At 41.3% G+C, this 129744-nt stretch overlaps 7 protein-coding genes across 13 annotated transcripts in view; 5 read left to right on the top strand and 2 right to left on the bottom strand.

The window, feature by feature from the left end:
- The window catches only part of LOC306932328 (FYVE, RhoGEF and PH domain-containing protein 1-like), a gene marked incomplete at its 3' end in the record, with an annotated part of 11561 nt that extends 4388 nt beyond the window's left edge, over positions 1-7173 (top strand). Inside the window, exons 2-3 of the mRNA XM_079514083.1 lie at positions 6355-6684; positions 6992-7173. Of these exons, the coding sequence (XP_079370209.1) occupies positions 6355-6684; positions 6992-7173 (512 nt within the window). The remainder of the gene's footprint in view (positions 1-6354; positions 6685-6991) is intronic.
- A 1443-nt stretch (positions 7174-8616) lies between these two features.
- Positions 8617-27787, top strand: fgd1 (FYVE, RhoGEF and PH domain containing 1). Of its 3 annotated transcripts, XR_013791591.1 has the most exons (17): positions 8617-9056; positions 10824-10913; positions 12539-12687; positions 13415-13571; positions 13902-14040; positions 15007-15065; positions 15830-15976; positions 16245-16337; positions 17106-17185; positions 17282-17312; positions 17591-17674; positions 18634-18762; positions 19095-19253; positions 21692-21838; positions 22731-25323; positions 25384-27010; positions 27243-27787. XR_013791591.1 is itself a non-coding variant. In XM_079520979.1 (15 exons), exons 1-15 carry the CDS (start codon positions 8676-8678, stop codon positions 23001-23003), a joined length of 2118 nt encoding a protein of 705 aa, XP_079377105.1. In that variant the 5' UTR covers positions 8617-8675; the 3' UTR covers positions 23004-27020. The 3 variants fall into 3 exon arrangements, 1 of the variants encoding a protein (XP_079377105.1); XR_013791592.1 differs by having other exon boundaries at positions 22731-27010; XM_079520979.1 differs by lacking the exon at positions 27243-27787 and having other exon boundaries at positions 22731-27020.
- Positions 27788-31512: 3725 nt separating this feature from the next.
- Positions 31513-62845, top strand: tfe3a (transcription factor binding to IGHM enhancer 3a). Its single transcript, XM_079521042.1, has 11 exons — positions 31513-31850; positions 43404-43517; positions 43923-43985; positions 44390-44555; positions 45997-46197; positions 48500-48598; positions 51285-51399; positions 52838-52894; positions 53739-53814; positions 57693-57843; positions 59229-62845. Exons 1-11 carry the CDS (start codon positions 31690-31692, stop codon positions 59535-59537), a joined length of 1512 nt encoding a protein of 503 aa, XP_079377168.1. The 5' UTR covers positions 31513-31689; the 3' UTR covers positions 59538-62845.
- Positions 62846-65859: 3014 nt separating this feature from the next.
- On the bottom strand, positions 65860-70212 carry LOC306937344 (uncharacterized protein). The gene is made up of 5 exons (XM_079521055.1): positions 70107-70212; positions 69196-69363; positions 68541-68681; positions 68001-68282; positions 65860-66208 (listed from the first exon to the last, which is right to left on the bottom strand). The coding sequence occupies exons 2-5, from the start codon at positions 69314-69316 to the stop codon at positions 65931-65933; spliced, it is 822 nt and encodes a 273-aa protein (XP_079377181.1). The 5' UTR covers positions 69317-69363; positions 70107-70212; the 3' UTR covers positions 65860-65930.
- cxxc1a (CXXC finger protein 1a) lies at positions 69673-83130 on the top strand (the record flags this gene model as incomplete). Its single annotated transcript, XM_079514070.1, has 14 exons — positions 69673-69684; positions 71266-71546; positions 71718-71818; positions 73331-73470; positions 74433-74588; positions 75271-75435; positions 75717-75806; positions 75902-76128; positions 77442-77649; positions 78351-78458; positions 78675-78724; positions 78854-78950; positions 81942-82094; positions 82702-83130. The coding sequence occupies 14 exons, from the start codon at positions 69673-69675 to the stop codon at positions 82846-82848; spliced, it is 1935 nt and encodes a 644-aa protein (XP_079370196.1). The 3' UTR covers positions 82849-83130.
- A 4469-nt stretch (positions 83131-87599) lies between these two features.
- Positions 87600-109114, top strand: srpk3 (SRSF protein kinase 3). 5 transcript variants are annotated; one of them, XM_079529923.1, is made up of 18 exons: positions 87600-87699; positions 87853-87942; positions 89201-89315; positions 94894-95906; positions 96396-96504; positions 96697-96784; positions 97000-97087; positions 97391-97497; positions 97616-97781; positions 100241-100266; positions 103341-103433; positions 104313-104370; positions 104626-104871; positions 105428-105525; positions 105845-105952; positions 106510-106579; positions 107159-107251; positions 107372-109114. In XM_079529923.1, exons 2-18 carry the CDS (start codon positions 87927-87929, stop codon positions 107551-107553), a joined length of 2676 nt encoding a protein of 891 aa, XP_079386049.1. In that variant the 5' UTR covers positions 87600-87699; positions 87853-87926; the 3' UTR covers positions 107554-109114. The 5 variants fall into 5 exon arrangements, with proteins under 5 accessions (XP_079386049.1, XP_079386047.1, XP_079386050.1 ...); XM_079529921.1 differs by having other exon boundaries at positions 87853-87960; XM_079529924.1 differs by lacking the exon at positions 87853-87942 and having other exon boundaries at positions 87668-87699.
- A 15515-nt stretch (positions 109115-124629) lies between these two features.
- Positions 124630-128853, bottom strand: tsr2 (TSR2 ribosome maturation factor). The gene is made up of 5 exons (XM_079522152.1): positions 128742-128853; positions 127775-127865; positions 126623-126714; positions 125944-126099; positions 124630-125572 (listed from the first exon to the last, which is right to left on the bottom strand). The coding sequence occupies exons 1-5, from the start codon at positions 128832-128834 to the stop codon at positions 125444-125446; spliced, it is 561 nt and encodes a 186-aa protein (XP_079378278.1). The 5' UTR covers positions 128835-128853; the 3' UTR covers positions 124630-125443.
- Between the last annotated feature and the right edge of the window lie 891 nt (positions 128854-129744).

Raw genomic sequence — 129744 nt, 5'->3', positions numbered from 1 at the left:
TTCAAATGTATACAAAATATTTTTAAATAGAAGATCTACATGCTCACAATGCGCATTGTACATCACCGCATTGGAAATGGAAATACTCAAATACCTCTAAATTAAGTGCAGTACTTAAGTACTGTAGTTAGGCTACTTTACACCACTTGCCTATATCTGCATTGAGCAGGTTGTCCTCTCCTCTCCTCTCTCCTCTCTCTCTAACGATTTAATCCGAAGAGATGTGCTTTAATTTGTTGTCAAGGAAACGGAAAATTATGAGGGGAGCACACGTGCACGTGTCTGTCAGAGAGAGAGAGAGAGAGAGAGAGAGCGAGAGAGAGAATTACATGCAACATGCAACACCCCCTCCCCCAGTCTCTGTGTCAGTAGGACAAACCAGCATGCCATGGATGTATTTGGACAGACACCTTTTTTCTTGTCAAATCGTTAATAACGATCTTGCGTGCGCGCGCGCGCGTGTGTCTGTGTGTAAATGTGTATGATGTGTATTGTGGACCACCACGGCTCCCTACCCCCTCCCCCCGCCCCCCACCGGTTGACCTACTGTAGGCTAGTATAGCTGCTGCTGCTGAGTCTGCCGCTCGCCGGTCGACAGCAGCGGGCAGCCCACTCCACTCCACTCCTGCAGACTGCATTATTTTATGCACACAACACATTCATACCGTACGGGGGACCGGGCCGGGCTTTCTACGGCCCCTTTTCACTCGGTTCAGTCAATTTTTTCGTGCTGTGACCGACCGGGAGCTCGTGTCTCCCCAGCGGAGGATTTTAATGACAGGATTTGTGTTTTGTTGTGCGGTGTACATGGACAGAAGCAGCGCGCTGCGGGGTGAGCACATCTATTCTACAGTTCCACACACACACACACACACACACACACACACACACACACACACACACACACACACACACACACACACACACACACTCACGCACACGTGCACGCGGATACACATCTCAAAAACACACGAACCGAGTAGCCTACACGTACGCGAAAATACATCCAAATGCTCACGCATATGCATGCGAATGTAAGACATGTATTGTATACTTGCATGCACACACGTTTAATTAAGCCAGATATTCACACTGATAATACGCACACAACTGTATGCGGATGCACGCACGTGCACACGCGCGGTTTGACCGACATTCTCCGCAGTGAATGTAGGCTATATGGCCTCACGCACGTACTCCTCGCTCTACATGTCTGTACCTACATACATCTGTCTACTATAGCCTACATCTGTCTCTCTAGTGTCTACCTCCTGTAGCCTAGTCTCTGGGCTACATTTCACATTTTGTCATCAAGTGTCAGTATCTCTCTCTGCATGTCTCTGCCTTGCATAGCTCTCAAAGTGATGCTAAACAGACAGCTGACTGACAATGTGTCTAATCCCACATGAATATATCCCAGATGCTGTATGTGGCGCGTGCGTGTGCGTGATTTATGGTTTAAATAGAGCAAGGGACATTATGTGGGGGATGGGGGTCAGATGTGGCTATTGATTATTATTTGACATATTGACATTCTGCAGGGGACATGGGGTGTGTCGTCGACTCTGTGTGTGTGTGTGTGTGTGTGTGTGTGTGTGTGTGTGTGTGTGTGAGAGAGAGAGAGAGAGAGTGTGAGTGCACTGTGGGGGGTGCATATGGGATTTGCATTTAAATTCTTTCAGCATGTAAAACCAAATGTGTTGTGGGGGACGGGTGTCATCTCATCTGATACAACCTATAGTTGTGTATGTATGTATGTGCCTGTGTACTGGTTTAAGCTGCAGGTGGGTGTGTCTGCCAGTCTGCAGACACTATAACAATGTGTCCGTGTGTGTGTGTGTGTGTCCGTGTGTGTGTGTGTGTGTGACTGTGTGTGTGTGTGTGTGTGTGTGTGTGTGTGTGTTTTTTCGTGCCCGTCTGTGACCTACTATGTGTATGATCTTTAGTTGTGTGTGGTGGGGTGGGGGGTTTGTGTCTTGCGTGTGTGTGTGTGTGTGTGTGTGTGTGTGTGTGTGTGTGTGTGTGTGTGTGTGTGTGTGTGCATGCGCATGCTGGCTGCGGTTCTGTCAGGTTGGATCAGTACATGAACACAGAAACTTGACATTTCTCCCTCTCATGCATGCATGGTATTTCAATGACCACAAGAAATGTTATGTCCACTATGTTTCAGTCTAGTCTTTGTACTCCTTGCTATTGGTTGATTATAATGATGCATTGCTGATCAAGGATTATTTGATCCTTTATGGGTATAGAGATCCCTCCTGGGAGGCAGAAGGTTATACGGTTCAATTCACTCACTGCCCTGGCATTGTGTCGAGGTGTCCCTGAGGAAGACCCTATACCTCTAACTGCCCCCCCCCCCCCCCCCCCCCCCTGCACTCAAGTCTGACCACCTGGGCAGCAAATAGCTGGCTGAATTTCCCCCGTCCCGTGGGATCAAATAGGTATAGTTACATTATTATTATCCTCCTTGTACTGCTTACTGGGGCAGTATGGATTATTAGTTACTGCGGTAATAATTTACTGTTTACCGACGTACTACTGGTTGATGTTGCTGATCTAGGGTCTGATCCTTGTACTCCTTACTGTTAGTCTATTTTAATGTTGCTGATCTACAGAAGGATTTGATCCTCCTTATTATTGGTTGACGATCATGATTGTAAATTTGTTACTGATCTGGGATCTGATCCTTGTACTGTTGTCGTATTGTAAGTGACGCTACGCTAGTAGCTAGCTTAAAGGTCTCTTTGCAGTCAACTATTTCAATCATCAAGGAACATGGAGCACAGAGGCAGCCCATGTAACAATGTCAGCTTAACTCGCTATGACATCACCCGGCCCCGGCACCCCCCAAAAATATACTCTCTCCTCTACTCTGAGCAACTTGAGGCTAGTAATACAATGAGCACAGAGAAGATAATATCTATTTCTTGGGGGGGCGTTTAAGGATCAACCTAATGAATTGAGGTCTGTAGCTTCTTTTAAAAGCTCTTCGGGATGCTACTATACCAGGATGTGCACATCGGGTGGAAGTGAAATGACAATTTCATTCAAATTTGGGGTAGATCAAATTCTGCGTTCATGATCTTTGCCTTATATGGACAGGGACGATAATATAATCTCTGTCTCCCGCCCTTTCGGCCTGGCTAAGATCATGAATCATGATAACAATAATAAACTTTATTTGTATACAGTAGCATTTTTCTAAACATGCAATGCAATGCAGTAAAATGTGGAAAAACATAAATATATTGCTGAACGTGATTTGGTCAACTGTCGTGGGCAGAGCCCCCTGTAGTGTATTTACAATAATACAAAAAATGTTTGTATTATAATGCATATGATTAGCAATACCATCATGATCAATACACTATTACCAATACAATATTATCATTATCAATATCGTCCGTCAGTAACATTATTAGTGTTATTATCAGTATCACTGTTATTGTTGACATGATTATCATATTTATTACCAATATCAACTACATTATTGACATCCAACATTTATTCATATTCAACCATTATCTTAATCACAGGCAGACACATAGACAGATTGTGGTACCGTTGAGGCAGAGTGGGTTGTGCCAGTAATCTCTTTCTCTGACTTGCCAAAGGGCATCTTGACCAGTAGTTTGCCTGGAGACTGCTCCTTGAGCTTCCCACTGCCCACACACACACACACACACACACACACACACACACACACACACACACACACACACACACACACACACACACACACACACACACACACACACACACACACACACACACACACACACACACACACACACATGGCATGTACACACAGAGAGAGAGGGAGAGAGGTAGAACGCTCGCGAGAGAGAGCGAGAGAGATCAAGAAAATAATAATTTACAATAAATATTTTATGACATCCTATGTGTTCCTCCTTCTGCCAGGGAACACAACCTGTAGGTGAAACAAAATAAGCACCTAGAAGGTTTCATTGCATTTTTGCAGACATCCATTTTATGAATAAATAAATGAAAATATAATAAAACTTTTCCCAGAAAATCTGATTTCCAGTATCAGATCTAGCCTGTTTTCATGACAAAACAGGCACAAGACCAGACACACTTGTCGGAGATGCCGCCTGGATGTGTGACCTCTTATCACCGATCAGTCACAGCCATCCAAGACAGAAAGTTGTGTAGTGTGAACTTTGAAAATCTTCCAGTGTGTGCCTGCCATAATTAGGCACACAACTCAACTCAAGTGTGTCTGTGCTTAGTACACTTTGTAATGTGTGGTTTGTATATTCCTTAGCTTTCATACACTTATGGCTCTGTCTCAGTTGTCTGTCTACTGTCTAAGTAAAGAATCCTCTCTATAAATAACACATACTTCATAGGCTTTATTCCTAATGAATGACATCAGTTGGAGCACAAAGTCAAACTGAAAATAACTACAGAATAAAGCCCTTTTCAGTTTCCCACACAGGGAGTAACACTACATCTGTGTAATCACTAATTGTTACGCATCGCATAGAAAAAAGTTAAAAACAATTCAACTCTTGACGCTGGCAGGCTTGTGTGTGAGATGAGCATGAATGTGAGAGTTTTACAGGATAACACTCACTTGTCGCTACGCCTGTCAGATCGCCTGCGCCCCCAGACCTGAATTATAATTCATTTTCAGTGATAGGCGAGCCTATCATTGAAAATGAATTACCAGGTTCATCAGTCATTTCCCACGTGAAAGGGCCTGAAAACTAATTGTACCGGAATGTGGAGATGTCTGTTATGTAGTATTCACGATTAGTCCAAGAATGGATTCAGTCGAACATTTGACCAATATAGAACTCTGTATATTGACACTGAATATGCTATCAGCTTCTAGAACAAAAGAGGAGTGACCCAGCAGAAATTGGATGTATTGATCAGGCAGGACGTCATTGATTATCAGCTAGACTTGAGGAAGAGGAGACAATGTGCATGTGTGTAGGAGCAGTGCGGCTTGGTAAAGGGGAGGGGGTGGGTATTGATTATCTAAGATATTGTTTGGTCTTTTTCTGCCTTTATTTGTTTGGATAGTACAGTCAAGATAGAGAGGACAGGGAGAGAGAGGGAGTGACACGCAGCAAAGGTTGTTGAGCTTGGAAATTCGCAAATTGCTCTTGGTGTAAAAGAATCTAATTCCCAAAGTTGAAGAATGAGTGCTGCTCATGCTTGTGATGGTGAAGACAACATTGAAACACTATATTAGTAATATAGATCTGCTGCGTCAGTTGGAATTTACAGACATTTATATTATAAAGGACTTTGCCATAGACAAAAGCAGGACAAATCACTTATGATATTGATAAGTCAATTATAGACTTTATGGCTAAGTGCTAATTTATACTTGCTTTCAGAATATCTGACTGGTGACGGCTGATTAAGTGCAGAGTCATTACACAGGTGCCATACATTCTATCTCCTGGTGTTTGAGCAAGAGACACACACAGTCACTCACACTTTACTGCATTTTGAGCAAACGTACACCATGCTGTAGCGATATAGCCTAGTAAAAGGTATGAGCACTGTATGCAGACATAAATAAATTTACTGCGAAGAAAATACAGTGTAACGCTATATATCACCGATCGATGGTCAAAAACAGACTGCTGTAGTGTACACACACAGATTTTAGCCCACATGCGCTTTCCCCCACTTATCAATGCCAATGTCGTTTTGGTGTATTGGGTCCTTTAAGTTGATATATGGTTTGGTCCACCTTTCCATCTAATGTTTTTGGGTGAGCAGAGAGCTTTCGGTTCCCCCGCAAAAATCCTGCTAAATCCATCACATTTTCAACAGTGAGTGTGCTATGATGAAATGAAGGTGCAGCTATTTCGTAATGGTAATGGGAGCTGACATTCCGATTGGTTTAATTAATGTAACACCTTAAGTTTCTGCCATGCATAATTCAGAGGCTTAAATTCCACCCATTTGCACCATGCAGCAAAACATGTTAATGCGCCGTGTAATTAGCAAAATTGTCATAGACATATGATACCTGGGGTGGCACCTGTGGTGGCACTTCCAATTCCAGCAGTGCCATGCCCATGCCACCATAGGCCATACCCATGACACGCCACTGTAGACTAATTAGATCATGATCACTATCCTCCTTCATTCTATTAAATAGTAAATTGTAATCATGTATTCTCTTCTCTTCTCTTCTCTTCTCTTCTCTTCTCTTCTCTTCTCTTCTCTTCTCTTCTCTTCTCTTCTCTTCTCTTCTCTTCTCTTCTCTTCTCTTCTCTTCTCTTCTCTTCTCTTCTCTTCTCTTCTCTTCTCTTCTCTTCTCTTCTCTTCTCTTCTCTTCTCTTCTCTTCTCTTCTCCAGGTCTCTCCTCCAGTTCTAGGTGTTTAACTAAGAGTCTCTCCCTGGAGCCAACCTGCTCCCCCTGTTCACACCAGGGGACCCTGGAGGCAGAGGCAGACACGCCCCCGCGACTAAGCTCCGACCCTGGGCCCAGCTCCTGCTCGGGTCCGCTGGACTCCCTCGATCAATATGACCAGTATGAGGTTGTAGGCCCAGCTGGGAGCTTTATTTCTGCTTCTAACCGGGTTCTGGTGAACGATACTGGACCTCCAGAACTACCGACCACCATGCTAACACTTGGTCCTGTGCCGGCCAAGACCAGACCCCCACTGCCAGGACCTAAACCCCAGGGTGAGGACAGGATGTGGTTGAGTGCATGTGTGTATATATAACTCCACAGGACTTAGCATTAAAAAACAGTCAATGCTGTGTCCATTCTATTCTATTCTATTCTATTCTATTCTATTCTATTCTAATAATAATTATAATTATCGCATCATATCGCATATCGCATCAAATCGCATCATATGGTGGTACGTGGCTCAAATGCCGAATAAATAATGGGCCTTGATATGAAAAAGGTTGAAACTTGAAAACCACTGATTTAAGTCATTAAAACAAATATCATGTCAACGTAATCTCTCTCTCTCCTCCCCAGTCCCACCGAAACCCCTGCATCTCCAGCAACAGGGGGGAATTAGGCCACGTCCCCGCGCCCCCGACAAGCCCCTCCCGCCACCCCCTCCCTGTAGACCTCTCCCCACAGACCCCAACCTCCGCTCCGATGGAAGTTCCTCCCCCAGCTGCGTCCTATCACTCATTGAAAAGTTTGAGAGGTAGGTCCTGATTGGTTAATATTCACATCCTTCATCATCCTACATCCTACTCATTGGCTTTGATCTCAGACTCTGATCACTAACATCATAACACTAACAACAGGACTATTTGTTATTATTAAAGCTAGAAAGGCCAAAGCACTCACTTGGCGATTAGCCATTTAAGATTGAAATGTCACAAATATGTAGTGGTTTTGCCCTTTTGGGTGCTTTTAACTAAAGATCTGTGCTGTTAGAATTACAAAAGAACTATTAGGGCGGAGGTAGGCAGATGTTTTAGAACAGATGTCCCAGATCAATGGACTGCTTTGTATTGAAATCAATATATGTCAATTCTAATCAGTTCTATTCTAGTCTGCTACAAGTAATCTACAAAAAATGGCTTTACACTCAATAAAATCTGAAAATAAGCTGTTCTACTCCACTACATTTACTGTATGATCCATACATTGTATCCGTATAGCCATATTTTCGCAACTTAAAGTGTGAATTGCAATGAAGAAGGCTGCCTACATAAATTATCACATTTCCCTTAAATAGCTGTGCTATTTGACAGAGACTCTTCTGCTAATCTTATCCCCCATATAGAATAACATTGTAGTTTTAAGTGGTGTATGCATAATTGATAGGATATAATTGGGTTCAAGGTTATACTTTATTGTTACATCTTATGCACTGGTACATAAAAGTTAAACTTATTCTTACCTTATTCTTACCTTCCTTTCAGAGAATGTAGCAGCCTAGGTAATAAAATGTAATAAAAGTAGAGAAAAAGAAAGAAAAAGCGCAAAATAAAGCAAAACGTCTGTAGTTTCACACTAATAGGATAAAATAAATGTATCAGCGTATCTACAATGTACGTACTGCATGTGCTTGGCACATTATATCCACCATCAGCATTTATCAGGGAAAGCCACACATTCCTCAAAACTCAGATGCTTTATTTACAGTATAGACCAATGTTTTTCTATAGACCTGCTTATTATTTGAAACCTGCTGGTCCTTATGTAAGAACCGGTTATTATTTGAGTTCTGTTAATCTACTTACAGTGAAGATAGATACTTACAGTAGAATAGATGATTAGCACTGTTGGATGCTACGGTGTTGAAGAGATGACGGTTTTATTTACCTTGAGTATTGTGTGTGTGTGTGTGTGTGTGTGTGTGTGTGTGTGTGTGTGTGTGTGTGTGTGTGTGTGTGTGTGTGTGTGTGTGTGTGCGTGCGTGCACGCGTGTGTGTGTTCCAGGGAACAGATCATTGTGGTTCCAGACATCACAGGGGGGGTTCCATGTAGAATCCCTCTTCCACCTTCCTCACCCCCATCCGCATCCTCAGCCGGGCCCCCTGCTGAGCCCCTCGGGGTTCAGGACCCTGACGACGTCACGCCGCCACAGAGAGACGAGGCTGGTGGCGATGACGAAGATGAAGAGTTAGGGTCTGTGTGTGCCAAGCGTCTGTCAGTGGAGTCAGGTTACAGTGCCTCTGAGGACCCTGTCGCCGTGGAGATGAGAGGTCAAGAAGTCACCGAGAGCCAATCGGAACGATTGTCCCTCCCCTCCTCTCAGACGGACGGGAAGCTGGCCAATCGGGACAGTGGCATCGACAGCATCAGCTCCCCGTCCCACAGCGAGGAAGAGGGGGGTGTGATCTACCCGTGTAGCCCCGCCCACATCCTCCCTCGTCTCTCCAGCTCCTCCTCCTACAGCTGCGAGGGACGGGCGGGGAAGGAGGCGGAGCTAGGAGGAGGAGAGAGGAGGGTCTTCAGTGAGGAGGGGGACAGCGACCTGGAAGAGGAGCTGACCCTGGTCCTGACGGAGAAGCAGGAAGACCCAGAGGACTCTGTTATGATGCACAAACGTCAGCAAGACAGGCTGGACTCTATTGAGGTACTCCAACACAGACCGACTGTCACACAGACAGACAGACAGGCAGGCAGGCAGGCAGACAGACACACTGTGTCAGTGGTTCTCAAACATTTTTCATGTCAAGGACCTCCAAATAAATGACGGTGGAACACCATCTGAAAATATTATGTGGCAGGGACCCTGATACAAGATTTGTGTAGTTCAAATATTATATTATTATAAATATTATATTATTAATATTATATTATATTATAACATATTCCACATTTTCTCCAGCCTGGTAGTGGGTACCAGATGTTGTGCCAGACCAGATATTGGTCTGGCACTCCTCAAATTTCACTCACCCCAGAGTTGTGGCTGACCAATCAGAGCCCACTATTCAAAGTGAGACTTTTTTATGTGACGTTGGAATTTGTTTGTAACCGCCACTTGGATGGATATAAATCTTCCACACCGAAGTTCCAGACTAATCTACGCAGTGATATTAGTCTGGCCATGCCAGGCTACATTTTCTCAAGATTGTTTGAAAATAGCAGATCTATAAATTCACAACGCGACGTGTCCACTTTGATAGCCACTGGTTTATGTAAAGCAGGGATTATCAACCTTTAACATTTCTGGGACCCCCAATTTGATATGCAATAGCCTATTTGATAGGATATTTTGCTCTTGGACCCCAGTCTAAGAAAGTAATTTGGTGCAATATGGTCTTCTTTAGTCCAGAAGTGGGCCTGAGCAATTTCTCTGAGGGATATTTTAATTTGTTATATTTCAACAAAAAAAATATTTTTTTATAATCTATTTTTCTATAGACTAAATCGATTAATCGCATTAACCACTTAAGCACTGTATTATGCTTCGTTGTATAATGGTGGCATACAAAAATATTTAAAATAGCAGATCTCCAATCTCCCAATGCCATGTTGTGAGCTTGTAGATTTATGGAACCACTGATGATGAGTATGTAATCAATGTAAGCAATGTAAGCGGTAACAGGTTTTCAATTATGCTAGCATCTTCTAACATCTAAAAACAACACAAATATATTGTTTTATGGTACAATTGTTATTGATTTGAAATCTACACAGTATAATTCTCTGTGTCAATGGGCATGTAATGACATATTTTGTTAAAATAAGTGTACAATAGCACTCTATTCCAGTATTAATCATTGCTGTAGAGTGTTCTGTAATACCAGCTCTTTAGTGAACAAATAAATAAATGTTCAGGCCTTCCAGTGTCATCCAATCAGGAGAGAGAACTCATACAGGATGCAGCATTAACGTCACATGTGACATTGTAAGTGATGAAACACAAACACGAAGAGACAAAATTGGATCTTGAACACTTGAAACTATGAAACTAACTAACTATGAAATTGAAGCTGACAAAGGATTTCTATGGAATTTTCTCTCTCTCCTGATTGGATACTACAATTACTATTCTGATCAGAACTTGCATTTTAGGTTCACTAAAGAGATGGAGAAACAGGGAGAGCCCTGTTCCTGAACACCAGAGCAGTGATCACTATTGGAATGTAGAACTCTGTGAGTGTACAACTACAGTACAAATCAAAAGGACCCTCCCTCGGGATTTTACATAGCATAGTCACATGACCTCTGACCTTTAAAACACAGGATGCACTTCCTGCTGTCTCTGTAGGACAGAGAGTTCTGGTTATTAGTTGTATAATAATGGAGATTGTCTGTATCAGTTTGATCTGTCTTGTCTTTACATTGTTGTAATATTTGTCTTTGATTCACTCAAACTGTCTGTCTGTCTCTCCAGCTGTCTGTTCAACAAAGGGTGTTCAACATTGCAAACGAGCTGCTCCATACAGAGATAGCCTACGTCTCCAAACTACACCTATTGGACCAGGTAAAAAAAAAGAAAGAGTGTGTGTGTGTGTGTGTGTGTGTGTGTGTGTGTGTGTGTGTGTGTGTGTGTCTTGCGACGCATTCACACTACGAAAGCATTTTTCTTGTTCTTGTTGTTATCTCTGAGCACACACAAACAAATTCCAAATCAACTGTAATTCATTTTTTGCAATACACTGTTGAATATTACAATTATGCATATTCTCTGTTTACGGTAGTCTCGGGGTTGTTCTAGGCATTCTCCCAATAGATCAGGCTCCGTCTATTTACAGAAGGGCATATCGCTTCATATCCTGATCAGTTTCAACAGGCACATTTCAACATTGAAGCAAACCAACTTTGCGCCATCAGGATTATTATTTGCCAAACACAAAAAACAACAACAAAACTAGAAAAAGTGCCCCTCGGGGCACAGGTCTCCACCAGGGCAGGTCAGGTTGTGGCCTCCTGGTGGCGCTATAATAGGCCAATGTGAAAAGGGTGCCATTTCTTCATACGCCTTTGATGGCAATGTGTTTTGCAAAAATCAACCTGTTGGTGGCGCTATAACAGGCCAATGTGAAAAGGGTGGGATATATTCCTCAGCCTAGTAAGAAAATGTGTGAAAGATTTCACGTAAATTGCACGCTGCGTTCATGATTTGAGGCTTTTGTTCAAAACGGGGCAATCTTGCAAACTGTGAAAGCCAATTATAGCCAATTAGGATGGAATATGAAATATCGGACAGATCCGACTTGAGCACATGACCATAGAGATACTGTGTAACGATTTGTGAGATTTTTGGACAGAATTTGGAGGAGTAATATCAAAAAATGTGTTTTACAAAAGTCGGCCTCCTGGTGGCGCTATAAAAGGCAGATGCAGAAAATGCAGGTCAAAGGTTTGTCCTTGGCCTCTAGGGAGTGTGCATGCAACGTTTCACGCAGATCGGTGCAGTTTTAGGTAAAAAATGTGAAAAATTGCCTCATGGTGGCGCTATAACAGGCCGTTCTGGAAAATGTGGGGCAGAGGTTCATCGTTGGCATCCAGGGAGTGTGTGTGCAAAGTTTGGCATCGACTGGGTTAACGGTGCCGGAGATTAGCTGGTAACGGACGGACGGAAGGACGGACACACACACACACGGACGGAGTGCAAAACTCTCTCCCCATGCCTTCGGCCTGGTGGAGACAATAAGAACAGATTTATAAGCTATTATTGCATCACAATGCAATATGTGGATACCTTGTAGATTTGTTCGTTTTGTCAAGAAACAACACCATTGCACAATGGAGTCTAAATCTAGCTTTTTACAACATCACATTCCAATCATCTGATTGGAATGTGCAAGGAAACATCTGTGAAATAAACATCTTTAAGATCCATAATGATCTTGTGTACAAACAGATAGAAACCTCAGTATTGCCCATACATAACTGGAGGCAGTCCACAGGGCCATCATGACTCTGTATCACCTGTCAATCTCAGAGACACCTTACTTCTTATTTTGAGGGCAAATTATTTATTTAAAATGATATATATTGACCGCTGCTGCTGCTGCTATAACTTCATCCCTTAGGGAAACACTGTACACATGTGATGTATGATATGAATTATACATTGCTCCTTTCATCTCCTCTCATCTCTAGGTGTTTTGTGCCAGGCTGCTGGAGGAGGCCAGGTCTCGCTCATCGTTTCCATGTGATGTTGTCCAAGGAATCTTCTCCAACATCTGTTCTATCTACTGTTTCCACCAGCAGTTCCTCCTGCCAGCCCTGCAGAAACGCATGGAGGAATGGTTAGGACTGTTATTAGTAGTAGTGCTTGTAGTTGTAGTAGTAATAGGAATGGTAGTTGATTTTCTTTCACTTCTCTACTGTAGTTATGTTATTTGTTTTACTAATTTTGTTTTAGGCATCGTATTAATAATTGTGTTTCTTTTGCTGTTCTGTGTAAAGCACATTGAATTGCCTTGTTGTTGAAATGTGCACAGCCTCCGCCTGATGGCCTCAAAAAGTCTAATATATCCCCTGAGCCATGGGCAATTGCCTTTGGCTTAGTGGTTAAGATGTTGGCTTTCCACATGGGAGACCCGGGTTCGATTCCCGGATGTTACATATACAAATAAAATGTAATTGCCTTGCGTAGCAAAACAAATGCACCTGGGATTTGCAATCCCTGCCCACATCAGTATATCATGTTCTATGACTCTTGATATTAACCATTACCATATTTTCAACACAAAACGTACATCTGCAAGATCAGCTACACACACACACACACACACTCACAAGAAAATTGCTGCTTGTCCATAAGAGTTTTGGTGCACAAACTACCATCTTTTTACAATTAAACAAGATTTCATCATGGTCTGAGCCAAGTCCAATGACACCCCACAAGGCCCCTTTTGAAACATTCCTAAAGTAGGCAGGGTTCCCGCGAGGTTGACTGCTGATCAGCGTGAAAATATTATCTGTTCTTCTTTGCCCTGTGACAAATGTTATGGGAATCTCTCTCCTCTCTAGGGATGTGAATCCTCGTATAGGAGACATTTTACAGAAGTTAGCTCCGTTTCTAAAGATGTACGGAGAATATGTGAAGAACTTTGACACGGCAATGGAACTGGTGACTGCCTGGATGGATCGATCGACCCAGTTTAAAACTATAGTTCAGGAAATACAGGTACACGCCCAATAATACCCATATAGACACATATAAACATAAACATACATCTATAGTTGCCTTTTATGTTTTGTTTTTGTATAAAATTTGTGTAATCATATAAATGTAAACCTTCAATAAAGACAAAGTAAAAATCAACAACAACAACATACTGTACATCTATTCATGTACACGAACACAGACACACAACAGAAAGTGCACACTCACACTGACCAGTGCACACTCACACTGGTCAGTCCTGGAAAGACTTTATTGAATGATAGCACTGTTGGCTAAGTGATTGGCCTTGTTATTGATCGTACTGATTAGTTATATTGATTGTATTGCCAGAGAGAAGAGCGCTGCGGGAACCTGACTTTGCAGCATCACATGTTGGAACCAGTCCAGAGAATCCCTCGATATGAACTGCTGCTCAAAGACTACATGAACACCCTGCCTACCGACGCACAGGACTACACAGACGCACAGAGTAAAACATGCACACATGCACGGCCACACACGCTCAGAGTAACGCACGCACGCACGCACGCAGAACAGAAGACAGCCTCCAGATGCAAACAATTACAGAGATGTCCAGATCAGAGGGGAGGGGAGGGGAGAACTGAGCAGAGGAGGGTTAGTAGGTAAGGGGAGAGTTGAGAGAGGAGGGGAGTGTAAACGACAGGAGGCCTAAGATGTGATGATATAATGTTATATAATTTAACTAACTAAGATTGTGTTTTTGACGGCCCATCGTGGTCCCGTTGCTTGTCGCGTTAGAAGTAATCATAATTCCCGTTGTTGTCGATCCCCTCGGGGGTGTTTTGGCTACTAGCAGCTACTTCTAGCTACTTCCAAAATGGCGTGGAGCAACCTTGAAATAGGCCCTGAAGCTGCAAATCGCTGGGCGCCCTGATTTAATGGTTCCAAATACCCCCGGGCATTCGGGATGTTAACATAACAACTTCTATAAATCCTATATACATTTCGGCCATCTAACATTTATACATTTAAAAACGTGTGAAATGGGACTTTCAGCATAAATGAGCGCGGTACTTTCTACTTTTGGTAGAAAGTACCGCACTCAAGTGAATGTTTATACCAATAGAGGGTATGCGCGTGACATCATCATCAAACCCGGACGTTATGCAGGAACGCCTACTGAGTGTCAAAAAAAGACTTTCTGGCTTTGACAGCCCATACATCTAAACAGAAAAGTCCTATATGATTGCATTAAACAACGTTAAACAATGTTAAACTCACTTTGCCACTCGATTTGCCACTCGATTTGCCATTCACTTTATGCTTGCGCATACCCTCTATACTTCTGTACTTTTACTCAAGTAAAGTTTGAATTCCGGACTTTTACTTGTAACAGAGTATTTCTAAATTGTAGAATTGATACTTTTACTTAAGTAAAACATTTGAGTAATTTGATCATCTGTCTGTGTTGTAGAATCCCTGGAGCTCATCGCCACGGCAGCAGAACACTCCAACGCTGCTATCAGGAAGATGGTGAGAGATCAGTCATATTTAATGGCTAATCATTTATATATATATAAAAAAGTCGGGTGCAGCTATTGCATACTTTTATTATTATTGTAAAAACCTAAAATCTAAAAAGCTCACAATGCATTGCATCCCGACGCGTTGTGAGCTTGTACATCTGCTACTGTCACTACTCTTGTATGATGAAGTAGTATATATATATATATGTGTGCGTGCGTGCGTGCGTGCGTGCGTGCGTGCGTGCGTGCGTGCGTGCGTGCGTGTGTCGTTTGATGTGGTCTAGAAAGGAGGTAATGGTTATTTGGGTGGTGATGTGAAACTAAACCACTCTTATACTCTCTCACACACACACACACACACACACACACACACACACACACACACACACACACACACACACACACACACACACCAGATTAAACACTGTCAGAAGCATCATTAAATCTGTGGGATTGTTTGAGTCTGTAATTATGAAACTGTAATTACAGAGACGAACCCTTACTTGGTTGACCTCCAACCCATTCACATGTCCGCCATTTCAACACATGTGGCCACACATTTCCTTGCAGTTGTTTATAATATATTTTTTTCTAGCATTGAATTGCAGTTCTTGTTTTTGTTTTTGATAACATTTTTAATAAATTATCATTTAGTGTTAATAGTTATAGATTTAAAAATATATATAAAACAGTCATTAACTTTCTCTCTCTGTGTGTATGTGTGTGTTTGTGTGTGTGTGCGCGCGTGTGTGCATGTGCGTGTGTGTCTAGGAGCGTATGAGGAAGCTGTTGAAGGTGTATGAGCTGCTGGGAGGAGAGGAGGACATCGTTAATCCCACTAACGAGCTCATTAAGGAAGGACACATTCTCAAACTGTCCAACAAGAATGGGACATCTCAGGACAGATACCTCATCCTGGTAAACATTACTACTTTATTATGTCTTATTCTATTGAATCTATCTTTCAATCCTATTCTATTATGTTACAGTCCCCCCAAAACGACCCCACCCGTGACGTCATGTGACAGTCACAATGGGCGACCCTCATTTTATTCTGTTTTATTCTTACAATACATAAACCTCATTATTGGTATAAAAAACTGGAAATTAATATGTCTGTTTGATTGAATCTCTCTCTGTCTCTCTTTTTCTCTGTCACTCTCTCTCTTTCTGTCTGTCTCTCCAGTTTAGCGACAGATTGCTCTACTGTGTCCCTAAGCTTCGTCTGATTGGCCAGAAGTTTAGTGTTAGAGCTCGCATTGACGTGGATGGGATGGAGGTGAGCACTGATTGTTTTTGGCCCTTTCACAACATTTTACATTTATGTACAAATATAGGGTCATGTACGGTATATTCTGAACGACTCTTAAGCCAGTGTACTGGACGGATGAGCTCTGTGCCTGTGTTAAATCCAAACTACCAACTTTTCTGACTTTTGCAGCCTATGTTCAGACAAACAAACACAAGACCGGTAATAACACATAAAACAATAAAAACACACCAGGCAAACAAATCAGCCATTTTTCCTCAAATGAGGCTGCGGTGCAATAAACAAGTACATGAATTAAACCCAATTTGTAAACTATCACAACCACACTGCATTTAGCGGACAGGATAAAGGAATGCTTGTAGCAATTGTTGGACCATTGTAAAGTAACTACAGCAAGTAGTTAATGCTGTAGTTGTATGTATCTTTGTATGTATTTTTGTTCAATATTGTTTGTCTCAGACCAAAGACCACAATGGAAATAAGTCGAAAGACTTTCTTGTGTTTGTAACCTTGACGTTTCTTCGATGAACATGATGTAACTTGTTTTTCCTGTGTGACGTCTAATCAAATCAAATCAAATCAAATCACAGGTGCATTCCTAACCGTAGGTGTAATCCTAACCACAGAAAGGCAGGCAGTCAGAAGAGAGCTTGTTTTTCTTTCCAATCTCTGTTGTCTTTGTATCTAGTCCATGTCTGAAAATAATGAGGTCATTTTAGTGCATTCTACAGTATGTTGTCCATAATTCTGAGTGTGTTTACTTTATGTGTATTTCAGTTAAAAGAGACCAGTAGCAACGCAGTCCCCAGAACCTTCCTGGTTTCAGGAAAACAACGGTCCATAGAACTACAGGCCAGGTACTGAATGACTTGTTTACTTACTGGCTTATTTAACCATCTTACACACTGCTTTAAGGTGTTAACTGATAAACTGTTTATATTGTCTTTCTACAGGACAGAAGAGGAAAAAAGAGACTGGATACAGGTCTGTCTATTTTCGTATGTATTTTATTTTGTATAGGGTAATTCAGATGAATAATATACTGTGTATAGAGTAATACCCCTCTCATTCAGACTATTATCACTTTGTGTTTTTCATTCATTAGTACTTGGTTTATAATATTTGTATATATGTGTTTTTTTCACCGGTAAGATAACTTGAAATACAGCTTCTAACATTTCCTAGTGCTGAAAAGCTTTCTGGAATATAGCCTTGGTTTAATTGTGTCTCTCTTTGACCGTATGTCAATGTTGTCCTTACAGGCGATCCAGTTGACCATCCAGAGACATGAGCAGAGTCTAGAGATGTTCAGACAGATAAACTGTACAACACCTCCACACTCCCCGGTACGCACACGCACGCACGCACGCACGCACGCACGCACGCACGCACGCACGCACGCACGCACGCACGCACGCACGCACGCACGCACGCACACACGCACACACACACACACACACACACACCTCTTCAACACCATTGCATAGACCTATAAAACACTATCATCTGATCTGAAACACCATTGCAACATCTACAGTAGCAACCACCTACTAGTGTACCCTAGCAACAACACAGCAACTGTTTATTAATTCTGGTTATTTTTGCTGCTACTGTGCTGCTGAGGGACTAAAATCTGAGAATTGCACTCTTGTGTACTCATATACATGATGTAATATAATAACAAATTTGAATCTTACCAACACTTGAACAACCAGAAGATCTAACATGCAGCCTGTCAATATTTGCATACTGTAGCTACTACCCAAAACTGGTAATAATAATAGTAAATAGCTAGAAAGCCTCCTTGTGGTGCTATAAAAGGCTGACGTGAAGAATTTGGGGCAGAGGTTCTACTCTGTATGCATGCACAATTTCACACCGATTGGTCCAACGGTGCCGGAGATTAGCTGTCCACACACACACACACACACACACACACACACACACACACACACACACACACACACACACACACACACACACACACACACACACACACACACACACACAACGTGGTGTAATGGCAGGACAGTTATGCTATCATGACATGCAGGACATGAAAAGTTGAACAGACCAGACATAAATAAATAGAAAGATGGGAAGCGTTCATTTTTAGTTTGGGAACTTTTAGTTCGAACAAAACTGATTTTCTTTCCCGGACGGATGGACAGGAGCAAATACATAGTCTCGGCCAAGTCTTCGGCTTGGCTGTTTCTTTTTTATGTTTTTTTTTTACATAACCACAAGAGGGCATCATCATTCTGTCTCATTCTCCCCCTCTTCCCCACCCTCTCTCTCTCTGTAGAGTTGCGTAGAGTTGGGAAAGAGAGCTCCAACTCCAATCAGGGAGAAAGAAGTGACTTTGTGTATGAATTGCCAGGAACCGTTTAACTCCATTACTAAGAGACGCCATCACTGTAAGGCTTGTGGACATGTAAGTACTACTTCTACTACCAGCACCACTGCTATTATTACTGCTGCTACCACTACTACAATGTCTACTAGTAATGTATGTCATGGTTGTGTTTGTGATGGTTGTGTTGTGTGTTTCTAATGATGTTGTGGATTGTTTGTGATGGTTGTGTGATGTGTTTGTGATGGTTGTGTGATGTGTTTGTGATATTTGTGTGATGTGTTTGTGATGGTTGTGTGATGTGTTTGTGATGGTTGTGTGATGTGTTTGTGATATTTGTGTGATGGTTGTGTGATGTGTTTGTGATGCTTGTTGTGTTGTATGTTTCTGAAGACTGCGTTGTTGTGTTGCAGGTGGTTTGTGGGAAGTGTTCAGAGTTCCGTGCGCGGCTGTCATACGACAATAACCGAACCAATCGTGTGTGTATCGATTGTTACACTACACTGGTCGGAGTCCCGCCCTCCCCTGCCTTACTGACGGGTAGCACACAGAGGAGGCGGTCCATACTGGAGGTTAGTGTAACCTTGTTGTGTGTATTCCTCTGTGTGTATGTGAATATTTCTAAGTAACACCCAACAAAGTTTTCTTTGAGGTTTGTCCAGAACAGCCAAGGTAATAGAGCATGCACATCCACTCTAGCCCAGGTGCTGGACAAATGGCAGTACAGGAGAAAGAAATAGAGTCCACAACACTGGTAAGGGAAAACTCAGCTTCACTGGTTTATTTATTCAACGTTTCGATCACTGGGATCTTCTTCAGGAATAGTATGACAGTATGACAGTATGACATATGACATAGTATGACAGAATAGTATGCACACCCATTTCCTGTCATACTATTCCTGTGATTCCAGTGATCGAAACGTTGAATTAATAAACCAGTGGGGCTGAGTTTTCCAGTGTTGCAGACTCTATTTCTTTCTCTTGTCCAGAACAGTGCCTCATATTTGCCGACCAATCCCTTGGCAGATGCTCTCTACTTGTTATCTTTTGCAAACCAATATAAGATCTGCAAACTCTTTTGAAGTGGAGAAAACAAGATGAGTTACAAGATCTGAGAGATCCGCACTGTGAGAGGCAGGTTACTCCATGTGAACAGCAGTGAGTGTAGCCTACAGTATGTGTTGCTGTTGCGAGAAAAATGTTTGTAACAGAGTTGAGAAGGAGGTTATTTTGGGTTCTATCTTTAGGGTTCTCTTGGCTCCTACCTGTTCTCTCCTGTGTTTCACTGGTGTTGCTGCTAGAAGTCTTAATGGAGCTGTCTGTTTTGTTACCAGACTCTTGATATCGTTGCTGTCGGGAGTAAACCTCTTAAAGGGGAAAACCACCCATTTTCAACATTTTACTATGTCATTAATATACCTTAGAGCTGTTGTGTGGAAATAATAAAAAAGTCCCCCCATTCTGTGTTTCCTAGAACTGTAATTATGAAAAAAATCATTAACATGGTGAAACACATCTTGATGACATCATCAAGATGTGTTTCACCATGTTAATGATTTTTTTCAGACCTCTAGTTCTAGGAAACACAGAATGGGGGAACTTTTTTTATTATTTCCAGACAACAGCTCTAAGGTATATTAATGACATAGTAAAATGTTGAAAATGAGTGGAATGCCCCTTTAACTACATTTTTGAGGTTTTTGTTTTTTTGCATAAATCACTGCTATTGAACACCCTTTACTGCTTGTATATCTGCCACTTTTAAAATATGTTTATACAATTGAAAACTTGAAATTCTGCATAGTACTTTTACTTTTGGTGAGGGTTTGATGAGGTCAGTGTCGTGAACTTCATATATGGAGATCCAGATGATAAGGTCAGATCAACATATGGAATGAATTCTAAACTGGCCATATATGGAATGTGTCTAGAGTGTACAGGGTTTGATGAGGTCAGATCAACATATGGAATGAATTCTGTACTGGCCATATATGGAGCGTGTCTTGAGTGTACAGGGTTTGATGAGGTCAGGTCAACATATCCTGAATTATTGAACTGTAGGTCGAAGTTTACTATGAAAACCTGCATCTCCCGTCAGTCCGTCAGTCACGCCTCATGACACGCTCCATATATGGCCAATAAATAATTCATTCCATATGTTGATCTGAGGCATGACTGACGGAATAATTCATTCCATATGTTGTTCTGTAAAGAAAAACCTGCTAAGTCCTTATATATACGAACCCGCCACTAGAGAATGCTAGTGGACCTTATAAGCCAGGTCCGTATATAGGGACCCCAACTATACGCCATGTAAATAATGATTGAGCCCACTTATACATTCTCTCTTTTTTTGTGAACAATTTCTATGAACTACACTTATTTAGTACCAGCTCAGTGGCCTTGTGGTTAGAGTGTCCGCCCTGAGACTGGGAGGTTGGGGTTCAATCCCTGGCCGGGTCATACCAAAGACTGTAAAAATGGGACCCAGTTCCTCCCTGCTTGACACTTAGCATCAAGGGTTGGATTGGGGGTAAGTCCCTGTGACATACTAGCCTGGACATAGCAATACTCATGTCCAGGGGGTGTACTTGTACATCAAGCTGCCTCAATCTACAGAAACAGGAGATAGGCTCCTGCCCTATGGGCTTCATGGCTCGGCAAGGCTACTTACTTACTTACTTACTTATTTAGTTTGGCTAAGGTCCTCTGGATACCTTACAAAAACGAATAGAATACGAACATCACTTGGTAGAGGGGCTGGGTTCAAAAGTGACATCAGAAAAAGAGAAAAGAACCCGCACACTCATCTGCTCCAAAAGTTATACTTTATTGACGACGGTTCGAGCCAAGGCTCTTCATCTGGTCAAAACTGTTTAGACCAGATGAAGAGCCTTGGCTCGAAACAGATCTAGCACTCAATCAGTAACAATAACTTAACATTTTCCATGTTTTTCCTCTCTTTTTATCCATGAAACCAAATCTGTGTGTGATCTATGTCTCCATAGAAACAGGCATCATTGGCAGCGGAGAACAGCGTTATGTGCAGTTTCCTGTACTACATGGAGAGAGGAGGGGGGAGGGGCTGGCAGAAAGCCTGGTTCGTTGTCCCAGACAGTGAGCCACTCGTACTGTATGTTTATGGTGCTCCACAGGTACTTCATAACACTTACACTACTACACATTATATACTCTGTATATTTATCATTTATATCCGATAACTATGTAGGCTACTACACATTATATAGTCATATATTCATCATATCCTATAGCACTGGTTCCTAAACAGTGGGTCGGACTCATATGTGGGTCGTGGACAAATGTTTATGGGAAAATTCCCTTTACTTTTTGTTTGTAATTTTTATTATTTCAAAAGATATAAAAAATGTATAGCTTAAGCCTGACACCCCTACTGGGGTATAGGCCGTCGACAAGGGTCCTCCAGAGTTCTCGGTCACTGGCATTCTTTTCTATCTGTGACCAGGTACATCCCAGCCTCGGTTCAAAACAAATTAAAACTTTTTTCAAAAGAATACTATACCAAAAAAATCCATTAATTAGAGGCGAACATTATTGATTATGTCTTGACCAAACTGCTCCAATGCACAATGTCCAACAGAGCTGGAAATAAATAAACTGAACTGAACAGAACATGTGTAGCATTACAGTAATACACACTGTAATGTAGTGGGGGCAGCGGTGGCTCAGGGGTAGAGTGCCTGGATGGTAACCGCAAGGTTGCCAATTCGAACCCGGGCTCCCCCAGAGTTACTGTCGAAGTGTCCTTGAGCAAGACACTGAACCCATAATTGCTCCCGATGTGCTAGTTGGTGCCTTGCATGGTTTCCGCTGCCATCGGTGTATGAATGGGTGAATGTAATGCACAATCTATGTAAAGCGCCTTGGATAAAGGCGCTATATAAATGCACCATTTACCATTTACCTACGTAATATGTAATGCATGTATGTACACATATACTCCACACAGATAAGAATAGTTTCCATTCTTATTATTAATGAATATTAAGATATTCTGTTTTATTCCAGGATGTCAAAGCTCAGCGCAGTGTGCCTCTGATTGGCTGGGAGGTTTCTCTGCCAGAGTCATGTGACCGCCTGGAGCGTCGCCATGCTTTCAAGATGAGTCAGAGTCACCTGACCCTTTACTTTAGCGCTGATGGGGAGGAGCTACAGCAACGCTGGATGGACGTCCTATCACGTGCAGGCAGGGGGGAGGAGTTACTGATCCGTGGGTCAATCGAAGAGAGCCTGGAAGAGGAGGGGGAGGAGCTAGCAGCAGGAGGGGAGGAGAGCATTTGAATCTATTGGAGGAGAAAGATAACGTAGAGTAATTTCTATTGGACAAGGAAAACAAGCAGCACAGAACTTTAAGGATGAAACATGCCGTTTAAAATACACAACAAAAACCAAATGCAAACAGACCATTACTCACATACGGCAACACACCACACGCATGCATGCACGCGAACACACACACAAACACACGTGCGCTTGCGCACACAGTCACACACACATACACAACATCACACGCACAGGTGTGTGTGTATAGATGTTGCATGTTTATTCTCAACTCCGTGATTTTAGTCCTGCTAGCCACCGGGCTCTAAGGATGGCAATGTCAGTCCAACTCTTTAGTCCTAAACAAGATATCTCCGAAAAAAATTCTATGGCTGGAGATTGTCATGGAATTTCCTGAGCACCATCGTACTTCCCAGAGGATAAACCTTACTGATTTTGGTGACCCCTTGGGCCTTATGCCAACATTTCCACTTGCACACAAGATATCTCAAAATCGAATGGGCAGATTGTCATTCAACTTGGAGCAGTACAACCTCTATGGGCTGCTAGCGGGCCTCTTAGACTCTAAACCTCTGTTGTGAGCAGTAATCAACACAAAAACTACCTGACAAATGTCTCTATCACTCTCACTCTCTATCGCCCTTGCTAAAACAGAAAACATACATTTTTATATCAAGATATCTGTATTCAGTATAGAATATTGATTTACTGTCCTACAGAGATAAACCACACTATTGACGGAGTAGTGAAAGAAGTGACATTAGATAGTTCATAATTTAATCAAATATATGGTATATTTATTGTTGATATGAAATCTCAAAACGCAAGCCATGAGCTCTGACCGTTAAAACAGAGGAAGTACTTCCTGATGATTGTCTGTCTGTTTGTAGCACAGTTACAAACAGTGTTATCGAATGACAGAGAGGTTGTAAACTCACAATGTTGGAACCAAGATGGACAGATAACAGATAGATAGAATAGTGGTCACTTCCCATTGTTGTGCTGTGGAGCAGTGGGAATGATAGTCTGTCTCACAGAAGGGTGCTAATTTGAGTCCCTCCGAAAAGAGAGAAGCAAAACCAAGAAAATACAAGGAGAGAACATTGAAGAACAGAAGAGCATTCCTCTTTCTTTCTCCCCCGACCCGACGGAAGCCTGCAAGGTTTATAAACGCCTGTTGAAAGTCCAAATGTGCAGACTAACTTGGGATCTGTGAAAACGAAGATAAAATGACTTCACCTGCACTCCTAAGATCTTGTTCATACCCCTTACATTTCCAAAATGTTTGGCCTGTCCCTTCTGCCCTCCATAAGGCTTCAGATTGACTTTTGTATTCGCTAAATTCCCTCAATATTATGGACTCAAATGTAAAGTTTCCTTTCTTACTGGATGACTGGTGAGTTTTACTGGTTGGCTGGTGTATTTTACTGCCTGACAGCGTTTAATATGACCTCCAAGCCACACCCTCATTTGGGTGTTCAAGAAACATTTCCCAGCATCCCATGCTCTGGAGAGCTAGCACCATCTTGTGCACAGTTTCTGTGCTCTCTGGGGACGCATGGTGGTCAGACAAGCAGAGGTCTCATTAAGCAACCTTTTATCTACACAGACCAGGAATTATGATTCAACCAAAATTGTATTTTATCTCTGATGTTTTTGAAACATTTAAATGTATTTTGGGACCGAGGGACAGCTGTTTGTATACGTGAATGAACACAGTCCAGTCAGCACATTGCGATAGCAACTCTAGCCCTAGTAATTAGCCATTTGTAAAAAAATAAAAAATAAAATAAATGTTAATAGTAATAATAATACTATATAATATGAAAATATGAATCAATTGAAGCTCCATAATAACATCAGAAGTCCATTTACATTGTTGCACTTTTATATTCTAGTCATTCATTTTTACATTCTACTAATTTCTCTCTCTACTTCAACAGCACAGTAATGTTCAAGTCCTAGGTCATTACAACCACAAAAGGATCTGATCCTAGATCAGTAACATTATAATGAACCATATAGTAAAGAGTGCGTGGACCAGATCCTGTAGTAGAAGAGATGGGAGAGGTGGAAGTATCATAGTGACTTGCTCTCCCTCTCTCAGTGAAAACAGAATATTAATGTTATTATTCTATATGATATGCTGTTAAAACTTATTATTAATGTTATTCGATATGATGTATGTTTTGGCGTGGTCATTTGATGCCAGTTGGTTAATGATGAAAAAAAGAGAAATGTTTGTAAATATTATTTATTCTCACTTGGGACTCACTGAGCTGCTAATGGCTAGACTAATGTTAGTTGTTCCCATGGAGGCGTAGGTTGTTCCTCTCCTTTGTGCAGTTACGTTACATGCTGCTCACTAGAGCTTGCACAGTCAAGGCTAGACCATCAGAGTCTACACTCCTTTATCCGTAACTGGTGGTTTTATATTACAGCTGGTCTTTATAGAATGTTGTCCATGTCACTGTGGTGATGTTATAGAGAAGATATTGTTCTACAGTGCACAACACAGAAACTGGAGTAAATGTCTCAACATGTCTCTGGTCCAACTTTGACTAACTCTGCCTATATGGTTGTAGTCTGTACTGGGAGGGTGTTTACAGGGTAAACCAGGCTTGGGATGATCTGATGAAAGGTTTTGGGTTCAGTGGCATATATTATGGAAGGGTCTGGACCCCATGGAGGCGCTATAGCTGAATTCCGTTGTGCTACCCTCGGGACAATTATGAGAATATGGTGAACATTAGCCAGAACATTTTATTTAAAAAAAAACTCCCTGTGATTAATGTTTTATGTAACTTTTTCTCCCTCTTTTTTCTTTTCTCTATTTGTGTCTGCGGCTTGGTTTGGGAACCAGGCTGAGCATGTGTTGTCTGGTTTTAACCATTTCAGACTGGTTCTGTGGTGTGCATGAAGAACAACAGTGTTATATGGTTATTCTCTTCAATTTCAACAATGTGCCAAAAAGCCAACACAACGATACAATCATTGCTACGTTTTATCATTTTTACAGTACATGACTTCATTTTGAATACCAACGCATATGAGTTTATAACCATTTATAACCGTAATAGTGAGAAAGAAGACAAATTATTCTGAAATATTCTCCATAAAATTCAAACTATGAACCATATATTGATGGTTTCAATTTCCATTATTAACATGACCTTTTCCCTCTGGCTTTTATAAAGTATAGTCTAATGTAATATAATATAATCTGGATCGTGTGTAAAATTACAGTTGACTTGAAATCCGTCATTACAGTGGTTTTAATGTTTTTATTTGTCTCACTTGTTTTTTACATAATTTATCATTTTCAATCTTTAAAGTATGTGTTTATTACTGTTATTATTTTTATTATTATTAGTATTATTATTTTGTTTTGAAGACGTTTGTTTGATCCAAATATGGGTGTGTTTCCTGAATATGCTATACTTTCCAGTATTGATTTGAACTTGTCTGGAGTATCTGGGTTATTGATGTAATGTTGTGTTGCATAAAACAACTGATTTGGAGAGAAACTGAGCCCAAACGTCATTGAGGGCCGAGAGGAAAACAACACGCCGTTTTTTTAAAAGTGTAAAACAAATCCTTGGTTGGGTCATTTTTAACAGTGTAAAAAGTTTGTACGATAAAAAAAACCCACCAGTAGTGTTAGTATGTTTATGACCATGTTGCAGTGGAGGCCATATTTCCTACTTGGTACAAATATGAAGAAATTAATGTTATACGGGACGAACGTGCATGAATAATGTAAATATTAATATTAATATGTGCATATTAATATTAATATGAATGTTAATGAGGCCATCTAGTGATTGCCAGTGTTGGTACTGTACAGTATGAATGATACCGTGCTCGTAGGACATGGATCAAAGGCAATCGAAGGATGTCATCATCACATAGAGTTGCATCACCTATAGGTCAGTGGTTCTCACAGCTCTTGAGAGGGTCCAAGGGGTCCCCATGCAGCCAAATGAGATCATCTACAATCAAAATCAGTTTAACCACTTTAACCCATTTTGGGATTGAACCTCTTTTGGTGTTAGCATCATGTTATGCTTTAGCTATTGAAAAATAGCAGATCTACAAGCTCATAGCGCGCCACCGAGTGGCGCGCTACGAGCTTGTAGGTCTGCTATTTTTTAAAAATCGAAGAACGACTGACATAGAAACATAGCTTTTTCAGAAAACTGTCAGGATGTAGAAGACATTTTTAGAATCTGATCTCAGGTCAAAATGGGTTAACGTGAGCTAGATCTGCTATCTTTGAAACTGGTAGGTGGTGGTATATATATATTATATACACATCCTTTCAGATGGAGGTATACCGGTATACGCAGCCAAATACATATCATTTTTGGGGTCCTTAACAGGAAAATGCCTGAGAACCACTGACCATGAGATTCTACACTACCAGAGATTCTACACTATATAGTCTATGGTACCTATGTAACCCTAACCAATGGGCTGTTTACTACCCTGTGAGTGCTGTTCTCATTTAGACATTTAAAAGGTGGTATTTTAGACACTTATGTTGACTTCCTCATTTTATAAACAGGAAATCTGATCTGATCTCAAACCACAGTTTGAGATAAGACAGCCTGTAATGAACATGATCTCTATCTTTTTCTCTTTTTTCCCCCTTTTGTGAATATGGGAGGTTATTATAATTTTTTATTATGGTTATTCTTATTGTTTAGTGGCAGGCCACTGGTTCCATCCTATCGATGTCCATATTATGATGATGATACCCTGTACAAAAAATGTTTATGATGTAAAACATCAAATAAAAAGAACAAAATAAATTCCCCGTTCTCCATCTCTCTGTTATTACTTTGTCAAACAGACAGGAGTCAAACAACACAACTATTAAAGTTGTGAAAATGCTATGTTTATCTTCTGTTGTACAGAAGTAGTCCATCATTTAAGAATCTAGAGGGTTTGCAAGACGTGCTATAACACTAACAGCATCACAAGTTCACAACACAAGAACAATAATACTGGATATGGAAATGCTAATAATAACCAGGATAATAGCGTTTGCGATGTTTGGACAACATTTTTAGGAGTAATATATGAAAAATCTAACAGATCTGTGTTGAACACAGGACTATAGAGGTAGTGTATACCGAATTGCGTGGTGTATGGATAAAAACTTATAGCGCCACCATGAGGCTGATTTGAATAATTGGCATTTCTTCCTCAGCCTATTGGGAATGTGTGTGCATATTTTCACGGAAATCGCACGCTGTGTCCATGATTTGTGGCATTTTGTTCAAAATGGACCAATCCTGCAAACTTTGGAAGACAATCAGTGGGGATGGAATATGGGGAAGCGGACAGGTCCGTGTTGATCACTTGACTATAGAGATAGTGTATACCGATTTCCGTGATGTATCGATAAAATGTGTACGAGTAATGTAATGAAATGTGTTTAGCAAACACCGGCCTCATGGTGGCGCTATAACAGGCCGTTCTGAAGAATTTGGGGCAGAGGTTCATCGTTGGCATCCAAGGAGGGTGTGTGCAGAGTTTGGCATGGGCCAGGCCAACGGTGCCGGAGATTAGCTGGTAACAGACGGACGGACAGACACACACACACACACACACACACACACACACACACACACACACACACACACACACACACACACACAGACAGACAGAGTGCAAAACAGTCTCTCTCCCCATGCCTGGTGGAGAGTGGAGACAATAACTCAATTGAAAGAAATCTTGATCACAAAAGTGTTTTCTTTTTTAAATCATTATTATCACTGCTATTATTACATTTAAAAATATCCTAGGCTATTTATTTGCCTGAATGTCCTCCTAATCTCCTGACATCAGGCATATTTGTGTTTTGTATGTGAAGTTGAACCTGTCGTTTTATGAAAATTTAAAACATACACAGCCACGGGCCACCACCCTTATGTAAACAACAGCCACGGGCCACCACCCTTATGTAGACAAGTTTTAGTGCTTTTTCCTATTTTATCCTCTTAGCAGATTTTGTATTGACCTATAGGCCTTTCCTTGAACTGTTACTGTACCCATTCCATTCAGCAAACTGTTAATACATTTTTCAATTAATCAATCAAACCCCTTGTAGCACGCCCAGCCGATACCGTCCGGCCAGTTGATTGGACAAATAGCCAAAGACCAGTGCAAGTTAATGAGGTCGGCCGATGGCTGATCCTGCGGGTGACGTAACTCGGATTTCCCCTTTCTCCCTTTCATTTCCCGTCAAGAGAGAAGAGAGGATAAACTCCACTCCACTCAGCGCACCGAGCGAGTAGAGTAGAAGCTCATTGGCTGTCAGCATGCCAACCCAAAGCCCCATTGGCCCTGACAGGTTGACATGCGCACTCATTCCTTACTGTGACCACTAGATCCCATAGTTTGTGGCGGCGGCCTGCCCATTCACTTTGATTTCACTGCAGCTGGGAAACATTATATAGGTTATTGTAGACAGTTAGATCGGCAGACACCATGGCAGACACTCATAAACATAAACTGTAATGTATTTATTTACGCTAGGGGTCTAAATATGCTATTTCCTCTATATGGTATTTGATGACTTGAGAATTTGAGGATGATGCAGTCTGTGCATGCTCATGTTACAATATCTCTGAAAAAGGGCAAATTCAACATTTTTTCAGGCTCAACCATATACAGGGGTGCCCAAAAGGTAAGATCACAATCTACTAGTAGATCACAAAGGCTGTGCAGGTAGACCACATGACATGCCCCTAAAATATAAATAATCTATCACTTGAATTAAGGTGACTTGATTGATTGACATAAAAAGGGCCTGTCAGCTAAAACCCACAATGCAATACATTGTTTTCAAGAGTGTTGCACACAAATGTCAGTAGCATTACATAGTTATACAAGAAAACCTATCAATTCCATTTGTCCTCTCTATTTCCTGTTCCAAGTGTGTCTTATGTAACTATTTCCAGCAAAGGGATAATAATTATTTTGGTCAGTAGATCTTGTTGAGCTGGTCATTTTGAAAGTAGCTCTCAAGTCCAAAAAGTGTGGGCACCCCCTGATATAGGAGGACAGGGGTATTTGTCAATCAGTGGTTGTAATATTATAACCACTTTGTAATCAGGGATTATTCATGGATATTAATTTTGTTATGATTTGTTATTATTATGTTGTCCATCTCACCAACTAACCAACACTTTGGTCCCAAACAGCATATTAAGATGTATTGCCAGCGACCCCTATACAATATGTTTTGTGTTATATACCAGTAGGCCTATGTAGAAAGTACAACATGGTGCCACTTTGCAGGCAAAGGAACACAAAAAGCCTTGTTTCCATTATGGTCCTCCTGTGTGATTGTTCTTGATAGTTAAGTGGTACAAGTGATTTGATGCTATATTAACATATTTAGTGGGGAGTCTGGGGACCCCCTGGAAGAGTGTGTGTGTGTGTGTGTGTGTGTGTGTGTGTGTGTGTGTGGGGGGGGGGGGGGTTACTTATCCATCATTTATACATTATGGATAATTAGTGTGGACTTAAACTGTTTTTCGTCTGTAGTACTCTTATTGGAAATAGGGGGAAGCGATTAGGCTACTGACTCTAGTCTGTACAAAGTAGGCCTAAACTAAAGCTCATGAGTCATGAAACGAACAGAGTTCACTTTTGTAGATAATCTGCACAGCAACAATGTAACATATTGATGGGGGAGTTAATTTACCAACCATGCTTGCTGAGTCACTGCCTTGTCTTGTTTGTGATGCACATATAGATTAACGAGGTGGAGGGAAACTACAACTGACTGTAGGCTGATGGGAGCCAGCAGGCACCTGCAGGGGGTGCCCTTTTCCTGCCCAAGATCTGTGGCCCTTTTCATGTTTATTACATGGTACTGAGAATCTATTGCTTATTTTACTCCATGTCCAATGACATATGGGCCAAGTTATTTATTGTGGAACATCTTTCTCCATTAGTATTAAGACATCCAATACATTGCTGGTCTGAAGTGGCACAAGGGAACCCCACAAAAAGACAAAAAGACCACCCCAAAATCGGTGTGCGCTATATGTGTGCACAGATGTGCCCTTTTGTGGGTTTTGAGCACCTGCCCCCTCAGTGCTCTCTGCACTGCCCTGGCAGTCAGCTCATTTAGGCCTAACTATAATAATTATTATGATAGTGAAATAATTTGTCAAATGTTCTTAGCATCAGAGGCAAAAGTGCAGGTCATCATGAATTAGGTTCATTCATGGCATTTGAGCTTCAAACATGACCAACACGGACACGGCCCTCCTTTTCCAGCATCCAGGCCAGCATCAACTCAGCTGTGTTTCATCAGACTGTAAAAAGGTGTCATAACCGCCCCTCCGGGCTATGGGATCTATCGCCACTCTGTTCCTCGCCGTTGACAGGCCATGTTTTTCGTCTCGTCAGTACCCACGTCTCTCTGGGTTTTACAGTCTGAAATAGCTGCCTAGCTGTTCAGTGTTCACATTCGTGACTAACGGACTCTAACCTGTGGCTTCATTTACGATTTTATTGAAGTGTTCCGTGGCCGTCAGACTGTATGTAGGTGTATTTCTTTCATTCGGAGTTCTGGTTCAGGTTGTTTTCGAAACATCGCTGTTCTGCGAGTAGTAAACATCCAAGGAGTTGTTTTAGCCTACTTTTATTTTCGGAGGAGAGAATGTCAGGTTTCAGCTCAGACCAGAACGCAGCGGAACAGAACCGCGCAACAACAGCCAGAACCGAGCCAGAGAATCGGACCATGATGCCGGTCCAGAAGGTTCCTCATGGCACCGTGTTTGTCATCCTGGACTCTGGACCAGATACTGTCAACCTCATCAGGTCAGAACCTCGTTTATTGGCCTGTTCTATTTGGACCAGTCCAGTTAGCCTAAGCCTACTACAGAGAGAGAGAGAGAGAGAGAGAGAGAGAGTTCAGACATCAAAGGGTCTGATGATTGAATAAAACGACCTGTCCTGGCTGTCACTATACTACACACACAGTACACAGACGATTTGTGTTTATAGGGCGGTAGTGTAGGACAGTCAGTACTCATATAGGCTAGGTCTAGAATAATTTGATCCTTGTACTCCTTGTAATGTTGCTGATCTGTGATTTCTTATTGCTGATGATACAGCACTTTTTAAAAAGCACTATTCAAGTAAAGTTTATTTTCGTAAATTTCCCTCCACATTAACTTATTAGTATTATGATTTACAATGTAAATCATAATGCGTAGTTGTTTTGTTAATGTGGTGATAGACAAAGATACATGCAGACATGAAGAGGTGAGTTGAGGTTAATTGTGACATTAACACACACACACACACACACACACACAGAGTGTTGTTTTCATTTCAGTTTTTCCCATGAGAAATAGGAAGAGGGAGAAAGATGTGCCCAGTCTTGTCTGTCTCTCTCCACGAGTCCCCTGGGGTTCAGTTCTTATAATAAGCTGTTATTAGCACTGCAGCAGCAGTCCATCCAGACAACAGATTAATATAACTATGTAATAACAACAAGGTGAGTTGGTAGCAGATATCGTTTCTGTCAATGCAAGCCTTGTATGTTCAAATCAAAACTATTACTTTTTAGAAAATGAAAACATTTTAATACTTTTCATTGGTTCAGTATTTATAAAACCCACGGACAGATTGATTGATTGATTCATTGATGGAATGCTTTATTAGACAGAAATGCAAACAGCACGGGTACAGTCATATCCTACATTTGGGGTAAAAGGATAACACAAAAAAGTATTGTTTCCATTATGGTCCTAACCGTCCTATGGTATTATTCAATTCATCAACCTATAGCATAAATGGGAGAATTTACTTCCCCCTTTGGCCTCCTGAAAGATGGATTTTCAGGCCTGTTTTGAAGGAAGCCAGTGATCCACATTTTGAGGGATGGTGTCAGGGCATTCCACACTTGCATGGGCATGCCAGTGCAGTAAGAGAATCTACCCATGTTTGTTCCATAGGTGGGTGTTACCAGATTGTGGTTGTCGTGTTTGTCTAGTATTGTGGCTGTGTGGGTGTCGTGTCGCTCACCTTTTTTTTTTAAAGATTTGTTATTGATAGTTATTAGTGAAGACAGACAGGAAAGTGGGAGAGAGAGAAGGGGAGAGACATGCAGCAAAGGTTGTCATGAACGGGACTTGAACACGCGACGCGCTGTCAGGCCAGAGACTATTATGTGGCATGCTCCTGGACCACTTGGCCAGCGGGCGCCCCCGTGTCGCTCACTTTTGTGAGGTATTTAGTCAGATATGAGGAAGACATTCAAAAATAGCAAAAACAGCAGATCTACAAGTTTGTGAGCTTGAACACTATTCTGTTCAGGCTATAAAAAGGAATCACACCCGTGTGAAGTAAGGGGCACTCATCGTACATCATCATACATCATCATCAAGAATGGTGGTCCCTTTGGCCAACGGTTCCCACCGACATACATATGCCAGACACATGACGTAAATTCTCATTCTCATTCTCAATTTCATTGTCAATGGCATTTGTTTGTTCAGACAACACAAACATTAAAGCTGTATATAGGAGGGGCTAGCGCCCCTCAAAAATAAAGAAATACATAAAGGGTTGAAATGTAGAGATACTTTGGATAGGTACAGATAGGTATAGCCCTGGTCTGGTATAGCACTGGTCTGGTATAGAGTGTCGCAGTCCCGCCCCCTTTCATGACGACGCCAGGCCCAGGAAATAATTCCCAATGCATTTTTCCCATAGACATTTAAAAAAGTATTTATTTAAAGACCGTATAAGCGTCGCACAAAGCCAACTCGAGTTGTGACAAATCATGACAACAAACACAATATTTTGAACCAAACAAATAATTACAAAGAATAAAAACAACAAAAAAAGTGCCATTCCTTCTGTCTAATTCTTTGTTTGGCCCAAAACATTGTGTTTATTGTCACGATGTGTCACAACTCGAGTTGGCTTTGTCCACAGCGTAAACGTCTTTAAATAAATACTTTTTGAAAAGTCTATGAGGAAAATGAACGGGGAATTATTTTCCGGGTCTCTCGAGGGGGCGGGACTGCGACGCTGGTCTAGTATAGCACTGGTCTGCATGGTATATAGCACTGGTCTGGTATAGACCTGGTCTGGTATAGCATTGGTCTGGTTAGACCTGGTCTGTTATAGACCTGGTCTGCTGTATAGGGCTGATGTATGAAGTTCTTAGGTTTGAATATAAGGCTGTGTTGTTTTGAGCAAGATTGTTTACTTTTGGGATTGAATATGTTTCCGCCGAGTGAAAGAGAGCGAGAGGGATCGAGAGACCGCAAGGGTGAGAGTAATGGGTTCATTTAGGTTACTGTTTATTTGAAAGCCTGTTTTGTGCCAACCTGTCTGTCTGTCTGTCTGTCTGTCAGCCTGCCTGTGACCCTAGTATGAGGTCAGTAGATCATGATCTATCACTGTCATATATATGTCCCAATCTTGGAAACCATTCGATTAAAAAAAAGAAAAAAAAGAAGGGAATTATGTATTCAAATATTCAAAATAATATATATTATTTTGAATATTTTCCCCTTTGTTTGTTTTTTTCCCCTTTGCACAACCTCCTTTTTGAGTGGTGTAAACCACTCCTACAACTGGCTTTGTTAGTGCAGAAAAAATGAGCATGGTTGCTATGTTCACCCTGTTCACCCGGGTGTGATTTCATTACCACTCCTACAACTGGCTTTGTTAGTCTGTGCAGAAAAAATGAGCATGGTTGCTATGTTCACCCTGTTCACCCGGGTGTGATTTCATTACGTCAGACATGATTTCATTACGTCAGACATGATTTCATTACGTCAGACAGGCACTCAGTTCACACGGGTGTGATTTTTTTATGTAAAACTGGAACTCAAGTTAGGCTTCTGTCCTTTCTTATTCCACTTCCTCCCGTGCTTCTGTGTTTATTCCTACTAACAACATTGCATGTTTAAGGCAGTGGTGCTAAGAGATTATGGTCCCTATTTTCGTACGTGCCTTACCACTTATCCCTAAACTTCTTTGCCTTTTTTTTTTTTTCTTTTTTTTTTTTTTACCATTTTGAAAAACATTTTAGAATACTTCAAATAACTACAGTCTACTACAGTCTACAACTACAGTCTACATCTACATCGACTATTTGAAAATTAAAAAATGTTTTTCAAAATAGTAAAAAAAAAAGTCAAAGAAGTTTATGAATAAGGGGTAAGGCACCGGTGAAAATAGGGCCCTATATATATATTGAAGTTCCTTCTTCTAAATTTCGCTGGCACAGTCAAATAGTCTGTGGAAGTATGGGAAGGGCACAAGGAAAGGTATTATTCTAAGGTTATTTTGAGAGAGATCTTTTAGTGGAAATGGAATGCGTTGTGGTCTTTCCATGCAGACCTTGTATCAGAGACACGCACGCACGCACGCACGCACGCACGCACGCACGCACGCACACACACACACACACACACACACACACACACACACACACACACACACACACACACACACACACACACACACACTCAGGGGTTTACAGCTTCCTGTAGACTTGAGCATGTGTGGTTGTGCGTGTGTGCATGCGTGTAGACAGAAATGCTGACTTCATTCAGTTCTCACAGAAAAACAAAATGTTTGCCCAGCCAATAAGGATGTGTAATATACAGGTCTGACCAGGAGGGGGCAGCAAGGCATTTACATCCTCCTCATGAACTTTGATCAATAAGGCATCCTAGATCAGTGGTTCCCAAACCTTTTCATGTCAAGGACCCCCAAATTGACACTAATTATCCCGCGGACCCCCATTTGAAGAGATATGCCAGGGACCCCCAATGCATAAGAGAAGATTTTCACAGCTCTAGCAGTGATTCTCAACCCGTTTAATTTCAAGGACCCCCCAGTTTGACATGCATTTAGTCTACGGACTCCCATTTAGTGGCATTTCTATCCCTGCGACCCCCAGTTTATATTGTAAAATCTATGTTAATTTAACTCTTGAGAGTGTACAAATGGAACCAAATGGACCCGTAAGGGTCATACAGACATTTGGTTCCTATACTATCTATCTGGGGACCCCCTGGAACTCCCTCAAGGACCCCTGGGGGTCCTTGAGGGACTGCTGTCCTAGATCAGCAGTTTTGCATTTGCAGTAGCCTCTGTGCATAACAGCAGGCATAGTTTTCAGGAGGTATCACACCGGGTTCCTGTTCAAGTTCATTTTCCCATAGCTTTGTTTCATTGGCTCAGCAGCAGATTTGAACTGGAAACACACGTGAAGGTGTCATTTGTTTCCAGTTAAAAAACTGCTCCTGAGCCAATCAAACAAAGCTATGGTAAAAGGAACTGGAACAGGTACAGTATGTCACCTTCTGAAATCTTAGTTCAGCAACATTTACAGTCAATTAAGGCGTGCAAGGATGATATCCTGACCTAGATCAGCATCAGAAATCAACCAGTAACAAGGAGTACAAAGATCAGATTCTATCTTACAGGTATAACCAGTATAATACAATACAATGTAACAGTACAATACGCAAACACAATACAACTATCTTATATACAATTGAAAAGGTGTCCCCAGGAGGTGTCCCCAGGACAGGAACAAAAGGCACCAGCTACTACGTCACTGACACACTGCAACACACACTGCAACAACCCACTAAACACACTAACACGTCACAGACTTACCCTCCGCGTCGTTCGTTCCCTATCTCCTCATGTCGCGCCGCACGGCCCCACTCACCAACACCCGCGTAAAAACTGTCATTGCACTTCCACTAAAGCCGCCTCCCGTCCACACTCACAAACAACATCAATATCAATAATAAACACAAACACGCCACAAGCACCGACACCCCCGCCTAATTTGTTGCCAGGTCTATGACAACAAGCCCAGAAAAAATGCCATTCAACACGCTACTTACAACTCGCTTACAATTCGCGGACCTGGCAACACTGCATCCTGTTTTCCCATTGGCTACGGTTGCTACAACACGCATTTGCACTGCATCTTGGGAGCAACACAGCTTAATGTAGGGGTCACCGATTGCTGTGCTACATCCCCCTCATGTTCTCACCACCCCGTTCGGCTACGCCACACACACTAACCTACACAATTCTCCACATGCAACACAGGGCCCTTATTGGCTAGCCCCCTCACATGGCGATCCCTACGCAACAAAACACAGGCCAGCCACACACACACACCCACCCACACACACACACACAACGCCCACGTTCGGAAATATCGCACTGAGCGCACTGTGCAAACCTGCCGTGGTACAAGCGGGACAAACCGACGCGCATACATGGACACGAACAACAACAACAACAACACTACACGCACACGCGCGCGCTGCAACAACACACAGCTACGTACAGTGTGTGTGTGTGTGTGTGTGCGTGCGTGCGTGCGCGGGGGGGAATTTGGATCGCCTCGCGATGCAGCGAAAATGCCACTACACTACACAGGGCTCGACAGTGCGACTAGGTACTCGCATTTGCGCCTTACAACATCACCGTGCGCGCTGTAACATTCACTTTGTACCACCGGTGCGACTACACAATCCGAACTTTACAGCTACACGTTGCGCAGTTTACATCCAAAAGAATGTGTCACTCTCTCGGTTCTGCACCGCTGCTGGAGAAGTATAGCACTGTCGCAGGCCGCGCAACTAATCCCCCCCCCCCCCCCCCCACACACCCCAGAGACGGAGGAGAGAGAAGAGAGCGAGAGAGACAGAGAGCACACACGTGAGTCCTGCAAATTATATTGACCCAATATTAATTTGTACAACCTAGCAAAGCATAAGATATGATGGTTTGGAGAATAGGCTGGTCTCTCTTTTTACAAGACATAAGCCATTGCATACAGGTTCTCAACCTTTTTAATTTCAAGGACCCCCATAACTCTGAGAGTAAAACCAAATGGACCCATAAGAGTCCCATTTGATTCCATTTGTACAGTATCAGAGTTAAACGTTATAAAAGAGTCCATTTGGTTCCATTTGTACACTCTCAGAGTTACAGACCTGTAGGGTCCACTTGGTTCCATTTGTACACTCTCAGAGTTACAGACCTATAATGGGTCCATTTGGAACCCCCTCAAGGAACCACGAGGGTCCCTGGATCACACCTTTGACAGCCACTGCTTTACATCTATACATAACTAATATAGAGCATATTTGATCCATTTATTGTTATGGATAAGAACAACAACACTACACGCGCGCGCGCGCGCACGCGCTGCAACACAAAACAGCTGCATAAAACGCGTGTCACTGTGGACTTCTGTATCTGTGGACTTCTGTATCGCAACGCGGGGCAACGCAACTCTGGGATGAGCGGGCCGAAGGCCCGCGAAATTCTAGTACAATACAATGCAATACAATAGGAATACAAACAATACAGCGTGTAATTATGGCATGGCTTCCCTGTGCAATCAGTAGCTGTGGATAGTAAGTTACTATGAATGACGTTCAGTTCAGTTCAGTTCAGTTCTGTTTTATTTTGGTCATAAATACAAAAACAAAAAAAACATTACAATACATGTATTCATTTCGTCGTGTTTTTTTTACACTTAGACCAAAAGGGTTTAGGCTGAAGCCAATGGCTTATTGTGCCTATCCCAGGGGGGGAGTGGGTGGGACATAAAACTGACAGAAATACAAAGAGAAGAAACAAAAAACAAGAAAAACAAAAAAACAAACAAAAAAACAAAACAAAACAAGAAACAAACAAACACATTGTGAACAATGTGTGTTTGGGCTATGGAGCCCAGACACACATGGGGGGGACACACTGTATTATTGAGAAAAACACTGTTCTAGGCGGCTGACCACTGTAATAGCAAATAATGCTATCATGAAATCATAATGCTGATAACTATATACAGTACTATGCTACCACCTGCACTGTTGGAGGCTGGTGTATGTTGGGCCCTGGTCAAGGAACAACCTGCAGACCAGACTCACATTGGCTTTTGTGATCCCTCTAGTTAGTTGTAAAAGGATTGCTATTTGCTATGGACATACTTCCCAGACATGCATTCCTGCTTTGATGTGTAGCAAATGTTGTTCCACTTAGTTTTATATTGGTCACTTATTGTAGGTTCTCTTTTTGTCTCCACCAGGCCGAAGGCATGGGGAGAGAGTATGTTTTGCACTCCGTCCGTCCGTCCGTGTGTGTGTGTGTGTGTGTGTCTGTCCGTCCGTCCGTCCTTCCGTCTGTGACCAGCTAATCTCCGGCACCGTTAACCCGGTCGATGCCAAATATTGCACACACACTCCCTGGATGCCAACGATGAACCTCTGCCCCAAAATTTCCAGAACGGCCTGTTATAGCGCCACCAGGAGGCCGCTTTGTGCAAAACAAGTTTTTGGACAGTACACCTACAGATTTTGTCCAAACATCACGCAAATTGGTACACAGTCTCTCTAGAGCCATTCAACGAAACGGGTCTTTCAGATTTCTCAGACTCCATCCTGATTGGCTAAGATTGGCTTCCAAAGTTCGCAGGAGTGCTCAGTTTCAAACAAAATGCTGCAAATCATGAACACATCGTGTGATTTCCGTGAAATTGTGCACGCACATTCCCACTAGGAATAAATGCCACATGAACATTTTCAACTCAGCCTCATGGTGGCGCTATAACTGGCCAAAAAGTGTTTTGACCTCTAACTGCACGGATCTGTGGATAACTTTGTATGCCAACTCCCTAGAGGCCAAGGAAAAACCTTTGCCTGGAATTTTTCACATCTGCTCTTTATAGCGCCACCAGGAGGCCGACATATGTAAAACACATTTTCTAATATTACTCCTTCAAAATGTATCCAAATTTCACGCAAGTCGGTACATCTTCTTCATAGTCATGTAATCAAGACGGGTTTGTTTGATTTCTCATCAGCCACCCTCATTTGCTACGATTGGCTTCTAAACTTTTCAGGAGTAGCCCGCTTTGTACCCGTTTTGTACAAATCGCCACAACTACTCAACACAGCGTCTGATTGTGGTGAAACTGTGCATGCATATTCCCACTAAGCTTTGGAAGAAATGCCACTTAACAGTTTTCAAATCAGCCTCATGGTGGCGCTACAACAGGCCAAGCCGTGTCACACACACACACACGTTTATATTGCTCCTAAACATTTTGCCAAACATCACACACACACTCCTATCCTCCTGGTGGAGACCTGTGCCCAGAAGGGCACTTTTTCTAGTTTCTTTTAATTTCCTTGAGGTTCTTAGGTTGTTACAGATGTTATATGTCTGTTATTGTTATTGTCCTGTTTTTTTTGCATATTGGCCTATTGCATATGCATATGCATATGCATCATATGCATATGCATATGCATATTGGCCAGTTCACACTTGTATAATGTGTTTTTAACTGTTTACATAACCGTTAAAAAATAAATAGCCTATGATAGTTAAAATGATGGCGTGGCTCTGAAGGTGGTTGCTGTCTATTAGAGGGTCTGTCTGAACTTCCTAAACCGCTGGAGCAATGCACATTGTCATTATGCTAAGAAACCCAATGGTCTCTGTCGGGTGGAAACCATACGTGGGCCCTATTAAGCAAGTGGAATCTAATTACATATAATTTTACAGTTTTTAAGACGTGGGGGCGGGTGCAATGTCATATTACAATTATGGGCCAGGTGAGAAGCGCTTTCGACACCCCGTGGTGTGAGCAAAACGGCCTTGAATTAGTCATGGGAGTGTTTCAGGGAGTTTTGAGGCTTACCCAATGAACATGTCCGTACTATTCTCTTTACGACACCAGCTGATGTCCTCATGGAATGCGCCCTTTTCGGCAAGTGGTATTACATTTCTGCAGACTGGCACCATAGACTTGACATGACTTTGTCACATTTGGGTTAATTATTCATATTGCACTGCATGCTGTCACCTTTATGCCTCAAAAGAACAGATCCACAAGCTGTCACAGCCATGATGTGCATAGCTTGTAGGCCTATGTCTCTATTTTGTTAAGTAACTTGCAGTTTTCATTGGAAAGTCATTACAGCGGCGCAGCCATATGCTAAGGGGGGAGATATACGCACATCGTCACTTAATTTGTTTCTGTTCTAAGCATGAAAAACAGCTGTAAAAATCTTTATTCTAGTTGATTTGATTCATAAATGAATAACTAAGACTTTGAAATGGCACCTACCTATACCTTTCAGATCGGAATGGAACTGCGAGTAGATACGCAGCATTGGCTGGCAAATTGGCAATCCATGCGTAATGTTCCCAGAATCGTCTAACCCCCGAACATACAAGTTCGTTTGATATTGTTTAATTCGATAAAAATAGAACCATGTACCATACAGCGAATGAAAGCAAGATTCCTAAGGAATATGGGGATTTTTACATTTTAAAAAACGGTTGAGAAATGAGAGAACCATGAGTGTTTATAATATCAAATATTATAAGAATAATATGAAAGACAAACGGGCTGTGAAGAGCTCAGCTCACCATCCCGACAAGGAGGAAATATAGCCTATAGTGCATGCACGTATATGCACTGACTGTTGCACACACGCTCTTTATTTGTTTCTATTGAAAAACACCAGTAAAATAACGTTTATTTTATTTTATTTCATTCGAGTCACGACGAAGGAATGAGTTGAAATGCCATACGTGCGCCATGCGTATTGCTGCGGCCCCAATGTTATGGTCTTCGCTCGTAGCATATTATTGAAGAAGAATTGAGTCGGGTGTGATACAGCGTATGAAAGCAAACGTCCCAATGATTATGGAGATGTTTTACTTTTTTTAAAAGGTTGAGAAATGAGCGATATATGACCCTTTATAATCTCAACGAGAAAGCCAGAAAGCTCGCTGTTGCCATGTCTCATAGAAACAAGTAAATAGGTCTATAAACATACTCCCAAAAGAATCGCATATAACAGGGGTCTACAACCTATTTTAAATGAAGTGCCATGTTTTTATTTTCTAGATAGTGAGTCTGCCATATCAAGATTCCTTTTAATGACACCACATTAAAATTTCCAGCATATTTTGATTGTCCACAAATATAAAGTTCTTCCTTCTTTTTACATATTTTCTTGCACATTGTTATAATGATCATTATAAATATATATCCCCCTGCAGTCAGAGTTCATTGTTTTAATGAATGAATGTGATGCATTGTGAGCTGGTAGATCTGCTATTTTCAAAAGTAATCTTTGAAAAAAGTGACAATTGTGGAATATTTTTGAAAAATGTTATTGAAACATTTAAAAACACAAATCTGTCATGGGGGTCACTGGCTTAGTTGGGTAAATGCATTCATCTGGGGGTCCTTGACATGGGAATGTCGCTGTGTGAGGATCACTGGTTTAAACAACTTTAGGAGAAAAGCCCAAATAAGCACTTTAGAAACAAGAAAAGCAACCACAACTACCAATATTTACAAGCAACTTTGCAGAAAAAGAAGCCGCTTATAATAAACAGCAAACAGACATGGCAACACTCCAGCAGCACTCCAGAGCCGCTCAAGTGTAAAATCAAACAGTGCTTTTTGCTTTTAAGACGTGGTCAGACCCAGGCGGAATCGGTATGCGCTGAGTGTTTTTAGGTCAAGGGGCTTAATAGCAAGTAGCGCAAAGCGAAAATAATTTACATATGGACACTCCCCCAATGCTAAATTATGCAGGAACGTGGTATTCCATATGAGTGAGCGCTCACCACGGCTTCCATAATACGAAAAGGCGCAGAGCGAGGGCGAAATCTGTATTACCGCATGGGTTTTTCGTCTTGCTTAATAGGGCCAATGTCCAAAACACAGTGAGCTTCTTAGGTCCGCAGACCCCCATCTGAAAATGTTTTGTGCCAGGGACCCCCAGAACAGAAGATTTGTGTTGGAAGAAATTAGAAGTATTAAATTTTTTGTAATTGTTATTTAGAATATTTACAAGCCATAGCATGGAGTCAATAAAGTATAACTTATAAGTTATCGTTATATTTTCGTAAAAATATAATTTTACAATCATTATACAATTAACCTGATAAAACTCGTTCTGACTAAATCTATATTAATTCCTCTGCTTAACTCTGTTTCCCTTTTCAATTCTTCAGCCATTACAATATAACTATAGCCAACCAGCTAATGCCAGCAAGCTACACACAGTGACTCTCATCATGTTTGGGTGGATATATTAAATAATATGTACTGTAATGATTGATCTATTGTAGTCTGCTACTGTGCTGGTCTATTCTGTGTTTCCACTGTAACAGTTCAGCTGCATTGTGGGATACATAGTAAAAGTTTTAACCCTGTACCCTATACTCAGTTGACCTATACTCAGTGTGTGTGTGTGTGTGTGCGTGTGCGTGTGCGTGTGCGTGTGCGTGTGTGTGTGTGTCTGTGTGTCTGTCTGTCTGTCTGTCTGTCTGCAGTTTGGAGTCAATGTTACCAGAGTCAGGAATCATACCAGACATTGATGTTGACAGTCTGCTGTCTGCCAGTCCTGACTGCTTCTATCAGCTAAAGAGTCAACCAATCACCGTCAGGTAACACGCACGCACGCACGCACGCACGCACGCACGCACGCACGCACGCAGTTCATAGGAACCTAAGGATACACATGACACCTTCTCCTCTCCTGCTCTTTGTCATGCCAGCTATTGTTGGGCCAGCTTACATGGCCCAGGCTTCCAAATATCAGTATCCACATTTGTACCCAAGGCTTGTTATGATTCTAAGTAATGGTTGGTACTTAAAATCTTTATCTTGAAATGCCTGGTCCATGTACAAACACACACACACACACACACACACACACACACACACACACACACACACACACACACACATAGGCATAATATACTATAGTAGTGTACATGTAGTATGTATCCGTGTGAGGGTGAGTATGTATAATGATGATAGGATGATGTTTTACGTTTTGTCTTCATCAGCCCTGTAGAGAACTCCTCCTCTTTATCATCGTCACCTTCACTGCCAGCAGCCATGACCTCCAGGTAAGAATAGATGTTACACTTTCCCACAACTCATCTATAGTACATTATCCCAGACCTGAAAGACTGTATTTAACAGACCTGAGGCTGATTCTACGAATGTCTTCTTTTTGTCTGAAAAACCTAGGTTGCTATATCAGTGGTGCTCAAACCTTTTCATGTCACGGACCCTCAAAATTATATGTATTTGACCTCCATCATCTCAAAAATATTTTGTTCCCCAAGGGTCAAAGATTTGAGTTAAAAATGTTATAAACAAATGCGCTGTGAGTTTGTATGTCTGCTAAAAAAAAAAATCATGACATGCACTCATATACATAGCTAAAATCTAACATGACACAGAATACTGACGGAATAAGAGTATACTGTCAATGTAACCCTATAATGTATGTCTCTCCTCTCCTCAGGGTGTTAATGAGACAGGACTTGATGCGGCAGCAGACCAGGGAACAGGAGAGAAAGGAGGCGCAGCAACAACTGCTCCGTCCCTCCGCTGACTCCTCGTCTCCCATCTCTGTCTCCTTGCTCACCTCCTCCACTCCTCCCACACAGGTCCCTGTGGAGATTCTCAAGGTACCTCACACATTAACGTTATCATCATTATCAGCATGCTCATCATCATTTTTTAACTTAACTTAACCCATTTAGGCCTGACGTAGAAATTTATAAAATGTCTTCTAAATCCTGACAGTTTTCTGTCAGGATTTGCGCCACATTTTCACGATTTTTCAAAAATAGCAGACCTACAAGCTCGAGCTTGTAGATCTGCTATTTTTCAATAGCTAAATTATAACATAATGCTTAAAACACCAAAAAGGGTTCCCAGAATGGATTAAAATAATATTAGATAAACCTTTGAATATGTGAATCAATATACATCTATCACTATATCCCCACATATCCACACATGGATATGTGGGGATGTCCGGAAGGCGCAGGGATAACGTTTCTACCATATACTGTAAGAAGAATGGACAAAGCCCAATTCAGCAAATTGAAATCCGCCATCTTTGAACTTCCGGTCCTGAAATGAAACCGGAAACGACTGCTATTGGCTGCAGCCGCAGCGAGGGCAGGTCTTCACTCTGTAGAACCAGTAGAAGCCCTAGATTTCATTAAGGGTGACAGCGGGGGCAGTGTCTTGAATATACAGGGTTTGATGATGTCTGGCCATATATGGAGTGTGTCTTGAATATACAGGGTTTGATGAGGTCAGATCAACATATGGAATGTCAGAACAGGTCAGCTCCATATATGGAGATCTAAGGGTGGCAGCAGAGGCAGTGTCTTGAGTGTATAGGGTTTGATGAGGGCCCAGGTAGGGCCAGGCCTTAATTTGTAGGCCTGTTGAGAACTCTAGTTTTCGCCGGCTGCCGGGCGCCGCTGCACTAATAACTTTGGGGCGGTTTGAATGGACAGGTATCAGTCAAAAGGGAGGCATCGAAGAGGAAGGACAGGTGGGGTAGGATCAACATAATGGAATGTCAGCACAGGTCAGCTCCATATATGGAGATCTAAGGGTTTGAGGTTTGAGGTCAGATGTAGAGTTGCTGGCCGGCTCCATATATGCAAATCTAGGTGATGATCAAGTCTTCTCCATGTATGGCTATCCAGGGTTTGGTGAGGTCAGTGTCGTGATCTTCATATATGCCGCAGAGTTCACTTCTGAATTAAGTCATTGTAAATGTGATTGTCCTTACAATTGTACTGTAATCCACAAAAGTGTGACTGTTAAATCCTTGTGTCAATAAATGGGGTTTTTATCAGCAGTTGGCAGTTAAGCTTATCAAAGACAAATACAATTTGCGTTTGCTATAATTCATTTAGCTATGAACCTTTTGATGTGATTTTGATACTAACTGAGACCTCCCTCTGTCTGTCTGTCTGTCTGTCTGTCTGTCTGTCTGTCTGTCTGTCTGTCTGTCTGTCTGTCTGTCTGTCTGTCTGTCTGTCTGTCTGTCTGTCTGTTATCTCTCTTCTCTCTCCCTCTCTCCCTCTCTCTCTCTCTCTCTAGGTCCAGTCCCATCTTGAGAATCCAACCAGGTATCACATCCAACAGGCTCAGAGGCAGCAGGTCAAACAGTACCTGTCTACCAACAAGCTGTTCCAACAGGACAGCCTCTCCCCCCTGCAGTCTGTAGCCACCCCTGACCTGCAAACCGGAAGCATTCCCAGCAGCCCATTGGCTGTCCTCAGCCTGGGATCAAAAGAGGAGGTACACGCACGCACGCACGCACACACGCACGCACGCACGCACGCACGCACGCACGCACGCACGCATACACGCACGCACGCACGCACACAATATGGCAGCTCCAATCTGTCTCCACACTGGTTCACTTCCTCTCTGAATGTCAGCACTTCTTCTTATCGGCATGTACACACGTGTGCACAGTGCACACACACACACACATGCGCACGTGTGAACACACACACACACACACACACGCACGTACGTACTGTGCGCACACGCACGTGTGTGCACGCACGCACGCACGCACACACACACACACACACACACACACACACACACACACACGCATCAGTGTATTGCATTTTGTTTCATATGATCTTACAGCATTTGTTCATTAGTACTTTAGAGCTGTCTGTCTGACAGTGTCTGTCTGTCATTCTGTAATTTTATGTTGAATGCCAGTTTAATCTCCTTCATCATTTAAACTCCCCAGTGGAAAACAAACATTTATCTTGAGGATTAAGGAGGATTTATTTAACAGAGCATATAAGCCCAGAATACAATGCTGTCTCAAGACATGTTGCCATGGCGACCGTGATCAGAATGGCGTTGCCTCCAGGTCAGTCAGTGTGTTTCCTCTGGGACATGCAGGAAGCCACTGACTGACTCAAGTGGAAGTAGACCATGAAGTTCAGGGAAACCATAAAGCAGTGATTCTCAAACCTTTTCAATTCAAGAACCCCCAAAATGATAATGTGTTTGGGACCCCCATCTGAAAAGGTTTTGTGCCAGAGACCCCCAGAAGGGAAGATTTATGTACAAAAAAGCAATTCCAAACATTTTCGATATTTGTCAAGATCTTTCAAAAATAGCAGATGTACAAGCTTGCAGCACAGCATGAAAGCCCCATTTAGACTTCAGTCAAATCCAGTCAAATCCGATTTATTTGTCAAATCCGGTCTTTTGGCCTGACTGTTCACTGCATTTGCAAGTGATCAGATCAGATCTGTCACAGATCTGTGTGTTCAGACGGAGTTAAACAATGTCAACTCAAAGGCGCCCTGCGTCGACATACGTATCTGCTTAGGTTACCGTGGTAACAACGTGGATAAGGTGGTTAAAATTATTGTTATGCTATTATTAACACATTTTGCTGTGGACCCCCTGGTACCCCCAACCTGGGGGTCCCCCAACCCACCCTTCTACACGCATTTTAATCTGGAAAAGAATATGATTAATGACTGAAACATATTAGAGTTAAGGTCCTTTCAAACGGTCAGCGATGAACGCAGACGTTGTCGCCTGGATAATTGACAGGTCTGCTCCAGGAGCACGACAATGAGAGGAGCATGACAACAAGAGGAGCATGACAATGCAAGCATTACAAAAAAAGCTAAACAGAATCCAGGTCTGGTCTGTCGCAGGCGTGTGCACGGAACGAGCACGCGAGCGACAATTTCACGGGGCCGCGCCCATGTAAATACGCTTGATTTGTTGCCCCTCGACTTCTCCATGCGTACAGAAAATGTATATAGTTAATTGAAAATGAAGATATAGTTCATTCAAAATGAACTATATGCGCGTTAAATCACTGCCCGTTTGAAAGGACCTTAAGATTAATGATTGAATCAGATTGATTCTGTTTTAACAGAATTCTGTTTTAACATATTTCACCTTAATGGCTGAAATATGAAATGTAATTAGATTTAATCTGGGTAACAGTCAATCTGAATGTCTCAAAGTTGAAATCTGATCTGATTTGATTTCAAACTACCAAAGTACCAGCATTTTCTTTAAAGCAACAGTTTACTCCACTTCCAGTAAAATGAATTGCTCAGAAGAAAGTGTCAGCAAAAAGTAGGCAGGAAAACCCGTCAGCAACTGGTTTGGTGTATTGGAATCTGCTGAGTTGGCTTCTACAGAGGAACTGAGTCAGGGGAGGAAAACACACACGCACACGCGCACACACACACACACACACACACACACACACACACACACACACACACACACACACACACACACACACACACACACACACACACACACACACACACACACACACACACACACACACACACACACACACACACACACACACACCTGTTTCTGAGGAGTTGAGGATAGTTTCACAACTAGTACTGAGGACTATTACAGACATGTGTACTATAATTAGAATTAATTATAAGTAAGAGATTAAGAGTGCAAATGAGTGAATGAATGATTAATTTATTAATTAATCAATTAATTAAAGGTTGATTCATTTATATATATATATATATATATATATATGACACTAAAATGACTGATTGACTGTTTTCAGATGGAGGAGGCGGTGATTGATGACATCATCAGTTTGGAGTCCAGCCTCAACGATGACTTCCTGAATCTGATTGAAACTGGAATACATCAGTCGAACACTGTAATAATCTATATATTATATGCAGACCGTTTAGTACACTAATGTACTGTGCGTGCGTGCGTGCGTGCGTGCGTGCGTGCGTGCGTGCGTGTGTGGGTGGGTGCGTGTGTGGGTGGGTGAGAGATATAGGAAAATAATGGACTTAACTTTTCCTTGCCCACTAATTCACCAATCATTTATCAGGATAGCTCGTCATGCATTATCGCTTAGACCTACGTATTTAACTTCTATGATGCATTGGGCTGTAGAACAGAGCTATTTGAGCAACCTACAGTGGCCAGTTTGCATCTGACAGTAAAGGTGGTTGCACACCGGCCGCGTTTTTCGGAAAACCGATGCTTAAAACGCTGCTTAAAAATCCGAATTCACGCTCGGTGTGTGGAGGAGACCTTAACTGGCTGAAGGGAGAAAATGACTTTTTGGCCCTCCGTCATTTAAGTTGGGGAGAGTGTATACTATAACACACTGATTAGAACAATAATACTGTGTAATATATGTACAAAAAAGCACATACATTTTAATTTAGTGTGTGTGTGTGTGTGCGTGTGTGCATGTGTGCGCGTGTTTGAAAATGCTTCATGTTCTGAAAAGTGTAAAATCACAATGAAACATCACAGCTGATGACAACTGAGCAACACTGACACTGAACAAACTCCAGAAAACCCATAGAAATCAGCCATGGAAAAAATGGAAAATAGATTGAATTATGTTGCTGTGCAGTGTTTGAACAGTGCTGAGTTTTAGGTGACCTGATGACAGTAAATTATTAAATCTTTTTCATTGTTAGAAAAACAGGAGATTCACTTCCTGCTTCAGTTCAGCCAGCCTCTGTGGGTGGAGACACAGATAGGACTGTGTGTGTGTGTGTGTGTGTGTGTGTGTGTGTGTGTGTGTGTGTGTGTGTGTGTGTGTGTGTGTGTGTGTGTGTGTGTGTGTGTGTGTGTGTGTGTGTGTGTGTGTGTGTGTGTGTGTGTGTGTGTGTGTGTGTGTGTGTGTGTGTGTGTGTGTGTGTGTGTGCGCGTGCGCGCGTGTATGTGTGTACGCGCGCATTTTGTGTGTGTGTCAGAGGGAGATAGCTAAGTTGGAGTTTTTTTTTTTGCTTTCCACGGCAACTTCTAGAGAAATTTCCTCATTTTGTTCAACAGTCTTTTCAGGCAGACACACTCTGCCCATGCCTGTGGTTGTGAGTGTGTGTTTGTGTGAAGATGAGGTTCATTCTGTTACTGCACGATCAAAACAGGAGAAGGATGAAGAACTTAGAGGTAAACCTTTTTAATTCAGAATAGATCTTGAATCTTTTAAAATAAGTTGGGTGATGTCAGGCTACCATGTTGCTGGTCTAGTATCTGAACCCTGTATCCCTTACTATTGGTTGATTGTAAATGTACTGCTTTGGGTTCTGACCCTTGTACTCTTTATATTGGTTGATTGTTCTGTTGCTGATCTAGGATGTGATCATCATGTTCCTTAGTATTTGATTTATTGGGTTTGAGCAAATGGAAATATCACTGCACTCACCGAGCAGGACTTTGACCTTGGAAGGAACTACTGTTCTCCAAGCACGCTTCAGTAGGGCATATGCAGTCAAATGTGTCTCTAAGCTTGCATACTCTAGTAGATTGTAATGTTGCTGTCTAGGATCACGTCCTTGAATTCCTTACAATTGGTTGTTTGTGACGTTGCTGATCTACGATCTGAACATTATTCTACTGTTGGAAAAGAGAACATTTGAATTAGTTTAATTGCATGTTTAAATGTTTAACAGATAAAGTGTCTCGCTGCCCTACAGCCTTCTTGCAGTATAGGCTGGTCTGTGCCAGTGTGATGGTTCTCATCTATTTTCATCTATCGGGGGTGACAGGAGTTAACCCATTTTGACCTGAGATCAGATTCTAAAAATGTCTTCAACATCCTGACAGTTTTCTGAAAAAGCTATGTTTCTATGTCAGTCGTTCTTCGATTTTTCAAAAATAGCAGACCTACAAGTTGTAGATCTGCTATTTTTCAATAGCTAAAGCATAACATAATGCTAGCACCAAAAGGGGTTCCCGCCTAAAATGGGTTAAAACAGTAGTCTGGGAATGAGAAGTTTGTCGGTTCAGTCCTCGCTCCTCCTGGCATTGCGTTGGAAGTGTTCTTGAGCAAGACACTGAATCTTAAGTGCTCCTGAAGAGACGATTGGCAGACAACATGGCTGCTGTCTGTTAGCACAGTGGTTCTCAACCTGTGGGTCGGGACCCCCAGGGGGATCTTCACATCCTTTTAGAGGGGTCCCCAGATGTCAGTGAAGTGAACATTACTGCATCACAATTAACTAATCAACTATATTATAAAAAACGGGTCAAAAGCTCTAGTGTAAGCTTGTAGATCTGTTATTTTCAGTTCACAATATTTATCTGTGGAACCGAGTCAAACTCTTAAATACAATGCCTCAACTCCTACAATTCAAAGTGCTTGTCAGGGTGAGGGGTCCCCAGTTCAATTAGGATTATTTTGGGGGGTCGTGGCCTGAAAAGGTTGTGGACCACTGTGTTAGTGAATGGATGTGTGAATGGGTAAATGTGAGATATAATTGATCAAGCGTTTGGTTGGAAGACTACAAAAGCACTACATAGATGTCAGTTCATCATCAATCCGGTTGTTCCCGTCAGTCTGACTGCTTGAATGCTCCGATTGGTTGTTTCAGCTGCCAGCCTCGGGGGCCCTGATGAATGTCTACAGCAATGCTGGCATAGCCACGCCCACCATCAACAGCAACAGCTGCCCCGCCGACCTGCACAATGTTACGATGGAGCTGACTGGTGAGCATCCCATTATATGCTGTCTGTCAATGCTGTCTGTCCCACAGTGACTGGCTGTCCTACAGACAGAAACAGTACTTTGTCACACAGCCGTGTTGCTTGATGATATGTGATTTTAACCCATTAACCCATTTTGACCTGAGATCAGATTCTAAAAATGTCTTCTACATCCTGACAGTTTTCTGAAAAAGCTATGTTTCTGTGTCAGTCGTTCTTCGATTTTTCAAAAAATAGCAGACCTACAAGCTCGTAGCGTGTCACTCGGTGGCGCGCTATGAGCTTGTAGATCTGCTATTTTTCAATAGCTAAAGCATAACATAATGCTAACACCAAAAGGGGTTCCCGCTCAAAATGGTTCAAGACTGTTTCTACAAATACCTTCTATTCAGTAGTTGTCAGAAACATTTGGGGTGGAGGTTCTTCCATGGCCTACTCTGTGTGTGTGTGTGTGCAAGGTTTCAAGGCAATCAGATGCTGCGTTCATGATTTGAGACATTTTGTTCAAAACGGGCCACACCTGCAAACTTTTTAAGGCAATTATTATGTGTTTTGCAAATATCGGCCTCCTGGTGGCGTTAAACAGGCCGATGTGAAACATTGTGTCAGAGGTTCTGCTCTGGCCTCCAGGGAGTGTACGGACAGGGGCTTAAGCCACGCCTTCGGCATGGTCGAGACAATAACCCCTAACTGCCTGTCCTACAGATGCACAAAAGATAAATTATGGTTCATAGTGAATAATTACGTTTCTTGCAAATTCAGAATGTTATATGAAAGTTCTATGAACCGTATTATTAGGCGTCCAATCACCACTGTCTGAAGCTCTTTTTTCACTAGGCTGTGAATACACACATCAGATAATGAATCACAAAGAAGAACACACCCTCCCATTCCGAGAAATTAGTTCGGTTTACCTTACAAAGTCCACCAAGGGGTCCCTGGCCTCTTCTGTACAGTACAGTACTGTCACTGTACTGTACTGTCACACCCAAAATCATCATATATACAGTTAATATGTATGTGTGTATTAGGCTGCACAACAGTGACACTTGAAAACCGACGCTATTTTCGTGCTCGGACACAGCACAGGGACCCAGGAACACAGGGACCCAGGAACACAGGGACCCAGGGACACAGGGACCCAGGGACACAGGGACCCAGGAACACAGGGACCCAGGGACACAGGGACCCAGGGACACAGCCAGAGACACACAAAGCTCCGTATAGGAGTGGTTGTACCACTCAAAAAGGAAGAAAAATTATAACAAAAGAAAAATAAATATAAACACATAAACCTCCTTGGGACATCATAATAGTGGGATGGAAGTAGTTACGGCTCAACGGTGGGAAGTGTTTTCAGGTTGTTAAAATATGATATTAGGGGTTGCCATCTGACATAGAACCTCTCAACCTAATTTGATGTTTGATGTTTGTGTTGTAGGCCTAGATACCAAAGCATTCATGAAAGACAGACAAAAGAAAGATAATCACAACCTGAGTGAGTAAAACACACATACAGTAGCTACAGTGCACACTACACACAATTACACTAACCTCTAGTCCAGGGGTTCTCAACCCGTGGGTCGCGACCCCTCGGGGGGTCGCCAAATTATTTTAGGGGGTCCCCAAATTATTTTTAAAAAAAAACGATTTTTCAAAAATAGCAGATCTACAAGCTCGTAGCGCGCCACTCGGTGGCGCGCTATGAGCTTGTAGATCTGCTATTTTTCAATAGCTAAATTATAACAATGCTTAAAACACCAAAAGGGGTTCCCGCCCAAAATGGTTTAAGGTTATTGTAGCAGTCAATTTATATTGGGGGGCGGGAGGGGGCGGGGCGGGGGTCCCGAGACATTGCCAAAGCATTTCCGGGGGTCCCCGGCCAAAAACGTTGAGAACCCCTGAACTACACAATATACATGCTATTATGCTGTGTAGCTATACACATAGATGCAACTATACACAAGTACACAAAACTACATATGTACACAATTATATTCTTATTATATTCTTATATTATATTCTTACTTGTATTCAACAACACATACTGTACAGTCAGTAACTACACTCAAATATACAACGTGACGACCACTGTACTACCAACACACACACACACACACACACACACACGCTCACACACAATTACTTCTCCTACCATATTGCAACTTCTATCATTACCTACTACTACTATTACGACCGTTAGCGCTGGTATTATTTCTACTATAACTGCTACTACCATTATTACTACTATGAATACCACTACCATCTATCTATTTTTACTAATGTAATGCTGATGTAAAATGTTGCTAATAATTATTTTATGAACATCGGTTTGTTTGTAGTTGAGAGGAGAAGAAGATTCAACATCAACGACAGAATTAAAGAACTGGGAGATATGATCCCCAGAACTACTGAGCCGTAAGTCTGTCTGTCTGTCTGTCTGTCTGTCTGTCTGTCTGTCTGTCTGTCTGTTTGTTTTTAATGTAATGTATGGTAAAAAGATTATAAGTTTGCACTCTTGACGTGAGGCGGACCCAAAAGATGCAATTTGTCAATTAAAAAGAAAAGAAGATATTACATTTTTCATTTTTCACTTTCAAGATTTATTTTTGTATTTTTTCAAATTGTATTTCTTTTTTCAGAAATAGCAGATGTACAAGTGTTTGGGAAACAGTTCCTTAAAAACAATACACGGTTTCATTCCTTATCTCGGAAGAGAGACCTTGAACAATGAAAGAGCTCTTGTTTGCAAAGGGTTTTGACCCTGTCTGTCTCCAGATAAAATGTTCTTTTCAAACTTTTGATGAACTAAATCTCTTTTAATTGTCACATTCAAGGATGGGGCTTGCATAAAATAATTATACAAGTGTTTTTATCTGCACATCTAACATTTGATTACACAATCACTTCTATCGGTAGTAAACAGTTATACCACTCTTCTTTAGTTATTGTCTCCACCAGGCCGAAGGCATGGGGAGAGAGTATGTTTTGCACTCCGTCCGTGTGTGTGTCCGTCCGTCCGTGTGTCCGTCCTTCCTTCCGTCCGTCTGTGTACAGCTAATCTCCGGCACCGTTAACCCGGTCGATGCCAAACTTTGCACACACACTCCCTGGATGCCAACGATGAACCTCTGCCCCACATTTTCCAGAACGGCCTGTTATAGCGCCACCATGAGGCAGCTTTTCACATTTATACCTAAAACTGTACCGATCTGCGTGAAACGTTGCATGCACACTCCCTAGAGGCCAAGGACAAACCTTTTACCTGCATTTTCCGCATCTGCCTTTTATAGCGCCACCAGGAGGCCGACTTTTGTAAAACACATTTTTTGATATTACTCCTCCAGATTCTGTCCAAAAATCTCACAAATCGTTACACAATATCTCTATGGTCATGTGCTCAAGTCGGATCTGTCTGTTATTTCATATTCCATCCTAATTGGCTATAATTGGCTTTCACAGTTTGCAAGATTGCCCCGTTTTGAACAATAGCCTCAAATCATGAACGCAGCATGCAATTTACGTGAAATCTTTCACACATTTTCTTACTAGGCTGAGGAATATATCCCACCCTTTTCACATTGGCCTGTTATAGCGCCACCAACAGGTTGATTTTTGCAAAACACATTTTTGGAACAAAATGCCTCAAATCGGTACACATGATCTCTGTAGTCATGTGATCAAGACGAGTCTGTTGGATTTCTCAGATTGTACACTGATTGGCTAAAATTGCCTTCCAAAGTTTTCAGGAGTGGCCCGTTTTGTACAAAATGCTGCACATGTCCTGCTCATCCAGAATTCTATCCTCAGAGATGCTATGAGTGATCTGGCTCTGCATTTCCTCAACAAAATGAAGAAAAGAAAAACATTCTCCTAAACATTTTGCCAAACATCACACACACTCCTATCCTCCTGGTGGAGACCTGTGCCCGGAAGGGCACTTTTTCTAGTTAACTTTATAGTAGTATATAAGGTGGTCTGTCACATGCTCCACTCCAGTTTATAGTAGTATATAAGGTGGTCTGTCACATGCTCCACTCCAGTTTATAGTAGTATATAAGGTGGTCTGTCACATGCTCCACTCCAGTTTTTAAATTGACCATCGATTGTGTTCTTGCCTGCCATCTAATGGCTTAGAAGAACATTGTCCAGAGGCCAAATTTACTTGCTGAGTGCTGACCCCTGATTTAAAAAAAATCCCAACTATGTTGTTCATTGTATCCATAAGACTCTGTGGGCAGTATTATGCGTGTCTTAAGTACCAGGTCTTATTACTTAACTTAAGACCTGGAGGTGTGATCAATGCCATTTGGCTATTCTGAGTGGCCAAACAGCATTGACCACGCCTCCAGGTCTTAAGTTAAGTCATAAGACCTGGTACTTAAGACACGCATAATACTGCCCTGTGTCTCAATACTGGCTTTTTTTTTCATGTCAAATAACACAAAATTACATGAATTTGGCTGCGGACCCTCCACCCTGAATGAAGAAGCATTCAAGTTCGAGCATACAAATGACCAAGATAAGCAAGATCAAAAGAGACACGGTAGATTTCAAGGACAACAGAGTCTATCCATGGAAAACAGTATTCGTTCCACTGTGAATGGAGAAGCATTCAAGTCCAAGCAACCAAATTACCCAAATCCGGAGTTCAAAAGGGACATTGCAGATTCCAAGGACCACAGAGTCTATCCATGGAGAACCCACAATCTCTCTGTCGCCAGACCAAAGAAACGGGTTCGGTTCAGTGACCATTTCATACAACACTAGCTCCAGGACATCTTCAGACTGTGACCAGACAAAACCCATGTCCCACAAAAGGAAAAAACCCAAGTCCCAAAAGCAACCAGGAACAGATCTTTATTCTTACTGACCATACCCTATCACAGTGGTTCTCAAAGTGGGGCCCGGGGACCCCCAGGGGTCCTTGAGGGAGTTCCGGGGGTCCCCAGCTATAATAGATAGTTAGGAACCAAATGGTACCCATGGTCCCATCTGTAACTCTGAGATTGTACAAATGGAACCAAATGAACCCTAACTGATTTGTACTCTCTCAGAGTTAAATTAACATTAATCTTCCAATTTAAATTGGGGTCCCAGAGATAGAAATGCTATTAACCCATTCAGGCCTGACGTCGAAATTAAAAAAAAAAAAAATCTAAATCATGACAATTTTCGGAAAGATTTGAGGCACATTTTAACGATTTTTCAAAAATAGCAGATCTACAAGTTCATAGCGCGCCACTCGGTGGCGCGCTATGAGCTTGTAGATCTGCTATTTTTCAATAGCTAAATTATAACATAATGTTTAAAACACCAAAAGGGGTTCCCGCCCCAAAATGGGTTAATGGTTAATGTGGTTAAACGCTAACGTGACATGGATGCGTTCCAGGTCTCAATGGGTTAAATGGGTCCGTAGCCTAGGCTAATGCATGTCAAACTGGGGGTCCCTGGCATATCATTTCAAATAGGGGTCCGGGGGCTAATAAGTGTCAATTTGGGGGTCCTTGGCATGAAAAAGTTTGTCATCTCATTAGAATACATGTTTTTCAATGAGACTGTCCACCCCTCCTAGCCTGGTTAATAAACCAGACCGAATCAGCCGTTGGCAAAAAAAAGTTGCCTACCAGCGGATTTCGGTCTGGCGAGGCTCAGTAGCACGCCTCTTTCCTACAATCGAGAACAGGTCGGACCAATCGGGACACGGTATGCAATATGGGCGGGCTTTGGTACAGTGACGTTCAATGCTTGAGACTTTTGACTGACAGTAGCTCTGACCAATTGCGTCAAAGAGAGAATGTTTGAACCCGCCCCCCGGGAAATGAAATCCAAGTGGAGCCAGCCCAGACTGATATACCGCGACAGTGTTGTGTGATATTAGTCTGGCTTATTAGCCAGGCTACACCCCTCCTACATTCGCATTCTGCAGACGCTCCATATCAGGACAGTTTTTTGTGCGATATTGCCGTCAGAACACTCGCTCCTTGCCTGTGTAGATGAGGTGTGACTGTGAAAGAGATACAGTTATGGTGGGAGAGACATGAGGAATCATGGATTTCACGTTCTAATACCTTTAAGTGAAACGCAAAAAGAATGTAATTTATTATAAGCAGGAACACTCGTAATTAAGGTGTGTGTGTGTGTGTGTGTGTGTGTGTGTGTGTGTGTGTGTGTGTGTGTGTGTGTGTGTGTGTGTGTGTGTGTGTGTGTGTGTGTGTGTGTGTGTGTGTGTGTGTGTGTGTGTGTGTGTGTGTGTGTGTGTGTGTGTGTGTGTGTGTGTGTGCGTGCACGCATAGGGGGGACATGCGTTGGAACAAAGGCGTCATCTTGAAGGCGTCTGTTGATTACATCAGAAAACTGCAGAAAGAAGAACACAAAAACAGAGATATGGAGAACAAACAGAAGTCTCTGGAAGTCATGAACAGACAGCTGCTGCACAGAGTACAGGTAAAGACACAGGCACACTGGACATGGAGATCAAAGAGATACTGTATACAGTAGTAGTATGAAATGTGTATGAAATGTGTGGCAAATCTGCAAAAAAAAAGCATATGACTAGCTTTCTTCACAAATGTGTTCATAAAGGTGTCTACTAAAACATATACATTTGTTCCAACCCAACTCCCTTGGGAAACTTTGTGACAGCTGCTGAAAGTTGGGGTACCATTTAACAATCAATATAAGGCAAAATTCCCAAAATTTCATTATGCTTTAAGTAGCATGTCAAACTAGGGGGTTTTCATGATGCTGAATCCATTCCAAGCATTAGTTTTGCACGAAAACTTGGGCTAAATTCGGCCATAGTCTCTTGCCCATTTAATGTGCCCAGTGCTGGCCATTTTTAGGCGAAGGAGTGTTTTTTGTGCAAATGAATGCTTGCAATGGATTCAGAATCATGAAAACCCCCTAGTTTGACAAGTCACATGCTACTTAAAGTATAATGACATTCGGAAAGGTTTGCCTTATATTGGTTGGTACCCCAACTTTCAGCAGCTGTCACAAAGTTTCCCAAGGGAGTTGGGTTGGAACAAATGTATATGTGATTGTAGACACCTTTATGAACACATTTGTGAAGAAAGCTAGTGATAAGCATTTGCAGATTTGTCACACATTTTGCTAATTGTCCCTTATTGGTTCCCAGTTTGCCTGGGACCCAAACTAGTGAAAATAGCAGATCTACAAGCACACAAGCTTGTAGATCGGCTATTTTCACTACTTCTGCATTATTATTATTTGTATTTCTTAGTTTTGTTTGTTTTAAAATGGGAAAATGGGAAAAAGAAAATGGGATTTTTACTCGAGTCGTGGCCCATAAAAAGTGGCCCGCGACCCACATATGGGTGCCGACCCACAGTTTGGGAAACAGTGGAATAGAGGCTGACACAGAACAGGCACAGTGGGACAGACATACTAAGACACAGACAAACAAATTGAACAGTTTTACTCAAAATACAGGTTTAGACTGGCAGCCGTTTAGATTGGCAGCCCAATTCCTATTTGTGGTCTATCCAGAATGGAGTCGCATTATTTTTTTATGCAGTCATGCAGTAAAAAACACATGGAATCTGATTTTAGGGAATCAATTTTGAGTCACGTTCCATAGCCTTGTTCAGGCATAAAACCAATCTGGCAGAAACATTCAGACAAATGGACACAGACAGGTGGAGATTATATAGAAGCCATTTGAGATAGATTTGAGATCAGTTTGGAGAAATATCAATATGAATGAATATCCACTCATTATTTGCATGTATTTACATCTATGATCTACGGTATATCTATTGATTCGACAGCTTCTTGTATTGTTTATTGCCTGTCTGTCTTTCTCACAGGAACTGGAGTATCAAGTGCGCCTCAACAGTCTCTCCTCCTCCGCGTCGGACCTCCAGGCCTCTCCCTCTCCCCCCTTCGCCTCTCCCTGCGTCCCCCTTTCTTCTACCATCTCCATGATGACCACACAACTGGACCTGGAGGCGCTTGACGACCCCCATGGCGAGCACAGCGTCTTCTCTCCTGGACTAATGTCCGACATCGCTCTGGGAGGACTGGGAGACGAGCTGGGAGACATCCTGATGATGGAGGACAGTGGCATGTCAGACACCCTGCTATCCAGGACAAGCAGCATGGAAGAAGATCTGTGACATCAGTACCAGATTGTGATACACAATGGGAAACCATGCTAGGTAGACTGACTGGGATCAATTAGCTTCTGCCACTTTGCATACCCGGACTAATAGAGGGAATCAGATCGGATTCTGAAACAGTCTGTGTGTGTGAGCATGTATGTGTGTGGAAAACAAATACCGGATACAGATTTGGAATGGGCAGGCCCTAGATCCAATAGCACTGGTGCAAATTCAGAATAGAAGCTTACACAGGTACTGCAGAAAGCCCGGTGAAACAAGGTTACATGCAAGGAGAGGGAAATGAGGAATAGTTTATACGTACCTACTTACATACGTACGTATGTACATACTGTAGATGAGACGTCCTTTCCCCTGAAGCGTCACATGAAGTGACATCCGTTTCTGATTACCATTATATTCACACTGACATAACCATTACATCACTACCTGCTACATTCAAAACCATTACATCACTACCTGCTACATTCAATACTGTCATTCTGTGAGAAACACTGCAACACATGATTTCACTCGCATAACATGCAGAACAAAAAATGATAAGCACATTTATGGTTTACAGTATATCAGTGACAGTTTGGATCTTGAAATTAGCATACATGTGAATACTTACAAACGATATAAGGCAATGCTGTGCAATAGGCATTACACACATGTTAGATGATTGCTGTTAGTGAGATTTATAGCACAACAAAGCGGGTTGTGGATGAAATAAACGTAATTTAGGTAACGTTACATCAGAGAGCTTAAAAATATCGGGCACTTACACTTGTTTGGCATAGAGCTGAAAATCTTCTGTGAAGGCTGCTCTCATGGCATGTAACCTCACTCATAGCTCTTCCGAGATCCCTCATCACTCCTCCAACCTCGCTCATCTGAGCAGAAATAAGAACTTTGGGATGATCAACAAAATGGATTACCTGAAGAACTGGTTCAAGCAAGGAGCAAGTAGCGAGGAAATATAAATGAGAGACCTGAGATTCTTTAGCTAGTCTTGTTGAATCATTCATAGAATGTTAGGAAGGTCAAGAAAGTCAAGAAAGTCAGGGTTGTTTGATGAGGTTACAGAAAACACGATGTCTTCTCTGTCTGACGTGTTTACTAATTTGTTAAAAGATCTGAATACATAAGTAGAAATATTGATCTGTGATTATCCCCTTCACCTCATTAAAATAATGAGGGTCATTTTTATAATCTGTATATTGCCTTAAAGCTGCATTGTGTGGTATTTTGAAGTCAGGAAAAATATTATTTGCTGGAGTTAAAGTTGAGTGTGGAGGGACACGCTATTCTTCCCAGTTCAGCTGAACAGATACCCTGACCATCCTGTTGGAGTCACTAGTGCAGCAACAGAAAAAGCCCTCCGTAGTCCCCACCCGTCTTCCCTTCCTCAAACACGGCCAATTGTGTTTGTTTTATTGCCCGGCCAAGTACATGTGCTGGAGCAAGTTTTAAGTATCTGCAAGTTGATTTATACATACTGCATGAAAGGAAAACATTGGCTTCCTCAAAGACAAGACAAACCATGGTGTATGCAGTATTTTGGAAAATAGTCAGCACTAATGTCTAAGTATACAGTGAGTCGTGGTCAATAAGCTAAACATGCCAGACCACATAACATGTGGTCTGGCATGTTATGCCATATTATGGTTATTTTATTTAACACTGACAGGGCAGTCGTGAGGCTCAGAGCTGCAGGAACGCATTGGACCAGAGCTATATCTTCATGTGAAGAGAGGAGGGGGAGAGCTCCCATTGGACCAGAGCTATATCTTCATGTGAAGAGAGGAGGGGGAGAGCTCCCAAGTAATTATACATCTTCATCAGTACGGCCATATCACACAATGGAGCTTTAAGCAGGATGTCTTCCAGTTAGGAATATGTTGTATAACCAAGTGGCAGAAGTATTTTCTTGTATTGTAGTATACAGTATATGATTTCTTAATGTCCCTTTTTTTACAGCTATAGGAGAAAATGACAAAAGGTTTTTTTCCGTTTGTCGCTGATGAAAGTTTAGGATCAGACACAATGATGAGGTAGTCTGCCAGGGCCAAATAGTACCATCTTGGGGCCAAATATTGTTTAACATTTACCCTGAGATTTTGTTGCTACTTGACTGTATCTTTCCCCCTGTAGTGGATGTGTCCACTACTCAGCCTTCAACCTTCAAATCCTCCATACCATACCACTGGTATTTTGTCATTCTAAACCAGTGACTCCTGCCGGTCACATGAAGCTTGATAGAGGGAATAAAGCACAGACTTTGGAGACATTATACATAGATGGTTGAAACCATTGCAACCAGCCATTATTTAGGAGTAGGCTATACACACATCATCAGAACCTACATCACAAACTTTACAATCAACAGATTTTAAACACAAGGAAAGGATCTGAATCTAGATTAACATTGAACAACAGAAGTATTGGACAGATACTAGACCCTGACAGGAAGAGCTGTGCCTGTCTGTCTAGTTAGTATGTTGGTTGTAGTGTTTAAAAGGGAGCCGAGTCGGTGTAGACAAACATCTTCAACTTGTCTTCTGTATATCTATCTACAGTGTCTATCTGTCAGTGTTTGTTCGTACAACTGTTCTGCACCAATATGGACAGAGTTTAAATAAGGGACTTCCGTATAGCTACTGTAGTAGGCGCGCACACATGCACACACGCACGTACACACACACACACACACTGACTTATCAGTCCTGATTGAATGCAAATACAGGGTTTGTATTATTGTTTAATATGTTTACTAGTACAATTACGAATTGTATGTCTATAAACCATGAGGTGGAAACTAAACATTTATTGTCAGATAGCTTTAGTGAAATATTAATAACAGAAACATAGCATATACATGTAACATTCAAATATTACTTGTCGTTCATTGTTTCGTTCGTTCATTTCACACAATTGAATGATATTCATTCAATTGTGAATGAATATCAGACTTCCCTTTATGTGGAGTCTGATATTCACATAAAGGGATTTTAAACAATTTGATTATTGTTATGACTTTGTTTTACTTAGATTATGTTATTAGCTTGTAATGATGTTTATATTTTCTACTCATTCCAGATTGTCTTGTTTGTTTTATTTTGAATAGGATGTACACGTTAAAGACAAATTAAAGAGTTTATATCTATAAATAAACAGAACCTAAATAGACAGTTTGTGTCTTTCTTACAGGGATATGATCTTCTAGACTAGACTAGAGCACTGATCATCAGCACAATGTAACGCTATGGAACATTTAACTTACACATTCAACATATTTGTCATTTTCTCCATCTGCATTTTCAGTCCGAAAATCCTCCATAGTTATACAAAATTCCCTAGGAAACATTTAGAAACCGTGGTAATATCACTTAATGGTTAATTCAGATTAGAAAAAGGAAAATGCCATGCCCACAAATGCCTTTTTTTAAATCATAGATTTAAATAAAAATGTATAAATGAATGAATAAAAAGTCTACTGAGCTGAGGTTCTGTTGGTGACCAGTGGAGGGCAGCATTGGCATTCATTCAGGTGTTTGTCCACTCCTCAAACATGTTATGATGTTACAGGAGACAGGGAAATCACATGCATGCACATGCGTGTGCACGCACACACACACACACACACACACGGTTTATGTTAATTTGTTAAGAAAACCAGATATCTGAAACAAAACAACAGAGTCAAATAGAAAATAAACTCACATAATAAACTAACAATTATACACAGAATACGCATTCTGACTCAGGCTGACTGTCACCAGCCAGGGACACTGGCCCAGTTCATCTTTTGATTGGTTCCAGCTTTGTGCTGTCTGTCTTTCTTCCAGCTCTGTCTGCTCCATTCTATGTTCTTGTGGGCCTGTGAACTAGTTGGTATGAATCTTTTTTCTTCTTCTTCCAATTTAAACTATCTTTTTCTCTTTGATGTCCAGTAGTGGCTCACAGGGTCGTGGTTGGTTGCCGGGGCTGACACGCAGTGTTGCCATTTCAGTGAATTCCTGTTTCCTGTTTGGATGGCCCTGGCACCTCCCTACAATAAGCAGACACTTCCTCTCCTAGCCAGGGACACTTCCTGTCCGGCTCGACCCTGCTGCCAGCTGTCATTCAAACAAACAGTTACCATAACGTTTGAAATTAAAAGCTAAAGCTAGTTTTAGAATACAAATGTACAAACCTACACTATTTCATTTATGGCAGGTCAACTGTATCTGAAGTTTACAGTAGGCTCTGTCCATTGTTGTACAGTGTGTGCGTGAGAGAGAGAGAAAGAGAGAGAGACTGTTACAGTACAATCGTCAGAGGAGATGACGTCACTTATTCATTCTGTTTCTCGGGAAAACATTGGATCTGCCTGTCTGTTAGAACCATCCAGCAACTAAACAGCAAATTTCTGTTTCATATTTACAGTATATATCAAAATTGATCCAACAATCTCACAACTAATTAAGTCTGTCTCACAACTGAAATTCCAGGAGGACTGGAGTTCTCTGCTTTGATTTGCATCCTTATAAAGGCTCCAGTATGGATCCTACAAACAACTAACTCACAAAAAAAAATCTTACAATGGTAGCAACACAAACTGCGGGTCTGTCTGTATCATATTTAGGCCCAACTTTGCATCACATTTGTGCCGCTGCACCAACAGAACCTTTCCAGAGTATCTGACTGAAACAGTTTGTGATGACCCACGGTCACTGGAAAGGTACTGATGACTTAGATTTCATGTCAATAATAATTCTCCCATAAATGTTACTAAATGATAAGCTGCCTACATCTGTACTACCAACAGTGGGATAATATTTGAAGTTTCACTACTCAGTGTTGTTCATCTCTGTAAAGCCCTAACCACACCAAAGGGTCAAGACGGTTTTAGCGTTGTCCCTGCGGTGTGATGTCTTGTTGCACGTTGACCCACGGTGACCCACATTGACCCTAGTGGTTCAACGCATGGAATTCAATGGCCCAATAAACCACACCAAAGGGTCGAGACGGTTTTAGCGTTAACTCCTTGCAACCGGTTGGACCCACTGAGTTGCATGGTGACCCTTTAGTGTGGTTAGGGCTTAAGACAGTTTCAGCACACATACTGTAGTGTAGAATTTCTGAACAACTACTGTATGCCACAGTGGAATTCTCTTTCATTGACATTATTTGAGAAGGATCTTCTGTTAGCTGATCTGTTGGTTGTATTTCTAGTTCTACAAATATTTCTGGGTTATTAATATTCCCTTCTAAACTAACAGACATGTGACCAAAACCTCCAGTAAGTTGAAAGTGATATACCATTCCAATTTCCCATGTATCGCTCTGTGATCATCATTTCTTTGTTTAACTGGGTGCATTTGTATTAGGATGGGCATGGATGCACCGGATGGGCAGAGTTTGCCTTCCTGGCCGGCAGGGGTCCGACATGCCTGCTCTGAATCAGCAGTGAGAAGCAGCTTTCTCATCAAAACAAAAGCCACATGACAGAGGACCAATCTTGGATACTGGATATAATCTTGATGACTGTGAGTGTGAATATACATTCCGTGACAATAACTAAAATAACCTTTCTGCAAAGCTCTGCTTATTTCCTTGTTTTGATGTAGAGATCCCTGTGTCTGCCAGATGTTGCAAAGCTGTCATTACCGACCAAAGAAAATAACTAACAATCGAAAAAATGAAGAAAAAAAAGCACCTGCAACAACTTTATCATTGTTTTTATGTTTATTATTTTTAAACACTTCAGAATTTCTCCTAATTCCCAGTTAGTCCGTGTCATTGCTGACAGTATGTCTTGGGGAGTGTGTAGAAAATAACGTCAAGACGTCCCCAGGCGCTTCTCACCTGACAGTGAGGAGTTTCTCCTGGAGGACATAACACATGCGGAGGAACACGCACGCTCTCTGACCAACCTGTGGGTCCTGAGTTGCTAATGCAGCAACAGAGATCACTCTCCCTGCCTCACTTATTACCTGTGAACATGATTGCACTATCCATGTTATGCCAGACACTGAAAAACACCTTTTGTTCAATGGTAGTGGATAGAGAAAGAGGATTTTTGTCCAACCTAGTAGCAACCAATGGGCGCGGTAGAGGGGCGGACCACGGGTGGGAAGAAAGAGTGAACAGTCTCCACAGTGTTGGGAATGAACTTTACCTCTGCCACACCCGGATGCTAACTTAAAAATGCTTATCATTTTAATAGGTTGAACCAACTAATATATTTTTTTCCGTGTGTTGATTGATCTAACATGGTACCGCAGCACCTGACTAAGAACTCCAAGCTGTTTCATTAAAAACAAATCTAGTAGTTGTGGAATCCGGGGTTCCAACCTATAATGGAACGCAGGGTATACATCTAGTGATGTTACGACAACATTCAGTGATGCTGCTCTGATTGGCCTAGGAGGGGAAGCAGATGGAGCAGCATTCCAGACAGACCTCCAAGCAGTCCGAGGAACCACAGCAGTCCTCCATTATCCCACAGTCCAACACTGCCTGGCATGCCTCCTCGGTGCAGGCCATGCCTCCCACAGCTTCAGCACAGCAGCAGCAGCAGCCAGCTGCGTCACAGCAGCATACCATCCCGCTCCCTCCACAGGCCAGACAGTCCCCCAGGACAGAACACATGGACAGGACCTCACAGAACAGACAGGCCAGGACACAGTGGGCACAGCAATCTGAGATAGAGACAGTATAGAATAATGTAATATTCAGTAGACCAGTGGTTCCCAAACTGGGGGTCGGGACCCACAGGGTCCCCAAATTATGAATGTGCAACATTGTTTTCTCACTCTACAGCAGGCCCTGTTTACAGTACACAAACCAACATACATATATGTGTATATGGGGTATCTGCACATTTCTAAAGTTACAATTGAATTGCTTCTACGGCCTTTTTAATACCAAATTGGCCAAACAAAATTAAAAAAACATTTGCAAGCTTTTAGTTTGCCTATATTGTTGATTGGCTAGGGGTGGGTGTTACCCTCATACTGGGAAGTTGTTATCACTCAGTGTGTGTGTGTGTGTGTGTGTGTGTGTGTGTGTGTGTGTGTGTGTGTGTGTGTGTGTGTGTGTGTGTGTGTGTGTGTGTGTGTGTGTGTGTGTGTGTGTGTGTGTGTGTGTGTGCGCGTGTGTGTGGCACATAAGAGGAGAGAGACAGACAGGTGGTGAGGGGAGATAAGCCTGCTGTTGAAACAGATGATAAAAGGGGAGATCAGTGCATTTTAAATAACCCTAAAATAATAAAAAGTAGCTAAAATATTTTGATCCCCTCTCTGCTTGCTTGCTCCCTCTGTGTTTTTCCAGTGCAGCTTCCCTCTGCAGGAATTGGGTGGAGGAGTGTGAGGAGTCAGGTTTAATGGACATGTTTGTCCAAAAGTAAACAGCTAGTAACAGCAGCTAATTTCAGGCACTGCTGGACCAAACCACTCAGCATGAAACTTTGGATGCACAGTAGGCCAAGGCAGAACCTCTGTGGTAGGGAATGGATTCAGACATAACATAAAACAATAAGTATTATGTTAATTGTTGAGAAATGCTCCTCATGCTATGTAGGCTACTGTCTATATGTGACATATAGATTGATATTGTTGCTTTGTACTGTACATCTGCACATGGTCACTTTGCACATTTGGATGAAGATTGATTTTAGCACACAGAAACCACACACAGAAACGCTGCTAATTGTGATACTGTTACTGTGCCTGTCTAAGACAAGTCTCTATAGGTATTAACGTAGTGAGGGTGTGAATTTATGTACTGTTCAAGCAGATATATTGGCTTAGTTACAAACTTACACCACCTCGTTAGCTAGGAGATTTATTCTGTTTATCCTATTTATACTTTTGCACGAAAAGATGAGTTATATCATGAGAGGATCTGGTTCCATATTTGATTCCAATGGAATCCCTTCCTAGGGTGGGATTTTGGATTCAAATAATTGTCCATTTCCGTACTCATTTTATTGTGTAACATAGCACACGAGTTCTTTAAAAGTTCTATACCTTTGAGTAAAGATCAATGTGGAAGGAGGTACGAAGGTGGCAAACTTTAATGAGGAAACAAGGGTTACGACCAACGTGTTTGGGCCTGCATGGGCCAGTTGACCCTGATGAAGGCCCATGCAGGCCCAAACGCGTTGGTCGTTTTTTTTAAGCCTTGTTTTTCTACTTCAACTGCACAGAGCTGCCTTGGATCCTCTTTCAAATTCGCCACCTTCTTACCTCCTTCCACATTGATCTTTACTCAAAGGTATAGAACTTTTAAAGAACTCGTGTGCTGTATTATTGGAACCCTCTCCAAAGAGCACCTGTCTGCAGTTTTCTATACATAAAGGACCCATGAAGCGCTTCTTCTTTTCTTTTTTCTGATTATTGTGTTACATGTGTTAACATGTTAACGGGTGCATTGCTTAATTGCATATGTGAAAAACTGAAAATAAACCTTAAACTATATGATGCGACTCACCGTCCCTCGCCACTTCCTTGATGTGGTGGGCGGAGTCTGTCTTCAAGGACGCGTGGCTTTTGGCTCCAGAAGACAGTCGCTTCTGATTGGCTCCGGGACGGTGAAGGTTATGGTGAGGGAGGTGTCTGTGACAGGGGGTTGACTGGAGGGGAGGCGAGGAGGAGGAGGAGCCAACAGGACGTATAGAGGGAGACAGAGGTAGAGGATGGAGAGAAAGAGGGATGGAGGGAGACGGAGGAGTGCAGACAGCTGGAGGTAAAACTCTGTCTTCACTGATAGAGTCTAACAGAGACATACACGGACATACAAGGAGAGAGAGAAAGAGAGACATTGTTTTTCTTACAATAATGGTTTTAAAGATTAACTGACAGTTTTCAGTCTATTAACTGACAGTTTTCAGTCTATTAACTGACAGTTTTCAGTCTATTAACTGACAGTTTTCAGTCAACTGACAGTTTACAGTCTATTAGTTAGCTAGCTGATCTCAATCTCAGGTCTAATGGGTTAATGTTTCTTCTATTCAGCTGAATCGATGGTTACCTTTGTTCTTGCTGGGCCGGGATAATGGTGTGCAGTCGGGGAGGAGTCGTGAGATATCATCATCGGGGAAAGTGTTGTCCATTAAAGCTTCGTCGCCGCTGTCCCCTTTCTCCAGCCTATCAGAGTAAGGAGGGCTTTCCTCTATTTGGGATTGTAGAAACCAGAGAACAAAATTAAATAACCCCTTTTATACATACATTTTATACATAAATTGTACCTCAATGTGATATATATTGAGAATACACAATATAAAACAATATAATATTGCATGTTCTATTCTATCCTACTATAATAAAGTGCTGTTTGTGTGCTATGCACTGATTAGGTTCATCATTGGCGGCTTCCGTTCCGTGAATGTTGAAAATGAGACTTTATCCCAAAAAGAGTGTAGGAACACCTTGTTCAGAATTGAACCTATAGCGTTTTCTCAGATGGGAATCCTTAATGTCACACATTGACTAAACAGTGGAGTGTTTGACCACTTAAACACCAGCATCCGTATTGTGGGAAATGCTTTGCAGAAAATAGCAGATCGACAAGCTCACAATGTGCTGCAGCTTGTTGATCGCTATTTTCAGCGAAAGCTTTCCCCACAATAAACAGAAAATACACTATAGTATAGAGCCCTGAGGGACTCCGCTCAACTGTTTCTCACCTGTGTGATTTGGCAGCATCCCATTGGCCATTTGTTGATTGGTGACGCATTCTGATTCGTCCAGTAATTTATAAGCCCCACCTTCGCTAACATTAATGCTGCCCTGTGATGTAATTTCCATTTAGCCAAATCCTGTCTTTATCCCACACCTGTCAGTCAACTTGGACACTGCAGAGAGGAAAGAGAACACACTATATGTGTACAGAGCACGTGTGTGTGCGTGAGTGTTAGACCCTTAGTCTACATGAATATATATAGGCTATAGTTTTTTAGACAATCATTTTTATCAATGTTCAACAACAACCACTTAATAGACAATGATGTGAAATAAAAAAAATGTAAGCAAAGGGTGTTCCTATATCTGGAAATAAAGCTCTGTTGTTTAAGATGTTAATTCCAACTTTTAGGCTAACTCACCTGTCTGTCTGTCTGTCTGTCTGTCTGTCTGTCTGTCTGTCTGTCTGTCTGTCCTGTAACATGAACAGAAGGGTAATTCTTATTTGATTAAACAATACAAATATTATAACGAATAGGCTATTAGTAGTGAGAAAATCTTTGGAAATAACTTATTGTAGGCTATAGTCTGTCATTAAATGAATTGTATATAAGGACCCCCACAATGGAAAAGTCTTTCTTGGGTTTATAATTACTCTAGCTGCTATAGGAATCTGCTAGTCTGACCTTGTAGGCTATTGAATTATACTTCCATGTGCTTTTTTTCTGCAAACTGCTAGATAATAGTATTCAATCAATCAATCAATCAATCAATCAATCAATCAATAAAGTGGATTAAATCCACGACATGGGACCTTAAAAAAGTTTCGAACTAAAAGTTCCCAAAATAAAAATGATAGGAAAGTCTTGATATTTAGCCTTTCTTAAAATAAAATAAAATAAAAATAAAGGCTTACCTCGTCTAACGCTTCCCGTCTTTCTATTTATTTATGTCTGGTGACTCTGGTCTGTTCAACTTTTCACGTAGATCCTGCACGTCATGATAGCATAACTGTCCTGCCATTACACCACGTTGTGCGCGCGGCAGTGTGCGCGCGCGCGTGCGTGTGTGTGTGTGTGTGTGTGTGTGTGCGTGTGTGTGGAGGGGGACTCGGGTCTGCGTCATCAACAATGACCACGACCTCCGTTTCCTCTAGTCCACGGGCAAAATTCCCCATCTCTCTGTTGGACAATATGTCCCAATCTCTATTAGGCCTATATTTATTTTTGATCGCACAAGAAAAACAGCAGTGAAAGGAAAACTGTCATTTGTTTGTTTGTTTGTTTATTTGTTTGTTTGTTTGTTTGTTTGTTTATTTGATTATTTATTTATTTTCTTCACCGTATGCTTCAGAGGGAAACATGAAAAAAACGTGCTAATATAATATTCACATTCACAACCATGATATGGTTACCATAACATGCACGATCGGCTATACAGATTTACCACGGTAGGGGGCGGTGTAACACCGGCTAACACTGGAGCGTAGAAGAAGATAGTGAGCGGAACCATACGAATCCTGATAAAAAAAAGAAGAAAGAAATCACTGAAATCACAACAAATGTCAAATGTGGAATTAACGCAGAATACATGATTCTCATATTTCTTCAAATTGGAGCGTCCATTCTCTCGCAGCTCTTTTAAATCTACGTCCTTGGCTTCTGATGGTAAGTAGAATAGACTGACGCTCTCTCTCTCTCTCTGCATCCCTTATTTTCTGCATCTGCAGACTGACGCATCCTCTCCTCCTGAACCTGATCACAATCCCCTTCAACCAGAACATTATAAAAGCGGATTTTTCTCACGTAAACGAATGGAATAGAATTGTTTAAACATTAGTTCATTCACGGTATGCCAGGCCTATCTATGCATCTGATTCTCTGATTTATTTTCTGTATGTTGAGTTGATTGATACCCTAATATTTGAAAAAGATAAATCTTTGCTGGCACGTCGTCTGCCTGGCTTTTCTCCCTCTCCCTCCCATTTTTCTATTGTTTATATTAATATGACTTTTCTTTGTGTCTTCTCTCTCTGTCTGTCTCTCTTCTCTTGTGTCTGTGACTCTGTGTGACAGGACGAGGAGGCGACCGGGGCAGAGCCAGCTCCTCTGGAGAATGAAGCAGGGGGAGGAGGAGGAGGAGGGGGAGGAGGGGGAGGAGGAGGGGGGGGAGGAGGGGGAGGAGGAGAAGGAGGAGGAGGAGGGGGAGGAGGAGAAGATGACGACCTAGAGAGAGGAGCAGGAGCTGGAGGAGGAGAACATAAAGAGCCAGAACAAGCAGAAGAGTTGTCCAAGAAGACCAGCCATTCACCTGTATACTGTGTCTGCAGGAAACCAGATATTAACTGCTTTATGATGTAAAAACACAGATCTCTCTATCAGTTTATTGTCACTCTGTCTCTGTCTCCAGTCATGTCCCTGTCTCTCTCATACAGCCGTACTGATGGTCCGTCTCTCTCTCTCTCTCTCTCTCTCTCTCTCTCTCTCTCTCTCTCTTTCTCTCTCTCTCTCTCTCTCCCTCCCTCTAGTGGCTGTGATTCTTGTAACGAATGGTTTCATGGAGAATGTATTGGAATCTCTGAGAGAACAGCAAAGTCCATCAGGGTCTGGTACTGTCACAACTGTAGAGGTAAATTTAATGTAACAATATCTTACGAAATAATATACAATTCTCCTGCCTACACATACGTCATGTCCTAGTATGAGTGACTAGGAGACGGGGATCAACATCACGTGATTCCCTTGTTTGACCCAGCAAAAACCTGGAGGTGTGGGGGTCCCCAGGGGGTCCCCTGAACTTCCAGACCCACAGGAACGAGCCCAGGGTTCCGGCCCGGTTCCGGCGAGCCGCCCTGCGTCCGAAACGGTCGAAAAATGACAGAGTTACCGTGTGGGGGTTCTCAGGGGTCCCCGCGGGGTGTGTGTGTGTGTGTGTGTGTGTGTGTGTGTGTGTGTGTGTGTGTGTGTGTGTGTGTGTGTGTTAGGGAGCACAACAGTGACACTTGGTGATGAAAACCAACCAAACGCTATTTTCGTGCTCGCACCCAGGGACACAGCCGGGGACACAGGGACACAGCCAGCCATAGACACACAAAGCTCCCTATAGGAGTGGTTGCATCACTCAAAATTCATTTTTCACAAGATCGGAGGTGTTGCAAATTGCAATTACCTGCACTACAATACTTCACACAAAATAAATACGTTCCTTAATGCAATTCCAATGGTGAAAGTGAAAGCTGTGTTGTTTTACCTAGCAAAGGAATGTTGGATTCGGGCCAATGAAGCCTCTCAAAGAATAGAGTGTTGAAGTATGGTGATAGTAGTAGTAGAGAATCAAACTGTTAAACTGCTATAGTAATTATAACGATCGCTATTACTGATATATAACTCATATAAAAGCTAAAACAATTTGGTATGGTAGTTTCTTTCTATGCAAAACTGGGATATTTTTAATATAAAATAAAAACATGTAAGAATGTGCTTAGATTCTTCACACAGTTTTATGCATGAGGCCCCAGAATAGTAACCTGACTCCGCCAGATGGGGCAGCAGAGAGTACACTGGGTTCCCCCCTCCTGCTAACCCAGTGTACTCTCTGCTGCCCCATCTGGCGGAGTCAGGTTACCAGAATAGTGTTTATTGATGGAAAGGGTGGGGGGCTGCTGATACTGTTGAGTATAGGATAGCCTTTATTAGTTTATATCTCTCTTATAATATATTAACCATATAAGTTTAATGGAAAGTGTATTTTAGCCAATCATTTTTTACCCCCTTTTTTCTCTCCCTAATTTAGTAATTATACCAAATGATTCCTCCCCACACACATTTCTGTGTTGTCACTGTTGTTGTATCCTACTGTCTCACCTGCCAGTGAGGAGCCTCCACCAGGAGGATGTAGGGCTCGGACTGGGTCTCACTCCTCCCGCCTAACACTCCCCACTGACAGGTGCCGCCACAGCCTTTAGGAGTACTTAATTGCAATGACAATTATTACCCTCTCCACCCGGCTTCCCTTCCCCGAACATGGGCCAATTGTGTTTGTGTAGACCCCCGAGAAAGCCTTAGTGGTGGTGGGTAGGGACTTTACCACTGCGCCAACCGAGCACCATGAAGTGTTTAAAAGTTGCGTAATGTATTTCAGATAAAGATGGCTCCCTGGAGGTTAAGTTCCGTACCAAGAAAACCAAGGAGAAGGAGGCAGAGCTTGAGAATGAGGAGAAGGCGGAGCTAGATGATGACGCCATCGCTCACCCCAAGACAGAAAGAAGACGAGGATCACAGGTTGCTCACTAACCACTTACACCCTAGGCCTATATGGTCTATATTGACCGGAGTCCCTCAGGGCTTCATACTAGTGTACTTTCTGTTTTTAGCTCTACATTAAATATTTATGCTGAAAAAAGCCAATCTAAAAGCTCGATCAACACGCCACAATGTGACACGTTGAGTAAGATCTGCTATTTATTTTCTGCAAAGGTTTTTCCACAAATACGGATGCTGGGGTTTAAGTGGCTAATTGACTAATTAACGTATTAACTAAATTACTACGCTCTTTAGCTCGATCTGTAATAACAGTTATCTATCAGGTTTTGATATATCGTCTTGATCTTCTTAAATTGCTAATCTATGAATTAGTTAAGAACTTTGCATGGATGCTATTTACTTGAGCTATAAAAGACTTATGTTCTTTGTGATCTGTCAGGATTTCAATCATTTATTCTTATTCATATTGACCTGCTATTGTTCTTTTTCATATTGACCGTTTATTATTACATCTTACCCATAGCAGCTATAGGGAAGTTGAGAAGCGGAACTATAGCACAAGTTGTTCAATACATCAATCCACACTATGTACACATTGTCATGCAATAACCTGCACAACAAACTGCAAGTCTTTATTGATTAAACAATGTTTGAATCTTATAGTCATTTTAGAATGTGATTTAATTGTACATGTTAAGCGAAGAAGAAGAGTGAAGTAATACTGGTAAATAGTCATGTGATAATAAAAGATAGCACTATTATTCAACATATCAAATATGATATATTGGTCCCGAATGGGGTTTTGTGTCGCAACAAATTTTCTACTGTTCTTTCACCCTTGCTACTATGACTTTCAGCTTTGCAAGGTTGGCACCTGCAGCTTACTATGTTTGGATGTATGTTTCCTTATTCATTTCAGAATGTTTTGATTCAGCACAAAATAATACTTATAATAACCAATCTAAATATTATTGTTGTAGATAAAGCGTTCTGCCAGGATGTGTGGGGAGTGCGAGGCGTGTCTGAGGACAGAGGACTGCGCTCAGTGTGATTTCTGTAAAGATATGAAGAAGTTTGGAGGTCCCAACAAGATCCGACAGAAATGTCGACTCCGGCAATGTGAAGTCAGAGCTAGGGTCAGTTCAACATCATCTACACACACTGTAAACCACTTTTATATTATATCCAGTATCAGTGTTACCTTCACTAGAGACGCTGTGAACTAGTGTGAAGTTAGATCCAGAGTACAACCTCTACCAGAAAGCACTGTTCGTTTCACCTCGTCTAAATCCCTGGTTGAATTAACCTTTACTCAGTGTCATTATAATATTTTTGATGCCATCATTTAGTTTCAGCTGCAAATATATTTGATGGCGGTACATTTATGTGGCTGAACTTGATCCAAAAGACCAGTGTCCGTAAATTAAGACATATTTAAGAAAAGAAAAGATTTAGTCACTGTTTTTTTTGTTCCATCATGTTGAAATTTAGTTAATTTAGTTACCATAGTTTTTTTTAAATCATCATCATCATTTGCTTGAAAAAGGGGTGTTTGACAAACATTGTCAAAAACAAATTATATCATGGAGAAGGAAAAAAAAGTTATTCAAGTATGGATGTGTGTGTGTGTGTGTGTGTGTGTGTGTGTGTGTGTGCGTGCGTGCGTGCGTGCGTGCGTGCGTGCGTGCGTGCGTGCGTGCGTGTCTGCGTGCGTGCGTGCGTGCGTGCGTGCGTGCGTGCGTGCGTGCGTGCGTGCGTGCGTGCGTGCGTGTGTTTGCACATGCGTGACCATATGCGTGACCGTGCGTGTGTGAGTAGAAGATGTTGCGTGTCAAGGACGAGGAGTTTGTTGGGGCCGGTGGCAGGGGGCGGGGCAGCCAGAGGAGAGGGGCGGGCCATCTGTCAGAGGACGACGACGATGCGTTCAGCGACAGTGAAATAGAACTCTACCAGCAGTACCAGGCAGCAGGCTACAAGGACATGGTAATGGTAATACTTCCTCTTTAGTGTCTGACTCTAACACAAAGGAAACACATATAGCACACAGTGGAGCTTTCACTGATATATGAAAAACTATACTAGAATATTTACATTTTTGGATGGTTGTTTATTTGTCGAGGTGGGAGTTTGGTGGGTTTTGAAGTTGGAAAAAAGTAAAAGGTAAAAATGTATTTGTTAGCATTATTTAGCATAACTTTGTGTCTGTGCATGCTTGACACAAGGGTCCCTTATAGCTCTGATTGTCTGTCTGTCTGTCTCTGCAGGTTTGGCACAGTGAGGATGATGATGCTGGGAGGAAGAAGGCTGTCAAGGTCAAACATGTTAAGAGACGAGAAAAGAAATCTGATAAGAAGGTACACGTACACAACACACATACACGCACCACTGATCACACTGATTTCAGTGTGGTCAGAATGTCCTGAATGTAAACCTCTCCTTTCTTCCTCAGAAGTCTCTGTCTGTCACAAAGGAGGAAGTGAAAGTTCGCCGTCACAAACAGAAGCAGCGCCACAGGGAGCGAGTTCGCCACAGCGAGCGAGGAGGAGAAGCAGGAGTAGGAGGGAAGGAGGTCGGAGTAGGAGCCGTGAGACAGTGCCTCGGTCCGGGTTGTGTTGTGATTGCTAGAAACAACTCCAAGTACTGTTCTGACGACTGTGGCATGAAGCTAGCTGCCAAGTTAGTATCCTCTGCTACTCTGAACTGTACTACTTCTGTTCCTCTTTTTCTGCTGCTCTTAAAGGGATGTTTCACTTTCAACATGTTTGGGGTCATTTTAACGTCTACTCAGGCTTTTGTGAACACCCCAGAGTCAGTTTTCAAGTTGCTTGATTCAGTATTTAGATATTTGATGTGTTTTTTATTTTATTTTATCAGACACGCCCCTTCCTATACAAACACCATCTTAACCATGATAGATTCATTGAAAACACCCGCCCTTGGCCTGGGCTGTGGCTCAGCGGTCCAGGCACCTTGGCTGGTAGCCCAGTCTGGCAGTGTGCTGCGCGTTCGACTCCCGATTCCGATGGCCTTTACTGCATGTCACTCCCCCATCTCTCTCCCCATTTCCTGTCAGCCTACTGTCTGTCCCTCCTCTATAAAAAATATAAAATAAAGGCGAAAGCCATAAAAAAACATTTAAAAAAAGAAAACACCCGTCCTTGGTTCTGGTGACTGATATTGTCCTTATAATACGTGAGGGGGACATATTTGTTTTATCTTTTGGGGAAAATGTTTATTCTTTTATTTTTTTTATTGTTATAATAAATTAAGACTAAGTAATTGCAACCGTAGGTCACAGATTACTATGAAAACCTGCAAAACCTGTCAGTCCGTCAGTCACCCCACGATATATGGCCGTCAGTCCCTCGCCACCATAGTCCCACCATAGTCCCACCATAGTCCCACCATAGTCCCACCATAGTCCCACCATAGTCCCACGCCACCATTATATGGCCGTCAGTCCGTCGCGCCTTGTGATACTCTCTATATATGGCCGTCTCCATATACCGGTATGAAGATCACAACACTGATCTCATCAAACCCTGGATAGCCATACATGGAGAAGACTGGATCATCACCTAGATCTGCATATATGGAGCTGACCTGTTCTGACATTCCATATGTTGATCATCTCCCACCTGTCCTTCCTCTTAGATGTCTCTCTTTTGACTGATATCTGTCCATTCAAACTGTAGACGGGCCCGCTCCAAAGTTATTAGTGTAGCTGCTGTAATGGAGCTGACCTGTTCTGACATTCCATATGTTGATCTGACCTCATCAAACTCTGTACACTCAAGAATCGCTCCATATATGGCCAGTACAGAATTCATTCCATATGTTGATCTGCCAATGCGCCAGCGTTCGCCCCCCAGTCTGCTATCACCCAGGTGGATGTGTGCACGCGACCTCACCCTTTAGGGCGAGGTCGCTTCTCGCCCTCAGGCGTCTTACTGGTGGTAATAATGCTATTGTTGTTGTTGTTATTCCAGTCGAATCTATGAGATATTGCCACAGAGGATCCAGCAATGGCAGCAGAGTCCATGCGTTGCTGAGGAGACTGGGAGGAGACAGCTGGAGCGTATCCGTAGAGAACAACACAACGCCAGGATACGACTCACAAACATGGAGAAGAAATTCCATGAACTGGAGGGAATCATTGCCAAGGCCAAACAACAACAAGTACTACAGGATGAGGAGGCAAGGAGAGAGAGAGAGAGAGAGAGAGAGACTTGATAATGCATGTAAAATATTTTTGTTATCCATCGCCATGTAAGGCTGTATAACTCCGTTAATAATGTATAAAAAAAACGAACTGGCTAAGTCGATGTATGACACAAATACTGTAGGCACATGATTTCTTAGAGGACAGATTGTATTCACCCATGAACAGATTATATTCATGGGTACCTAACTTAAATTTAAGATGAGGAGGCATCATCCTCATGGTCACATACTGTACAGTAAGACAAAAATTTAACTATTTGGTCATGTTCAGCATTGATATGCTTGGTGTTGTCCTGGGGAAGAATACAAGGAATTTTCCTCTGCATCCATGGGAGCAGGTGTCTACAGGGGAAAATGTCAAGATCATCTGTTAGAGTCTATCAAATTATTCAAATATCAGTACATTTGATCTCAAAATATCAGTGCATACACCCAGGAACTGAATCTTGGTCACAGGTGGACCTTTCAACAGCCCAACACACAGGTCATAAAAAATATAGAAATGGTTCTGAATACAAATGACAAAATAAGGTTCTGCCATGGCCATTGCAGTTTACAGAACCCAGTTCAATAGAAAACATCTGCATCCGCTGAAAAATGTTCTGAAGTGACCTCTGATGTCTCCCTTTATCTGACTCGTTCTGCTTTGTTCTTTCTCTTTCTCCACCCCTCAGGTGAATGAGGGAGAAGATGACACAGACCTTCAGATATTCTGTGTTTCCTGTAGTCACCCCGTCAACCCCAAGGTGGCGCTGCGACACATGGAACGATGCTACGCTAAGGTTAGTAAGTGTTTCTGGTTTTTATTTTACACTAACACAAATCTAAAGGCATTTTCATTATAACTGACGTACAATGTCGTCCTTAAATGTATAAAATAATATATAATATATTTCGAAAGATTTGCTTAACTCTAAAGTTGAAATCTCATGTAAAATAAAATACTAATCTGTTATGTCTTCAGTGTTGTGCTCATCCTGACTGTTTGTTGTTTTCAGTATGAGAGTCAAACATCGTTTGGTTCCATGTACCCAACACGCATAGAAGGGTAAGCCAAGAGAACAGACTCAAATATACATTCTGTACATGGCTGCTTAACTTCAATGTAGGACCCTGCTTTTCTAATAAAATCTGCTTCTCAAGTTCTCTCTTCATCTGTCATTCTGTCTCCCTGCAGTGCGACCAGACTGTTCTGTGATGTTTATAACCCCCAGAGTAAAACGTATTGTAAGAGACTACAGGTTCTCTGTCCGGAACATTCCAGAGACCCCAAGGTAAGCCATCTCAGAATTCTTTTTTTTCTCAGAATTGTATTGAAAGGATAGCCCCTTGAGATTCAGCATCTCATTTTAGAGGGGGTCCCATACACAGGGAAAACATTACATACAGTACAGTGCAGTTACACAATAATGCAACAGTGCACAATAGACAGTACAGACATGTACAGGTACAGTTAGCTTGCTCATCCCCTCCCACCCACTCCCCCATCCCCCCCAACTCTCTCTGGACAAGCATATTGAGAGTACAGTACAGTGACTTGAAACTGGGGTCAGAAGTAAACAGCAGTACGGGCAGTGTTAGTAGCATGAACAGGTTGTTTTGAAGTGTGAATACAGGGAGGTCCTGAAGCGGCCAGGAGAGGTCACAGATCTGAGAGAAAGAGGAAGATTGTTCCAGTCAAATGGAGCTTTGTAATGGAATTACCTGCGTCCGGATTCAGAGAATATTCTTCTGGGAATAGCAAAGTAGGGATGTTGAGTATTTCTAAGTGGGTATGGGGATCATAGGCGGATCTAGAAATTATAGGCCCCTGGGCCACCGCCATGCAAAAGCCCCCCCCCCCCCCCCCCCCCCCACACACACACACACCACCCCGGAGCTTTTGTTTTTTCTTCCCGACGTGGCGCATACTGTCTGCACACGTGTACGCATAACAATGATGACATATAGGCCTGCGATATTCAGGATTAAAAAATAATAATCAGCCAAAAACTAAGCCAAATAAATGCAAACTGAGGGTTTAAACACTTGCAGTAATGTACCGTATCATGATGGTTTAGGACTTTTGGGGTTATTTTATTGACACAAATGAATAAGCCCATTGTTAATAACAGTGACAAGGACCGTGTGCGTCACTGTTATTCACTGTTACCCCTTTTTTGGGGGACCCTGAGCTTGAGCCTCTTTGCGGTCACGCGGACGCTCAAGCTCAGGACCCCCCCTAGCTCAGGGGCCCCTGGGCCTGGGCCCAACAGGCCCGTTGGATAATCCTCCCCTGATGGGGATGTATATAGTACCAGTGACGAGTCCATACCTGAAGAGTTTCAGGTATGGAGGGCACACATTTAAAGAGGAATTGGTACCAGTGAAGTTGTCTTCTTGCCTTAGGCTGCAGCCAGTCAAGTGAACTGTATAAGGAACAGTGGTGTGTTCTGTATGGGCACCTCAGTACGAATCTGCATAGTGAGTTATGTAACACATTAAGAGGTTTGAGAATGGTTTCTGTGGTGTTCTGATAGACTATATCGGCGTAATCTACAATGGGAAGTAGTACTTGGTTTATTATTCTTTTCCTTACTTCAAATGAGAAGCAGTTGATGGAGGGGTATAATGAGCACAAACTGCCCTAAGTTTTCTTTAAGGTGTTTTCTTTCAATCTGGGGTTTGAAAGAAAGTTCAGGGTCAAGTGTGATATACCAACTGGTATTTAAATGTGTCCACTTTCTCCAGGTGAGAACCATCGTCAAATGTAATTAGTAGATCGGAGGTGTTTGCACTACTGCGTGAGTGGCCGAATAGCATGCTGCAGGACTTCTTTTTGTTCAATAAAAGCATATTGTTTTGAAGCCATTTTTGGACCAGATTGAAATCAGACTGTAAGAGGTGTTTCCACTAGTAGAGACACCTAGATAGAAGAAGCTTATTATGCATGTGAATTAGTGAACAGTGAACACAAATAAAATAAAAAGCTTATTGCACAGAATTTGCTGATACAAGGTGATCAGTGACCATACAATACAGTACTAGTGACCGCACATTCAGGTCTAAAATGCTTTTAGTCTAGTGTGAAATAACAGGAGCAACGTGTTAAGGTTGATGTTAATGTTTTGTCTGAAACTTAAGCATGTTCATTAGTTGAGAGGATGCTAATACACATGTCAATTTGTTTGCTCATATAAATGGACCGTCTCTGTTTGACCAGAGGATGTGAGCTGAGTTGAGAGCAGAGAGAGCCACTACTAGACCCTCACGAGGCTGCCCTTACACTCAACACACACTCCTCCCAAAAAGGAAAACAAGGAGCTGCATTGTTGTGTTGCTGCAGGGGCTGTTTGTAGTCCACTGATGCGATGATCACACTGTCCATCACTGACAGTTGATTTACCCTGAACTCTTTGACCTCCTCTCTGGCTCTGCTGACAACTCCAAAAATCCATTAAATCAATTTTGCTTTAGTCTCGTTAACTGCATAGCCAGCTCTTCAGCAGATGACAACGGTGTATTTGCTGAGAGTTTAATAAATTGTGTGACACAGCTGTAGGCTGAGAATCAATAATCACATGCTCCAAACATGCATATCACACAAACCTCCTGTTGGTGAAGATGTCTGCCCACATGGTGTGTGTGTGTGTGTGTGTGTGTGTGTGTGTGTGTGTGTGTGTGTGTGTGTGTGTGTGTGTGTGTGTGTGTGTGTGTGTGTGTGTGTGTGTGTGTGTGTGTGTGTGTGTGTGTGTGTGTGTGTGTGTGTGCGTGTGTGTGCGTGCGTGTGTGTGTGTGTGTGTGTGTGGGGGGGGGGGGGTGCACGCGTGCACGCGTGCACGTGTGCGTGTGTGTGTTAGGTGCAATCTACTTGTGTTTATCTATGGCAGCCTGGGACAAGTACATAGGTTGGTTGTAAGAGGCTTCTAACAACTTGGGATGCCAAAAAAGCAGCTAAACGGCTTGCACAATTCTGTGCAATCTCTTTTACTTATCGGTCAAATATGACACTGTTACTTCGTCTTGTACCCCTGAAGGGTGTGTGGGTATTTGTCCAAGATTTCTCCTATGTAGACATAAATAAATAAATGTTTGTGTGTGTGTGTGTGTGTGTGTGTGTGTGTGTGTGTGTGTGTGTGTGTGTGTGTGTGTGTGTGTGTGTGTGTGCGTGTGTGTGTGCGTGCGTGCGTGCGTGCGTGCGTGCGTGCGTGCATGCGTGCGTGCATGCGTGCGTGCGTGCGTGCGTGCGTGCGTGCGTGCGTGCGTGCGTGCGTGCGTGCCTGCAGGTTCCAGTAGACGAGGTGTGTGGCTGTCCGTTAGTGAAAGATGTGTTTGAGGCGACTGGAGATTATTGCCGCGTGTCGAAGAGGAAATGTAACAAACATTACTGCTGGGAAAAACTCAGACGAGCTGAAGTCGACCTTGAGAGAGTCCGAGTGGTAGGACAACAATACAACAAAACATTAATTAATATACAATGAAACTTTATTAAAGATGGTGTGCCGTGGTTTTTTAATTTCATGTGTTTATGAGGTGACAGTATACTTCATTAGACCCTTTGGTGTGGTTGTTACAGTAGGTGTCTTCCCTTTGTATTTAGGGTTTCTTCCTGAAGGCTGAAACCTTGACAGTCAATGAAAAAAACTGTGATATAGTGACATCACAACATCATCCCCTCAAACACACACAAATCGGTACACTTCATCTATAGGTTTGTGTGATCAAGAAGTTTGATGTTTCAGATCCAACCAAGTGGCTATGACCAAAGTTTGCAGGCCCTGGGTTGGCAACCAACCCTAGCAGAGACCTGTGCTTCGAGGAGCACACTTTTCTAATCTGGGAAGTTGGGAACCAATTGGCAGTCTATCTTGAGAGATTACGTTTATAATGATTGATGTGCACATGCTTGACAATCAAACTCAGACTGATTATAGAACTAGCAAACGTTGAATAATTAATACGTTAAATACAGTATGTTGACAACTTGTGTCTGATGAGGTTCTGCCAGCCTCTCACTCTCTCACACTCTCTTTCTCTCTCTTGCAGTGGTATAAGCTGGATGAGTTGTTTGAACAGGAAAGGAACCTTAGAACAGCCATGACTAACAGAGCTGGTCTGCTGGCTTTAATGTTACATCAAACTATACAACATGACCCTGTTACTACTGACCTGAGATCCGCTAAAGACAGATAGAAAGACAGACAGATATACTGATTTTTTCTCAGTATTGCATTTTTGTGTCCTCACTCCTCCTTTCTCCAGCCACGATACAGACAGTTCTGCCATCTTGAAGGACTTTTCAGTTTGTAATTTACTTGTTGAAGAGATGAGGAAGAGAGGAGGCTCCCCAAGGAGCTTGGAGTGAGGCCACATCAAGTGGATCCTTTGTGGAAGTATTTTGTCAGAACAAGTGATGTGTGGATTCTGCAACTGACCATCTACTCGGGCTATGGGATCTAAACTCTACGCTCTCCAGAAGATACCGTTAAAACAATCACAGCATTTGCAGAATACAAAAGGATTCATCTTGTATTTTAAGATACAAGTGTCCCACTTCATTACATTGGAAGAGAGACACTGAATTTTGCTGTATATCTCTGATGAGAAACAGTGGCCGAAGCAGCTGAAACAGTTCATTCATTCAGCTGTTTTATTAGTTGTAAATTTCACATCCTATGGTAGAATATAGGTTTGTTGTACTTCAACACGGTTCATGTCTTATTTTTTTATGAATAAAACGTACCCCCCTCTGTAAATAGCACACGAATGAATGAACAAATGAACACAAATGTGTGTGAATAATAACAATAGTCCCCACTTCTTCTTTGTGGTATTGTTTTGCTCACATTTGCTTATTTACTCATCCTGACTATTAGGAGCAGTGCCATTGATATACATATACAGTGCCCAAGGAGGGGTTCAGAGTTAAGAGTTTTGCTCAGGGACACTTTGATCGCGGGGGACCTTCTGTTTTCCTAGATGGCCTCTTTAACCATTCAGTTATGGTGGCCTCCAAAAAACGCCCATATGTCCTCCTTGTTGTGTGTAAGATTGTACATGAATCTGTACATGTAAACATGTTGTAAACATTGTAAACATTTCCCACATTTGTCTATAGGTTTATTCATGTGTTGTTCCAATGGTTATGACAGTGTTATTTTATTTATATAATGATATAGTTATTTTTTTATCTTGATGGAGGATTATTTTTTGTATAATATTCTTGTACCCTGGAATGTTGTTTTGTGGTAGTTGTAATTGAACATGGTGCTGTACTTTTACTATTTATTAAAATCTAATATTTATCTCTATGGCTGCTGTAGTCTGTTGCATGCGTGGGAGAGCTGGCTTGTTAAGGGGCCAAGCCCGAAGGGACTTTGGTCTGTTTTGTGTGCTTCTTCTTCTTCTTCTTCTTCTTCTTCTTCTTCTTCTTCCACCAAAAAATGCAGTTCTGGCTTAACCATGCAGTCGTTTTTTGCGAAACTTGGCAATATGGTACATGCAGGGCTATGCCAAACAGTGTTGACGTGAAGCCCACAACGCTATAGCACTCAATTGAAAAATGCAAACTTTGAACAGGCATAGCTCATGAACATATGTGTCTCCTCACGAGGAACAAATGTGGAATGGCGACCTTTGAGATCACCCACCATTTTGAATTATAAGAAACCAGTTAAAATCTATCTCCTCCCAGGATATTTGATCAAAATGCTCGTAGGATATCACTCAACAGCCCTGCGTGCCACCTGTTTTGAATTTGCACATAATGCAGGAGGCAGCATTGCATGCTTTACTGAAAACGAGCGCTTCCAAACTCCAACAAAAAAAAATCACCTGCAATGAATTTCTTGACAGGAAGTAGCTCATAACATATCCAATGTATTTTTATGAAACAATCACTTTGCAGATAGAAAGGATCATTTAAACTTAGCTCAGCTGCAATCTCTCCTATGGTACCGACATCAATACAGTATGGAAATGTGGACAAGATTGTATCCAACGATAACAAAATATTCTTTAGTCTTGGGTCTGAGAGGATTAATAGTGGTCCATGGCTCAAATGCAGAATAAATAATGGGCCTTTATAGGAAAAGGGTTGAAAACCACTGCTAAAGTTTGAAGGTATAGGGCAGGGTGCCCACACTTTTTTGACTTGCTACTTTCAAAGTGATCCGCTCAACAAGATATACCCACCAAAAATAGCAGTGGGCGTGGTTTTCTGGTTCCACAGAAAAATCATCAATTATTTTAAGCCTAGAATCAAGCCATCCAGGATCCTGGTGAATCATGACCATAAAACCTTTGATTCTGTGAAAAAAGATTATTGAATTATATGCTACATAAATACTCTTTGTTTAGCTGTCATTTTCATTTTTTGATTTTTTTTTCACAGAATCAAAGGTTTTTATGGTCATGATTCACCTGGCTTGATTCTAGGCTTAAAATAATGAATATGTTTTTGTAAATCTATATGGGATAAATGAATGGCCGATTTTTCAGTGAAACCAGAAAACTACGCCCACTGGCATGCTCTGCTATGCCCTATATTAGTCAATTTCAACAACAGCATTTGCCAGTTTGTCTCAGTCAGTCTGTCTTGTAGACTGGCAGGCAGCCCAGATCTGTGCTCCTAATTAGGACAGTTCTGTCCAGATCGGAGTCAATTTGTTTTATAGTCAGTCTCTGAACAAGGCTGAAGCCTCCCATAAGTTTAAAATCAGGCAATCAAGGCCTGCCAAAATACATTTTAGTCGACTAAATCAACTGTAGATTTAGTCAACTAATATCTTAGGATATTTATTCGACTGAAAGTACTGTAGACTCAAGGTAAAACATTTCAGATGACTAAAATATGACCATATCTGTCCATATTAACAGAATTTTAGCCAAAGGACTATGACGGTAAAACAAAATCAAAATCAACACTGATCCAAGCGACCGTTGGTTTATGGTAAATGTAACCTCACATCTTCCACCAGGGAGGAAAGCCTGGTGTTCATTCTAAGGGCCGATTCATACTCCTATTTTAGAGCCGAATAAAAGTCGGTTCGGCGCTGTAGAGCCTACAATGTGACGTCATTTGAGGTTCGGGGGGGCGGGTACCGTCCTAAAGTCGGCTCTTCGGTGCTACTGAAAATTTCTGACGAGCCGAAATCATTTCGGCACTACAGCGCCGAAACAGCGATAAAATAGGAATATGAATCGGCCCTAACGCCATTCATACTCTTATTTTAGAGCCGAATAAAAGTCGGTTCGGCGCTGTAGAGCCTACAATGTGACGTCATTTGAGGTTCGGGGGGGGGGGCGGGTACCGTCCTAAAGTCGGCTCTTCGGTGCTACTGAAAATTTCTGACGAGCCGAAATCATTTCGGCACTACAGCGCCGAAACAGCGGTAAAATAGGAGTATGAATCGGCCCTTAAGCCGGTGTTATTTTTTATTTTTTTAAAGGAGGCGGAAGCCATGCAAGGTACCAACCAGCACATCAGGAGCAATTTGGGGTTCAGTGTCTTGCCCAAGGACACTTCGACATGTAGACAGGAGGAGCCGGGAATCGAACCGCCGACCCATGGATCATTGGACCCATGGATCATTGGACGACCTGCTCTACCTCCTGAGCCACAGCCGCAGACTATTTCTGCAATAGGGCATTGATACTTTTACTCAAATGTAAAACATTCTTACATCACCGGGAAATTGGTCTCCAAAATTATGTTTCACTGTACATATGTTTATTTTGATCCCCAGTCTTAATTAATAAACTACAAAAGGTAACATATATACACACACACACACACACACACACACACACACACACACACACACACACACACACACACACACACACACACACACACACACACACACACACACACACACACACACACACAGTATATATTTATTCTATTTTTTGGCTCTGGTGATATTGAAGTAACAAGACCACTTATCAGCTTCAGTTTCATAATGTTCCAGCTCCAATTTTGTCTGCTGTCTGTATGATGCTGCTACTGTATAGGCTTACAGTAGGCCTACTGTAAAAACATATGGGGAAGCAGCAACTCCCATGAGGGTCTGCTGCCACTCAAAAGACATCTCTGTTTGCTGCTGCCTTTGATTGAGTTACTTTTCTTTTTTCTTTTTCTTTCTCCTCTGCATTTCTCCTCTGTATTGATTGATTGATTGATTGAAACAGTTTGCAGAATTACAGTACATTTCGAGCACAAACTCAATACAAAGGCTGTTAACTGTGAGTGGACGACCCAATTAAGCATTACACTTGTTTACAACAGGGTCCACCATGTTCAATTCATTCATGCTATCTTTTACTTATTCTTAGTTTTATGCATCATGCGTCATTGTATAATTGTGTTTTATTTGCTTGATGTATGTTCTGTATAGGCATATAAAGCACATTGAATTGCCTTGTTAAAATGTGCTACAAATAAAATTGCTGTGCCTTGACTTACTGTAGGCTATGAGTTAATTCTCTATCCTGATTTGATGAAATTGGTACCCTGATCTGAAAATGTATTTTCTGGGCTCACAAATACTTATTATGATGACTATGGGAATATATAGTCATATTAGTATTTAAATAGTATTGGTTGAATATGAATATTTAAAATTAACATTTAGCTCATATTACTGAGCTGTTGTTGGGACCTCCCTTTTGCCTTTTGCTTTATCTAGACGATACTCCAGGGAATACTTCAACAGAAGAGGTGAGATGTGTGTGTGTGTGTGTGTGTGTGTGTGTGTGTGTGTGTGTGTGTGTGTGTCAGTGTGCGTGCGTGCGTGCGTGCGTGCGTGTGTGAGAGAGAGAGAGAGAGAGAGAGAGAGAGAGAGAGAGTTTGTGGGGCTCATTGATCAGACAGAGCCTAATCCCATAGTCTGGGGGGACAGTTGCGATGGTAATGGTTCTATGGTTGCCATGGGGATGGGGCAGAGCAAAGCACCCAACCAACTTTTTACAATCCGGACACTTTCGATGACGCATGCGCAGAGCAGCGCATAGAGCCAGCTGTCCTCATGATCTCCATGAACGGTGGGTAAAATATAAATAAAACTCAACTATAAATAGAGAAGACAGTGCTCGTGTACACTATCTGTGTTGCATGACGAGCTGTCAGAGTCATGACTTTAGACGCTGTTTGTGTGTGTCAACGTAAAGAAACTGTCGTTTACACTGCTTGCTTAGGGTGCTAACACACAGAGCTAGCTGTAACGGTAACGTTAACCGCCCCGGCCCGGGACTGAGCTGAGTGAGGCTGCATGATGTTGATGATAGGTAATGTATTTCACAACGGTAACAACTCTTATTACTAATGTTCTATTATAGCTCTGGCTGTTTGTGACAGCTGTGTTTTTAACAGACAAATAAACACCAACCATTTCACAGTGATACAAACCACTATATCAGTAAAACGCTTGGTGTTTATTCATCTCTGGGATGGGTTACATTTGAGAGTTCTAAAATGGATAAATGAACACTGGGGATTTTTACAGTGTGTGTGGGTTTCCCTCAATCATCATCATTACACTATGGCTGGTTAGCCTGGGCTGGCTACGATAGGCAAGGCTAACAGCACTAGCATGCTGCGAGCAGCTGCAGCTGTCACTAAAATGACTCGCATAACCACACACAAACCAGTCTACACATGCACACACGATACACACCACCACAAACTACACGCACTGACGCACACACATGCATCTGGATAAACTACACAGTGACACAACTACATATATATAGCCTACAAGTAACATGTACAGTAGGCTGGGCAATGTCGTCACATGAGACAATTTTGTGGCAGCAGGTGAGGATGTTTTGACAACTTTTCATTATTGCAATAAATTACAAAAAAATCTGTACTTTGTCCTCACTCATTTCCCAATACAGAGGCAAATTATATTACCCCCCCCAAAACTATTTTAAACCTGGTGGTGCCCCTATTTTTGCTAAGAATCCATGGGTGTGACCTGAGACTTGCACATGAGTCATTTTGTGTGCCTTGGGCACAGAAAGTTGTCAACCTCTGGACAGAATTTTGAATATCATGATATGACCTGGTTTTAAAAGCTGTGTTACAGTAAGGCCATAATAGTTTATGAATTTACAGCTGTTCTAGCTGTTCTATCATTTGTCTTAGTTATTATATAGGCATTACAATTACAATTTACAATTTAGGCATTTAGCAGACGCTCTTAATCCAGGCATTACTGACATCTACTGTATTTATCAAAAATGTAATTGGATAAATATTTTGTGAAAGCATGAATTGTCATCCCCCCAATATTGTGATAATGTACAAAAGACAAACATCTATTCAAGCACATAACATTAACTACACAACTATACAGGCTACATAAACTATACACAAACGGGTACACAAATCAAAATGTTAAACCTCACTTCATAACCTCAGTCATGTTTGTTATTTTGTGTAGTGGAACTGTAGATTTGATTGCTGGCTGTGCATTAGTACACATGTTTGCATGAGACTGTACAGTTAAATGTGGTGATGTGATATTGTCCTACTTGACAGCTGTGGCCAGTGGTCCCAGTAGCAACCCCCCCACCACCAGCCAGGGCAAGAAACACCGTAAGAAAGGCAAGAAACACAAAAAACAGACATCAGACCAAGTCCCTTCCCCAGATCGGTAAGCCACTGTGTTATTGAATAATATATACAGCACTTGAATCTCTCCTTGCTGACGTGTGTGTGTGTGTGTGTGTGTGTGTGTGTGTGTGTGTGTGTGTGTGTGTGTGTGTGTGTGTGTGTGTGTGTGTGTGTGTGTGTGTGTGTTGTGCGGCGTGCGCCCATTTTACAATGTTTCTTTCTAACATGTACCCTGGCTTTTGTGTACACCATCAGACACACCCCCTGCCTACAGTATACTAAGCCCATTGAACTTCAAACTCCATTTTATGTTAGACTCATTTACACACACTGGTGATAGATTTTGTCCTTCTACCTAATGGATGAGATGCCCATGTTTTTTTTTCAATTACATTTTTCATTTTATTTATTTGCTTATTTCTGCGTATTTTATTTTTTCCATAGAAAGAGACACGACACGACACATTAGATTAGAAGGACAATATAAGTCAGCAGAACCAGGAACGTGTGTTTTAAATTAGTGTAATTATACCTCAAAGAGTCGCGTTTTTGCACATCAATGCATTTAATATGACCTTGTGCACGTCCGAGATACTGCAGCAATAGTAAAAAAAGTTATGCTGCAGCAGTAGTAACTACATAATAGGATTCGAATGTCCACACAAGGTTTATAATAAATTAAACAGAGCTTTATCACTGACTGCCTGCAAATGTGACATGTAAATCCAGCACATGCCCTGATGATGTAAACTTGGAAAGCATAACAGCCAAACTCCTTTTATGGCAGTTTCCTAACAAAGCTCTTGAAGGCATATTCTGTGCATATAGACAACATATTTATAGTAGAATTTCTTTTTCGCTTTATAGTCTGGGCTGCCGCAGTAATTTTATTTCAGTGGCCAACATGGGCTCAGGCTCGTGTGTGTGTGTGTGTGTGTGTGTGTGTGTGTGTGGTTCGGGGGAACAAACTATCAGCCTTTTGGCTGCCGAGCTACTTTCCGTCTGAACCAGTCTGTGGTTGGGTTGAGTTGGCTACCTCCAGGTTTTGCTGTGACAATGTGCCTTGTATTTGTCATGGATGGAAGGAAATAAACGCTCAGCTGACTGCACAACCCTCTGTATTTCTTTGAGGTTGGTATAGTTCCCGTTCACCAGGCAGTGTTGTAGCCAGTCAGGATGCTCTTGAAGGTACCTCTGTAGAAGGCCTTCAGGACCTTGTGGTCCATGCAAAACTTCTTCGGCACCTGAGGGAGCAGTATTATTGCTTTGCCTTCCTCACCACTTGTAATAATATATATTTATTTGTAACACACTTTATATTTGACACAAATCTCAAAGTGCCATGAATGGCCCACTTTATATTTGACACAAATCTCAAAGTGCCATGAATGGCCTACTTGTGTGCGAGCAGAGCACGCAACTTATCTCTGACTCTTGTCAACTTACTGTCCCTCTCTCTATCAAATATAACAAATAAAGATGAATCAAGTTATTGAAACATCTGAATTATGTCTATATAAATCCGTTCCATTACAATGGTTCTAAATATTTTACGTTCCCTATATATAATTTGAAACTCAATTTAGTTACGTCATCCACATATGTCAGTTTTTACACAAACATACATAATTACGTCATCAGCCAATCCCTGACTGGCCGAGTGACGCTTCGTCATGGGGGTTCAGTGTGTTTGAATTTCCGGATATGGGGGAGCATTGCTGTGGATGTACTGATGGAGGGAGACGTTGTACTCTATCCTAAAGGAGACGTGAAGCCAGTCTAGCGAATGGAGTATGGGTGTGATTATTTATATGTTCATATTTCCGCGCACTCATCAGGATCCTAGCAGCACTGTTCTGAATGTACTGGAGCTTCTGGATGCTCTTGCTAGGGATCCCGATGAGAGCCCCCCCCTGAGGCGCAGGAAAGTGTCTGTGGCATATTTAACTTTAACAAAATAGTTTTGACAGCTTAAATCCACGCGGCAGGCATTACTCCAAGTCTCGACACGCAGCAACAACAGCAACTGCATCCTCTGCCCCTTCACAATAATAAGTGCCTTCCCTTTGCCTCCCAATGCTGCACATTTTACCCAGGTTATTAAAAGGAAATAGGTGTAAGTTGTAACTTAACAGCATGAGAGAGAGGCCGCGTCAACTGTCACCGTAAACCACAGATGGACAGACGGACAAACCATCCATCTGTCTGTAGTTGGCGCCCCCCAGTGGTTGGCGCCCTGGGCAATTGCCCACTCTGCCCAGCGCATTCACCGGGCCTGGTGGTATTCTCTTTGCCTGACTTCCTGTTTTCCATGTTTTTTTTCTTTTTTCAAACTGTACCGAATCCGAACCGAAACTGTGATCCAAAAACTGAGGTAGGAACCTACTGTACATCTTCTCTCCTCCCATCCGCATAAAGGACAGTGGATCTGTTCCCAAGGATTCGGTGGTTGTGGTCCGTGTTCTCTTTTCAGTTGACCGGCCTGAAAGACAACTGACTGGAATTGAAACTACTAGTGAGTAGTAGTGCTTACTCTAGTCTCTGGGTACAGGTGACAGCTAAGCAGTTAGGGAAGTGTAACGCAGCCCTAAGTCACTGAATTCTATAAATAACAATTTCGTGTTTCACCTAACCAGATAAGAACATTGACTCATGCCTGCTCCCTGCCTCTCGACACTGTCGTCATGCATCAGTTCAAGAAGGATGTCATTTCATTGAATTGCATGGTCTGGTTTTGAAGCTCAAAATGGCCACAGCTGTCTGTGTAGTAAATTGAGTTTTAAAACATGTACTGGTGAGCAGGAAAAGGCAACTCACTGGCGGCCCTCATTTATCAAACTTGCGCTGACCAAGAAATTGCTATTTGGACATTTCAAGTTTCAACGCAGGTCTAGTCTCGGTAGTCAAACACAAACATTTTTCAGCTGAGACTTGTAGTGCACAGTATTTAGAGAATATCTGAGGCATCTAATTGCTAGTCGGGAACGATTCAAGAGTGGAATGAATGCCACACCTGGCTAATCAATACCCATTGTGTAGTACCTGGCTGTCTGTATTCCTTTTATGCCCATACATGGAGATCCCTGATGATTTAATCGGTATATGCCCACATAGGTTATGCTCAAATGGCATATCGGTCAGATTGGTGGTTCTGGACAACCGGATCACCATATACTGTATGCCTATATTTTACTACCCCCGGTGTCACAGGGGTGCCAGAGGGTGCCTGGCACCTCAGTTTATGTTCTATGTAAAGTTATGAAAATATGAAAAGAAAAAAACAATTGTCTGAAGATTATAATTGTCATAGAGATCACAATAACGGTATTGCAACAAACGCAGTTTTACACAGTAATATTATATAGCCTATTATCTTGCTCGTTGTCTTTGTCGCAGCTCCAGTCTAATTTCCCAATTTACAATCACCTGCCGGCCGCCAAGCAGTAGTGCTGTTATTCAGCAGTGGCACCACGGACAGAGCTGATTAGTGATTAGAATTTTGACCCTAGTTGCGCCTCGTCCTGACTCCTGTTGTGTTTTGTTGTGGGAAGTAAAAAGCGTGCAAATCAAAGCAAAGTTTGCTCGGTTCCTACTTAAGAATGGACATCAGAAAATGTTTTGGTAGTAGGCCTAATAATAAAGAAAACACTGACTATGTGGCATTTAAGTAGCAGCAGTAGCGATGACAATAATAACACAGACTACAGAGCCAGCCTAGCATGATTCAGAGACCGAAGATCTGCCCTCTCCTCTAGCTGTGGAAGAGCCCGCCACCTCGGCCCAGTACCACTACACCCGCCGCTGGTTGATTTCATTTGGGGGCAGAGAAGCCAGGAGCTACAATCCTGCCCAACTCGAATATTTACAATAAAACACGCTAATTTAGCAGAAGCTGGTTTAATGAACTGGACTGGCAGTGGCTTGAATATTCAGTGGTTGCGGTGCTGCCTTTTGCTTTCCATGTCGGAAATCTCATGGTACTTATTGGTACACAGACGAGGAGGCTGCAACTCTACTGACTGGTTAAGTTGGAATTTAGCTGGCTTATTTTGTTCTGCTGGTTTTATTTCTCATGTCTGTCTGAAACAGGCTATTTTAGACTGTGCTATAGGCTTCATTATTTTTTTCTATTCTGTTTTTGAGGGGCGCTAGCCCCTCCTATATACAGGTTTAATGTTTGTCTTTAAATGTTTGTTTTTAAAAACGCCATTGACAATGAAGGGAAAATTTACGTCATATTGTCCCTCATTACGTCATATTGTCTCTTTATTGTTAATGGCATTGGCACTGTTTGTTTTACATCACCTAATCAACATGAGTTAGACTTTAATATATTAGCGCCCCTCACTTCACATGGGTGTGATTTATTTTTGGTATCATTGTAGCTGTAGCAACAGAATGGTGAACTTGGTGAAGGACTGGCTGGCTTTGTCAATGAGCGAGATGCGCTCTCTGGCCACATTGACAGATGCAGGATTTTATAATGTTGAACTTTGTTGGTTTAGAAAATGTTGTGTCCTGGCTTACTGGCTGGCTGGGCTGCAGTTCAGGCAATCCGTTTTTGATTGATCATTGATGTTTGAATAGGTTTATAAGTTTGCACACTTATTGTACACTACACTTAATGCTTTATGTTGGTTACATGCTTTATAATGTGTGTCCGACCTGGCTGCTGCTGCTGCAGCGTGTAGGCTACACTTAATTCAATAAATGCTGCTGCAGCTGCTGTTCAGATTCAGAAATTCACATTTTTGATTGACTGACAGATTGTAGCTATACCACACTTAAGTTAAATAAATGCTATGCCTATTTAACTGCAGTAAATGTTATTTTATTTCAGCATTCAGCTATTCATTGTTAAATCAATACATGGCAACGGGCTGATTTTTACTATATAAAAATGTGTGCGGAGCTGCGGTCACCATAGAGTAATAAAAGGATAGAGACCGGAGCGACAGCCCCGCCGCTACTCATTTCGATGGAAGTTGCTCAGTGGCGTTTTGAAGCACCCGGAAGAACGGTCTACTTTGCATTTTTTCGATTTGGACACCAAATTTGGTGTCCTCACTGCATTACTGCTATTATTTGTAATGTTTTATGCCTTGCTTTTCTTTCTTTCTCCATTGCTCTGTAAAGCACTATTTTTTTATTATTATTATTATTATTTCATCCTGCAGCCGGCCTGTATACAAGGCAACCACTGTAGCTGCTTGATGTAGTAAAAGCTCAAAATGCTCAAAATGAAATCAGGAAGTAGTCTTTATTGTTGGTCATGATGTTAAATCAACCACCACTTAAGCAACCCTTTAAAGAGTCAACTCAAATAACTAAGACTTATTTTCACAACTGTGTGTTTGACACGCTGATAAAAGTTTTACTATATAAAAATGTGTGGCTGCGGCATCTGACATCCAGCATCTGATCATTTGGATAATAGGGTAAAAGAAGACTGATTCTGACACTTCCAAGTAACTGATTCAGTGATTTCCATAAAGCAGGGCAGAAATGCTCTGCTCAGCACTTCCTGAGTTCCTATTGTTGTCTAAAGGAGTCTGTTTTAGAGAAATACTACATCATATCAATGTTTCTTACTGTACTGTATGTGTCTAATCTTTCAGGTCTGAACTTCCTTCTGCTGAATTGTGTCAACAACTGCTGTCTCTGCACAGAGACTCCACCCCTCAAACTCCACCCCAAAACTCCACACCAGACGCTTCCAGACCAGACTCCACCCCACCAACTACACCCAACAACTCCACACCAGATGCTTCCAAACCAGACTCCACCCCTCCAACGACACCCAACAACTACACACCAGATGGTATCAAAGTAGACTCCACCCCTCCAACTACACCCCTAAGCGTTCTCAAACTCGACGCCACCACTACTAACGAACCCCAGAACAACATAGCAAACGTTCCCAAAACGTACAGAAACGGCACACACTCGGCCACCAGCATAGCCTCCGAGTCTGAGTCTCCAAGTGGCACCCCGCCTCCTCCTCTCAATGGACCTGAGAACCAATCGGGGCCAGATTGTCAACTTGCCTCGCCCCACACATCAACAGACGCAAAGACTATTAATCGTGGCGACAAGTCTCCTCCAAACATAACCCACAGTCCTTTAAATCCCCCAAATATTACCCACGATGCCGCCAATGCCTCCCACACACCCACCCTTCTGACTCTTTCGCAGTGCCTCCCTGACCTTGACAATGACCCCGGTTACCATGATGAGGATCCTGGATACCCCGCTAATGATGCTGGCTACCTTGACGACGACGCCGGTTACCTTGACGACGACCCACCTATCCCCTCGGTCACCTTCACCCATAGCAGCTCCTCCCTCCATCCCTCAAGCCCTCTCTTTCCATCGTTACATGCCACCAACGCCTCTCTGTCTCCCTCCTTCCCTTCACCGCTTTCACAGTCTCCATCCAATCTCCTCTCCTGTGCCTCCGAGTCTTTGGCCACGCCCATCTTAACTTCAATTGGTCTGCCTCCCGCTGTCCCTTTGCACGCCACGCCACCTTCGGCTCTGAGCCCTCCCCCTCCAGACTTTACTCCACCCCCTCCTGAGCTGCTGGGGTCAGATGACGAAGAACAGGAAGACCCTTCAGATTACTGTAAAGGTAATAGATTAATTTAATATACGGTAGTGTATTAACAAGAAAGCATTTAGTTTTTTTAAAGCACTTTTATATAAAAGTGGAAATAATAAATCAAACAATGAAAATAGAAGATTAATCTATTTTTGCATGGAGAAGACAATTGTAAACAAGAAGGTATTAAAAAAAAAGTTTGTATGGCTTTATTGATAGTACAGTAGGTAGACAGGAAATGGGGAGAGAGAGAGATGGGTAGTGACAAAGATCAGGACTCGAACCCATGATGCGCTGTCAGGCTACATTAGATTCTAGGTGCCACTAGTGCCAAGAGAGTGTGTGTGTGTGTGTGTGTGTGTGTGTGTGTGTGTGTGTGTGTGTCTGGCTGAAAGAAAAGTGAGGACGGCAATTGTGATTGGCCGGAATGTGACCATGTATGATGATAAAAGCGCCCTCTCGTCACACAAGTGTGATTTTTTGTGTGTGTGTGTGTGTGCACGTGTGTGCGTGCGATAGGTGGATACTACCCAGTGAAGATAGGTGACCTGTTTAATGGTCGCTACCATGTGGTCAGAAAACTGGGCTGGGGACATTTTTCTACAGTCTGGCTCTGCTGGGATTTACAGTAAGTAGTAATATACAGCATGAATAGTGTGTGTGTGTGTGTGTGTGCGTGCGTGTATATTCTTTATTTTTTGAGTGGTGCAACCACTCCCTTAATTGTTGTCATTTTGTCAATGTATAATTAGAATAAAATATGATTTTTGTGACATTTTAAAGTGTGTGTGTGTGTGTGTGTGTGTGTGTTACTGTGTAGGAGGAAGAGGTTTGTAGCATTGAAGGTTGTGAAGAGTGCTCAGCATTACACAGAGACCGCACTGGACGAGATCAGACTGCTAAGATGTGTACGTACACAAACACACACTGTATGCATGCACACATGCAAAAACACACTGCACGCACACAATAAACACATTGTACACACACACACACACACACACACACACCTTTATGAACACATTTACTAACATATCCAATGAACAAATTCACAAATGTGTGAACTGTACAGTTCATCAGATAACTATCTGTGGTTGTGCGTCTGGATGTGGTGTTTTATTAGGTGAGAGACAGTGACCCATCTGATCCAAAGAGACAGACCATCGTTCAACTCATAGATGATTTTAAAATATCAGGAGTCAACGGAGTCCGTATCCTTTATCACCATCACTCGTTTTTCTGTCCCTGTCTGTCTGTACATATTTTTGTCTGGCACTATCTCTATTCCTTTCTTCCTGTTGATTTATCAATCCTTAGCAGGTTCAATCAAACACTAAACTGAAATTGAAAACAAAAAGTCTAATTGTAATAAAAAAAATTAACAAATGAAAAATAATGACCTTGCTGTGAATCAACACAGCAACCATCGTGCATTTTTCGAGTATTCTGATTGCGTATCATATGCGTATAGTGTTGGAGGTTTTCTGGTTATTAGTCCTGACTGTTGGCACCAGATGTATGTATGGTTTTGGAAGTTTTGGGACACCAGCTGCTAAAATGGATCATCAAGTCAAACTACATGGGATTACCTCTGGTGTGTGTCAAGACTGTGATAAGACAGGTAAGCACACGCATGATACAAATGTACCCCAGACACACCTACACCAGAATGTGAATTTGGGAGACATGCAATGTTCATTGGTGTTTGTGTGTGTGTGTGTGTGTGTGTGTGTGTGTAGGTTCTCCAGGGGTTGGACTACCTACATACTAAATGTAAGATCATCCACACTGACATCAAACCAGAGAACATTTTATTGGACGTTGATGAGGTTTACATAAGAAGATTGGCAGCTGAGGCGACCATCTGGCAGAGAGCTGGAGCTGCACCCCCTTCAGGGTCTTCAGGTGACTGACTGATAGATTAATAGACGACTCCAACTGTTTGTTGCTGTCCTGCAGCCACCAGCACTCATGGATCCATCATCTTCTATTTATTGTGGCCAAAAACAAACCCGTTTCAACTATAAGTGATAATATACATTATGGAGAACTACGCCTGCTTGCATTGACAGCCGTCTTTGTGGAGATCCTCCTGGACAGAGTGTTAATGAGTTGTGCACATTTGGTGAGATTACAATCTGAGTTACAAGTGGATAAATGAACACAACTCCTCAGTGACTGTAGTGTGTACAAACCAAATATACTGTGCAGACATAACCTACTTTAATTTTGCTCGATTGTCAGTGGTAGGGTCTCAAATTCATTGGACTTACATCTCGCATCCGAGGTGAGCTACGCCTCTAGTCCTGATTACCCATTGCGACACATACTTTCCAACACTTATCAATACAAGACGGCGGGTTGGTGTGTGGCGGTCCCTAAACGTGTGAATACATTGCTGCGTGCAAGGATGTATGCACACTATGCACACGGCCAAACTACAGCTGACTGTTAGCTGTTTGAGTCTGTGAGAGGAAATTATTCGGAGCATTTTTATGCTACTTTGAATTCTGTGTGTGGCTCTACAGTATGTGTTCTAATCTGGATAGGAATTTAGAATATCATTTACTTCTGTTCATCACGGATGCGTCCATGAAGGGCAAGTGGGCTGGGCAGGGGTATTGCATGCACACGAAATAGTAATAAAAACATACAGTTTGTAAAAACATTCAAAGAATGTCTTCCTACAGTGTACAAGAACAGTTTGACACCGATTGGTCCACTAGTTTGCAACATTAGCTCCACACACATGGACTGTAGCTCCACACACATGGACAGACAGGGTCAAGAACAGAATCTACGACTCAAGCTCGTCACGGCCTGTCGTAGATACATTTGCACATGAATAGAAATGCAATTCATAACTCACATTCCTTGGACCAGGCCACACCCGTTTCCACCGAACTAGCTTTTCTGCAATTTAGCTACTACTGCTCCTACAGATTTTGTCTAGACATCAAACAAATACACATTGTCTCTGGAGTCATGTGATAAACAGGCATCAATCACATGTTTCATTGTCCATTCTGATTGCCTATGTTTCCTTCCAACCTTTTTGCCTATTTTATAAACCATGCAAAGTAGAAGAATGGAGGGACAGCGCCACTTGCCAGGTTCAAGAGCATTTATTTTAAATAGCAGAGAGCAACGTTTCGGTCTTGCGACCTTCCTTCCTCAACGTTTCTCTCTGCTATTTAAAACAAATGCTCTTGAACCTGGCAAGTGGTGGTGTGCGGGTGTCCCTCCTTTCTCCTAAGTTGTATGCCTCGTCACCATCACACCTGCTCCAAATTGTCTACCGGGTGTGCAGAAGTCTTCTCTCCATAAATAAACCATGCCAAAAAAGCTCAGAAAGATTATGTTGAACAGTCACAAGTATTATAGGACATGTTTCAGTGTTGTTGGAACCTGGTGGTTGTTCTAGTGGAGCACTCTCAGGTCACTGAGGTCAAAGCTATAGGAAGCTGATTCCATTTCCTCAGCAAGACCAGGGTCTTTAGTTTAGTTGACTGAGACATGATGCTGTGTGTTTCTGTGGGAATAGCAGAGTTCCTGACAGGCAGGTTGAGGAGACTTCAACATGTTAGAGTTCTGTCCACAGTGCACTGTGGCACATACCGTAGTGAGTCCATGAAGAATTACTGGTGGAGAGTCAGTGAAAATAACCCAACTACAAGCTCACAGCTCATTATGAGCCAACTCGGCATATGAGTTACACGACTTGGGTAACTAAGACCCCGCGTTGTAAGGAGATACCTCATACCCTCATAGTCATTTGCTCAGCTGATGCCGACAATAACCCACTTCAACTTACTTAGTTACGTTTTAATGTATTCATCGTAATAACAAAAGTGCACAGGGCAGATATGACAAATAACTGAAATATACCAAGAAATTACTGGCATTTACAGTATATAAATGTTATACTAAATAGCGGAAATAGCTGATCTACAAGCTTAAAACACTATGCTATTTCTGCTTTATGTATGAACATTTTTCAACATGGACACAATTATGACAAAATAATTGCGATTATCTCAAGTAATTGCGATTAGACAATTATGTAATAATAATTGTGACAACCCTACTGCTACTCCCCAGTGTGACTGACTGCCAGTGTGTTAGGCAGTCAGACGACCTGTTTTACACACTGGCTGCTTTCAGACCCGTCTTGCTCTTGTCTGCAGTCTCTCTCTTTGAGGGTTTCTAACTTGCTGTTTTCTCTTGCCTGTCTGTCTCTGTTTGTCCGTTTGTTTCTCTGCCTGTCTCTCTTTTCTTGTTCTTTCTCCCCCTTTTCTCAATCAATGCTTCATCTCCTGTCGTCTTTGCTTCATCCCCCATTCCTCTTATCCCCCTGCCTGCAGTTAGCGCCGCCCCCCGGGATAATCAGGTAAGTCACCTAATGTGCTGCATTGTGATTAATTTGCTGTTCATGTCAATGACGGGTGTGATACTAGTTGTTTTCTGCTTGGTTAACTCTTTCAATGTCAATGACGGGTGTGATACTAGTTGTTTTCTGCTTGGTTGACTCTTTCAATGTCAATGACGGGTGTGATACTAGTTGTTTTCTGCTTGGTTAACTCTTTTCACAAAGTGTGCTAGTGACTGTTCAGTGCCATAAGCAGTCAGGTGAGATTTATTGTATTTCTCACTGGCCTTTCCCTCTAACCAGGCTCTGTGGATTTTATCCACACATTTGTGCTGAAATTGCAAAATGTACATATTGGCAAATCTTGTAAAATGTTGTAAGGCCGGTGTACTCACCCTAGAGTCAGTCTAGTTATTTTGACACAACAAGCTGTTAGATTACTATGAAAACCTGTCCGTCCGTCCGGTCAGTCACGCCACCATATATGGCCGTCACCCCGTTACGCCTGGTGACACTTCACGCCACCATATATGGTCGACTCTCCATATATGGTCGACGAACCATATATGGTCATCTCCATATGAAGATCACGACACTGACCTCATCAAACCCTGGAGGGAAACTGGATCATCACCTAGATTTGCATATATGGAGCCGGCCAGACCTCAAACCCTTAGGTGCGATTCATACTCCTATTTTAGAGCCGAATAAAATTCGGTTCGGCTCTGTAGAGCCTACAATATGACGTCATTTGAGGGCGGTACCGTCCTAAAGTCGGCTCTTCGGTGCTACTGAAATTTTCTGACGAGCCGAAATCATTTCGGCACTACAGCGGTAAAATAGGAGTATGAATCGGCCCTTAGATATATGGAGCTGACCTGTTCTTGACATTCCATATGTTGATCCTTCCCCATCCGTCCCCGATGTCTCCCTTTTGACTGATTGATCTGACCCCCCCATGCCCAAGCGCCAGCGCTCTCCCAGCAGTCTGCCGTCACCCAGGTGGATGCGTGCACTGGTTACTGGTTATTCTGAGACAATTAATATCGTCTCAGAATGATTTTGTGCAACCACTATTGGCTTTTCTTTATATGCCTTGGCACAGAGCACATATCTTTGTGTCAGCAAAAGATGATGGCAAGGAACGACTGTAATGTAATGAGTCCCGGGATGCATGGATGGTCTTTTAGATGAGTCGCAGGGACATTTTAGTCCCACTTCAATGACATTAGGAGTCATATTTTGCCTCTCATTTCATTTTATATGGTTATAATGTGGTTGTATTCATGTAGAAAACAGAAGAAGAAATGATTATTATAACTAAAGCTAGCAAAATACACTAGAATAAAAAACAGTACAGTAGTGCATCCCGTGGATGCAGAGGTCGTTTTATTGCGTCCCTTAACTATAAACTGCGTTTTGGGATGCAAAATGCACCCTATTTTGATCTCTGGCCTTGTCTCCTACCTCTGCACATCCTCTCCATACCACACTGCATCATTCTAATGCAGTGGCAATATCAGAGGCAGCGTGCATTGCTATAGAGCATAGCAGTGGCGGTCATTTTGTGGTGCCACAGATCGAACATTAATTGCCACAGATGAAGTTTTCCTTCAACGTTTTCAAAAAGGTGTCTGAAGGAATCCTTTCTCAAGGCTTTGTGTTGGCACAACTTGGCAGGCAAAGACTTCCTGTACCCGTGTATGGAGACACTATTAGTATGTAGTATTAAGTATTAGCCTGGGCAGCATTCCTTTTGGGGTTTATGATCCGGTCGGGAGCGGATGATCTCCCTATGTCATGTTGTAGTATTGTTTTGTAGTCATCAGTCATCCGGAACTTCCTTTCCCCTCAAACCGATTTTTCTCAATAAAAGCTGCAGAGAGCTTTTATTGGTCTTCCGGTTTGAGGGAAAAGGAAGTTCCGGATGATTGTTCCTTTCAATATTGCGTGTTTTTTGTTTAGTTCATGGTTTATTGTTAATATTATGGCATTTTTACCCTTTATCAAGTTTGCTTGTGTATTACAAGGAAGGGTTGTGATACGATTGAGGCAATTAGCAGAAACTCCTATACAGCGTGAGAATTGGCATGAGCATTTGGGGAGGGGGGGGGGGGGGGAGATACAGCTCAGCAGAGAACGTTTTGTAGTAATTTTGATAAATTGTTTCGCTGTGTGGTTTGAGGCTTTTTCTGACTGCAGAGGGAATTGTAGGCACTTTGGTCTTGGTCTTTGTAAACTGGAATTAGCGATAGTTACAGGTTTGCCGTGATCGTTGTTGGATTCACCATTAAATACAAACAAATGGCTTCACAGTGATGCTTGTGTAACTACAGTTGGAGGCCATTGATATTGTCCTTTTCTTTTTGCTGAGGTTTGCAAAACCCATTTTGGGCGGGAACCCCTTTTGGTGTTTTAAACATTGTTATAATTTAGCTATTGAAAAATAGCAGATCTACAAGCTCATAGCGCGCCACCGAGTGGGGCGCTACGAGCTTGTAGGTCTGCTATTTTTGAAAAATCGTGAAAATATTTATTTCAGAAAACTGAAGGATTTAGAAGGATTTTTTTAAATTTTGAGGTCGGGCCTAAATGGGTCAAATGATAAGGGACAATATCGGTGGCACCCAACTGTATACAAACAAATGGCTTCACAGTGATGCTTGTGTAACTAAAGGCTAGTATTCACATTTTTCACAAATAGTCTCTATGTTTGGGCTGTGTTACAGTATGTGCTGTATTGTTGCTTTGCATTGAGCCTCTCTGCATGTGTCTTCTGTAATGTCCCTCCAAAAAGCATTAAACCAAGTACGTACGAACACGAAGGAACGCACGCTGGGAGTCCGCACTGTGCTCTGTCGTTTCATTCACTCTTTCTCGCTGGTATGTGCAGTGAATGAACAGTCAATGAACCCTCTTGAATCTTGAGGATTAGGTAAAGGCGCTTTCAATACTGTCGGGTAAAACCGACAGCTGAGAACTAGAGTTCTTAAATGTGTGCGTGTGTGTGCGAGTGCGTGCAATATAATGTGTTAATAGTTTCTTATAGATTTGCTCATTTTAACTGGACATCTGTCTGTGTGTGTGTACTGTAGGATGGTAAAGTGACTAAAAACAAGAAGAAGAAATTGAAGAGAAAAGCCAAAAGACAGCAGAGACTGTTAGACCAACGACTGGTAGAGATACAGGTAATGTACAGTATGCTTTTATTACATAACGACTACTCTAGACTACTAGAACTACAGTACTATACAACACCTACCACTATATTACTGAGTAGTACTGCCTGCCAGCCTCTATACTAACATAATATACTACTAGAGAATGAGATGCACGATTAATCTGATTTCTATCTGCAATATCAGCCTTAAAAGTTGCAGTATCAAACGGATATCAAAATTATATATTGGTTTTAGCCAATATTTGTTTGAATGTGAAGCTTTAAAAGCATTTTGTGATAATAATAATAAAACTTTATTTGCATAGCACCTTTCATGACATGAAATGCAGCCCAAAGTGCTTTTACAGAGCAATGAAAAAGAAAAGAAAAGAAAAGCAAGGCATTCAAAATAATAGCAGTAATGCAATACAGTGAGGACATGAATAACAAGGAATTTAAAAGAGCAATGGAGAGAAACTATCTGTCATAGTTAGTGGAACAGATAGATAAAAGTTCTGATATTTCTGTTAGAAATACTGCTTTGCACTTTGGAGGACGATAAATGCTAATCATTGGCATAGAGGATTGACCCTGCAGTATTGTGGCCTGGTATTCAAAGGATGAAAAGCTGCCAAGAGTCAGAGCCTTGAATTTTAAAGTGTCTGAAAAAATATTTGCCAGTCCACCTCCTTTCTTAGACTCGCAAACAGAGTGAATGAAACTAGTTAGCGGGACAGGCTGGCGCTATAGGAGAACAGCTCCATCCGAGCCTAGTGATGATGAAGGCTTCAATCACTGTTTTGAACATGCAATCTAATCTGTCAAACCCACAGATGTACAAATGAAGTGTTACTGGATTCTCATTAGAATGCTTCACTCACTGGTATTGTAAATAATTCTGTTCCAGAGAATGGACGAGGTGGATAGCGTGACCCCGCCCCCAACAGACAACTGCACAAACAGCTGTTAGTACATGCCTACACAACACTTCACAACTACATAACACTACCCACGTTTAATTTAACTTTTGGGTCACGGGCTAAAAAGTTTGGAATACACAATTTCACATTTTTAGATGCAACTACATTAACAACCATAGTACACATTTATAGTATATTATTGTATAATATATCTTAGAATATTACGTAATATATAATTGGTTTATTTTAGATTAATTGAGTTTAAAATAACTTAACTTTAACGTCTTCTGTCACCTTTAGGTTCCTCTGTTGTCAATGGCAACACTTCCTGCTTTTCAGCCAATAGCAAGGCCAGCCCTGAGTCAGCATCCTCTTGGTTGGAGGAAAGCTGTAATGGCCACACCCCTGGGCGGTACTCTAGTCCAGCCTCTGGCTTATCAGGGATATCGAGCTCTGTAATGTCAGCAACCTCTGAGTCAGCACTCTCTACCCTATCAGGTTATTCTACTGGTCAGGACAGCTCGCGTTCACTCCTGTCACCAGGAAGTAGGTTTTCCTTTTTTTTTTTTTACTTTTCTTTTAAATATATACACATTAGCTGATTAGGTATACATATTAGAAGTGTAATGGTACATATATTCATATTGAATTGTTCGGTAGGAGGCATTTGTTTTGGTACGCACCACGAACTGAACACAAAATTACAATTTTGTAATCAAATGTGCAGCACTCAACTATACCAGAGCCGTCTCAGTGGCTCTGCAATCCACTTTAAGCCTACATGACACGGTGGGACGTGCGGTGTGTCACAGTAATTGCTGCTTAATTAAAGCAAACATTAAGTTCTTAGACTTGGCTGCCACATGAAAGCCAGACGTTGGAGGGGCTAGCACCCCTCAATAAAAAGTATAACATTTGAAGTGTAACAGTCTTTGACACCAAAATATTGAAACGTTCATTATGTATTGTTACACCTCTAATGCACATTAATAAATACACACTCGCACATAGAGTGGAGGACAGAATGTTAAATTCCATTCACTGTATCCAGTTGGGGCTTACTTCGGAAGTCTGTTTCATGTGTGTGTGTGTGTGTTCTCAGTGTTTAGTGCAGGAGATTTCCTGTTGAACCCTCTGGATCCCAGAAATGCAGACACACTACAGATCAAGATAGCTGACCTGGGAAATGCTTGCTGGGTGGTGAGTACTGTTAAAGCTACCGCATGCCTCTTGTAGAAACGAAGTTCGGCTTGGTAATAAAAACAAAATTACATCGTTGTGGAAAAAACTCATTGCCTTGCCAAAGTTCATTTCAACAGTTCATTTCACCTACAGGATTTTATAATTACTGTGGCTGAATTTTCCAAGTACATTAGGGGTAGGGTATCGGGTTCGATACCAGTATTGGTATCGGAGCAATCCTACACTTTACAACAACAAAAAACGTATTAATTATAAAATTGATGATGAAATTAATATAATAATAATGATAATCCTTATTTTATTTGTGTATTTTCAGTATAAACATTTCACGGAAGACATTCAGACCAGGCAATACCGGGCTGTGGAGGTTCTGATTGGATCTGAATACGGAACTCCTGCTGACATCTGGAGTACTGCCTGTATGGTACGATGCCTCAAGTCATATTTCAATGCACACGTCAATACATCTTAACCCATTTTGGGCGGGAACCCCTTTTGGTGTTTTAAACATGTTATAATTTAGCTATTGAAAAATAGCAGATCTACAAGCTACGAGCTTGTAGGTCTGCTATTTTGAAAAATCGTGAAAATGTGCAGTTGGGAGTCGGCGGCCAATTTCATAAATTTTTTGGGGTCCTTGACATGAAATATTGAGAACCACTGACATAGAATTCCATGGAATGTAAAGTGCGTTATAAATAAAATCCATTATTATAGAAACATCAGGCCTAAATGGGTTAATATCTGCCTTCTTCACTCTATCACTGCGGGACAAGGCTATTGTCAAACAGATCCACTGTGGAGCAGTAACACAACAATTAGACCCACATCATTATTTATACAAACACAGGCCATGATGTCCTCACTATGATGCAAAGTTCAAACACATTTACAACTCAATGCTGACTAACTGACTGGATGACTGAATGCATTTTTCTTTTTAAATTAATGATGTTGTATTGATTGTGTCATGTATTTTAGGCATTTGAGCTGGCAACAGGAGATTACATGTTTGAACCTCACTCAGGAGAAGATTACACCAGAGATGAAGGTACTTGATTGAGATTCGGACCGCACATCTAAATTATTATATACTATTATATTTTTATATTTTGGCCATATTAACGGATATCTCCCTAATTTTCTTCTGTTTGGCCAACTTAATTTTTTTGGAAGGGTGGGATGGATCGAGGCAATATGGGCAGAGTAGATGACCACATAAAGAAATTAGTCTTATGTTTTGACAGTAGAATAAACCCCTTGGAAGCCTTAGCTTTTAGAACAGTACAGTATGTATTCTTGAGCTTTTTCCTCACAACGGTGACTTTGTCTTTTATCATAATCACAATCAGTTTTAATGTTACTTCCACAGTACACACTAGGCAGAAAGGGGAGCCTAGCCTCAATACATCATATAAATATAAACATCCGACATTATGACATAAAGTTTATGACAGAAGAAAATGAAAAACATTATACTGTAGGTCTCCTTTAATACTGTATAAGATGTATATACAAATGAGGGGGTAAGAGGTCTATGTATGATATATTATACATGCAAATACAAATGTACAGTGCAGCAAGTCATATTAATAAGGTTGAATATTAACATAATGTTTAATATTCGCAGATCATTTAGCTCATATTATTGAGCTGTTGGGACCTCTCCCTTTGCCTTTTGCTTTATCTGGACGATACTCCAGGGAATACTTCAACAGGAGAGGTGAGAGTTGTGTGTATGTGATTGCGTGCGCGCATGTGATTTCATTAAAATGATCTTGATTGCCATTTCTCCTCAAAACAACTCATTAAATGTTTTCTCTCTCATGCTGTCAATCTGTAGGAGAGTTGCGTCATATATCCAATCTGAAGCCATGGGGTCTATTTGAAGTCTTATTGGAGAAATATGAATGGCCATTAGAACAAGCTGCTCAGTTCACAGACTTCCTGATGGTGATGCTGGAGCTGGACCCTCAGAAAAGGCACACTGCTGCACAGTGTCTGGAACACCCATGGTTACAATAATACACTGTACTGCACACACAGCACACACATACTGTACTATACACTGTATACATACACTCCACACATTGTACCACCACACCCAGCACCACCAACAACACTCCACTAACATTACACCAGTGGTTCTCAAACCTTTTAACCGTTCAATGACCCCCACCCGAAAGGGTCCATGTGGAACCCACACAATTTGTACACTCTCAGAGTTAGAGCTGTACGGGTCAAATTGGAACGCCCACGAGGAACCCAGAGGGTCCCTGGACCCCACTTTGAGAACCACTGCTATACACACACCCGGCACCTCCCAACAACGGCACACAGCACATGCACACACAATGACTTAACTGGCTCTCAGACAGACCACTAAAAGGACAGAGGACTTAAAGGAGATCTGAAGGACTTTTAGAAGCCAGTCTGAATGACTATTGAGATAATTGTTGATGTATTCGTAGAATTGTTCATTCTCTGTTACCTTGGAGGCCACATTAACAATGCCTTCCACTAGCATTGCTAACTTTAACAGGAAGCTACCAGCTACCACAACTAGCTACCAGTTAACTACCAGTCTCTCAGGATGAAAACAACCGGTTACTGATCGATATACTGTAGTTGGCTTCTAAAAGTCCAGAGTCTGGTCGCTGTTCATGCAACTGAATGACGATAATGATTAGCACAGCTGTAGAAGCTCCTTGGATTTGTATTTATTATTACTACTGCTATTTAAATCTAAAGTTTAACATACTGAAAATGATTATTATAATTATGAATGTGACATGTATTTATTGTGCTTGTTTTTCTGCCATATTACCAGTTTACACTGTTAACTGTACGTCACACACTGTTAATGTCACAATCTTCTGTTCGACTTTAGTGCCTTGATAACCTCCCTCTCCCAAATACACCAACATAAGCCCCCAAATATACCAACATACCCCCTACTGTATGTTGGTACATAACCCCCATGATGTACCAACATCCAATGGTCCTATGGGACTTAGGAAGCCGACGACACCCGGCCTACAACATACCAACATAACACAACCCCCATAACGCAACATACCCTGCACAACATATTACAGAGTAAGGTGCCAACAGAGACACCATAACCCTCATGATCAGTGGTTTTCACAGTGGGGTATGTGGTCCCCCAGGGGTCTTTTAGGGGGTTCCCCCACAAAATTGAAGCCCAATTTAACCCTATTATTATACTTCTTGTGAAAGTAATTCTGAAAAGTGTTAACACAATCTTCCCCTGGCGCAAAATAATTTGTGGGCCCTTGACATGCAATTGTAATTGAAAGAACCACTGCCCTATGACAACCCCTCCAACATACCGCTCTACCAACCTACCCCCTACAACATGCCACCGGACCCCCCATAGCACACCCAACGGATCCCATACAACAGAACCCCCACACCATTTTCCTCACACAAAAAAGGGATAAACAGAACATAAGAAAGAATATTGTCATTTTTCTACGTGTTTCCGTGTGGAATGCATCTATTTGTGTAGAAAAAATAAAGAGTTTTCTTCCCATTTCAAATCTCAATAAAATGATGAATGAAAATGGAACCATTAGGAGGACCGTTTTATATTGTGATGGTAGATGATATTCAGATCTAACGTATTCCCCATGTCGCTCCCTCTTGTGTTCTGTTGCTCAAATCACTACTACTGTATTGTTTACTTTATGGGGAACGGGAAGGCCTAATGAAGGAATATAACACTACTGTTGATGAACCTAGAATAGGAACAGATTTCTGAACAGACATCTGATCTGAGTGCTCATAGAATACCGTTTACCAATTTGGATCCTACTGTAGGTGTTACTTTGGTGCCATGAATGACCCAGATAAGGTTCCACAGTCTAAGCAGCACCGCTGTCCATGGTGCTGATTGTATTTTCTGTAGATGAATGCTTGCTTTTGGCCAATTTATAGGGATAACAGGTTGGCCTACACAAGGTCAGTGAGTGAAGACTTGACGAGAAGGAGGTGACAAAAACTAAGTTGGTTACACATGAGGTCAGCACATTGGCCTAATTTAGGAGTGTTTTTCGTGCAAAACTATTGCTTGGAATGGATTCAGAATCATGAATCATAAAAAACCTTGAAGGATTACTTTTGCAATTTCTTTTGTGTCAGGCCCTTTTTTTTAGCTTAGATTGACTGGCCTACTAGTCCTAAATGCTTACACCTAGAAACCCCATTCAAACCTATTTAGGTTCATCTTACGGTGGACATGTTTGCCTGAAAAGGAATCTTTGAAATGTTTCATAGTTTTAGAAATATAGTGCTTTCAAATTTGAGACATTTATAATGGGGCTCAATGGCAGATATTGGCATGCCAAAAAGTCACTTTCACCTAGAAACTCCATTCAAACTTTTTAATATTCAGCTTACTGTGGGCACACGTGCTGGAGCTTTTTACTTTGAAATGTTTTGTAGTTTCTGAGTTATTCAACTTAAACGCCCAATGCATTCTCTATGGCAATAGCACAAACTTTGGCATGCTACTAGTCCTACATACTTACACCTACAAACCCCAATCAAACCTATTTAGGTTCATCTTACGGTGGACATGTTTGCCTGAAAAGGAATCTTTGAAATGTTTCATAGTTTTAGAAATATAGTGCTTTCAAATTTGAGACATTTATAATGGGGCTCAATGGCAGATATTGGCACGCCAAAAAGTCACTTTCACCTAGAAACTCCATTCAAACTTTTTAAAATTCATCTTACTGTGGGCACACATGCTGGAACTTTTTACTTTGAAATGTTTTGTAGTTTCTGAGTTATTCAACTTAAACGCCCAATGCATTCTCAATGACAATAGCACAAACTTTGGCATGCTACTAGTCCTACATACTTACACCTAGAAACCCCAATCAAACCTATTTAGGTTCATCTTACGGTGGACATGTTTGCCTGAAAAGGAATCTTTGAAATGTTTCATAGTTTTAGAAATATAGTGCTTTCAAATTTGAGACATTTATAATGGGGCTCAATGGCAGATATTGGCACGCCAAAAAGTCACTTTCACCTAGAAACTCCATTCAAACTTTTTAAAATTCAGCCTACTGTGGGCACACATGCTGGAACCTTTTACTTTGAAATGTTTTGTAGTTTCTGAGTTATTTAACTTAAACGCCCAATGCATTCTCAATGGCAATAGCACAAACTTTGGCATGCTACTAGTCCTACATACTTACACCTAGAAACCCCATTCAAATCTATTTAGGTTGATCTTACGGTGGACATGTTTGCCTGAAAAGGAATCTTTGAAATGTTTCATAGTTTTAGAAATAGTGCTTTCAAATTTGAGACATTTATAATGGGGCTCAATGGCAGCTCTATGGCACGCCAAAAAGTCACTTTCACCTAGAAACTCCATTCCCACTTTTTATAATTCAGCTTACTGTGGGCACACATGCTGGAACGTTTTACTTTGAAATGTTTTGTAGTTTCTGAGTTATTCAACTTAAACGCCCAATGCATTCTCAATGGCAATAGCACAAACTTTGGCATGCTACTAGTCCTACATACTTACACCTAGAAACCCCAATCAAACCTATTTAGGTTCATCTTACGGTGGACATGTTTGCCTGAAAAGGAATCTTTGAAATGTTTCATAGTTTTAGAAATATAGTGCTTTCAAATTTGAGACATTTATAATGGGGCTCAATGGCAGCTCTATGGCACGTCAAAAAGTCACTTTCACCTAGAAACTCCATTCAAACTTTTTAAAATTCAGCTTACTGTGGGCACACATGCTGGAACTTTTTACTTTGAAATGTTTTGTAGTTTCTGAGTTATTCAACTTAAACGCCCAATGCATTCTCAATGGCAATAGCACAAACTTTGGCATGCTACTAGTCCTACATACTTACACCTAGAAACCCCATTCAAACCTATTTAGGTTCATCTTACGGTGGACATGTTTGCCTGAAAAGGAATCTTTGAAATGTTTCATAGTTTTAGAAATATAGTGCTTTCAAATTTGAGACATTTATAATGGGGCTCAATGGCAGATATTGGCACGCCAAAAAGTCACTTTCACCTAGAAACTCCATTCAAACGTTTTAAAATTCAGCTTACTGTGGGCACACATGCTGGAACTTTTTACTTTGAAATGTTTTGTAGTTTATGAGATATTCAACTTAAACGCCCAATGCATTCTCAATGGCAATAGCACAAACTTTGGCATGCTACTAGTCCTACATACTTACACCTAGAAACCCCAATCAAACCTATTTAGGTTCATCTTACGGTGGACATGTTTGCCTGAAAAGGAATCTTTGAAATGTTTCATAGTTTTAGAAATATAGTGCTTTCAAATTTGAGACATTTATAATGGGGCTCAATGGCAGATATTGGCACGCCAAAAAGTCACTTTCACCTAGAAACTCAATTCAAACTTTTTAAAATTCAGCCTACTGTGGGCACACATGCTGGAACCTTTTACTTTGAAATGTTTTGTAGTTTCTGAGTTATTTAACTTAAACGCCCAATGCATTCTCAATGGCAATAGCACAAACTTTGGCATGCTACTAGTCCTACATACTTACACCTAGAAACCCCATTCAAATCTATTTAGGTTGATCTTACGGTGGACATGTTTGCCTGAAAAGGAATCTTTGAAATTTGTCATAGTTTTAGAAATAGTGCTTTCAAATTTGAGACATTTATAATGGGGCTCAATGGCAGCTCTATGGCACGCCAAAAAGTCACTTTCACCTAGAAACTCCATTCCCACTTTTTATAATTCAGCTTACTGTGGGCACACATGCTGGAACGTTTTACTTTGAAATGTTTTGTAGTTTCTGAGTTATTCAACTTAAACGCCCAATGCATTCTCAATGGCAATAGCACAAACTTTGGCATGCTACTAGTCCTACATACTTACACCTAGAAACCCCAATCAAACCTATTTAGGTTCATCTTACGGTGGACATGTTTGCCTGAAAAGGAATCTTTGAAATATTTCATAGTTTTAGAAATATAGTGCTTTCAAATTTGAGACATTTATAATGGGGCTCAATGGCAGATATTGGCACGCCAAAAAGTCACTTTCACCTAGAAACTCCATTCAAACTTTTTAAAATTCAGCTTACTGTGGGCACACTTGCTGGAACTTTTTACTTTGAAATGTTTTGTAGTTTATGAGTTATTCAACTTAAACGCCCAATGCATTCTCAATGGCAATAGCACAAACTTTGGCATGCTACTAGTCCTACATACTTACACCTAGAAACCCCAATCAAACCTATTTAGGTTCATCTTACGGTGGACATGTTTGCCTGAAAAGGAATCTTTGAAATGTTTCATAGTTTTAGAAATATAGTGCTTTCAAATTTGAGACATTTATAATGGGGCTCAATGGCAGATATTGGCACGCCAAAAAGTCACTTTCACCTAGAAACTCCATTCAAACTTTTTAAAATTCAGCTTACTGTGGGCACACATGCTGGAACTTTTTACTTTGAAATGTTTTGTAGTTTATGAGTTATTCAACTTAAACGCCCAATGCATTCTCAATGGCAATAGCACAAACTTTGGCATGCTACTAGTCCTACATACTTACACCTAGAAACCCCAATCAAACCTATTTAGGTTCATCTTACGGTGGACATGTTTGCCTGAAAAGGAATCTTTGAAATGTTTCATAGTTTTAGAAATATAGTGCTTTCAAATTTGAGACATTTATAATGGGGCTCAATGGCAGATATTGGCACGCCAAAAAGTCACTTTCACCTAGAAACTCCATTCAAACTTTTTAAAATTCAGCCTACTGTGGGCACACATGCTGGAACTTTTTACTTTGAAATGTTTTGTAGTTTCTGAGTTATTTAACTTAAACGCCCAATGCATTCTCAATGGCAATAGCACAAACTTTGGCATGCTACTAGTCCTACATACTTACACCTAGAAACCCCATTCAAACCTATTTAGGTTCATCTTACGGTGGACATGTTTGCCTGAAAAGGAATCTTTGAAATGTTTCATAGTTTTAGAAATATAGTGCTTTCAAATTTGAGACATTTATAACGGGGCTCAATGGCAGATATTGGCACGCCAAAAAGTCACTTTCACCTAGAAACTCCATTCAAACTTTTTAAAATTCAGCTTACTGTGGGCACACATGCTGGAACTTTTTACTTTGAAATGTTTTGTAGTTTCTGAGTTATTTAACTTAAACGTCCAATGCATTCTCAATGGCAATAGCACAAACTTTGGCATGCTACTAGTCCTACATACTTACACCTAGAAACCCCATTCAAACCTATTTAGGTTGATCTTACGGTGGACATGTTTGCCTGAAAAGGAATCTTTGAAATGTGTCATAGTTTTAGAAATATAGTGCTTTCAAATTTGAGACATTTATAATGGGGCTCAATGGCAGCTCTATGGCACGCCAAAAAGTCACTTTCACCTAGAAACTCCATTCCCACTTTTTATAATTCATCTTACTGTGGGCACACATGCTGGAACTTTTTACTTTGAAATGTTTTGTAGTTTCTGAGTTATTCAACTTAAACGCCCAATGCATTCTCAATGGCAATAGCACAAACTTTGGCATGCTACTAGTCCTACATACTTACACCTAGAAACCCCAATCAAACCTATTTAGGTTCATCTTACGGTGGACATGTTTGCCTGAAAAGGAATCTTTGAAATGTTTCATAGTTTTAGAAATATAGTGCTTTCAAATTTGAGACATTTATAATGGGGCTCAATGGCAGATATTGGCACGCCAAAAAGTCACTTTCACCTAGAAACTCCATTCAACCTTTTTAAAATTCAGCTTACTGTGGGCACACATGCTGGAACTTTTTACTTTGAAATGTTTTGTAGTTTATGAGTTATTCAACTTAAACGCCCAATGCATTCTCAATGGCAATAGCACAAACTTTGGCATGCTACTAGTCCTACATACTTACACCTAGAAACCCCAATCAAACCTATTTAGGTTCATCTTACGGTGGACATGTTTGCCTGAAAAGGAATCCTTAAAATGTTTCATAGTTTTAGAAATATAGTGCTTTCAAATTTGAGACATTTATAATGGGGCTCAATGGCAGATATTGGCACGCCAAAAAGTCACTTTCACCTAGAAACTCCATTCAAACTTTTTAAAATTCAGCCTACTGTGGGCACACATGCTGGAACTTTTTACTTTGAAATGTTTTGTAGTTTCTGAGTTATTTAACTTAAACGCCCAATGCATTCTCAATGGCAATAGCACAAACTTTGGCATGCTACTAGTCCTACATACTTACACCTAGAAACCCCATTCAAACCTATTTAGGTTCATCTTACGGTGGACATGTTTGCCTGAAAAGGAATCTTTGAAATGTTTCATAGTTTTAGAAATATAGTGCTTTCAAATTTGAGACATTTATAACGGGGCTCAATGGCAGATATTGGCACGCCAAAAAGTCACTTTCACCTAGAAACTCCATTCAAACTTTTTAAAATTCAGCTTACTGTGGGCACACATGCTGGAACTTTTTACTTTGAAATGTTTTGTAGTTTCTGAGTTATTCAACTTAAATGCCCAATGCATTCTCAATGGCAATAGCACAAACTTTGGCATGCTACTAGTCCTACATACTTACACCTAGAAACCCCAATCAAACCTATTTAGGTTCATCTTACGGTGGACATGTTTGCCTGAAAAGGAATCCTTAAAATGTTTCATAGTTTTAGAAATATAGTGCTTTCAAATTTGAGACATTTATAATGGGGCTCAATGGCAGATATTGGCACGCCAAAAAGTCACTTTCACCTAGAAACTCCATTCAAACTTTTTAAAATTCAGCTTACTGTGGGCACACATGCTGGAACTTTTTACTTTGAAATGTTTTGTAGTTTCTGAGTTATTTAACTTAAACGCCCAATGCATTCTCAATGGCAATAGCACAAACTTTGGCATGCTACTAGTCCTACATACTTACACCTAGAAACCCCATTCAAACCTATTTAGGTTCATCTTACGGTGGACATGTTTGCCTGAAAAGGAATCTTTGAAATGTTTCATAGTTTTAGAAATATAGTGCTTTCAAATTTGAGACATTTATAATGGGGCTCAATGGCAGATATTGGCACGCCAAAAAGTCACTTTCACCTAGAAACTCCTTTCAAACTTTTTTAAATTCAGCTTACTGTGGGCACACATGCTGGAACTTTTTACTTTGAAATGTTTTGTAGTTTCTGAGTTTTTTAACTTAAACGCCCAATGCATTCTCAATGGCAATAGCACAAACTTTGGCATGCTACTAGTCCTACATACTTACACCTAGAAACCCCATTCAAACCTATTTAGGTTCATCTTACGGTGGACATGTTTGCCTGAAAAGGAATCTTTGATATGTTTCAGTTTTAGAAATATAGTGCTTTCAAATTTGAGACATTTATAATGGGGCTCAATGGCAGATATTGGCACGCCAAAAAGTCACTTTCACCTAGAAACTCCATTCAAACTTTTTTAAATTCAGCTTACTGTGGGCACACATGCTGGAACTTTTTACTTTGAAATGTTTTGTAGTTTCTGAGTTATTTAACTTAAACGCCCAATGCATTCTCAATGGCAATAGCACAAACTTTGGCATGCTACTAGTCCTACATACTTACACCTAGAAACCCCATTCAAACCTATTTAGGTTCATCTTACGGTGGACATGTTTGCCTGAAAAGGAATCTTTGAAATGTTTCAGTTTTAGAAATATAGTGCTTTCAAATTTGAGACATTTATAACGGGGCTCAATGGCAGATATTGGCACGCCAAAAAGTCACTTTCACCTAGAAACTCCATTCAAACTTTTTAAAATTCAGCTTACTGTGGGCACACATGCTGGAACTTTTTACTTTGAAATGTTTTGTAGTTTCTGAGTTATTTAACTTAAACGTCCAATGCATTCTCAATGGCAATAGCACAAACTTTGGCATGCTACTAGTCCTACATACTTACACCTAGAAACCCCATTCAAACCTATTTAGGTTGATCTTACGGTGGACATGTTTGCCTGAAAAGGAATCTTTGAAATGTGTCATAGTTTTAGAAATATAGTGCTTTCAAATTTGAGACATTTATAATGGGGCTCAATGGCAGCTCTATGGCACGCCAAAAAGTCACTTTCACCTAGAAACTCCATTCCCACTTTTTATAATTCATCTTACTGTGGGCACACATGCTGGAACTTTTTACTTTGAAATGTTTTGTAGTTTCTGAGTTATTCAACTTAAACGCCCAATGCATTCTCAATGGCAATAGCACAAACTTTGGCATGCTACTAGTCCTACATACTTACACCTAGAAACCCCAATCAAACCTATTTAGGTTCATCTTACGGTGGACATGTTTGCCTGAAAAGGAATCTTTGAAATGTTTCATAGTTTTAGAAATATAGTGCTTTCAAATTTGAGACATTTATAATGGGGCTCAATGGCAGATATTGGCACACCAAAAAGTCACTTTCACCTAGAAACTCCATTCAACCTTTTTAAAATTCAGCTTACTGTGGGCACACATGCTGGAACTTTTTACTTTGAAATGTTTTGTAGTTTATGAGTTATTCAACTTAAACGCCCAATGCATTCTCAATGGCAATAGCACAAACTTTGGCATGCTACTAGTCCTACATACTTACACCTAGAAACCCCAATCAAACCTATTTAGGTTCATCTTACGGTGGACATGTTTGCCTGAAAAGGAATCCTTAAAATGTTTCATAGTTTTAGAAATATAGTGCTTTCAAATTTGAGACATTTATAATGGGGCTCAATGGCAGATATTGGCACGCCAAAAAGTCACTTTCACCTAGAAACTCCATTCAAACTTTTTAAAATTCAGCCTACTGTGGGCACACATGTTGGAACTTTTTACTTTGAAATGTTTTGTAGTTTCTGAGTTATTTAACTTAAACGCCCAATGCATTCTCAATGGCAATAGCACAAACTTTGGCATGCTACTAGTCCTACATACTTACACCTAGAAACCCCATTCAAACCTATTTAGGTTCATCTTACGGTGGACATGTTTGCCTGAAAAGGAATCTTTGAAATGTTTCATAGTTTTAGAAATATAGTGCTTTCAAATTTGAGACATTTATAACGGGGCTCAATGGCAGATATTGGCACGCCAAAAAGTCACTTTCACCTAGAAACTCCATTCAAACTTTTTAAAATTCAGCTTACTGTGGGCACACATGCTGGAACTTTTTACTTTGAAATGTTTTGTAGTTTCTGAGTTATTCAACTTAAATGCCCAATGCATTCTCAATGGCAATAGCACAAACTTTGGCATGCTACTAGTCCTACATACTTACACCTAGAAACCCCAATCAAACCTATTTAGGTTCATCTTACGGTGGACATGTTTGCCTGAAAAGGAATCCTTAAAATGTTTCATAGTTTTAGAAATATAGTGCTTTCAAATTTGAGACATTTATAATGGGGCTCAATGGCAGATATTGGCACGCCAAAAAGTCACTTTCACCTAGAAACTCCATTCAAACTTTTTAAAATTCAGCTTACTGTGGGCACACATGCTGGAACTTTTTACTTTGAAATGTTTTGTAGTTTCTGAGTTATTTAACTTAAACGCCCAATGCATTCTCAATGGCAATAGCACAAACTTTGGCATGCTACTAGTCCTACATACTTACACCTAGAAACCCCATTCAAACCTATTTAGGTTCATCTTACGGTGGACATGTTTGCCTGAAAAGGAATCTTTGAAATGTTTCATAGTTTTAGAAATATAGTGCTTTCAAATTTGAGACATTTATAATGGGGCTCAATGGCAGATATTGGCACGCCAAAAAGTCACTTTCACCTAGAAACTCCATTCAAACTTTTTTAAATTCAGCTTACTGTGGGCACACATGCTGGAACTTTTTACTTTGAAATGTTTTGTAGTTTCTGAGTTATTTAACTTAAACGCCCAATGCATTCTCAATGGCAATAGCACAAACTTTGGCATGCTACTAGTCCTACATACTTACACCTAGAAACCCCATTCAAACCTATTTAGGTTCATCTTACGGTGGACATGTTTGCCTGAAAAGGAATCTTTGATATGTTTCAGTTTTAGAAATATAGTGCTTTCAAATTTGAGACATTTATAATGGGGCTCAATGGCAGATATTGGCACGCCAAAAAGTCACTTTCACCTAGAAACTCCATTCAAACTTTTTTAAATTCAGCTTACTGTGGGCACACATGCTGGAACTTTTTACTTTGAAATGTTTTGTAGTTTCTGAGTTATTTAACTTAAACGCCCAATGCATTCTCAATGGCAATAGCACAAACTTTGGCATGCTACTAGTCCTACATACTTACACCTAGAAACCCCATTCAAACCTATTTAGGTTCATCTTACGGTGGACATGTTTGCCTGAAAAGGAATCTTTGAAATGTTTCAGTTTTAGAAATATAGTGCTTTCAAATTTGAGACATTTATAACGGGGCTCAATGGCAGATATTGGCACGCCAAAAAGTCACTTTCACCTAGAAACTCCATTCAAACTTTTTAAAATTCAGCTTACTGTGGGCACACATGCTGGAACTTTTTACTTTGAAATGTTTTGTAGTTTCTGAGTTATTCAACTTAAATGCCCAATGCATTCTCAATGGCAATAGCACAAACTTTGGCATGCTACTAGTCCTACATACTTACACCTAGAAACCCCAATCAAACCTATTTAGGTTCATCTTACGGTGGACATGAAAAGGAATCTTTGAAATGTTTCATAGTTTTAGAAATATAGTGCTGTCAAATTTGAGACATTTATAATGGGGCTCAATTGCAGCTCTATGGCACGTCAAAAAGTCACTTTCACCTAGAAACTCCATTCAAACTTTTTAAAATTCAGCTTACTGTGGGCACACATGCTGGAACTTTTTACTTTGAAATGTTTTGTAGTTTCTGAGTTATTCAACTTAAATGCCCAATGCATTCTCAATGGCAATAGCACAAACTTTGGCATGCTACTAGTCCTACATACTTACACCTAGAAACCCCAATCAAACCTATTTAGGTTCATCTTACGGTGGACATGAAAATGAATCTTTGAAATGTTTCATAGTTTTAGAAATATAGTGCTGTCAAATTTGAGACATTTATAATGGGGCTCAATTGCAGCTCTATGGCACGTCAAAAAGTCACTTTCACCTAGAAACTCCATTCAAACTTTTTAAAATTCAGCTTACTGTGGTTTACATCAAAAGACGAAAATCACCCCGTGACCATGGAATATAGTCCATGGTCAAAAACGTCACGATTTTTCATCACGCTTTTACGTTACGCTTTTTGATGAAAAACGGCATGCTATAGTATGCCGTCCGAGACCATGGTCAAAAAGGATGAAAAACGAGGATTTGAAAAAATGATGAAAATCACTCCGAGACCATGGGGTATCCATGGTCACGGGGTGATTTTTGTCTTTTTTTCAAATCCTCAAAAATGAAAAACGGCATGCTATAGTATGCCATCCGAGACAATGGACTATGGTCCATGGTCTCGGGGTGATTTTCGTCTATTTTTGAAATGCTTAAAAATATTCCGTCACGCTTTTACGTTACGCTTTTTCATGAAAAACGGCATGCTATAGTATTGAAAAAAGATGAAGATTTTCATCTTTTTTTCAAATCCTCGTTTTTCATCCTTTTTGACCATGTGTCGGACGGCATACTATAGCATGCCGTTTCCGTTTTTCACAATTTTTGAGGATTTGAAAAAAAGACGAAAATCACCCCGAGACCATGGACTATAGCCCATGGTCTCGGAGTGATTTTCATCTTTTTTTCGAATCGTCGTTTATCATCCTTTTTGACCATGGTCTCGGACGGCATGCTATAGCATGCCGTTTTTCATCATTTTTGAGGATTTGATAAAAAGACGAAAATCACCCGGAGACCATGGACTATATACTAACTATAGCATGCCGTTTTTCATCAAAAAGCGTGACGTAAAAGCGTGACAAAATATTTTTTGAGGATTTGGAAAAAAATACGAAAATCACCACGAGACCATGGACTATAGCCCATGGTCTCGGAGTGATTTTCATCTTTTTTTTAAATCCTCGTTTTTCATGTTTTTTGACCATGGTCTCGGACGGCATACTCTAGCATGCCGTTTTTCATCATTCTTGAGGATTTGAAAAAAAGACGAAAATCACCCTGTGATCATGGACTATAGTCCATGGTCAAAAATGTCACGATTTTTCGTCACGCTTTTTGATGAAAAACGGCATGCTATAGCATGCCGTCCGAGACCATGGTCAAAAAGGATGAAAAACGAGGATTTGAAAAAAAGATGAAAATCACTCCGAGACCATGGGGTATAGTCCATGGTCACGGGGTGATTTTCGTCTTTTTTTCAAATCCTCAAAAATGATGAAAAACGGCATGAGTATGCCGTCATGGTCAAAAAGGATGAAAAACTAGGCTTTGAAAAAAAGATGAAAATCACTCCGAGACGTTAACGAAGTCCACACCCACAACACCAGAGGGAGTGCAACGAACCATGTACAACCCAGATTCGGCACAAACAAGGGACTAAATTCTTTTCGCTCCTATGCCACCAAAATGTGGAACGCCCTACCAACTGTCATTAAGACATGCGAATCCCTTGACTCCTTCAAAACCGCTCTCAAAGGGCACCTACGGATGGCTGCAATTCGAAACTGGCCCCCGTAAAATCTGAATCCCCCCCCCCGCCCCCCCCCTTTTTTCCCCTCACTGTATATATTTCTTTTCCCTTTTTACCTCCTTTTTGATGAATTCCTGTTCTGTCTATAGAAGTGTCTATTTGTACGTCTCTAAATGTTTTGATGATTTGAACATGGTGGACCCTGTTGGAAACAAGTGTAATGCTTAATTGGGTCGTCCACTCACAGTTAACAGCCTTTGTATTGAGTTTGTGCTTGAAATGTACTGTAATTCTGCAAACTGTTAATAAATTCTTCAATCAATCAATCAAACCATGGGCTATAGTCCATGGTCTCGGGGTGATTTTCGTCTTTTTTTCAAATCCTCAAAAATGAAAAACGGAAACGGCATGCTATAGTATGCCGTCCGAGACCATGGGCTATAGCACATGTTCAAAAAGGATGAAAAACGAGGATTTGAAGAAAAAAAAGATGAAAATCACTCCGAGACCATGGGCTTATAGCCTACTATATGCCGTCGAAAACCAGGAAAAACATAATATAGTATGTGGTTTTTCATTTTCTTTTATCATGAAGTCATGAAAAACGACATACTATAGTATGTTGTAGAAAACCCTGAAAAACGACATACTATAGTATGTTGTATGTTTTTCATGGTTTTCAACGATAAAACAAAATAATGAAAAATGACATACTATAGTATTTTATTTCATAAAAAACACAATTTTTCATATTTTATTTAATAAAAAAAGAAAATCATGATAAACAACAGACTGTATGTCATTTTTCATGGTTTTCGATAAAAGCAGAAATTATGAAAACCATGAAAATGGTTTGACGTTCATCATTTGATGATAAAAGAAAGAATCCCACCCATGTGAATTGAGGGGTACTCTTGTCATCATACAGCATCACATTCTGGCCAATAACAATAGCGTCCTAACTTTTCTGTCCTCACCTTTTATCCTCAATACGTAGATTGCTCAGCCAATCAAATCATCGATATGGGGTGATCTGCCAATCAAATCATCGCTATGGGGTACACACAAACACACAAAGCTGGGCATAGGAGAGGCTAGCGCCCCTCAAAAATGATGCAAAATATGAAAAACGACGTAGTCGGAAACCATGAAAAAAGACAAATTATAGTAGGCCTATGTCGTTTTTCATGATTCTTTTTTTATCATCATCTATTCTGTATTTTCCTTTTAATACTCCTACTGACAATGACAACAACAAATATGCCTGAGAGCAATACTATATCACTGTAAACAACATCAAGGATAGGATAAAAAGGGAAGAAAAATAATAAATAAATAGCGCATGACTGTGCGCTTCTGTAGAAACCTATATGGAGAACCTAACTTATTTTAACCTTTTTTTTTTTTTTTTTTTTTAATGGGTACGGTCCAGTACTCAAGCATGTTCGGTTCGATATCCGGTACCCAAGCATGTTCGGTTCGGTACCTGCTTGGTCTCAAGGTTGGGGACCCACCCCTACTCGCACTGTACCACACTGTACTGTATTCGTACTTTGCACTGTACTGTTTACATGGCCACGCCGCCCAACAGTGCCACCCCAGGGCACATAACGCTACTGCAGCTGTCCGTAATGAAATGGACACATATGGCGGACATACACAGGGACACATAGCAGGTAGTTGGAGCGGCTAGGCACCGCTCAAAATACACTTTTATGTAGTTTTTCATGGTTTTCATAATTACTCGTGGAAAACCATGAAAAATGACATACAGTTGTGATCAAAAGTTTACATACATTTGTAAAGGACATACTGTCATGATAGTCCTGACTTTACAATAATTTGTTCAACTCTTATTTTTCTGTGATAGGTTGATTGGAGCAAATACTTCTTTGTCATACAAAACAATCTTGAATTTATTTGTATTTTTATGAATGTTTAAGGGTTTTTTGAAAATGTGACCAAATCTGCTGGTTCAAAAGAATACATACAGCAATGCTAATATGTGGTTGCATGTCCCTTGGCCATTTTCACCCCAATTTGACGCTTTTGGTAGCCATCCACAAGCTTCTGGCAAGCTTCTGGCTGAATCTTTGACCACTCCTCTTGACAGAATTGGTGCAGTTCATCTAAATGTGTTGGCTTTCTGGCATGGACTTGTTTTTTCAGCACTGTCCACAACTCCACATGTTCTCGATGGGGTTTAGGTCAGGACTTTGGGCAGGCCATTCTAAAACCTTAATTCGAGCCCGATTTAGCCATTCCTTTACCACTTTTGATGTGTGTTTGGGGTCATTGTCTTGTTGGAACACCCATCTGCGCCCAAGACCCAAACCTTTGGCTGATGATTTGAGGTTGTCCTGAAGAATTTTGAGGTAATCCTCCTTCTTCATTATTCCATTTACTCTTTGTAAAGCACCAGTTCCATTGGCAGCGAAACAGGCCCAGAGCATAATACTACCAGCACCATGCTTGACAGTAGGTGTGGTGTTCTTGGGGTGAAAGGCCTCACCCTCTCGCCTACAAACATATTGCTGGTCATTGTGGCCAAACAGCTCAATTTTTGTTTCATCTGACCACAGAACTTTCCTTCAGAAGGCCTTGTCTTTGTCCATGTGATCAGCAGAAAACTTAAGTTGAGCCTTAAGGTGTCGCTTCTGGAGCAAGGGCTTCCTTCTTGCACGGCAGCCTCTCAGCCCATGACGATGTAAAACATGCTTGACTGTGAACACTGACACCTGTGTTCCAGCAGCTTCTAACTCATTGCAGACTTTCTTTTTGGTGGTTCTCGGTTGACTCTTGACCATCCTGACCAATCTTCTCTCAGCAGCAGGTGATAGCTTGTGCTTTCTTCCTGATCGTGGCAGTGACACAACTGTGCCATGCAGTTTATACTTAAAAAATTGTTTGCACAGTTGATCTTGGGACCTGTAGCTGACTTGAAATGGCTCCAAGTGACTTTCCTGACTGGTTTAAGTCTATTATTCGCTTTTTCAGATCCATGCTGAGCTCCTTTGACTTTCCCATTTTATTGTTTGTGGGTTGTGGCCAAATGAGCCCTAAATAAGGCTCCGAGAAGTAAACGCACCAGATGTAGTCAATCATAATCACTCAGTTCAAGTTAAGAGGCCATGCCACAAAGCTAATTTGATTGACACAACTTTCTACATGAGCATGGGACATAATATAATTGCTGTATGTATATTTATGAACCAGCTGATTTGGTCACATTTTCAGAAAACCCTTAAACATTCATAAAAATACAAATAAATTCAAGATCTTTTTGTATGACAAAGTAGTATTTGCTCCAATCAACCTATCACAGAAAAATAAGAGTTGAACAAATGATTGGAAAGTCAGGACTATCATGACAGTATGTCCTTTACAAACGTATGTAAACTTTTGATCACAACTGTAATATAGTATGTCGATTTTCATGGTTTTCGTCAACATACTATGTACTATGTGTCGTTTTTCATTGTTTGACGATAAAAAAATATGAAAATCAGGAAAAAGACTATAGTATGTATGTCGTCGAAAACCATGAAAACAAAAAGTATACAAACAACAGTATAGTTATACAATTCCTACATTGTTTGAATCATAACTCTAGATTTTACTGGGTAGGTCACGTATTTTAGAATCCAGAATCAATGGCCAAACTACAGATGTAGGGGTGCACAGATATATCGGTATTGGTATAAATTGACATTCACCGATGGCAGTAGCCGATACTTATCGGGTTGTTGGGAAGCATACATTGTGTGCTGCCTATGTTGGTGTTGTTTATCTGCAATCTACCAAACTGCAGATTATGAAAAGTCCTTTTTTTAATAATAAAGATGAATTTGTTTCCCTATTGCTACTTCCCTAGTTTATTACTGTCTGTACAGTACTGACAATTTGTCAGTGTGTCTGTCATACAGAGGCAAAGAACCTCAACTGTCTGAGTAACTGGATAAACTTCAAAGTTTATCCAGTTGTTGGTACAGAAATGGATTGATTACAGTTCATATAAATGTTTTAGAGTTTATTTAACTCTATCTTTCACCGCGGCACAAAGGAGCACTCGGCGCAGTGCAACTGTCATTGCCATTTTCCAACCGAGTCGTAACTTTCACGCCTTACTGTTAAAAAGCAGATTGCCAACTGGCGGGAGCTCATCGTATTTGTCTTTCTCAGTGTCCATTCTCCTCTTTTAATTCATCCCTCTCTCGTGTTCCATTAATGTCCTTCTCTTCCTCATTTCTTCTTCCTCGCCACCGTCGTCCATCCATCATCTTCCTCCTGCGTTGGGGGTGGAGCTGGACATGAGCTGGAGGCGGCGCCGGAGCTAACGGAGGACGTGGGCGGGGCTTCACATTCCATCAGCTGGAAGAGAAGAGGATGTGGAGGTCAATTATAGTACAATGTCATTTATTAACCCATTAAGACCTGAGGCCCATTCTACAAACGCCTTCTAAACCAGTAGTTCTCACACTTTCAAGATGTTTAAAAAATGTTCAAAAATAGCAGATGTGCAACCTCGCTGCGAGGCACAAAGTGACGTGTAGGGAGCTTGTACATCCTCTATTTTTGAATAGTCAACGCTAAAATAAAAAATTACGTAAAATGATCTGACAAATCTATCTGACAGATACATACATCTTGATCACACTCAGTTTGCTGCATCATTTCATGAGGCAGGCTGTACAGGATTAATACTGAAAGGTTGTCCACTCTGTAACTGTTGACCGACTGACCTCTGGCTCTTCATCACTACTCTCCTCTTTCTCTGCCGTGACCTTTGCCCTCCCACAGATGTTCTTTTTGGCTGTCAGTTTGTCCAGTGTCTGTCTCACAACGTCCAAGGCCCCCCGTTTGTAGTCCGCAAACAACTGACACAGAGAGACAGCCACCTACCGAGAGACAGGTTACCATAACTGTATCTATAAACTTCCATAATTGAATTTTAAAACAATGATATACAAACTAATTTGACAGATACACGCATTGCAAAGAATAAACACACATTGCATTGCATAGTATCTATAAACATACATACTTTAAAAACAATGATATACAAACAAATTCGTCAGATACACACATTTCATAGAATAAAACAATGACTTAAAAACATCGCTTTCCAGTTGGAAATCTCGGAAATCACAAAGCTACAAGACACTTCATTATACTACTCAGACAGCTAAAAAGTGAAGCAGACAAAAACTACAATACCACATCCACAAACAGTCATTGGTACTGACTTTAACAATATGAATGTGACTAGACAGTATGAGAGTATGAGTGCATCTACAGACTGTATTTTTAATCTATGTACTTCTGTGCAAAATGTGCATGTGTGTGTTGATTGTTTTTTATGCGAGTGGGAGGGTGTTGTGTGTACTGTACTATGATGCGTGTGTGTGCAGCGGTGTGTACCTGAGGCAAACTTGCATCATCCACAACAGTATCAAACTCCTGGTCCATCATAGTAGCCAGGAAGTCCTCTATCTCCCCCTGCTGGAGGTCAGCTGGGATTACCACACATGCACAAGGTACAAAAACAGATTAATTTGGCTGGCTACCATACCATGACAACACTGTAATCTGTGTTCTATGTTCAGAGAAGTTCAGCATGTTTTCTTAACAAAGACAATCTGTAATCTGCAAATATGTAATTTGTACACTCTCAGATAACAGATCCACCAAAGGTCCATTTGGGCCCCTGGTGGGCCCCGGACCAGATGCTCAGAAACAGCACAGTAGGTCAGAGGTTCTCGACCTGTGGGTCGGGACCCCCAGGGAGATTCCCACTAGCCATTTTCTGTTTTTATGATCCGGTCAGGAGCAGATGATAATTTACGTCATGTTTTAGTCTGGTTTGTAGTTAACAGGGCAGAAACCCCAAACCGAAATCAGAATTACCCCAAATAATTCCCAGCGATCAAGGGCATTGTAATTTTAGGGCCTACACCCAATAAAAGCCTTGGCGAGACTAAAAACAAACAGGGGGGACTAAAACGGGACGCTAAAAGATTTTTTTTTAAAGCAGCAACCGGAAAATGACAGTAAAGTGACAATCTAATGCCCTTGTAATACCTCGAAAAGGAAAAGAAAAATTACTTCATCAAAAATAATCAACACAAACCATACCTTAAAAACATTGGCCAAATTGTCAAATAATAAGAAAGAGGCTACATTTGTAAAAAGAAAAAAGAAAAAAAAAGAAATAGACAATCTATCCCAGAACACTGGCAGGGTGGTCTGGGCACCCTGGGCTGCAATGCCAGCCTGACATGGGTACAAATTCCGATTCCGACGACCTTTGATGCATGTCTAACTGTCACACCCCATCTCTCTCCCCAATTCCTACTGTCCTATCAATAAAGACATAAAATAAATGTAAAATATAATAGCAGATCAGCTCACAATGATCAGCTATTTTCACAATATTTATCTGTGGAAGCGAGTCAAATAATATGGAATGCCCCAACTCCTACAATTTTAAGTGCTTGTCAGGGTGGGCGGGTCCCCGGTTCAAATAAAGGATAGATACTGGGGGTCAAAGCATAGGGTTAAAGGGTTACCTACCGTTGTCATGGAAATACTGCTGGATGACATCCACCAACCAATCAGCCTTCTGCTGACCGTACACTCCGCCAAACCCATTATCAACAGCAATCTGAAACATGACCAATAAAACACTGGAAGTTTTGTTTTGTTTGTTTTGTTAATTTACATTTGTAGGTTATAATGGAAATGGTGATGACATCACATGGGTAGGTCTTTTCATTTTGGTAACATGATATATCCAAACTAGGGGCTAGTGGGCAGTGGCACCAAGGAAGAGTGGGCACCGATCGGTGTAATTGGCTAATGTTTTTCCAAAATGTAAAAAAAAAAATATATATCCAGTCATTTTGGAGCATAAACAAAAAGTTATAGGATAAAAGTCTGATAATGATGTAAAATTGAAATGCATGTGCCTTCATTTCAGTCAACTCCCTCCCTCCCCACCAGTGGGACTACAACGTAATTCACTGGAACGGTTCCTTGTTGACAGTAATGTTAATACAATTTTTTGTCTTGTCTTGTCTTGTTTTATGCTATTTTATCATTGGCATTGAGTAATATAAATCTTTGGATAATGTGATAATGATATAAATGTGACTCTGGAACAGCCTCCCATTGGACCTTAGGCTTTATAGCTCCATAACTATTTTTAAATCTAAATTAAAGACCCATCAGTATAGGAAAGCCTTTTTAACCCCCTAACAATGTATTCATTTTATTTTTCACTGACACTGTAATTGTATGCTGCCTTTGTTGTAATTGTTACGTATTAATATCCTGTAAATGAATATGAGAGAGAGAGAGAGAGAGAGATGTTCATTGTAGAGTGAAGTCAGTAGCAACTAGCAAGACAGCAGACAGGTTGTTTGCATTGTTGCCAAGTAGTGAAACACACGCAACGTAAAGCAAACAGCGGCACAGCGGCACTTCAATTACAAACAGGCTAACCAAATAAGCGGATAAAACGGTGTGTGTAATTAACTACCTGTAAAACGGGCCAGTTTTCTACAACAGCTCGAACAGCCTCTATAAACAGTTCACGTGCGTTACTGGGAGCCGCCATGTTGGATCCAGTCATCACCAATAGAAGCAGGATCACTGAGATCCAGACGCAGCCCTGAGCAATCCAATGAAGAGCAGAGCCTGCTCGAACTCGAAGATTAAATAATTTCATACAAATTACCGTATATTTTCTATCATTACTACGGATAAGAAATCGTGTGCATTTTAAATCATAGGAACATCGTAAAGAAAGAAAAATAGAACAGAAAAGCGGTTAGACTCCAGTGTTTACGTTCTACCCCTAGATGTCGCTATAATCCTGCTGTTTTATAGTTAGTAGTAGTAGTAGTAGTGTAGTAGTAGTAGTAGAACAGTCTAAATCGAAAAAGGTTTACATTCAATATGTAATGTTATCAATAGCCTATAAATATCCCATAGCTATAACATCAGGGATCTCCATTTCATTTTTATAGCGCTTTTCCAAGTGCTCAATGCACGAACGCATGAACTAATGGTTCATTCATTCATACAGAGTAAAAGGGACTGCAAAACAGAATCAATACTGATCTGACTGACATCCTACAGGTAGGAATTACTGCACGCACACGCACACACACACACACACACACACACACACACACACACACACACACACACACACACACAGATTCAAGATTGTGGTTGTTTTGCCTTCAGAACACAAAAGTATTTAATTTACTAATCTGCCTCTAATTGCAATTTACTGAGAGCCAGGTTGTAAAAGTGGATATTTTCATTTTCCATGAGACAGCAGGAGGCAAGAAAACAGATGGAACAGCCCAGAGAGACAAACAGGCAAACAGCAGGACATAACAGGACAGATGGAACAGCTCATAAACATTCAAACTATTCAATCACCCAAATGTTTTATAAACTCTTAGACCGCAGAGAAACCAGCATATATGATAATCGTATAATAATCCAAATAGTTACTACAAAAGTCACTA

The sequence above is a fragment of the Electrona antarctica genome (assembly GCF_951216825.1).
Source record: "Electrona antarctica genome assembly, chromosome: 2".
Taxonomy (NCBI): Eukaryota; Metazoa; Chordata; class Actinopteri; order Myctophiformes; family Myctophidae; genus Electrona; species Electrona antarctica.
Note: the sequence above shows the minus strand (reverse complement) of the source record. Positions and strands in the feature narration are given on the sequence as shown.

Bases quoted from the DNA above. Each gene is read 5' to 3' on its own strand.
- tsr2 (XM_079522152.1), bottom strand. From the start codon at position 128,834: ATGACTGGATCCAACATGGCGGCTCCCAGTAACGCACGTGAACTGTTT. The intron at 126,715-127,774 runs GTAGGTAACCCT...TGGTAATCCCAG, and splicing joins GCAGTATTTCCATGACAACG to CTGACCTCCAGCAGGGGGAG. The intron at 125,573-125,943 runs GTCAGTCGGTCA...CTTCTCTTCCAG, and splicing joins GTAGTGATGAAGAGCCAGAG to CTGATGGAATGTGAAGCCCC.
- fgd1 (XM_079520979.1), top strand. From the start codon at position 8,676: ATGAGAGGTCAAGAAGTCACCGAGAGCCAATCGGAACGATTGTCCCTC. The intron at 15,977-16,244 runs GTAAACATTACT...CTGTCTCTCCAG, and splicing joins AGGACAGATACCTCATCCTG to TTTAGCGACAGATTGCTCTA. The intron at 16,338-17,105 runs GTGAGCACTGAT...TGTGTATTTCAG, and splicing joins TTGACGTGGATGGGATGGAG to TTAAAAGAGACCAGTAGCAA.
- srpk3 (XM_079529921.1), top strand. From the start codon at position 87,927: ATGATGTTGATGATAGGTAATGTATTTCACAACG. The intron at 97,088-97,390 runs GTATCCTTTATC...TGTTGGCACCAG, and splicing joins ATCAGGAGTCAACGGAGTCC to ATGTATGTATGGTTTTGGAA. The intron at 97,498-97,615 runs GTAAGCACACGC...GTGTGTGTGTAG, and splicing joins TCAAGACTGTGATAAGACAG to GTTCTCCAGGGGTTGGACTA.
- LOC306937344 (XM_079521055.1), bottom strand. From the start codon at position 69,316: ATGGAAATTACATCACAGGGCAGCATTAATGTTAGCGAAGGTGGGGCT. The intron at 68,682-69,195 runs GTGAGAAACAGT...AATCCCAAATAG, and splicing joins GATGCTGCCAAATCACACAG to AGGAAAGCCCTCCTTACTCT. The intron at 68,283-68,540 runs GTAACCATCGAT...TGTCTCTGTTAG, and splicing joins CCGGCCCAGCAAGAACAAAG to ACTCTATCAGTGAAGACAGA.
- tfe3a (XM_079521042.1), top strand. From the start codon at position 31,690: ATGTCAGGTTTCAGCTCAGACCAGAACGCAGCGGAACAGAACCGCGCA. The intron at 52,895-53,738 runs GTGAGTAAAACA...GTTTGTTTGTAG, and splicing joins GAAAGATAATCACAACCTGA to TTGAGAGGAGAAGAAGATTC. The intron at 57,844-59,228 runs GTAAAGACACAG...TCTTTCTCACAG, and splicing joins AGCTGCTGCACAGAGTACAG to GAACTGGAGTATCAAGTGCG.